Raw genomic sequence first — 144,179 nt, forward strand, 5'->3', positions numbered from 1 at the left:
CTTCTTAAAATACTTCAATGAAATCACCTAAACCCATACTTCCCTCATCATCAACCAACTAACCCATACCCTTCTCTCTAATTAAACAACCCCCATCAACCAATCAACCAGTCTCATCACCTCACCCTCTCATCATGATTGCCACATGGCATCATCCCCTTTCTCCTCCCAAAAACCAATCTACCCACCTCTTACATAACCTATTATCCTAAATCTAAACACCTCACCTCTTCAACCAACCTAAAACTCCTTCTCTAAACAACCCTCTTACGCCCCCACTCCCTCATCAACTATCACTCATCTCATCCCACCAAATACTCTACCCAAATGGATTTGGGTAGGATCCAAACCATTTGGGTTAAAATACAACCCATTTTCCTCATTTACACAACTACCCTCACTTACACTCCAAATTTCATATCCTTCACTTCTAAAACCCATGCCATTTTCTAATATCTCAATTCCTCGTCCCATTATACCCCTTAAACCATCCTCCAAACACTATAAATACGCCTCCCCTCCTTCCAAAAATGGTTATCAAGTCTCCCTAAAAAAAACATCTACTCTCTCTACTCATCCCCACTACTCTCTCATATCATCTTCTAAAAAATAAGTTCACTCTTATATTTCATTAAGGACTCAAGAGAAGAGGAGAAGTCAAGAAGAAGAAGAAAAGAAGATCAAGAATACAAGGTGGGTTCGAAGCACACCCCCCCTTTCTCTCTCTATCCTCTCCTTCTCCCTCTTCTAATATCTCCTTATTCTCTTTTATTGTTATTTTAAATGAGTGGACCCCAAGGCTAAAGGTTCATAAGGGTCATTTTTATCAATGAAATGACCCTATGATCAAATCGAAAATGAATCCCTATCTAGGGTACAAAATGCACACACATGGCACTTTTACTTTCTCCTTTTTTTATATTATCAAATGATCGAGTTGCGTAGAGGTTACCGCCACTTGGCAGGGAGAAAAGGGTGCCTAACACCTTCCCTTTTCTCCAACCAAGCCACTTACCCGAATCCCTAGGATTGATTAGCCTTTTATCCATTGTGAGTCACTAAAAATGCCAAAAATGATAATTTTTCAAAAATGTACATCGGGTGACTATTCACACCCACTTACAACTTGAATGGTGGCGACTCCAAATTTTAGTAGACGTGACCGTCATAATGACGAAATCCACGTATCTACAAAAGCAAACCAAGGATGGATAAGCCCAATTTTAGCCTACTTACAACATGGGGAGCTGCCTCGCAACCTGAAGGAGGCCAGACAAGTCAATAATATAGTAGAGAGGTACACGGTTCTAGATAGGACTTTGTACAGAAGATCCGTAGGGGGGCCGCTCCTGCACTGCTTGACTTCAGAAGAAGCAAAAGAAACTCTAAGAAAGATCCATGGGGGCGACTGTGAAAACCACTCAGAGGGGAGAACTTTAACGCATAAGGTACTCTTTCAAGGGTATTTTTAGCCATACTTACAGAAAGATGTAGCTTCGTACGTCAAGTATTATGATAGCTACTAGAGCCACGGGAAGATAATCAGGCAACCAGTAGTACAGCTCCACTCCCTTATCAGCCATTGGCCATTTGCTCAGTGCGGGATTGACTTAGTAGGCCCGTTGTCTAAGGCTTCAAGAAATCTTACTTTCCTATTGGTGCCAACAGATTACTTCACTAAGTGGGCAGAAGCACTCTCTTTGACCAGGATTCGACAGTAGGAAGTCTAGAAGTTCCTTTGGAAGAATATTATTTGCAGGTTCGATTTGTCTCGTACCATAGTGAAAGCGTCCTCGATCTGCGGGGTGCACGGATCCTCTTTTGACCTTTGAGGTTTGGGAGTCACCACCTAGTTATTAAGGTCTAGGAACCTAACTTTGACTCTAAAAGGCAAATAAACTAATCTACAAAAGAAAAATATGGGTCTGGGGATCACGTTACGGGGTTGGAAGGTGTTAAGCACCAACCCATCCTAGCAAACGCCAGTCTCTACTAATTTCCAAATAAACTACATCGCTAAAAGACCTAAGTAATAATAATAATAAAAATTAAGAAATTTATACTTTTTCAAAGACAACGTTCTCGTTCCCTCAGATCTGATAGAGTAACTCCTTGAACATTATTCCTCATTTTTTTCTGTCTCCGGATCTGATTTCTGATCTCCGAGGTGAGGTATCCCTTCCTTACATCTGGATTCTTTAGATTTTTTTATAGATTTTAAGGTATTTTTGAAGGGCTTCTAGGTATTTTTCAAGCTAAAATCGAAGTATGGGTGTTAGGTAAGGAGTTGGGACTTCAAAATTAGGGTTTATGGGAGGCTATGAAAGCTTTTTGACCTACTTCTCTTAGGATTTTTTATTTGATACGAAAATAGGGTGTGGAAGCCCCTATTTATAGATTTTTCTAAGGGTTGATTTAAATAGAATTAGTGTTTAACTAGAATTCTTTTAGTTAGAGTTTTATTTTAGTTAGAATTGTTTTACGTAGAGTTGTATTTTAATTAGGATTGTTTTAGGTAGAGTTATATGTTAGTTAGAATTCTATTAAATAGAGTTATTTTTTAATTAGAATTTTTAAATTGAATTATTATTTAATTCGAATTCTATTAGGATTTTGACTTTTGGTCTTATTTGATTGATTTTAAGATTTTGACTTTAGTCTTACTTGATTGACTTTAATATCTTGACTTTAGTCTTAGGCGGTGTTTGTTTGCGCTATTTTTCAGCGCTTATTGCTGAAAAAAATTAAATTCAGCACTTTTGTCAAAATAGCGTGTTTGTTTACTCGTGCTTATTGCTGAAAATAAGTGAAAAAAAATCAGCACTATTTTGATGCTGAAAAAAAATGCTGAAGCGGTAAGCACTTCGCTTTTTTCAACACGGACAAGTATGCCCTTTGTTTTTTTAAGCATGGACAAATATGCCCTTATTCTTAAAATGATATTACCTCTTATATCCCATGGATAAGTATATAAACACCCCACAAATTAATAAACCCACACCATAGCTAAATTATTTTGTCTTATATGGGTTAAAAGTTTTGGAATGAGTTGATTTTTGGTGAGGATGATCTCTACAATGAGGAGATCATCCTCACAAAAAATCAGCACATCTTGAAACTTCTAACCCTATCAAAACAAGTTCAAGAATCATAAATTGTCCCTTTTTTTTTTTTGAAAACTATTTTTAACGAGTTAGAAGTTTCAAAATAGGCTGATTTTTGTGAGGATGATCTCTAGACCATATAAACCATCCTCACTAAAAATTTGCTCATTCCATAAACTTTAATCCATATAAAATAAAACAAAAAATGGCTATAGTGTGGGTTGCCCTTATTAATTCATAGGGTACTTTATAATTACACATCCTTCATTTCCATCGAAAATTATTCATCCAAAATTAAGTTCTTTTAAAGTTGATTTCAAATTTTGGTGACTTGCATGACATTATTATTTTTAATTTGAAATTTGTGGGCTTTTATAAATAGAAATTATTATTTATAAATTGAAGATTTGAGTATTATTTATTATTTAAAAATAAATTATATTTTAATTTATAAGAAATAATATATTTTATTGTGTTTGATAATAAATAAGCATTTGAAACATGTAAATAATGTATAATATGATTGTAAGGGTAACAAAGACAATTTATCAGTTTTAGCAATGTGTAACAAACATGATTCAGCATCTAAACAAATAACTTTTTCAGCACTTAAATTCAACGCTTATAAGTTTCAGCGCTTAATGCTATTCAGCACTTATTTTTTTCAGTTTAACAAACAGCACCTTACTTGATTGACTTTAATTTTGACTCTAGTCTTACTTAATTGACTTTAATATCTTGAATTTAGTCTTACTTGATTGACTTTAATTTTTTGGAGAACCCCCCTCTATTATATCTTTAATTCTTTAAATAAATCTCTTGGCAACCATCAACAATTTTGCCTGAGAGCCTGATTGATCGATTTTTTTGGTTCAAAATTTTAAATTAATTTTATGAATCTTTTACTTTAATTATTTAATATTTTATTTATTAATTTCAAAAAATTTAATTATAAAATTTGTAAAATTACCGTTTTACCCTCGAAAAGGACTTTTTGTGTTTCAAGTCGATTTTTGATGTTCTAGGATATTTTAGAATCGATTTTTCATAAGGAATTCAATGGAAAGATTAGTTTGTGTCATTTATGAAAATTTTTGTGTGGAATCGTGGTGAACTTTATGAGGGGCATTTTCATAATTTTATCAAATTCTATAAAAATTGGCGAAATGATTTATTTGTTTTCGATTTGTTGTTTTATGTGTTTGAACGGGTTTTCCTAAGCGTAACGTAGGCTCTAGGGATATTTTATGATTAGGGTTATTTTGATAATTTGGTCATTTTTTAGTGACTTTTATCGTGTAGCTTCTTTTTGTATGAAAAATGATGATTTCTAAGCTTTTGGGGTTATATTTTCCTAACGTAGCGTGGTTTTTACAATTTTGTTAATTTGAGATATCTAATCTGGATTTCTAAAATATATCTAGTAATAAATAAAGTATTGGAATAATCATCCATCATTGGGAACCGTTGTAATCAGGTTGACGAGTTGATTAATCAGGCGAATGCAAAAATGGAGTGTCTACAGTTGCCCCTCTTTGGCAGAGGGTTGAAGCAAACTAGATAGCAAATCTATTTTGGTAGATAGTACGATATCCGAATGCCATAGCTAGTGACAGTTCATTTTGCAGCCTGATTTAGCAATTTGTTAGGATGTTCGGATCCTTGAGCGTAAAACTCTCCCCGAACTAAAAGGTTGTCGGGTCATCGAGCAAAAACTCTCACTGACAGTGTCAGATCTTTGAATTTTAAAAAATTCTCCCTGACTAAAAAGTGCAAGTATGAGTGTAATTGAAATCTGAGATAAATCTCAAAAGGTCTGAGCAAAATTCAAATCAATCTGAGTAAAATTTGAGCAAAACATAAAATCTGAGAAAAATTTTGACTTTCAAAAAAACTTGAAAAAAAATTTGAGGTTTGAGAAAAGTCTGAGCAAAAGTTGAGAAAAAGTTGAATGTTATTCTCTACTTACCCTGGGTGAAAGCGTAATGAACTTATTTTTCTGGGAGTCCTACTCTAATTGCTCGGGGTGAAAGAGTAATGAACTAATTTTTTTGGGAAGTTCTACTCTACCTACTCAAGGTGAAAGAGTAATGAACTAATTTTTTTTTGGAAGATCTACTCTACCTACTCGGAGTGAAAGAGTAATGAACTAAACTTTTTGGGAAGTTCTACTCTACCTGCTCGGGGTGAAAGTGTAATGAATTAATTTTTTTTTGGAAGTTCTACTCTACCTATTCGGAGTGAAAAAATAATAAACTAAGCTTTTTGGGAGTCCTACTCTACCTGCCCAGGGTGAAAGAGTAATGAACTACTTTTTTTGGGAAGTTCTACTCTACCTATTCGGAATGAAAGAGTAATGAACTAATTTTTTTTTTGGGAAGTTCTACTCTACCTACTCGGAGTGAAAGAATAATGAACTAAGCTTTTTGGGAGTCCTACTCTACCTGCCCAGGGTGAAAGAGTAATGAACTAATTTTTTTTTGAAGTTCTACTCTACCTACTCAGGGTGAAAGAGTAATGAACTAATTTTTTTTGGAAGATCTAGTCTACCTACTCGGAGTGAAAGAGTAATGAACTAAACTTTTTGGGAAGTTCTATTCTACCTGCTCGAGGTGAAAGTGTAATGAATTAATTTTTTTTTGGAAGTTCTACTCTACTTACTCGGAGTGAAAGAATAATAAACTAAGCTTTTTGGGAGTCCTACTCTACCTGCCCAGGGTGAAAGACTAATGAACTAATTTTTTTGGGAAGTTCTATTCTACCTATTCGGAGTGAAAGAGTAATGAACTAATTTTTTTTTGGGAAGTTCTGCTCTACCTACTCGGAGTGAAAGAATAATGAACTAAGCTTTTTGGGAGTCCTACTCTACCTGCCCAGGGTGAAAGAGTAATAATGAACTAATTTTTTTGGGAAGTTCTACTCTACCTACTCAGGGTGAAAGAGTAATGAACTAATTTTTTTTTGGAAGATCTACTCTACCTACTCGGAGTGAAAGAGTAATGAACTAAACTTTTTGGGAAGTTCTATTCTACCTATTCGGAGTGAAAGAGTAATGAACTAATTTTTTTTTGGAAGTTCTACTCTACCTACTCGGAGTGAAAGAATAATGAACTAAGCTTTTTGGGAGTCCTACTCTACCTGCCCAGGGTGAAAGAGTAATGAACTAATTTTTTTGGGAAGTTCTACTCTATCTACTCGATTTTTTTGGGAAGTTCTACTCTACCTACTCGGAGTGAAAAATTAATGAACTAAACTTTTTGGGAAGTTCTACTCTACCTGCTCTGGGTGAAAGAGTAATGAACTAATTATTTTTCTTTTTTTTTTGAAGTTCTACTCTACCTACTCGGAGTGAAAGAATAATGAACTAAGCTTTTTGGGAGTCCTACTCTACCTGCCCAGGGTGAAAGAGTAATGAACTAATTTTTTTGAGAAGTTCTACTCTACCTACCCGGAGTGAAAGAGTAATGAACTAATTTTTTTGGGAAGTTCTACTCTACCTACTCGAAGTGAAAAAGTAATGAACTAAACTTTTTGGGAAGTTCTACTCTACCTGCTCTGGGTGAAAGAGTAATGAACTAATTGTTTTTTTTTTTTTTTTGAAGTTCTACTCTACCTACTCGGAGTGAAAGAATAATGAACTAAAGCTTTTTGGGAGTCCTACTCTACCTGCCCAGGGTGAAAGAATAATGAACTAATTTTTTTGGGAAGTTCTACTCTACCTACTCGGAGTGAAAGAGTAATGAACTAATTTTTTTTTAGGAAGTTCTACTCTATCTACTCAGAGTGAAAGAGTAATGAACTAAGCTTTTTGAGAGTCCTACTCTACCTACCCAGGGTGAAAGAGTAATGAACTAATTTTTTTTGGGAAGTTCTACTCTACCTACTCAGAGTGAAAGAGTAATGAACTAATTATTTTTTTGGGAAGTTCTACTCTACCTGCTCGGGGTGAAAGAGTAATGAACTAGTTTTTTTGAGAACAAACAGGGGATTAACCTCGCATTTAATTTTTTTTTAAAATAAAAAGTTCGATTTTATGAAGGTCTGGTAAACATTTTAAGTCTCTTTGAATCTGAGGAATTTTCAAATTGTTGTCAAGAGGGTAACCTTTAATTCAAAGTTAACCTTATCCTTTGGGGTTAAAATTGACCAGGCTTCAGAACCAAAATGCCCCTAGTTTGACAGGAAATATTACACTGGGGATAATTGAACATAATTTGAAAAGAAATGCCCCTAATGTAAGAGGGGAAACTGTACTCTTTAGAAAGAAAAAGTGCCCTTGTTATGAAAATTTGAAATTCTTGATTACCAAGCGCAGTAAAGGTTTAACTTTTAATTTTGACTTTTTATATTCAAGATTTTGAGTTAGGCTCAAAGAAATTGGAACAAAATATTTCTTTCTGAAATTCATCATAAAATTTGTTCTTTCTCCCCATTGGTTCGCTTAGGGACATGAAACTTTTTAGATCAATCGTAGACGAGATACTTGTATCCATTGAGTCTATATTTGGTTGAAACTGGATATTGAAACTTGATCATTCGGACTTTTGATGTTTCACCTCGGATTGCCTTTTCAGCTTCTCAACTTAACGGAGATTTTCTTTTATTTTTGATTGTTCTAAGTTTTGCCTAAATTACCTTTTCAGGTTTTCAATCTAGCGAGCATGCTCTAGATTTTGCCTAGATTGCCTTTTCAGGTTTTCAATCTAGCGAGCTTTATTTTTTTTTCTTTGCTCTGATTGTTGCCAAAGTCGTCCTTTCAAATTTTCAACCTTGTGAGCTTGCCTTAATTTTTGCCTAAGTCGCCCTTTCGGGTTTTTAACTTTGTAAGAGTTTTTTCTTTTTCTTCCATTTTGAACTTCTGGAGTTACTGTTTGATCATGCTTTACTACCTTCCTTAACCTTTTCACACGGTACTTAGGAGGACTTTTATGGGTAGGCTTAGGACTGGGCATAAAAAGAAAGGGATTTTGAGGCTTAAAAACCCGAATGCCCTTTGTGTGGCATTTCCTTTTAAATTGTTTTCTTTTTCCTTGAATTTTCTTTCCCATTTTGAATGATATTTTTTTTCTTTTCTTTTCTTTTCTTTTTTTTTGAATTTTTTTTTTTTTAGATATTTTTTTGTTAGGGAATTTATTTTTTTTATTTTGATGTGGTTGGGCTTGAAGTAACTTCTCAAGTTGCCTACGTACCTCAGAATTTTGGGATCAGACCAAGACGTAGTTCGAATTTTTCCCTTCCCTAGGTTAGGTGATAGGGTTAAGAAAGAAAAATGAGTCATTTTTTTTGAAAAAGCTGCAAAGGGCTGAGAAAGGAGATATTGAACTGGGTAATAGGAGAATTGATTCGGCTAAAGATGGCCTCCTTAAATGTAGTACCGTTTGATTTGGTCAAGGTTGGTTGGTTCTAGTAATTTGATTCCATCATGATCTTGAAGTCTAACAGTTTTTTCAGAGTATATCCTTAATGATTGAATCTCTCCAATTGGATTCAACTTCCTCTTATGATCAAGGAAGAGTGCTCAAATTTTTTTTTGGTAGTCTAATAGTTAGATCTTTTACTTATAAGTGATGAACTTTGACTTTCTTGTCAAACATGCGAGTGACTCCTCACCATTGACAGATCCAATCTGTTTCTAACAATTGACTTCCATCATGATCTTGAAGTCTAACAGTTTTTCCAGATAGTATTTCCTTAATGATTGAATTTCTCCAATTGGATTCAAACTTCTTCCTATGATCGAGGAAGAGTGCTCAATTTATTTTTTTTGGTAGTCCGATAGTTAGATCATTGACTTATAAGTGATGAACTTTGACTTTCTTGTCAAACATGCGAGTGATTCCTCTCCATTGACAAACCCAATCTGTTTCTAACAATTGACTTCCATCAAGACCTTGAGATACAGGACTTTCCCTTTTAACCGGTAAGACTGCTTCCATATCATATACTAGAGAGTAGGGAATAATCCCAGTGGAAGACTGTATTTGAAGTACGACACCTCCATAGTGAATGATAGCTTTACGAATCTTGGTGCAATGATTATCTTAAAACTCTTAATAGCTATTTTAACCACTCCATTAATCTGAGGACGGTAAGGGGATGATTTGTGATGCTAGATCTTGAACTTTGAACATAGAGTAATAACTTGAGCTTTGAAATACGACCCATTATCAGAGATCAATATAAAAGGTACCCCCATATTGACTGATAATATGTGATTTACAACTCAAGATGTAGTGAGGATAGCACTGATACATTTTATAACATCTCTATCGATATTTTCATCTCATCGGGCGAGTATGTATTCCATGTTGAACAACACCCAAGCTTGCACCTAACATATTCTCATCAGACTACGCGAACAAGTCTTTTGAAATTTTTGAGTAAATTCATTATCCCCTCGTGTTCCTTTAGGGATAGGATGATTTCTATCTGAATCTCTTTAGGAATCATTTTCCGTTACGAGGTCAATGACCTGTACTTTCTCGATTAAAAGTTGAGCCCGACTCTTATCTTCTTGCTCAGGAATGAAATCTATCCTTGAAGCCAGATTAGTAGTTAATTTGTTAATGCGCTCGAGGTATTCAAAAATTTTCTTTATTCAAATGGGACGACAGACGTCGTTCTAGGCTTAGCAAACGAACTCGACTCATAGAAAGGAATAGACTCAATCTAAAGAAGACATGACCTTAATAGATTGATAGAAAGAATTGGACTCAAGCTAAACTACATGATTCATGAAAACTTGAGACAAGCACCCACAACGGGCTTGATTATGGACGGCGAACTCAAAATATTGCTTACAACCAGTAGGACTGAGGCACTATGATCTTTAAGGAACAACTGGGCGATGTTGAGAAATTTTGAGGTCATTTCTGACTATTGACTTGATATTGACGTTTGTTCTAACTGACCGGATTTACAATCCTAGCTAGACAATAGACGATTAAGCTTAGGTACAATGATAACCCTTAAAATTCATTAAAGGTGAATTTAACCAGTTTCAGTGTCACCCCCTTGATAACATTTTAAATGAACCCTGAGATTTTATTGAATTCTGTACACCAATCCATTGAACAATTCATTAATGTAATGATTATTCAGAAAAATAATTTTATTGCACTCGTGAAAAATATTGACAAATAATCTTTTCATTGAATAACAACTTCCACAAACATATTTCAATAATTTTTCATGCAAAAATAGATTTTTTGGAAAATATTTTCTTTTAGAAAACTTTTTTGGGAAAGCATTTTCTTTTGAAAAATCTTATTCTTTTGGAAAACATTTTACTTTTGGAAAGCATTTCTCTTCTGGAAAACATTTTTCTTCTGAAAAATATTTTTCTTCTTTTAAAATGGGTTAGAAATCCGAATTAGAAAAAAGTTTGAATTTTATTTTGATTCAAATGGCTCGGCCCATAATGATCGTTGGATCGAGATGGACTGGGTCAAGTTTAAAATGGATTTTTTATTGGGTTGGTGCACCTAGTGATCAGGTTAAACAGAAAAGATTGATCCTTGAGGACAAAACCGTACATTATGATCTCATCATTCACATACATTCACCTCATCATTCACATGCATTCTGATCTCATCATTCACATACATTCATTATTCACAAGGTCCCATTCAATAAATAATCCGGGAACACCCACGATAAGTTCGAGCCGTAACCTACAAGGAAGGTTTCTAAACTCTAAGCTTACTACGTGCAATGCATTTTTATCTGGCCACCCTTGCCCAAATACACCTATATACCTCTCGATACGTGGTGACTTGGTTTGATATACCGTATCGGTGATAATCTAAAACTTCAACTCACTTCTCTGAAGTCAAAAACAACTAGTTTGATCCCTAATTGAGAGGTGGGGCACGATGCTGAGCAATAGCCTACTTAAATACCTCTCGTCTAAAATAGACGTAGCCTATCCCCCTCATATAGTAGGGTACAGCAGGGCAGGATCTCGCTTAGGCACTAGTTTTGACCAAGAAGTGTAATTAATGTACTTGGATTATCTTTGATATATCTACGGGTACGAGTCAAGAGTTGTAGCTTTCATAAATGGTTTGGCATCCCACAAGGGGACCGATCACGTACTACTACTACATTGGCAAATGGACATGTGACTGTGTGGCTTACAATAGGTCAAAGGCTCGGGTTGCTCCAGCCTAGGTGCATCGATATACCTTTCAGAGTCATTTGATCAGACGGTATTGATGCCCCAGTTTGATATACCCTATGTACGTGACTGGAGTTGTGGTTTTCATGAATGACGTCGCATCTCCTAGGAGACCGGGCTACGCACTAGTGCCACGTTGGCTAAATGGGATTTACAAGCGTGCAAAGTAGTAAACGTGCTAGTGGTGTGTGCAAAACAGGGTAAGGTGTGCTCGGGGCCTTTTTCAAACAAATAGGCCCATGGGCTTGATCACATCATTAATGGCTACAATCATAGTGAATACAATCATCAAAAAATTATCAATATCAAAGTCATGGCATGCAAATCAGGAGGAATTAAAATCAACCAATCAATCAAGACCAATAATTAATTAAAACCAATTAATCAATATGTTAGAGTTAAGGTTCCATCAATCAAGATATCAAAGGGGTATCATCATATCAATTGGGTATCAAAAGGGAAATCATGCACCCTAATCTAACACAGAACATATTCAATCATGGACTCATCGAGTCAACTCATCTCATAGCACTCAATCCTCATATAACATGGAAACAATATCATCATAACATATCAAGGGAATGTATAGGAACAAGCAACAAATTGCATGAAACCAATAAATTCAAACGAGTTGACTTGACTCATTACGTTCAAAATTGGGTATCATGGCAACACATTATGGTAAAATCTCACAAAGAGAATTAAAATAAATAGCACACAACTAGTTCCTCACGTGATGTAAGATGAGTTCAACTAAGTTGACTCACCTAAAAATTCACTCCTATGGTTGATTTTTGAAATCCAATCTTTTTTTTTTTACCAATCAATGGTTACTTTGGGTTTCTCAAAACAAATTGAGATTTTAATTAATATTGAATCAAGGATAGTGTGATAATTGTTGAGATAGGAATAATATATATTTTTTTTGTTTTAAAAAAAATTGTTTTAATTAAGCCGTTAATTTCGTATAAATTTTCATGAGATCAATGATAACATAAGTATGGTCTACACATATCCCTGCCCTAGGGGATAATATTTTACCTGACTAAAGATTTTTGGTTGGTGTATGGGTTCCATTTCATGAGGTCAATATGAGTCCAAGGATTATTGGGGAATGTGGGGTCATGAAATCATTGTCTTTAATTTAAACAACGCAAACATTCGATAGGTAATCACAACCCTCATAGACCTCCAAGCCTGGCTTGCTCAGCTCCTCTTCTTTAAAGCACACACAACGTTTGCTCATTTTCACTGTCAAGGCAATTTTTAGCGGTTTCTAAACTAATCTTTGGTAGCCTAAGTGGCACTAAACCTCACCACCTTCCTGCTGACTCCACCTTGAGTTGCAACTAGGTAGTTTAGCCTCTTCGTTCTTCTGTTTCTCCAAAAGTTGGGCACCTCTAGCAGCCTTTGCTTCAACTCCTTTCAAATACTTTGTAGGGTTTCCTAAGCTATCGTAGTATCGACTGACTAATTTACCAACAAATATGTAGTTTCTGACATAGAAATCCCACCAGTCAACAATACTCTTCATCTCAACGCTGGATAAACCATGTAATGAGTCTGTAAGGCCATCTCTCGTAAAGTTTCCAGAAACAAATGCACGTGAAGCATCTCTGTCGGCGAAATGATTGTAACCACCTCCTAGTTCGTAATGGAATCTTCCTTTTGTTACATCAGCCACAGAGGCGAGAATTCCTTAGAGGATGGGCAAATTATCATCAGTCCCATTGTGCATAGACAGCTCTTTTGTGCTCCATACCCTTAATTGAAGTTGCTGCTGCCGCTTACGTGGAAGTTGATGGACAAGGAGAGCAACGAACGTGATAGAAACTGCCAAACCTAAAAATAAACAAGTAGACGATGCCCTTGCTAACATTCTTCTCTTCTCGCTCTCGTTCTCGATCATATCTGCTGCGTTAGGGACTATTAACCACAAAAATCAATCAATCTATTAATCGGTTATTGCTCTTTCCATACCTACCGTAACTAACTCGTCTTTCTTATCTCTCTGCTCTACTGTCCACAAAACATACCCTTCCGAGTGTCGAAGGAGTTGCTTGGGTCTCTCTCTCTTTCTTTCTCGCTGTGTGTCTGCTACTCTTTACTAGATTTCTTTCTTTATTTTTTTTTACAGCACATACATGTGACTCACAGAATCTGTACTACCACACTCACTGTTATCTGTGTTTATCATTTACTTTCTTCATATTTTTTTTTATCTTTTGAAGCTTTTTATATAAAAAATAATAGAAGAAAATCTTTTGATGTTGTCACAGCAGCACGTACAAAGGAAAAAAAACTATTTTGCTATTACTAACAGCAGTACCCAAAAAAACTTTTTTTTTTCTTTTTGCTGTTACTAACAGTACATCACTCACAAAGTTTTTTATTTTACAAACAGCATGTCAGTCACCCACAATAGCTCCCTAAAAAATCTTTTTTAATAAATTTTTTTTTAACAACAAAAAATAAAAAACTCCCATGGTTCCTTATCTCAAAGATCATCACTCCATCCTCAATTCATTAACTTTTTGTGATCTTGAATATTTTAGGATCATTACTAGTAACCCTCAATTGGATCATAAAAAAAATCAAAATTATGATACTCAAAATCCAATTAAATGATTCACAATCACGCCAAAAGAATATAAATAAATAAAAAATCAATATGTAAATAAAAATAAACAAAAAAAAAAATAAAACCTAGGTCAATTTGGCAACGCACCAAAATTTGAGATTTTTTTCAAGTCTGATACTCAAAATGTCCCTAGTGGAGTCGCCACTGAAAACGCCCTCGATCCGCGGGGTGCGCAGATCCGCTTCTGACCTTTGAGGTTTGGGAGTCGCCACCTAGTTATTACGATCTAGGAACCTAACTTTGACTCTAAAAGGAAAATAAACTAATCTACGAAAGAAAAATACGGGTCTGGGGATCACGTTACGGGGTTGGAAGGTGTTAGGCACCAATCCCGCCTTGCAAACACCGGTCTCTACTAATTTCCAAATAAACTACATCGCTAAAAGACCTAAGTAATAAAAAAAAATTAAGAAATTTATACCTTTTCGAAGACAACATTCTCGTTCCTCAGATCTGACAGAATAACTCATTGTACAGTATTCCTCGCTTCGTTCTGTCTTCGGATCTGATTTCTGATCTCCGAGGTGAAGTATCCCTTCCTTAAATCTGGATTCTTCGGATTTGTTTATGAATTTTGGGATATTTTTGAAGGGCTTCTAGGTGTTTTCAACCTAAAATTGAAGTATGGGTGTTAGGTAAGGAGTTGGGACTTCAAAATTAGGGCTTAGGGGAGGCTAGGGAAGCTTTTTGACCTACTTTTCTTAGGGTTTTTTATTTGATACGAAAATAGGGTGTGGAGGCCCTTATTTATAGATTTTTTTAAGGGTTGATTTAGATAGAATTAGTGTTTAACTAGAATTCTTTTAGTTAGAGTTGTATTTTAGGTAGAGTTGTATTTTAATTAGGATTGTTTTATGTAGAGTTATATTTTAGTTAGAATTCTATTAAATAGAGTTATTATTTAATTAGGATTGTTAAATAAAATTATTATTTAATTAGAAGTCGATTAGGATTTTGACTTTTGGTCTTATTTGATTGACGTTAAGATTTTGACTTTAGTCTTACTTGATTGACTTTAATATCTTGACTTTAGTCTTACTTGATTGACTTTAATTTTGACTCTAGTCTTACTTAATTGACTATAATATCTTGACTTTAGTCTTACTTGATTGACTTTAATTTTTTGGAGAACCCCCTCTATTATATCTTTAATTCTTTGGACCCCTCCTTGAATAAATCTCTTGGCAACCATCAACAATTTTGCCTGAGAGCTTGATTGATCGATTTTTTTGGTTCAAAATTTTAAATTAAATTTATTATTGTTTCACTTTAATTATTTAATATTTTATTTATTAATTTCAAAATTTTTAATTATAAAATTTGTAAAATTATCGTTTTACCCTTGGAAAGGACTTTTTGTGTTTCAAGTCGATTTTTGATGTTCTAGTATGTTTTAGAATCAATTTTTCGTAAGGAATTCAATGGAAAGATTGGTTTGTGTCATTTATGAAATTTTTTGTGTGGAATGGTTGTGAACTTTATGAGGGGCATTTTCGTAATTTTGTCAAATTCTATGAAAATTGGCGAAATGATTTATTTGATTTCGATTTGTTATTTTATGTATTTGAAGGGGTTTTCCTAAGCGTAACGTAAGCTCTAGCGATATTTTAAGGTTAGGGGTATTTTGATAATTTGATCATTTTTTAGTGATTTTTATCGTGAAGCTTCTTTTTATATGAAAAATGATGATTGCTGAGCTTTTGAGGTTATATTTTCCTAACGTAACGTGGTTTCTATAGTTTTATTAATTTGAGATACCTCATCTGGATTTCTGAAACATATCTAGTAACAAATAAAGCATTGGAATAATCATCCATCATTGGGAACCGTTGCAATCAGGTTGACGAGTTGATTAATTAGGCGAATGCAAAAATGGAGTGTCTACACATAATTTCTGATAACGGAAGGTAGTTTACAAGAGAGTAAGTAAGAGAATTTTGCAGAGAATACAGGATAAAGTAAGTGTTTTCTACCCCTCAGTACCCTCAGGGTAACAGGTAGGCCGAAGCTACAAATAAGGTGTTGCTAAACATTTTGAAGAAGAGGTTAAGAGAAGCCAAGGGCAGGTGGACGTCAGTATTGCATGGGGTCTTATGGGCTTACAGAACAACTATTAGAACGTCCACGGGAATGTTCCCATTTTCCATAACTTATGGAGTAGAGGTAGTAATCCCCACAGAAAAAAGCTTCCCCACAGTAAGAACCATGATAGTGCAGTCTAAAAGAAATAGTCCCCAGCTAGTTGGAGAGTTGGACCTGTTGGAAGAAAAATGAGATGTCGCACTAATTAGACTGGAGCATTACCACAAGAAGCTATATAACTACTTGAATAAGAAAGTTCGTCCTAGCCAGTTTCAAGAAGGCGACTTAATGCTGAGGCGAATATTCCAGAATACGGAAAAGCCGAATAGTAATAAGTTAGGAACGAATTGGGAAGGGCCCTACATAGTGGCAAAGGTGGGCCAGAAAGGAGTATATTACTTACTCACTATGTTTGGTCAGCGGTTACCCAAACTTTGGAATGCGTGTAATTTAAAGAGATATTATCAATAAATGTTTTACTATTATTGTCTCTCAGTTATGTTTGTAGGGCTAAGCCGAAGAGAAGAATCCAACCGGGATTCGGGCCTACATGGGTCTCATCTGCCTTCATTGGAGGGGTGAGATGTCTAGTCGGGGCCTAATACTAACATGAGTAACAATTGTTGTGTAGTTCCAGCCGGGGTCCAGACCTACACAGGTCTTCTCTACCTTCGTTGGCAGAATAAGATGGCTGGTCAGGGCTCTACTCTATACATATGTATCTATTTTGTAAATTGTTAAATAATCCATGAATGCCTGAAATGATAGTACGTCATATCATCCAGAGTGGTATACTATCTTAAGATGTACGGTAGGGACGACAAAGCTCATACGTGGTATGGGACACGTATGAGAGTGGAGTCACAACTAGAATCTGGGTCCATTTCTTTCTATCTTTACCAGTGAACTTATATTGTAAAAGTGGTCGTATATGAATGGAGTTGTATATTTGAGAATTACATGCACGCTTGATAGGCATATAAAAAGATGATTAGTCTGTGATCACTAACAATCTAAAAGTAGACAAATGTTCTGACACATCAAAAAGAGATCCATTGCTTACGGTCATATCAAATTGCCCGCTTGAGCCGGATAAATAGTCATCCAGTGTTGTAAGTGCAGCGACTGACCACAAAATCAAGAACTAAAAACCAGTGAAATGTTGTAACATTATGTCCCGACTGGGAGCGATCCAGTCGTGAATCCTAACTTCTAATTTCACTACTCCACCATTGTGTAATATGTAAATGTTGTTCTATTCTGAATTATAAATTGGAAAGCATGTTACTATTTCAATGTTGTCAATTATATTTGTATAAGAATGAAGATGTATAATGAATATAGATGACTGATGTTAAACCTTGCATGTTTTGAAATGATTCAGTATATTATTACTCGATCACGTTAGGTGAGGTTATTAGTAGGAATTGTTCGTGGACCTACTGGGTAACCATTATTACTTACCCTTTCCTTCCTAATTTTTTTTGCTTCAGAGCCTGCAGTCGAAAAGGCAATCATAGAGGCATTGAGTAAGGATCATCTGGTGGGTTATACCGACAATCAGAGTCCATATTCCAATGAGCATTAAGACTGCTTCCCCTAGGAGCTTGTTCGTCTTAAAAAGTGTATTTAATTTTTGGATTGAGAGATTAGGTCCATGATAGACTGAGAGTATTTTCGTAATCTTGTATATTTTTATCTTTTTGTGCAACTCTGATATTTTTTTCTTTGTTTTGGTGAGCACGCAACTCTGATCTAACTCTATGTTGTTCGTTATTTACCATCGTCCGCATTTTATATACTTTTGATACATTGTTATATACAAGTTTTGTTGGATATTGGCTTACCAGTTCTTTTTTAGTTCCATGGAACGCTAACCTGAACGGAGGAAACCATGTCCAAACTTCGAGGTGACCTTGAGATTTGTGTTAGCGTTTGGCGAGATGCCACAGATGGTATTAGAGCTCAATAGTAGTTCTGTATTGGGGTTACGAGCTCTTCCGTGTTTAGAATCCATAGAGCCTAGTAAAACTAAGATAGGATTCTAGGTTCATTTTGTTAGTTAGAGTCCCGTTACTTAAAAATAATTGTCCTACCAATCTCTGGATGGTTTTTCGTTCATTTATTGTCACATCTGATGGGAGGGTTCAATCTTCTAAGTATGCCTTGATGTCTGAATACCATGATTTCTCCTCAGGCTCTGCTATAAATACTGGTAAACAGTAAGCTGGTTCATCTTGGACGTCAATTACGATAGAATCGATGTCCAAGTCTTCGAAAATACTAATAATGGAAGCAAGCATGGCTAATGCATCAGCAAACTGATTTTTTGCTCGTGGCATGTAAGTGAATTAGATTTTGGTGAAGTTCGAGCTTAGTTTTTCAAGGTATTCATGGTAAGGGACTAATCTTTATTTTCGAGTCTTCCATTCTCTGGTTGTCTGATAGACTACTAGACTTGAATCCCCGAATACATCAATTTCGTCCACTTGTAGACACCCCATTTTTGCATCCGCCTGATTAATCAACTCGTCAACCCGGTCGCAAAAGTTCCCAATGATGGATGTCTATTCCAATGCTTTATTTTGTTACCAGATAGGTTTCAGAAATCCGGATGAGGTATCTCGAATTGACAAAACTTAGAAACCACGCTACGCTAGGAAAATACGACCTCAGAAACATAGAAATCATCATCTTGCAAACCAAAAAGAAGCTTCACGATAAAAATCACTAAAAATGATTAAATTGCCAAAATACTCCTAACCTCAAAACAACCTTAGAGCCTACATTACGCTTAGGAAAATCCGTTCAAACACATAAAACAACAAATCGAAACCAAGTAAACCACTTCGCCAATTTTCACAAAATTTGACAAAATTACGAAAATACCCCTCATAAAGTTCACGATCATTTCATACAAAAAACTTCATAAATGACAAAAACCAACATTCCATTGAATTTCTTACAAAAAACTGATTCCAAAACATCCTGGAACATTGAAAAATGACTTAAAACGTAAAAAATCCTCTCCGAGGGCAAAACGGTAATTTCACAATTTTCATAATTAAAAAATTCGAAATTAATAAATAAAACATTAAATAATTAAAGTGAAACATTAATGAAATTAATTTAAAAAGTTGAACCTAAAAAATCGATTAATTGGACTCTCAGGCAAAATTGTTGAGGGTTCGTGGGATATTTCTTTAAGGACCCCTCCATTTGGGGGTCCAAAGAATTAAAGATATAATAGAAGGGGGTTCTCCAAAAATTAAAAGTAAATCAAGCAAGACTGAAATCAAGGTATTAAAGTCAATCAAGTGAGACTGAAGTCAAAATTAAAGTCAATCAAGCAAGACTGAAGTCAAGATACTAATCGAGTCAATCTCATAAGACCAAGGTCAAAACCCTAAATCAAAACCCTAATCAAGTCAATCTCATAAGACTAAAGTCAAAACCCTAAAACCCTAAGGACTAAGTCAAAACCCTAATTGAAACCCTAAAAGAAACCCTAATCAAACCCTAATGCTTCTAAAAACTTTATAAATAGGAGCCTCCACACCCTATTTTCGTATCAAAGAAAAAACCTTAGGAAAAGTAGGTGAAGAAGCCTCCACAACCCCTCCAAAACCCTAATTTTGGAGCCCTAACTCTCCTTCCCTAACACCCCTACTCCGATTTTAGCCTAAAAATCACCCAAAAACCTCTCAAAAACATCCCAAAAATCCACCACAAATTCAAAGCATCCAGATCCAAGAAGGAGACACCTTACCTCGGAGATCAGAAATCAGATCCGGAGACAAAACGAAGCAAGGAGTACAGTACAAGGAATTGTTTTTCAGATCTGAGGGAATAATACTTTTGCAGATCGAAGGTAAGGTTTTTTATTATTTTTTAATCTAGGTTTTATCATTAGCGATGTAGTTATATTTGGAATAAGTAGAGACCGGTATTGGCTGGGCGGGGTTGGTGCCTAACACCTTCCAACCCCGTGACATGATCTCCGGATTCAGATTTCTATAGTAGATTAGTTCCTTTTTATCCATTTTAGAGTCAGTTTGGTTCCTAGACCACAATAACTAGGTGGCGACTCCCAAACCTCAAGGGTCAAAAGTGGATCCGCGCACCCCACGGACGAGGGCGCTTTCACCACTTCCAAGTCGATTGCTGCTTTTAACCCTGTAATACATGTTTCATACTCTGCCTCGTTATTGGAACATTGGAATTTCAATCGGATGGTGATCAAAACATGAGATCCATCTCGTTCGATCAAAATTGCCCCTATTATATTTCCTTTCTGATTTCAACTCCGTCGAAATACATCTTCCAACCTTACTCTTCATCACTGTCTTCAACTTCTGTCAACAAGATGGCTTCATCTAGGAAATTTGTCTTTAATGGCTCATAGTCAGGTAAGGGATGCTCAGCTAAGTAGTCGGCAATGGCTTGTCCCTTGATGGCCTTTTGAGTGACATAGGTGATGTCGAACTCAGATAATAGTAATTTTCATTTTGCGGTGTGACCTGTCAGCGCGGACTTCTCGAAGAGATACTTGAGAGGGTTCATTCGAGCGATAAGCATAATTGAATAGCTGAGGAGATAATGGCGTAATCGTTGAAATGCCCAGACCAGTGCATAACAAGTCTTCTCGAGTGCTGAATACTTTGTCTCATAATCGGTGAACTTCTTGTTGAGGTAGTAAATGGCTTGTTCTTTTCGACTTGACTCACCATGTTGCCCCAATACACAGCCCATAGAAGTTTCTTACATTGAGATATACATTAATAAAAGTCATCCTGGTGTAGGAGGAAACAAGACTGGAGGATTGAGTAGATATATCTTTATCTTGTCGAAGGCTTCTTGACAATCCTTGTTCCATGCTTTTGGCACATCCTTTCTGAGTAGCTTAAATACTGGTTCACAAATAGGCATGAGTTGCGTAATGAATCTGTTGATATACTGTATTCTACCTAGGAATGCTCGGACATCCCTTTCTGATACTGGTGCTTTCAACTCAAAAATGTACTTGGTCTTTGCTGGATCTATCTTAATACCTCTTTTACTGACGATGAAGCCTAATAGTTTGCATGACATTGCCCCGAAAATGCATTTTGCCGGATTGAGCCTCAGACTGTACTTTCTTAGTCGATCGAATAACTTTCTCAAGTTTATCAGATGGTCATCTTCCAAGCTAGACTTAGCGATCATGTCATCCACATAAACCTTCATTTCTTTGTGGATCATATCGTGGAATAAAGCCCTCATTACACGTTGATAGGTTGCCTCAGCATTCTTAAGCCCAAATGGTATGACATTGTAATGAAACATATCCCAAGGTGTGATGAATGTTGTCTTCTCCTAGTCTTCTTCTATCATTTTTATCTGATTGTAACTGGAGAAACCATCCATGAATCAAAACATACCATGTCATATTGTGCTATTGACTAGAGTGTCGATGCGAGATAGTGAAAAATCATCCTTAGGACTGGTTTTGTTCAAATCTCGATAGTCGACACACATTCGCACTTTTCCATCCTTCTTCAATACCAAAATGACATTGGCTAGTCATTCGGGGTACGTGGAGACAACGAGAAATCCTGCTTGGAACTGTTTCATTACTTCATCTTTAACTTTAAGTGTCCATTCTGGGTTGAATCTTCTTAATTTTTACTTAATCGACTTGCTTCTAGGAGTGATCGGTAGTTTATGAACAATTATATTAGTGTCTAAGCCGGGCATATCTCTGTAGGACCAAACGAAGATGTCTTGATAATTACACAGTAGTTCAATCATTTATTTTTTTTACTGAGTGTTTAACAAGACTTCGATTTTTACAACACGTGAGTCATCTTTAGTGCCGAGATTAACCGAGTCTATATCCTCAATGTTTAGCTGAACACCTTTTTTAGGTTGTTTTAGAAGATTTTTTATTTCTCTAGGAGGGTATTCTACTTCGTCCTCAGACTCTTCTTCAATTCCTATGAGATCGAAGTCGAGTTCGAGATCGAAGTCATACTCATCCCTTTCATATTTTGTTCTGTCCAAAATTCCATTCGATTGAGATAAATCCCTTAAATTCTGATAAAACTCATTTTTTGATTTTTGGAAGATAACTACTTTTTTTTTCCAAATTTTGAGAGCTTTTTGATTTTTTTTTTGTTTTTGAAGAATTTTTTATTTTTTTGATTTTTGAAGACAATTTAATTTTTTTGATTTTTAGGTGTTATTTTCCAGACATCTGAAATAAGAAGAATATTCGTGCAAATTCATTAGTAAAGATAGGGAACTCTCAAACTAATTTTGCCTAACGACATTTTTTTTTTAGGCCTCACCAGCCTCAAGGGTTAACGGGAATTCCTCTCAATTGTTTAGAACTTCCCCTTTTGTGAGGGGGCGGATGAGATGAGAAAGTGATTGTTGGGTGGTTCATTAGCATGGCGTTGGATAGTTTGAGAAAAAATAATTACAGCAGCACGAAGCTGGCATCAACATGGAGCCGGCATCAACACGGAGTTGGAAAAATATTTTGAAAAAGAATTATATTAGCCAGAGCTGGCATCGACACAGAGTCGGTAAAAATTAGAAAAAGAATTACCTTAGCGTGAAGCTGGCATCAACATAGAGTCAGTAAAACATTTAAGAAAAAAAATTACATCAACCGGAGCTGGCATCGACACGGAGTCGGTAAAGTATTTTGAAAAAGAAATTACATCAATACGGAACTGGCATCAACACGAAGTCGATAAAGCATTTTGAAACAGAAATTACATCAGCACGGAGCTGGCATCGACAAGGAGTCGGTAAAAACATTTTAAAAGAAATTACATCAGCACAGAGTTAGTATCGACACAAAGTCGGTAAAGCATTTTGAAAAGATATTACATCAATACGGAGCTGGCATTGACACGTAGTCAGTAAATCATTTTTTTTAAGAATTACATTAGCATGGAGCTGACATCGATACAGAGTCGACAAAATATTTTGAAAAGGAAATTACATCAGCACGGAGCTGGCATCGACCCAGAGTCGGTAAAACATTTTTAAAAAAATTACATCAACACGAAGTTGGCATCGACACGAAATCGGTAAATTATTTTTTATTTTTTTATTTATCTTCAAACCTCGATGTACACCGAAGTGTGCATATCTTAGGATGGTGAATAGGGTAGATGTTCTCCTCCCCGCCATCCAAAATAACGATGTCACAGGCTTGAAAATACCGGCATCCGGGGCTAGAATTTTAACAAGGGAGGGGGTGGTTTGTGCATTGGGATATGAAACACGCGTGCACATGCATTTTTTTTTTGAAAAATGTATCCATTCTTATATCATTGGTCTCAAAATAAACGATAAAAAAACATAAATAAGTAAATATTACATCCATTCTCATGTGAAACTTGAAAAATAAAAAGAAACAAAGCAAACGTTAGTAGATAAACGAAAAGCAAATAAATGAAAATAAGCATTTTTTTTAAAATAATAATCGAATCGAAAAAGAAGGTCGGACCAGCTATTGTGCTCCCCAATGGAGTCGCCAAGCTATGGATATATATATGTAACTATTTTGTGAGCTGTTAAAAAGTCTGCGAATGCCTGCAAGGATAGAGCGTCATATCATCCGGAGTGGTGTACTATCTTGGAATGTACAGTAGGGACCATCATGCTCGTACGTGGTATGAGACACGTATGAGAATGAAGTCACAATTGGAATCCGGGGTTATTCCTCTCTATCTTTACCAGTGAACTTGTAATATAAAGGTGGTCGTATACGAATGGTTTGTATATTTGGGAATCACATGCACGCTTGATATTTAGTCGTTCATGTTAGGAGAAGTTATTGGCAGAAATTATTTTCTTCCCTACTGGGTAACCATTATTATTCACCCTTTCTTTCTCTATTTATTTAGTTTCAGATTTAGAGCTTGACGAACTAGGTATAGAGCACAAGTGAGGATCATTTGGTTGGTCAGATAGACAATCAGAGTCCGTCACTTGTTGAGTATTGGGGGTATACCCGATTTCTCCAGGAGTATTATAGATTTGTATCGAGCGTTAGTACTTTTGTTAGAGTTAGGAATTTTTGTATAATCCCGTATATAAATTTCTTCTTACAGACTCTAATCTATCGTACGTTATTAGATGTATATAGGCTTTCGCTAGTATTAAATTTTGTATGTATATGTACATGATAATGTATGTCGTCTATCAGGTGCAGATTGAACGCCTTGGAATGCTAACATAAACTGAGGAAACCATGCCAAAATTTCGAGGCACCACCTAGTGTCTCGAGATCAGACATGGGGTTTTGTGTTAGCCTTTGATGGGATGCCACATATAGTAATTCATTTTATATCTTTTTATGATATTTTAATAATGTGGAATAAAAAGAAATGAATTTGATGAGTTTAATCAGAAAATCAATTTAAAACAAATTAATTTTCATAGATTGTTCATTTTAAAAAATTATTTAAATGTCCTATTTTAAAAATGTATTTTCATTGGGTAATAATCTATAAAAAATGATGAAATATTTAAATTTATTATATAATCCAAAATGAAAGTCTCAATTGGTTAGAATCGAGAATAAGATTCGTAATTGGTTAGAATCGAGAATGGGATTCCTGGTTGTATGTGCTTTTGTTCAGGAATTTTCAGGTTTAGATTGTTTTTGAGCAATGTGTAATAGAGCATGGGATGCAATTATGATGGTAACCGTGAGACGATATACCTGCATGTTTGCTATTTTACTATTTATTACTTTTGATATACTACTACATGTTTATAATTCTAGAATATGTGAAAAGTTATCACAATTGCAAATTTGTTTTAATATATTTTAAATGAATTTTGAAAGATATATATATTATTATTTTTGTTATCCATTAAAGGGATAATGAATGTCTATACGATTAATTGGAAGCTCTTTTGAAAAACAACCTCTCTCTAATAGTATGGGATACCACTTGAGAATATCATTGTACTTACTATTAAAAAAAATTATTTTATCTTTATTAGAAAATAACAAAGTGTATATTAAAGATAGTTTATAGATGACTAGACTGATTGAGGACACATGCATACCACAAATGTACGATAAAACTAACTTATCAAATGATTATTTCTAGTTTATAGTAATCAAATGATTGATTTCCACACTATTTAAGTACTTGTAGTACCCCAGATTTTCAACTCGTATCTCGAAGAAATCAAAGGGTAATATTTTTAGGAAAATGTCGAAAAAGAAAATTAAAGTAAAACACTCGGATATTGTTCTGTTCATTTTTAATGAAAATTAACTTCGCCATTAGGTTCAAAATGATCGAAATATATAATTTAGCCTGTAAGAACGTTCAAATTCAAGTTTGGATGAGAAAGTTATAAAATCCTCGAATTTCGTGTTAAGTAAGACCCAAAACAGTGAATTTTTTATAGTAGAAGAATCAAAAAAATTCAACCACACCATTAAGTTCGCAATGAAAAATTATTCGAAATGGAATACTCATGTGTCATTTTTCGAGTTCGAATGGTCAAGATTTCGTCGAAAATAGAAACGAAGGAAAAATACAAAAATGCCCTCCAACTTTTATTATAAAAAGAATCAACTCATTCTTTTATTCACTTTCTCCTCTCTAACTCACAAAGAATCAGCCAATTTTCCAAATCTAGTGTTTCCACCCTTCCCATTAAGATCTATCCTAATCAACTTTGAGTTGAATCTCAACGAAAAAGACAATGTTGTCGGTGTTGTAGAACTCCATGTGCTTACCCCATTCGACCTCCATTTCCTTTTCGTTCTATTGGGTTCTCACAAAAAATCAATTAGAGACTCACCCATTTAGAAGAAGGGTCGTTCATCATCGTAAAAGGAGGAAGAACACCTTCATTGAGGGTTTTGCAACCAATCCGATTCGTTTGGCACTCAAGTTCAACCAAATTCAAAGTTCCGGACTACCGATCATTGATTTCCAAGCTAACTTATCGTGTCCAACGACCACAAGAGTAAGGGACTCTCGATTCTTATTAATAACCGTAGATTTTGAAAATGTGCATTTAGGGATGTTTCAAAACTTACTTTATGTTTTAAAAATTGTATAATATTGTTGTAATTATTTTAAATTCATGTTAGAACTATTTGATGTATTTTATCATGATTTAAATATTGGATTCGTGGGTGGGTTATTAGAATCTAAAACGTCGATGAAAAGATGAAAAAATGAAAAAATTCAACATTTTCAACGTTCTGACAGTTCCACCATGTCCTAGTCACGATGCCACCGTGAAAACCAAAAAGTGCTCAAACGTTTTTTCTGATATTTGTTTTGGATTCATCATGCTTTTAACATACCAAAACAACTACTTATGGGCCCCATAACTCTTTCAAATGAGCCGGAAAAAATTAAATAAAATTTCGTCACGACATGAATGTTTCAAAAATTCATGTGATATTTTTTGCATTACTTTGAATTAAGTTAAAAAATTATATGGCCCTTCTTATGTTGTCAAGGGCCTTCATTTACAAAAACCCATTTTCAATTTCGACAACTTTGAAAATTTGAGTTTTTGACACTTAGCCAAATTTTCACCAACTTTTCCAGTTTTGGTAGTTTGCCTTCGCATACCAATTAAGAGTCTGTTTTAACAAAAATTGGATAGTTTTTCGATCGAATGGTCAAAGTGAATTTGCAAGTTTGAAAATGAAATATTTAGTTTAAAAAGTTAAGAAGTAAAAACACGATAGAATAGAAAATGGACAAATCGGTAAAATATCATAATCACATCGAGGGGTGATGTCTGCATTTTATGTTATATGATATACGTAGGTTGGTGGAGGGATATCCAGGGATAATGAAAGGGTTGCATGTTTATTTAAATTTATGTTGGCACTGCGGCTCCGAGTACTGCTATTTATTTTAGGTCGGGTAGCCACAGTTGCATGGTAGGAAATTGGATATCCATTCTCAACCCTGTATTGTTAATTTCTCCTTTGGTTCGAAACAAAAATGATATATATATATATATATATATATGTAACTATTTTGTGAGTTGTTAAAGAGTCTGTGAATGCCTGAAGGGATAGTGCATCATATCATTCGGAGTGGTGTACTATCATAGGATGTATGGTAGGGACCACCAAGCTCATACGTGGAATGGGACGCGTATGAGAGTGGAGTCAAAACTAAAATCTGGGTCCTGTAGACACCCCATTTTTGCACTCGCCTGATTAATCAACTCGTCAATCCGATCGCAACGGTTCCCAATGATGAATGATTATTCCAATGCTTTATTTTGTTACCAGATATGTTTCAGAAATCCAGATGAGGTATCTCAAATTAACAAAACTGTAGAAACCACGCTACGCTAGGAAAATATAACCCCAAAAGCTTAGAAATCATCATTTTTCAAACAAAAAGAAGCTTCACGATAAAAATCACTAAAAAATGATCAAATTACCAAAATACCTTTAAACTTAAAACAACCCTAAAACCTACGTTACGATTAGGAAAACCCTTTCGAACACATAAAACAACAAATCGAAATCAAATAAATCATTTCACCAATTTTAACAAAATTCGACAAAATTACGAAAATGCCCCTCATAAAGTTCATGACCATGTCACACAAAAAATTTCATAAATGACACAAACTAATATTTTCATTAAATTCCTTACGAAAAATTGATTCTAAAACATCCTATAACATTAAAAACTGACTTAAAACGTGAAAAATCGTCTCCGGGGGCAAAAATGTAATTTCACAATTTTCATAATTAAAAATTTTAAAATTAATATATAAAATATTAAATAATTAAAGTGAAATATTAATGAAATTAATTTAAAATTTTGAACTAAAAAAATCGATCAATCGAGCTCTCATTAAAAATTGTTGAGGGTTCGTGAGATATTTCTTTAAGGACCCCTGCATTTGGGGGTCCAAAGAATTAAAGATATAATAAAGGGGGGTTCTCCAAAAATTTAAAGTCAATCAAGCAAGACTAAATTCAAGGTATTAAAGTCAATCAACTAAGACTAAAGTCAAAATTAAAGTCAATTAATTAAGACTAAATTCAAAATCTTAAAGTCAATCAATTAAGACTAAAATCAAAATATTGAAGTCAATCAAATAAGACTAAAAGTCAAAATCCTAATAAAGTTTCAATTAAATAATAACTCTATTTAATAGAGTTCTAACTAAAATATAACTCTACCTAAAATAATTCTAATTAAAATACAACTCTACCTAAAACAATTCTAACTAAAATACAACTCTAACTAAAAGAATTATAATCAAACACTAATTCTATCTAAATCAACCCTTAAAAAAATCTATAAATAGAGGTCCTCACACCCTATTTTCGTATCAAATCATAAACCCTAAGAGAAGTAGGTCAAAAAGTCCCCTTAGCCTCCCATAAACCTTAGTTTTGAAGCCCCAATTCCTTACCTAGCACCCATACTTCGATTTTAGCTTGAAAAACACCTAGAAGCCCTTCAAAAACACCCCAAAATCCATAGAAAAAAATTCGAAGAACTCAGATCTAAGAAAGAGATACCTTGCCTCGAAGATCAGAAATCAGATCCGGAGACAGAACGAAGCGAGGAGTACTATACGAGGAGTTACTCAATCAAATCTAATGGAACGATAAAGTTGTCTTCGGAAAGGTATAATTTTTTAATTTTTTATTTATTATTATCTAGGTTTTTTAGCAATGTAATTTATTTGAAAAATTAGTAGAGACCGGCTTTGGCCGGGCGGGGTTGGTGCCTAACACCTTCCAACCCCGTAACGTGATCCCCGAACCCTTTTTTCTTTCGTAGATTAGTAATGTTTGCCTTTTTTAGAGTCAGTTTGGTTCCTAGACTGTAATAACTAGGTGGCGACTCTCAAACCTCAAAGGTCAAAAGCGGATCCGCGCACCCCGCTGATCGAGGCCGCTTTCAGTGGCAACTCCGCTGGAGACTATTGAGGATCAGACTTGAAAAACCCCAAGTATGGGAACATTGCCAATGACCTAGTTTTTTATTTTTTTATTTAATTTTTAGTTAGTTCCTTTTTATTATACTTGTTTGTCCAATCATTAGTTATTTGGTTCAATTTTGAGTGCGTTGATTTGGTATATTATTTTCTTTGGTTCAATCGAAGGTCCTTTGAGATGACATTAAATAATTCAAGATTTTAGTCTCATTAAAGGATGGAATAATGGTGGTGGGGATAGGAAGTGATCATTTTTTTTATTTTAAATCGGCAATTTTTTTTTTTGTCATGTGATGAATGAAAAAAAATAAAAAGGGTAAAGACTTTCTCCTTTTTTTTTTTTCTTCCTTTTCGAATTTTTTATTTTATTCTTTTCTGCTACGTTGCCGACCAATAAAATATTTTTTCTAAAAAAAAAATGTATGAAATTTTTTTAAATGTGCTATTGACAAACAGCAACAACTAAGGCCTTTTCTTTTGGGAGTGCTGTTAGAAGAATAACTTTTAAAAAAAAAAAAAACACCCTCTTTTAATCAGTTTTTTTATCAAAAGATAAAAAAAAAAATAAATAAATTTGGGCGTGCTGTTGGCAAACAGCAGCAATTGTTTTTCGTGGAAGCGGTGTGCCAATAGTGAAAAATTGTTTTCGTTATTTCTATCTTCCTCTCAAAGAAGAAGAAGGGGACAGCAAGGAGACAACATCTCCCTCTCTCTCTCTCTCTCTCTCTCTCTCTCTAATGTTGTAGGAGACCTTCTTCTACTGATTTTTTTAGAGAGAGCTCTCTCTTTAACACTGGCTGCTCCTCTTACTTAGAGATCAAGAGATGGACGGTAGGCAGATGAAGCTCCCATCCATAAATTCCTCGCTAATCAAATACTCGTAATGAAGGAATCCCATCCTTTTCGCGCCAGATGTATCAAGTCGTTGTTTGATGCTCTGTTTTCGCCATTAGAAGAAGAAAATTTTGATTTCTATCGTATCTTGGGTGATCTCGATGAGTTTTTTATGATGTGGTGCGTTCTTTCTTGATTAATTCCTTAGAATTCGAATATCCAAGTGTTAAAGTTTCTACCCTCTTTTCCAATTTTATTCTAAGTTGCTATCTGGGACTCTGGTTCCCATATCAGAGAACAAATAGATTGATCAGAAATCATTAAATCCAAGCAAGTGTACGAAGCGAAAAGTTTGTAGTTTACTTCAATAATCTTGAAAACAAGGTACATAGAAGTCGAATTTGATACCAATATTAGATTTAAGATAAATTTAGAGGAAGAGAAGGAAACCATTATGGTAACCCAACAACGCATGGTAGTCTTGTTGCATGACCAATTTTTATTCCCTCCATTTGCTGCTATATGAATCTGAGGAAGCCATATAAGATTGGCCCTTATCTATGGACACATTCTGAATATCGACATTCTTGTCTTCTTCCTCACAAAAACCGTGCAATTTAAGCGCAGCCAGATGGAACGCATGCCCTGCAAGTTCAAAGTTTCTAACCTTAATAGGAAGACAATTTGTTCAGATATACATTGGCTCTCCGTCAATGATCTCTGTTGAATAGGAAATGAGCCGAAACCTCAGTTGGGTAGTCTTGATATTTGCAGAAGAATCCACTTAGTCGAGAAAAAGTAAACTCTAGAGTCTTTTAAGCCTCGACTGGCAATGTGAGGAATCTGATCAGAGATAAAAAAATGAGTTAGTACTTTAAATTCAATGGAGATAATTTTATTCTCTTTTATTACACATTTTCTCTGTTTTGGGGCGGCTTTGGTGCCTTTTACCTTTTTCTTGATTTATTAGAGGGAAGTCTGGACTAAAATTTCTAATGTTGGCAAGTGGTTTCATTTTTTTTACAGGTGCTACAATTGGTGCTGTTGTTATTAATATATGTATGCTTATTACTTGTGGCATTTTGCTTGGTATTGATTCTGGACTAACAGATCAGTAGTGTATTGGTGTGCTCAACATATTTTTCCAATTAATGCTCACCATTGGTATTCTCATTGCAAACCTTCTAACCTTTGGAGCAAACAATATAGGGGGTGTTGTGGGCTGGGTGTGCTGGCAGCAACATTATAAGAAGAAAAGAAAGAGTTAAGAGTGTTGAAATCCTCTTAAAGATCTTTGACCTCCCCACGTGACAGCAACACTTTTTTTTTATTTGTTTTTATTTAATTTTTTTTTAAGATTTACTTGGCAGATTTATTGTTGTTTGGATTAAAAAAAAAAGGGCTAAGGCTATCTTCACCACTTTAGTAAGATTTCAAATCTTGCAAAGGGTCTTTGACCACGTCACGTGGCATCCAAGAGCAGGATCCAATGCCACGTGCTGGTAGTGGACAAAATTCCAAGAACTTTTAAAAGAGAATTTCCAAGAAAATTTTTAAAATTAATTTTCATCTTGAACTTTGATCGTAAATTTGAGATTTCAATGCTACCTATTTTCAAAATCATACATTTAAACTCAAAAAAAAAAAAAAAAACAACGAACGAAATTGCTTTTCTTACTAATGTATTAAGATTTCAAATCTTGTTAAAGATTTTTTATCTCACCACGTAGCATTTAAGAGCATGATCCAATATCATATGCTTATGGCGGCGGATAAAATTCTAAGAATTTTTAAAAGAAAATTTTTAAATTTAATTTTGAAGGTTGATCTTTAATTTTAGATTTCATCACTACCAATTTTCAAAACCTTAGATCTAAATTAAAAAAATTGAATTTTATTGTCGAATCCAAATTTTTTCCATCAAATCTAAAAAGGCTATGGTATTGGATTACCGATGACCCTTAGTAAGTTTGGAAATATCGTTATGTTGGTCAAATTAAATTATTTTTCAGTTAAAAAAAAAAATTCGTGCCTATCTTAATGATTGATATATGATTAATTATTCTTGTGCTATCCTGATTGGTTGATCATTTTTGCCCTATCTTGATTGATTGCTTGTCTGATATGCCATAATCTTAATTAATATATATCTTTGACGTGTGTGCATTGATCTTGATTGATGTTATGGATATTTATGTTTTATGATCTTGTTTTTCTAATATCCATATTGTGATGATTTGATTTAACCCATAGGCCCAAAAAAATGCCCCGGGCACACCCCACCCTGTTTTGCACACACCAGTAGGACATTTATATTATTGCATTGCACGTTGCATGTCCCTTATAGCCAACGTGGCACTAGTGCGTGACCCGGTCTCTTCGGAGATGCGATGTCATTTATGAAAACCACAACTCCAGTCATGTACCTTAGGGTATATCAAACTGGGGCATCAATACCGTCTGATCAGGTGATTCTGAGAGGTATATTGATGCACCCAGGCTGGAGCGACCTGAGCCTTTGACCTATTGTAAGCCACACAGTCACATGTCCCGATTGCCAACGTAGTACTAGTACGTGGTCGGTCCCCTCGTGGGATGCCAAACCATTTATGAAAGCTATAACTCTTGACTCGTACCTATAGGTATGTAAAAGATAATCTAAGTATATCAATTGTACTTCTTGGTCAAAATCGGTGCCTAAGCGAGATCTTGCCTCGATGTATCCTACTGTACGAGGGGGATAAACTATGTCTATTCTAGACGAAAGGTATTTAAGTGGGCCCTTACTCAGCATCGTGCGCCACCTCTCAACTGGAGATCAAACTAGCTGTTTTTGGCTTCAGAGAAGTGAGTTGAGGTTTTAGATTATCACTTATACGGTATATCAAACCAAGTCACTACGTATCGAGAGGTATATAGGTGTATTTGGGCAAGGGTGGCCAGATAAATTGCATTGCACGTAGTAAACCTTGAGTCTAAAAGCCATCCTATAGGTCACGACCCGAACAGACTATGGGTGTTCCCGGGTTGCTTTATTCAATCCAACCAACAAGTAAGTGGGCGGACCGATCCAGAATAATCAAATAAAACCCGCAATATCGGTCCGTCCCAATCGGTGAAATGTACCGATTAATTTGAACCACTTAAACCAGTTGGCCCAATTGACAAATGGATCAAACTAATCAATACCAAATCAGTTGGACTAATTGGTTTCACTTTTAAAGATCCAGACCACTTTGTATAGAAAGATTCGATCTTAAGATCAAATTAATTTATCTGATCAAAGGTTCATTCCCAATCAGGGGTAGACCCATGTCTAACCTTTCTCACTTTCTTGGTCACCATAGACTTATAGTGCATTTAGATTCAATATTTTCCACCAGACTTAGGCTATTCTATATCGAAACTTTAATCATGTGGTTAAGAGTCAATGGTTAACCTTGGTTTACTTCCAATCAGGTAATAATTGGTCCCAAACGTTCTAAACCTCTATCTGTACCACTTTGGGTCCGTGAAAAAAGTCGTCTTTCTAGAGTACCACTGCCAAGTAGTCAGTCTTTGCCACGTGAAGAAACGAGTGCTATGGATGAAGCCACACTCTGTCAGATTTTAGAATCTTTTCAAGCACAGATTATTACTTCTGCTCAAACACAAATCGAATCCTTGAAAATTGAAAAGAAAAAAGATAAAGTTATGGAACCTCAGGCCGTGTTTGACCTGGTTGAAGATTTTGAAGATGATCAAGTGCCCGTTGACCCTGTATTAACTCATCGAATTACTCAGGTAGAAACTGCATTGAAGAATATCAAAGATCCTGACGATCTCGCCCTTGGATTAAGGGCAATGACATTATTTCCTACAGTCCGTCTGCTAGAAAAGTTCACAATACCAGATATAGATAAATTTGATGGGACTGGATGCCCTAGGACTCACTTAAAAATATATGTCGGTATCATGCAGTCTCAGGGTCTGAGTGAAGAACAGATGGCCCAACTTTTTCAGAGAACCCTTACAGGTCCTGCCTCACACTGGTTAATGTCACTGGACTCGTTTCGGGTAAGAACATGACATGAATTGGTGAAAGAGTTCATTGGTCGATATTCCTTTAACACGGATATTGAACTCACAAGAAGAGATCTAGAAACTACTAAACAGAAATCTAGGGAAACTTTCACTGAGTTCATTGCTCGATGGAGAGCTAAAGCAGCTCAATTGTGGGACCGACCTCAAGAGAAGGAACAAATCAAGATTATCCTTAGGAATCTCACTCCAAATTATGCCAAGTACTTGATGCCTCAGTACCTTCCCACTTTTCAATCCCTCCTTGAGGCTGGAAATCAAGTTGAGGATGCCTACTCTTCGGGACTTTTTGGTAACTCGTCTGAGTCAAAACCCAAACATTTCAAACCTAATGTCAATTCCTTACAAGTGGCCAATACCTCCTTCGCACTATCTCCTCAAGCTACTCAGCCTTCACAAGCTAAGCCTAGAAGACAGTTTGCCAATCTTGGAATGTCCCTTAGTATTGCTTATAAAAAATTGATGAAAAGGGGATTGCTGACACCTTTACAACCTAAGCCTTTGCTTAATCCTCTTCCTCCAAACATGGATAATGGGTAATTCTGTGAATTCCATCAGATGCCTGGTTATGTTCTTGACAGGTGTATTACTCTCCGACATGCTATCCAAGACCTTATTGAGCAAGGAAAAGTCACCATACCCACTCCTACTACTCTCAATGTTAAGACTAACCCTTTTCCTACCTTTCAGAATCAACCCCCTCCTACTCTAAACCTAATATCAATATCCAAACCCGAATCAGTTGACCCAGTTTCCTTCATTCACCCAATCGGTCTAAACAGTGCATTCGTTCCATGCCAGAATGAGTTCAACTACCCTAAGGTAGTGACAAAACTGAATAACAGAGAAATTATTGAAGCAATGGGTTGTCCCGCATATGACAGGCTTGAATCGAATATGAAGAGATAGTAAAAGCAGAAAAGTTCAAGTCATCCATCGAAGATAACCGAAGTGGCATAGACTCTAGAATTGTGTCCCTCCATTCAGAATGATGTCATTTTTTAAGTCTTCTTAGTTTTTTTTTAGCTTTAGTTGCGTCAGTCTTTGAATTCAGTTAGTCATCTTTATTTTTGAGTTTTAGTAAGGTTTGTCAGTCTATGTTCTTTTCAATTCCAATAAATAAAGAAGCTTTTGATTATCCTGTGTGCAATAATGATATGAACATGAGAAATGACTTAAAGCTCACTAATCAAATTTGATAAATATTGGAATTAAAGAGTACACTCAAGAAGTGCAAATTGGTGATACATTATCCTCAAGTGAACATTAGAGAATAATAAACTTACTTGAGAAATTCAACAATATTCCTGCATAGTCTCATCAAAATAGATTGCAACAAAATAAATCAAGACATAAAGTCAAAGATCATTAAGAATGATGCAGTTGAAACCAGTGACAAAGGTGCAAAAATTTGTAAAAAAGGATCCATAATGATAAAAGAATTATCATTAGCAAAAGAATATGAGATTTCTTTCGAAGTTTGGAAAGAATTGAACGAGTTAAGGTCAAATACAATTAATGCAATCACACTCAATTTCGTAGAAGAAGACTGAAAATTACTCATGCTTAGAAGAAAACTGAAGTTACTCCTTCTCAAAAAAAGACCTTACTCGACAGAGCAATCAAGACATCGAGTTCCTATAACCTTAATCAAATCAACAAGTATTTCACTAAAGGAGGCCTTCTTTGGTTGAATCATTTTCCTATCTTACCAAGAAAAAGATAATTTTCTAGCCCCTCGCAACCTTTAAAAAAAAAAAATCAATAGCCTCTTCTTTCTAAACCACACCAACCAACCTCGGGAGGGAAGTCTGAGTATGAACTACGTTTTGACTTGATCCCAAAAGGAAAAGAAATATTTGGGGTACGTAGGCAACCTGAGAAATTACTTCAGGCTCAGTCATACAAAAAAAAAATATTCTCTTGAGAAAAGTATTATCTAAAAGGAAAATCCCTTATTGAAAGGTTTAAAAGAAAAGAATGCCAAACTAGGGGCATTAAAAAAAATCAAAATAATTGATAAAAAGAAAAGAATGCCAAACTAGGGGCATTTAGAAAAAAAATCAAAATAATTGACAGAAAAGAGAGAATATCAAACTAGGGGCATTTTGGGAAGTTGAGCCTTATATCTTTTCTTTCTAAACCATATCTTAAGCCCACCTATTAAGTCCTCCTGAATGCTAATTAACTTGGTTAAGGTACAGGGAACCAAGAAGTTGTCGAGTTTGTTATACAAGATCATCAAGAAAAAAAGAGAAGCCCGCTAAGTCGAAAATCCGAAAAAGGCGACTTAGGCAAAATTTAGGGCATAACCATAAAAAAGAAAGCTTGTTAGGTTGAAAACCTGAAAAGGGGACCGAGACAAAAATCAAGGCATCATCAGAAAAAGAAAAACAAAGTCCGCTAGATTGAAAACCTGAAGAGATGATCTAGGCAAAAATTAGGGCATCATCAAATGGGAGGAAAGGTCCCATCAAGAAGAAAAATTCAGAAGGAGGCTTGTGCAGAAATTAGAAAATGCAGAACCATTCAGGCCACAATATTCGTTTTTCAGCCAAGAGCTCACGTCCGACGAAGACAATGTTGAAGTCGAAAAAATTAGAAGTCATCTTGAACATTGTAGGATCTTCAAAAGTATGGTGTTCGCTAATGGAAGATGTAGAATCATCAACCATTTTGAAGAGAAAAATCTTCTATTCTAATATTTATCAAGATTTTTTAAGTCCAGCTCAAGTTTTTTTCAAAAGAAATTCGAAAGAAAATAATCAATTCCTTATTGCACATATGATAACCTTAAGAGTCTTAAATTTAAGAGAATGTCAGTTCTTCTATTTGTCATACATTAGAGTCCATATTTTTCAAGCGTAATCCATTCCATCAGTCTCATAGTCAAGTCCCAGTTAAAGCCAATCATGAAACTAGGGGCATTTTTGAAGGTCATTTAATTCCAAAGTTTTTGTTCTTAATCACATGATAAAAAGAAAATTTTACAAAAGCTTAAAAGTCCGGCGAAGCCCAATGATAATTATGAATCCAGATGCATGATAAGCCAATAAAGGCCTGATCTTTCAAACTTTGAGCTCGATTTTGAATCATAGAATGAATTAATAGGATTATTTAAGTTCCTATAAATCTAAGACCAAGAAAAGTGGCATAGTAAGTTTGAGTCCGAGAAACGAGACTCCAACTTTTTGAATCATAGAATGAATAGGCTTTTTGAAGTGCCTACAAACCTAAGTTTGAGTTCGATAAACGAGATTCCAACTTTTTGAATCATAGAATGAATAGGCTTTTTGAAGTGCCTATAAACCTAAGTTCAAGTCCGTGAAACGAGATTCCAACTTTTTGAATCATAAAATGAATAGGCTTTTTGAAGTGCCTATAAACCTAAGTTCAAGTCCAGAAACGAGACTCAAACTTTTTGAATCATAGAATGAATAGGCTTTTTGAAGTGCCTACAAACCTAAATTCGAGTCCGAGAAACGAGACTCAAACTTTTTGAATCATAGAATGAATAGGCTTTTTTAAGTGCATACAAACCTAAGTTCGAGTCTGAGAAACGAGACTCCAACTTTTTGAATCATAGAATGAATAGGCTTTTTGAAGTGCCTACAAACCTAAGTTCGAGTCTGAGAAACGAGACTCCAACTTTTTGAATCATAAAATGAATAGGCTTTTTGAAGTGCCTATAAACCTAAGCTCGAGTTCGAAAAACGAAACTCCAACTTTTTGAATCATAGAATGAGTAGGCTTTTTGAAGTGCTTACAAACCTAAGTGCGAGTCCGAGAAACGAGACTCCAACTTTTTAAATCATAGAATGAGTAGGTTTTTTGAAGTGCCTACAAACCTAGGTTCGAGTCCGAGAAGTGAGACTCCAATTTTTTGAATCGTAAAATGAATAATTTTTTTGAAGTGCCTATAAACCTTAGTTCGAGTCCAAGAACGAGACTCCAACTTTGTTTGAATCATATCGAATTAATAGGATTGTTTAAGATCTTTAGCCCGAGAAGCGTGGCTACAATAGGTTCGAGTCCGATATACAAGACTCAAACTTTTTCTAACTTCAAATAGGATTTAACGAAGTTCCAACAATGTTATGACTCAAATTACCTCATTATTCAACCTTGCCATGATTGCTTTCGTTGCATAAGCACATTTCAATTTTGAATCATTATTGTCCGTGAGAGAAGATCTCTAGGACCTGACACATTTTTACTCAGTAAGCATCACACCTTTGCACACACGTGCACTTTTTCATTAGTCAAGGAGAATTTTATAAAATTCAAGGATCTGACACTGTCAGTGAGAGCTCACGCTCGAGGACCTGACAACATTTTTGTTCGGAGAGAGTTTAACCCTCAAGGATCTGAACATCCCAACGAATTGTTAAATCAAGCTGTAAAATGAACTGTCACTAGCTTTGGCATTCAGATATCGCACTATCTACCAAAATAAATTTGCTATCTACTGTGCTTCAACCCTCTACCAAATAGGGGCATCTGTAGACACCCCATTTTTGCACTCGCCTGATTAATCAACTCGTCAATCCGATCGCAAAGGTTTCCAATGATGGATGATTATTCCAATGCTTTATTTTGTTACCAGATATGTTTCAGAAATCCGGATGAGGTATCTCAAATTAATAAAACTGTAGAAACCACGCTACGCTAGGAAAATATAACCCCAAAAGCTTAGAAATCATCATTTTTCAAACAAAAAGAAGCTTCACGATAAAAATCACTAAAAAATGACCAAATTACCAAAATACCCTTAAACTTAAAACAACCCTAGAGCCTATGTTACGATTAGGAAAACCCTTTCGAACACATAAAACAACAAATCGAAATCAAATAAATCATTTCACCAATTTTAACAGAATTCGACAAAATTACGAAAATGCCCCTCATAAAGTTCATGACCATTTCACACAAAAATTTTCATAAATGACACAAACTAATATTTTCATTAAATTCCTTACAAAAAATCGATTCTAAAACATCCTAGAACATTAAAAACTGACTTAAAACGTGAAAAATCCTCTCCGGGGGTAAAACGGTAATTTCATAATTTTCATAATTTTCATAATTAAAAATTTTGAAATTAATAAATAAAACATTAAATAATTAAAGTGAAACATTAATAAAATTAATTTAAAAATTTGAAATAAAAAAATCGATCAATTGGGCTCTCATGAAAAATTGTTGAGGGTTCGTGAGATATTTCTTTAAGGACCCCTCCATTTGGGGGTCCAAAGAATTAAAGATATAATAGAGGGGGGTTCTCCAAAAATTTAAAGTCAATCAAGCAAGACTAAAGTCAAGGTATTAAAGTCAATCAACTAAGACTAAAGTCAAAATTAAAGTCAATTAATTAAGACTAAATTCAAAATCTTAAAGTCAATCAATTAAGACTAAAGTCAAAATATTAAAGTCAATCAAATAAGACCAAAAGTCAAAATCCTAATAAAATTCCAATTAAATAATAACTCTATTTAATAAAGTTCTAACTAAACTATAACTCTACCTAAAACAATTCTAATTAAAATACAACTCTACCTAAAACAATTCTAACTAAAATACAACTCTAACTAAAAGAATTATAATCGAATACTAATTCTATCTAAATCAACCCTTAAAAAAACCTATAAATAGAGGTCCTCACACCCTATTTTCGTATCAAATCATAAATCTTAAGAGAAGTAAGTCAAAAAGTCCCCCTAGCCTCCCATAAACCTTAGTTTTGAAGCCCCAACTCCTTACCTAACACCCATACTTCGATTTTAGCTTGAAAAACACCTAGAAGCCCTTCAAAAACACCTCAAAATCCATAGAAAAAAATTCGAAGAACCCAGATCTAAGAAAGAGATACCTTGCCTCAAAGATCAGAAATTAGATCTGGAGACAAAACGAAGCGATGAGTACTATACGAGGAGTTACTCAATCAAATCTGAGGAAACGATAAAGTTGTCTTCGAAAAGGTATAATTTTTTAATTTTTTTATTATTATCTAGGATTTTTAGCAATGTAATTTATTTGAAAAATTAGTAGAGACCGGCTTTGGCCGGGCAGGGTTGGTGCCTAACACCTTCCAACCCCGTAACATGATCCCCGGACCCTTTTTTCTTTCGTAGATTAGTAATGTTTGCCTTTTTTAGAGTCAGTTTGGTTCCTAGACCGTAATAACTAGGTGGCGACTCCTAAACCTCAAAGGTCAAAAGTGGATCCGCGCACCCCGCGGATCGAGGGCGCTTTCAGGTCCATTCCTCTCTATCTTTACCAGTGAACGTGTATTGTAAAAGTGGTCATATATGAATGGAGTTGTTTACTTTGGGAATCACATGCACGCCTAATAGGCATAGACGAAGACGATTAGTCATTGATCATTAACAATCTAGTAGTAGTCAAAATTTCTGGCACATCGAAAAGAGATCCATTGCTTACGGTCACGTCAAATGACCTGCCTAAGCCGGATAAATGGTCTCGCAAGCGTGGTAATCAGCGACTAACCACAAAATCAGGAACTATGATTTTATTGAAGAATATCATGTCTCGAGTGGGAGCGATCCAGTTTTGAATCCCAACTCTCTAATTCTATTGTTCTACCATTATGTGTACCTGTCACTTTATTTTGAATTATAAACTAAAAAGCATGTCTATTGTTTTAATGTTGTTATTTAGATTTGTATAAAATGAAAATGTATAATGAGTACTAAGGATTGATTATATATGATTATTTTAAAATGCTTAGCTGTTCATCCCTAGCTATATGTACCAGTTAATCATATTTTATTTTATAAAGATTTGCATGTATTAAAATATTCAGTATGCTTACTCGATCATATTTAGGAGAGGTTACTAGTAGGAATTGGTTATGGACTTACTGGGTAACCATCGTTACTCACCTTTTACTTCCATTTTTTTAGTTATAGAGCTTGCAGTAGGAGAAGTAGTCATAGAGCCGTCGAGTGAGGATTATCTGGTGGGTCATACCAACGACCAGGATCCGTTATTCGGTGAGTATCGGGACTACATCCACTAGGAGTCTGTTCGTCCCAGGAGGTGTATATATTTTTTGGGGTTGAGTAATTAGATTCACGTTAGAGTGAAAGCTTTTTGTAATCACGTATATTGTAAACTTCTGCACTCTGATATACTCATGTGTTAGATATTGTTAATCTTCCGTTGTTAGTTTCCGTGTTGCCTTTTTATACAATCAGAATTTGTGGTATATTAGATGACGATGCTTCCGAGTTACGTGGAATGCTAACATAAATAGGGGGAGCTATGTCCGAATTTCGAGGTGGCTTTGAGATTTGTGTTAGTGTTTGGTGGGGCACCACAGATGGTATCAGAGCGTAGTATTAGATCCGTATGGGATACAGATCCGCTATGTTTTAGAGAATAGGCTGATACCATGGGCATTAGAGATAATTATAGAGCATTATTAGGAATTCGATATCCGAGCTCATCAATAGTTTCGTATTGGGATTGCGAGTTCTTCCATGTCTAGAAGTTCGTAGAGCCTAGTAAACCTAAGACAAGATTTTAGGTTCATTTTGTTAGTAATGAAAATGGTGTTCATTACTAGATTCCTTATTATAATAGTAGTTAATGCTTCTGTAAGAATAATGTTGGTGTAATTCAGAGAAGTGTCTTGCTTCTGATAAATACAAAATTTCTGAACTTGTAGACTAGGAAAAGAGGTAAGGAAATAGAGTTACAACTGGACCCATGACAAGGAGTCAAACTGGTAGGGAAGGCTTACCTAGGTCAAGTCAATTCACCAAGATAGAATATTGATAGAAGCAGTCTCGGGATTATCCCAAAGTCAGACAAGCATGGAAAGGAGACAATTGGAGATGTTTGAGGCTCAAATGATCATGGTGGGTCAATTAACAAAAAGACTAGAGAGGATAGAAGAAAAGCTCAACCATCATCTTAAGGATAAATCTCAAAAGGATCCAAGAGTAAATATCCCAACATGGGGAGGACTACGAGAAAAGAAAGGAATAGTATAGTCACTGCCTCAAAACCTAGTAGAAGAAAGGTATCTAGGACCCAATAAGAGGTAAATAATTATGAAACTAGCAAAGTCACGGGGAAAACGACCATACATAAGAAGCGAACTATAGAAATACCCGTTCAAGAAATGGAGGAGTTTTGTAAAAAACAACAGCATTTAATATTTAATCAGTCGAAGGAAAAAGTGGTGGCATGTTATGAATGTGGTAAGTTGGGACACAAAGGGGTCCAATGTTCGGGTAGACATCAACGGATTAAAAATGCGTGGCTCAGAAAGATGTTAGATGGACCAATTCAAGAAATCATAAGGTCAACGGATTTTAACATGGTCGATGACATGGTTATACCATCGCAAGCGGACCAAACTAGTGGTCGAAAGCAAAAGGGGATGGAATTACAGATATCCAAGGGACAAACCAATCAACCCTCGACTTCTCTTCCTTCTAAATCAAACCCGGCCAAGAGGTCGATGTATTCGAGGTCAATTGTCCTGGGATCAGTTTACCCACAATATAGAACTACTCCACCATCGAGTTGTGGGGTTCCATTATCACTGAGTCGTAGAACGATTGGAACTCCAGCGAGGCTAGTAAGGCCAAGAGAACCAATGAGGCAGGTCCAGAGATTACAGGCTTCAGTTTACCAACTACCCACTCCACATAAATCTATGAAGACTAAATCGTTGACATGTTTTGTGTGTGGTCAAGTGGGACATATCAGGAGAGAGTGTCATCTATCACAGTTGCAAGCAAGGGTTGTGACCCAGGAGGAAGTACATGTCTCAGACGAAATTTTGGAAGGTACAATTTCTAATTATAATGTTAGAAATCGGATTTCTATTCAATACTGATTTCTTTAGATTATATACTTTTGCTAAGATTTTACACCCTTACTAAAGTTTAAAATTACCGAAACAGGCCGAGTGATAAAAATATCTCTACTACTAGAGGATTATGATTGTCAAAAAATTGTTGAGTACTTCGGGGCCAATAATGTTGATGAGATAGGCCCAATAGAGTAGAGTAGGAAAGGAGTATCATGAGTGAAAATGTATAACATGAGAATAATATGGTGTTGAGTTTGTGTGAGTAATGGCTAAGAGTATTTGTCGGTAAGTAATGTTTAGAATTATACCTTCTGAAGAAAGAATGAGGATTTTGGAAGATTAAGTAGGAACCTGCATAATATAAGTGTGCAATTTAAAATTAAAATTTTGTATGTGACACAAATGAAGGAGTATTTGGAGGTAAACTTGATGTGTAAAAGATGCATTTCATTAGGAGAGGGAAGGACTAAATCTATGAATAGTGGAGCATGTTGGATTTGACAACTGTATAAGTTAAAAGTATTGTTAAAAAGATTAGAATTACAGTAGGGAAGAGTTAGATAGAAAAACTAGTTTTGAAAGCAAGGTGGGTCAATGTAAGATGCAAGAAAGAAATAATGTTTCTATGACAAAGTTGCATTAATGGTGACTTAATGGAATTATGAAAAAATAGATGAAGAAGGTAAGAGAGCAATATTGCTTATGAATTAAAAGTCATGAGAGATAGTTGTGATATTTGTAAAGGCTAATTATGGTAATAGCAATATTAGATGATAAGTGAAAATATGTATAATTTAGGCAAAATAAAATTACATGAATAAGGAGTAATTGATATTACAATTATATTTAAATAGTAACTGGTCAATACTATAAATTTGAGAGTAGAGAAAGAAAATGTATGACTTGCAGCTTATGGCACCGTTTGAAATAGATGAGCAGATCTTGAGCAGGTTCACTACGTGTTCCACGTGTACATGTTGAAGAAGTATTTGCCAGACACTTCACATGTGGTCAGTTTGCGAAATAATTTATTTGATATAAGATTTACCCTCTTGATTAAGGTTTTAAATCATGAAGATCATAATGTAGACATCCCATTTTTACAATCGCCTGATTAATCAACTCGTCAACCCGATTGCAACGGTTCCCAATGATGAATGATTATTCCAATGCTCTATTTTGTTATTAGATGTATTTCAGAAATTCGGATGAGGTATCTCAAATTAACCAAATTTTAGAAACCATGCTACGCTAGGAAAATATAATCTCAAAAACCTAGAAATCATCATCTTATAGACAAAAAGAAGCTTCACGATAAAAATCACTAAAAAATGATCAAATTACCAAAATACCCCTAACATCAAAATATCCCTAGACCCTACAGTACACTTAGGAAAATTCTTTCAAACACATAAAATAACAAATCGAAACCAAATAAATTATTTTGTCAATTTTCACGAAATTGACAAAATTATGAAAATGCCCCTTATAAAGTTCATGATCATTTCACACAAAAAAATTCATAAATGATACAAACCAATATTCCCATTGAATTCCTTACAAAAAATCGATTCTAAAACATCTTGGAACATCAAAAATCGACTTGAAACGCAAAAGTTTTCTTCAGGGGCAAAACGGTTATTTTTTAATTAATTTTTTTTAAAATATGAAATTAATAAATAAAACATTAAATAATGTAAAGTGAAACATTAATAAAATTAATTTAAAAATTTGAACCAAACAAATCGATCAATCAGGCTCTTAGGAAAAATTGTTGATGGTTGCCCAGATATTTATTAAAGGACCCCTTCATCTGGGGGCCAAAAGAATTAAAGATATAATAAATGGGGGTTCTCCAAAAAATTAAAGTCAATCAAGTAAGACTCAAGATCTTAAAGTCAATCAAGTAAGACTAAAGTCAAAATCTTAAAGTCAATAGAATTCTAATTAAATAATAACTCTATTTAAAACAATCCTAATTAAATCTACCTAAAATAATTCTAATTGAAATATAATTATACCTAAAATAATTTTAAATAAACAATAACTCTCTTTAAAAGAATTATAATTAAACACTAACTCTATCTAAAAAGCATCTAAAAATCTATAAATAGGAGTCCCAACAACCTATTTTCGTATGAAAAAATAAACCCTAGAAAAAGTAGGTCAAAAAGCTTTCCTAGCCTCCCATAAACCCTAATTTTGAAACCCCAACTCCTTACCTAACATCCATACCCTAACTTTAACTCAAAAAATACCCAAAAACCCTTCTAAAATACCTTAAAATCCATAAAAAAAAAAAATTCTGAAAACTTACAGATCCAATAAGAAGATACCTCAATTGGGAGATCAGAAATCAGATCCCGCAATAGAACGAAGCAAGGAATACTGTACAAGGAGTTATTCTATCAGATCTGAAGGAACAAAATCGTTGTGTTCGGAAAAGGTAACTATTTTTATTTTATTATTATTATTATTTAGGTCTTGTTAGCAATGTAGTTTTTTATTTGAGAATTAGTAGAGACTGACGTTTGTCGGGCGGGGTTGGTGCCTAACGCCTTCCAACCCCGTAACTTGATCTCCGAACTTAGTTTTTCTTGGTAGATTAGTTATTTTATCCTTTTAGAGTCAATGTTCGGTTCCTAGACCGTAATAACTAGGTGGCGACTCCCAAACCTAAAAAATCAAAAGCGGATCCGCACACCCCGCGGATCGAGGGCACTTTCGTATGACAAAGGCCTTAAGGAGATATCACAATAAGCAAAACATGAAATATTGAGTCGAATGTAGATATATTGGTGTATTAGGAATAAAGATTTTCATACGAATTGTGAAGTTAGTGTTGGTAAATACTTGCTTTATAGTAGTGGTGTGTTTGTAGTAAGACCACATATTGAGGAGTAATTTTTATTGTGAGTACAAGTACGCATAATAGACGACGTAGTTGGTGGGGAAAACAAAGATAAAGGATACTGAAGGTGTGAATTGGTATAATATGAGCTGATTGTTGTCTTAGAGTTATACAAATGATGAATTAGTTAGAGTATGAGAATGATTTGTAGTGATTTATCAATGCATGTATAGGGTTGATGAAAAATATGTGACATGAGGATTAGGAGTTATGAATGAAATTGGTTTGAGACCAAAAATAAATGATAATAGCTTATAGGTGTTGTTGGTTATACATGTCGTGTTAGTGGAATGACAACAATGTTGGATAAGGTACAATTTCAATTTCGAGGATGAAATTTTTATTAAGGGGGGAGAATGTAATACCCCGGATTTTCAACTCATATCTCGAAAAGGCCAAAAGGTGATATTTTGAGGAAAATACCAAAGAAGAAAATTAAAATAAAATACTTGAATATTGTTTCATTCATTTTTAACGAAAATCGACTTCGCAATTAGGTTCAAAATGATAGAAATATATACTTTAACCTGTAAAAACATTCAAATTCAAGTTCGGATGAGAAAGTTATAAAATCTTCGAATTTCGTGTCAAGTGGCAAAACAGTAAATATTTGATAGAGGAAGGAGCAGAAAAATTTGACCACACCATAAGGTCTGCAACGAAAAATTATTCAAAATGGAATACTCATGTGTATTTTTCGAGTTCGAATGGTTAGGATTTCGTCGAAAATATAAACGAAGAAAAAATACAAAATTACCCTCCAACTTTTATTATAAAAAGAACTAACTCATTCTTTTATTCACTTTTTCCTCTCCAACTCACAAAGAATCAGCCCATTTTCCAAACCTAGGATTTCAACCCTTCCCATCAAGATTTATCCTAATCAAATTTGAGTTGAACCTTGACGAAGAAGGCAAAGTCGTCGGTGTTGCTGAGCTCCATGTGCTCACCCCATCCAATCTCTATTTCCTTTTCGTTCTCTTGGGTTCTCACCAAAAATCAGCAAAGGGATTTTGGTTCTACCCACTTAGAATCTCAATAATTTAAAAAAATGGTCATCCATCGTCGTAAGAGGAGGAAGAACACCTCCATCAAGGGTTTTGCAACCAAACCGATTCATTTGGCACTCAAGTTCAACCAAATTTGAAGTTTCGGACCGTCGATCATTGATTTCCCAGCTAGCTTATCATGTCCAACAACCACAAGAGTAAGGGACTCTCGATTCTTATTAATAACCGTAGATTTCACAAATGTGTATTTAGGGATGTTTCGAAACTTATTTTGTATTTTAAAAATTGTAGAATGTTGTTGTAATTGTTTCAAATTCATATTAAAACTAAGGTATTTGATGTATTTTATCATGATTTAAATATTAGATTTGTGGGTGGGTTATTAGAATAAAAAACAAGTGAAAAACTTGAAGAAACGATGGAAAAAATGGAAAAATTCAATATTTTCAACGTTCTGATGGTTCCACCATGAACAGTCACGGTGCCACCGTGAGCCATCGTGCCCTAGCCACAGTGCCATCGTGAGCCACCGTGAAAACCAAAAAATGCTCAAATTTTTTTTTATGATATTTGTTTTGGATTCCTCATGCTTTCAACATGCCAAAACAACTACTTATGGGCCCCATAACTCTTTCAAATGAGCCGAAAATTTCGTCACGACGGAAATGTTTCAAGAATTTATGTGATATCTTTTGCATTACATTGAATTAGGTTAGAAAATTACATGGCCCTTCTTATGTTGTCGAGGGCTTCATTTACAAAAAATCCGTTTTCAATTTTTACAACTTTGAAAAATCGAGTTTCTGACACTTATCCAAATTTTCAGCAACTTTTCCAATTTTGGCAATTTGCCTTCGCATACCTATTAAGACCTCATTTTAACAAAAATTGGATAGTTTTTCGATCGAATGGTCAAAGTAAATTTGCAAGTTTGAAAAAGAAATATTTGATTTTAAAAGTCGAGAAGTAAAAACACGGCAGAATGGGAAATAGATGAATCGATAAAATGTTAGGTAAAATGTCAGAATCACATTGAGGGGTGATGTCTGCATTTTACGTTGTATGATATGTGTAGGTTGGTGAAGGGATATCCAGGGATAATGGAAGGGTTGCATGTCTATTTAAATTTATGTTAGTGTAGAGTTATTTATTTTAGGTGACCATAGTTGTATTGTAGGAAACTGGATATCCATTCTCAATCCGGTATTATTAATTTCGCCTTTGGTCGAAACAAAAATTATATATATATATACGTAGCTATTTTGTGAGCTGTTAAAGAGTCTGTGAATGCCTGAAGGGATAGTGCATCATATCATCCGGAGTGGTGTAGTATCATAGGATGTATGGTAGGGACCACCAAACTCATACGTGGTATGGGACGCGTATGAGAGTGGAGTAACAACTGGAATCCGGGTCCATTCCTCTCTATCTTTACCAGTGAACATGTATTGTAAAAGTGGTCGTATATGAATGGAGTTGCTTACTTTGGGAATCACATGTATGCCTGGTAGGCATAGAAAAAGATGATTAGTCAGTGATTGTAGACACCCCATTTTTGCATCCGCCTGATTAATCAACTCGTCAACCCGATCGCAATGATTTCCAATGATGGATGTGTATTCCATTGCTTTATTTTGTTACCAGATATGTTTCAGAAATCCGGATGAGGTATCTCGAACTGACAAAACTTAGAAACCACGCTACACTAGGAAAATACGACCCCAGAAACATAGAAATCATCATCTTGCAAACCAAAAAGAAGCTTCACGATAAAATCACTAAAACTGACTAAATTATCAAAATACCCCTAACATCAAAACAACCCTAGAGCCTGCATTACGCTTAGGAAAACCCACTCAAACACATAAAAAACACAAATCGAAATCAAGTAAACCACTTCGCCAATTTTCACAAAAATTTATAAAATTCGAAAATACCCCTCATAAAGTTCACGACCATTTCATACAAAAAAAAAAACTTCATAAATGAAAAAACCAACATTCCCATTGAATTCCTTACGAAAAACTGATTCCAAAACATCCTGGAACATTGAAAAATGACTTAAAACGTAAAAATTCCTCTCCGAGGGCAAAATGGTAATTTCACAAATTTAATAATTAAAAATTACGAAATTAATAAATAAATCATTAAACAATGTAAAGTGAAACATTAATAAAATTAATTATAAAAGTTAAACTAAAAAATTGATCAATCAGGCTTTCAAGAAAAATTGTTGATGGTTCGCAAGATATTTCTTTAAGGACCCCTCCATTTGGGGGTCCAAAGAATCAAAGATATAATAGAGGGGGGTTCTCCAAAAATTTAAAGTCAATCAAGCAAGACTAAAGTCAAGATATTAAAGTCAATCAAATAAGACTAAAGTCAATTAAGTAAGACTAGAGTCAAGTATTAAAGTCAATCTCATAAGACTAAAGTCAAAACCCTAAATCAAAACCCTAATCTAAACTAATCGAGTCAATCTCATAAGACTAAGGTCAAAACCCTAATCTAAACTAATCAAGTCAATCTCATAAGACTAAGGTCAAAACCCTAAATCAAAACCCTAATCTAAACTAATCAAGTCAATCTCATAAGACTAAAGTCAAAACCCTAAAACCCTAAAGACTAAGTCAAAACCCTAATTGAAACCCTAAAAGAAATCCTAATCAAACCCTAATGCTTCTAAAAACTTTATAAATAGGAGTCTCCACACCCTATTTTCGTATCAAAGAAAAAATCCTAGGAAAAGTAGGTGAAGAAGCCTCCACAACCTCTCCAAAACCCTAATTTTGGAGCCTCAACTCCTTACCTAACACCCCTGCTTTGATTTTAGCCTAAAAAACACCCAAAAACCTCTCAAAAACATCCCAAAAATCCACAACAAATTCGAAGAACCCAGATCCAAGAAGGAGATACCTTACCTCGGAGATCAGAAATCAGATCCGGAGATAGAACGAAGTAAGGAACACGGTACAAGGAGCCGTTTTCACCAGATCTGAGGGAATAGCAGTTTTGCAGATCGAAGGTAAGCTTTTTTATTATTTTTTTTAATCTAGGTTTGACATTAGCGATGTAGATTTATTTGGGATAAGTAGAGACCGGCAATGGCCGGGCGGGGTTGGTGCCTAACACCTTCCAACCCCGTAACATGATCCCCGGATTCAGATTTTCTGTAGTAGATTAGTTTTTATCCGTTTTAGAGTCAGTTTGGTTCCTAGACCATAATAACTAGGTGGCGACTCCACTAGGGACATTGAGGACCAAACTTGAAAAACCCCGAGTATGGGAACATTGCCAATGACCTAGTTTTTATCTTTAGTTGATTCTATTTAATTTTTAGTTAGTTTGTTTTTTATTGTTCGTTTATCATTTTTTTTATATGTTGGTGGGTTTAATCATTAATTTCGGTTCAACTTTGAATGCGTTATTCTAGCATATTATTATTTTCATATAGTTCAATCGAGAGTTATTTAGGGTGACTTTAAATAATGATATCAAATGTTAACGGATAATTTTCTTGAGGGTGGAATGATGATCATTGAGGATAGAATAATGAAATGAAAAGGATTTTTTTATTTTATATATTCTTCCTTTTGGGGGGATGTCGACCCGTTTTTGATAACAAAAGATTGTTTTTTTTTTTTAAGGAAACGTGTTTGATGTGTTATTTGATAACGTTTTTTTAAAAAGAAATTTGTGTTTGATTAGTTGTTTATTTTTCATTTATTCCTTAGGTGTTCAATTTTCTTTAGTGAGCAAGACATGCTGTCCATTGACAGCATATAGGATTTCAAAAAAATTAAAATTTTTTTATTTTTTGAATTTCTGCCGGCAGAAACTCTTGGTGGTGTGTGCTTAGTAAATCCACTAATGATTTTGGGGTGCTGTTAGTAGAAAAACCTTTTGCTTATTTATTTTTCACCCTTTTTTAAATAGTCTTTTTTTAAAAAAACCCATCTTCTTCTCCATTCAGCGCTGTCGAAACTTATGAATTTCAATCCTCAAGGGTTCCAAACCCATATTTTCTTTTTGCGAAGCTTGAACGATCTAAAGCTTAGACGTTTGATCTTGCTCTCGACCTTGCGCCCTCTTCTTAATCGGTTTTCAATCATGTTCTTCGCGTTTTCAACAGAAACTGATCGGTCTGACTGAACTGTCCACTCTAATCGGTTTTCGGCCATTAATGTTTGAAGAAGATTTCTGATCTCATCTGATTTAGAGACGTGAGATTTAGAATCGTCGAACCTAACCAATCTCGAAGGTTTCCTCGTGAAATCGTTGCCTCTTGTGGCTGTTGAAGAAGTACAAAGTTTTGTTGATTCGATCGGTAGGGAGCCTTAGGGAACGACCGAAAAAAAAAAAAAAAATTCAGGACCAGCCCGACCCAATTAAGGTTTCATCTTGATCTGATCGTGATCCTTAAAACTCTTAAAGAGAGACAGAGAGATGTGCTTCCCACAGAGAAGGAAAATTTGCACAAAAACCAGTTCTCTGAAATTTGTGAATGAGTCCATGAACTCTAAACTAGCTCCTCCTACTGGTTCGGTTTATCAGTAAATTCCCTCTATAAAATTATGGATTTTGATAACCCTGTAGATCAAAGAGATAGAAAAAGAATGGAAAATGGCAGGCTTTAAAAACTCCACAGTTACCACATTCGCCAAACCTTTTAGAGAGAAAATTAAAATTCTTATCTCTCTGTTTTAATTCCGATTTTGTAATCTCCTCTTAGTAAACTGAGTCAGAAAAATGGATAGAACAATTCGAGATTTTGAATTGGAAACTAAGAAGCAAATCGAAAGAGAATTCGATGATTTTTCAACGATTCAGTTTGGGACTTTAAGTTCATCCAGTCTAGACAGAGTAGAACAAATTGCCCCTTGAGTTGTTTTAAGTTCACTGGTTCCAAAATTTAAAAAAAAATATATATTAAAAAAAAATAATAACGGGCGAAGGGAAAGACTACTAACAGCTTATATGTGGCTACTAGGGGATTTTTCTTTGTCACACCAATACATCATCGAGATTTATTTGGCATGGCAAATATTGGTGGTTTTGTGTCATTTTTTTTAAAAAAAATGTGTTCTTTTAAGTTTTTTTTTATATAAAAAAAAATGATTTTCATTACTTGATAAAAGTTGGTTTGTTTTCTAAAACATTTTTTTTTAGTTATTTATTTTCTTTTCTTGTCCTCTCTTTCAATTTGCTAAAGATCATCACAATTTCTCATCTCGATAATTAATCACATCTCTCTCAAATCAATATCCTTTTGCAATCCCAATTTGTCTAAGGTCACCCCAAAATAACTCTTGATGGGAATACATAAAGAAATAATGCTTGCTTCTAATATTGGTATATGCTCAATGTACTTATGTGATTGGAATGGTGATTGACCTCGATTAAATATTCATATGAGTTGAATGGTGTTGATTTTGATTAAATATTCATATGATTTGAATGGCTTTAGTTTTGATTAAATGTTTATGTAATCCAATGTATGATGGTACAATCAGGCCCACGGGCCCATTTTGTTTGAAAAAGGCCCCGGGCATACCCCACCCTGTTCTGCACACACCACATGCACGTTTACTGTTTTACGCACTTACACGTCCTATATAGCCAATGTGGCACTAGTGTGTGGCCCGGTCTCTTCGGAGATGCGACGTCATCTATGAAAACCACAACTCCAGTCACGTACCTTAGGGTATATCAAACTGGGGACATCAATACCGTCTGATCAGGTGATTCTGAGAGGTATATAGATGCACCCAGGCTGGAGCGACCTGAGCCTTTGACCTATTGTGAGCCACACACTCACATGTCCCGATTGCCAACGTAGTACTAGTACGTGGTCGGTCCCCTCGTGGGATGCCAAACCATTTATGAAAGCTACAACTCTTGACTCGTACCCGTAGGTATAAAAGATAATCTAAGTATATTAATTGCCCTTCTTGGTCAAAATCGGTGCCTAAGCAAGATCTTGCCCCGCTGTACCCTACTGTACGAGGGGGATAGACTACGTCTATTCTAGACGAGAGGTATTTAAGTGGGCCCTTGCTCAGCATTGTGCGCCACCTCTCAACTAGAGATCAAACTGGCTGTTTTTGGCTTCAGAGAAGTGAATTGAGGTTTTAGATTATCACCTATACGGTATATCAAACCAAGTTCACCACGTATCGAAAGGTATATAGGTGTGCTTGGGCACGGGTGGCCAGATAAAAATGCATTGCACGTAGTAAGCTTAGAGTCTAGAAACCTTCCCAGTAGGTCATGACTCGAACTTATCGTGGGTGTTCCCGGGTTGTTTATTGATTCGAACCTGTTGATTGATGAATGTATGTGAGTGCTGTGAATGGTGTAGATCAGAGTGTATGATTGTCCTCAAGGATCAAATGTTGTTTTTGAAAATTAAAATAGGTGCACCGACCCAATAAAGAATCCATTCTTTTACAATAATGACTCAGTCCATCCCGATCCAACAATCATGGTGGGCCGAGCCATTTAAATTGAAAATGGAAATCAAATTTTCAAATAATTTACAGAAAGAAAATATTTTCCAGAAAAGATTGTTTTCCAAAAGAAGTGTTCTCTAAAAAAAAATGTGTTTTCCGAGAAAAGATATTTTCCATAAGAATAAGATTTTCCAAAAGAAAATAAAAAATTGATCTTTTACATGGACCATTGGAAGAGTACTAAAATACCCTTTTGTGTCAAACCAGGATGCTAGTCGCAGGCGACAACCCAATCGAACAGTTAGTCAAAACAACCGTCATAGGAATGCACCCTGTAGATCAATTTTGGGAGATTCATGTTGAGGAGTGCTCTTTACTTCCATGAGTTTGAAATAGACTGGAACCTCCTACATGCTATGGCTAAGCGTTGGAACCCCTATCTTCACATATTCCATATGGGGTATATGCATTTGTGCCCCACTCACGATGATTATTGCGGCATCATGAGGATGTCCACTTCAGAACCTCTAGTCAGGCCCTCATTGAAGACTGGATATTCTGGTGAACTCGCCACAGTACTAAACATTTCCAAGGAAGAAGCCAAGGCCTTAGTTCATAACGGAATATTGAACTTAGTACCTTTACTGGGCCTGTATCGCTCCCGCAGTCACCCTATCAATGTAAAACCCGAAGCTTGGCGAGCTACTAGAGATTATCAATTATGCCTAGGAATCCTAGCCCAATACATACTGACCTCCAATAGTGATGGCCAAACTATCCCTGAGTCCTTCATAGATATAGCCTCTCAGCTCTCAAGGAAAGCCAACCCGGTACCTCTCATCCTAGCCGAAACTTTCTCAGGTTTAGATGCCATAAAAAATGGTGAGCGGGAAAGCTTCAAAGGAAGCCCCTACTTACTCTATATGTGGCTTTGTGACCGTCTCAAAATCGTAGAGGTTCCCTCAAACCTCGAATATGGGCCAGAACATTTTTCCAAGAGAAACCTGTTAGTGCGTCACAACTCAGTCAAAGCTTGGAGTAAATGGTTAGACTCTCGCCTTACCTGTCATATTGGTTTTAGGTACCCTTGGTGGATGACTGATCCCCCTGTTCTAGGAATCAAAGGATCATACTATGTCCGTCTGATTGGTTTAGAAGAAACATCTTTTTACCATCCTAATCTGATCCCAGAATAATATGACGTACCTACAGAGTTATCTTTACCTCAGCACAAAGCTTTCTTTCCCCCCGAACCATTGACTGAAAAGTTAGTACACCTCATTGAGAAAGCCTGGAACAAGCGCACCTTAGGGTACCCAGACGGAGCAGCAGAATTCAAAGAGTCAGTTGTTAGAGCCAAGAGGGTCAAGCCTGACAGCAATCCTGATGACCGTCAAGACAAAGTCAAGCGTCCATGTAAAAATAGTTCAATTCAAACTTGTTGAAAGATGTTTTTAATAAAAACATTTATTTGTCAATCATTTTCAATAAAGCTATTTTTCTTTCAAATGAATATTGATTTCTTCTTTGAATGTTCATTATGTGAATGGATTAATTAATGGATTGGTGCACAAACCTCAATCAAATGATTCCTTAAAATGTTATCAAGAGGGTAATATTGAAATTGACTAAATTTACCTTTGATGGGGTCATATAGGATTATCATTGCGCCCAAACTCAAGCTTCCACCTCCTAGTTGGAGTCGTAAGTCCAGTCGGTTAGAACGAGCTACGGTACCAAGTCAACAAGCAGAGATGGCTTCAGAATCTGAACTTACAGAGATCCGTAAGATCTTGGCAGCCTTTGCCAATGATATCACCAATATAAAGGGCAAAGTGGAAGTGCTAGAACAGACCTCGGAATCAACAGGCAATCCCTTAAATGATCCAAAAGGAAAGAAAGTAGAAGAGAGACGTCTACATGAAGTCTTCGAACTCGAAGGAGATGAAGAATATGTCAATGAAAATCCGATGTTAGCTAACAGAATGTCTCAATTAGAGTAGGCTATGAAAAGTATAAAAGGCATCGATGAAATTGCAGCCGGTATTGAAGCTTTGAACCGTATCCCTAGAATCCATCTGCCCGAGAAGTTCGTGATGCCAGAAATGAACAAGTTTAGTAGGGTGTGCAAAAACACATCTTAAGGTATATGTTACTAACATGCGCACTATGGGGCTCAGTGACGAACATATGACGTTGTTGTTTCAGAGGACTTTATCAGGATTAGCACTACGTTGGCTAATGTCTCAAGATCCAGTTACTGTGGGCACCTGGGAGAGCATGTCAAAGGCCTTCTGGCATCAGTATAAGGATAGTACCAAGATTGAGACCTCAAGAAGAGATTTGGAGGCGACTAAGCAGAGAAATGGGGAGACATTTATTGATTTAATTGATCGTTGGAGGGCCAAGGCTGCCCAAATGTGGGATAGACCGTCAGAGAAAGAACAAGTAGCGATTATCCTAAAGAACCTCTCGCAAGGATATGCTCAACACTTAGTGGCCCAATATCTACCTACTTTCGAGTCATTGTTAAAAGTCGGAAGCCAACTCGAGGATGCATTTGCCTCTGGGATTCTTTCTAACCCCTCGGATAACAAGCTTAAGAAACCCTATGTTTCTAAACCTAGCACCAACCATGTCTACATAGCCAACACATCAGCTACCCCAGCTCAACCCCCAGTCCGAACTAATAACCAGGCTCACCCAAGTCAACCTCGAACTCCGCGTCAATTTATCAATCTAGGGATGAGTCTCACTGTAGCTTTTCACAAATTGGTGAGAAAAGGGCTTCTTACCCCTATCCAACCCCGACCTTTACCTAATCCCTTGCCAGCTGGACACAATTCTAACTTGTTCTACGAGTTCCATCAAAACCCTGGCCATCACACGGATCGATGTATTACCTTACGCCATGCCATTCAAAACCTGATCGACAATAAAATGGTCACAATCCCTAGCCCACCGAATGTCACCACTAATCCACTGCCTACCTATCAACCTCCACCAACTTTGAACATGGTGTCTCATACACCATTACCATTCGATCCTGTCTCTCTTATCCATCCCATCCAAGGCAAACCGCCTAGTTACCCTCTTACCGGGATAACCTTCAGTGATGAGGTTTTCACCACAAACTATGAACCATTTGATTTAACCTCAGATGATACGTATTGTTTATCCCCACCTCGATACAGTAGCCCTGCATTCACCAGTTACCTGTTGGCCCAGATGAACTTAAAAAGCCCTGTACCTTTGACAGATGAAGATCCATACGTGCTGACTGAAGAAGATGAACCTTATCCTCTCTCCTGTGATGAAGTTAGACATATGACTCGAGGGGGAAGAGTTTTTAAGCCACAAGAACTTTGTGTTGATAATCCGGCAGCCTTGGCAAGAAAAGAAAGAGAAGATCCTATCAAAGAAAATATTGAAGAAGATAACTCCGTGATCAAGCAATTGAAGAAATCAGGAGTCAATATCTCAGTTTGGGGTTTACTTATGGCTTCCACTGCTCATAGGGAGGCTATTCTCAAAGCATTAAGTACAGCCCAAGTCTCCCTTGACACTTCTCCAGATCAGCTGGTCAACATAGTAGGGGCGACCTATGTGGAAAATATCTTGTCCTTCTCGGACTCCGATCTCCCAAAGGAAGGAGCAAACCACACTAAGCCACTGTACATCACAGTCAACTGTAAAGGGATGAGGGTACCTCTGGTATTGATCGATAATGGGAGTGCATTGAATGTTTGCCCTTTGAAGACCGCCACTTGCCTTGGGTTTAAAACTGAAGATCTCAAGCCCACTAATCAAGGGGTTAGGGCCTATGATAACACTAAAAGGGACGTACTGGGAATTCTGCACCTTCGATTGTCCACGGGCATAACTGAATTTTTGGCAGAATTTCAGGTCATAGACATCCAGTCCTCCTTTAATCTGTTATTAGGAAGACCGTGGCTACACCAAATCAAAGCCATACCTTCCACGCTGCACCAGAAGGTCAAGTTTATCAGAGATGGGCTAGTGATCACTCTCCATGGAGATGCTGAAATTGTAAGGATCATAAATAGTACTGAAGCTAAGGATGAGCCGCTGCTTGAGATTCAGCCAGAACAACAGGGAGTAGAGCTCAGTGGGTTCGAGTTTGAGAAAATATGCTCAGTCCAATGGGATCAAGCCATGAAAGAATATTTTCCAATGGAAAATACTTCTAACTGCAATATGGCTAATATATTCAAGAAAATGAGGTTTTTCCCTGGCATGGGCTTAGGTCGCAAACAGCAAGGTATTAAAGAGGCACCAGTGATTAAAGAGGTCATCGACACATTTGGACTAAGATATAAGCCTACTAATGAAGATTGGGCCCAATACTGGAAGACAAAGCGAGACAAGGCAATTGCGAAAAGGCAAAGACGCACCACGGATCTCATCAAAATGAAGCCTTATCGTAAGACCCTTAATGGCTATTTCGTGAAGGAAGGAGAAGATTTTCGTTACTGTGGGTTCCCCGAGCCATTCATTGACCACATCACAGGTACTCGTCTGCCGGGATTTGAGATCTTCTTTGGTATGGATTGGCCTGAAGAGGAAGCAAGCACAAAAGCCGAAGAGAAGAAAATTGAAGACTGGCAGTTCAATCTAGACTCCCTCAACATCGACCAGTTATTCATTGAAGATCACAATGTCTTGGTGTTGTCAACTGAGAAGGGGATCCCAAATCCTCAGTCTGCAATCAAACCCGTTGTAGGGTGTCTCTCTAGCTATCATGTAATTAGTCCTGTATTGCATGTCAAGACTGGGTCTGTCAGTCCCCTTAGTCCTGTTCAGTCTGACATGCCAGATGAGTCATTTGTTTCTGTTGAGTCAAGTAAGTCCACTATTGCTGCTAAGTTAAGTGAGTCTGTCAAGTTGGCAATGAGTCCTGTTACCCCATCTTCTTTTAATGAAATGAAAGAAATTCTTGATTACCCCGAGCGCAATAACAATTTAACCAATAATCTGACTTCGGAGGGAGAATCTTCTAATGAAGAACCTCCCCCTGAAATAATCAAATTACTTGAACAAGAAAATGAACGTCGGGCTCAACCTCCAATAGAGGAAGTAGAGGTTATCAATCTCGGAACAAAGGAAAATCCTCAAGAGATTCGGATTGGGATCACATTATCCCCCGATGAACGCAAAGGGATAGTAGAGTTGCTTAGAAAGTTCAAAGACGTGTTCGCGTGATCTTATGAGGATATGCTGGGAATAAGCACAGACATTGTTCAACATCAGATTCCGTTATATCCAGATGCTCGACCCATTAAACAGAAACTTCGACGTATGAAACCGAAATGGACTCTGAAAATAAAAGAAGAAGTTACGAAGCAGATTAACGCTGGATTCTTGGAAGTAGTAGAATACCCTGAGTGGATTGCCAATGTCGTCTCGGTGCCGAAGAAGGATGGAAAAGTCAGGATGTGTGTGGACTTTAGAGATCTAAACAAAGCAAGCCCAAATGATAGTTTTCCTTTACCACACATAGATGTTCTAGTAGATAGTACAGCAGGGCACGCTTTATTGTCCTTCATGGATGGTTTTTCGGGGTATAATCAGATAAAAATGGATCCTCGAGATATGCAAAAGACGTCATTTATCACACAGTGGGGAACCTTTTGCTACAAGGTTATGCCTTTTGGTCTGAAGAATGCCGGAGCCACTTATCAAAGAGCAGCCACGACTCTACTACATGACATGATACACAAGGAAGTTGAAGTCTATGTAGAAGATATGATAGTCAAGTCCAAAGAACGACTGGGGTATGTTGCTGCTTTAAAAAAATTTCTTACGAGGATTCAAAAGTATAAACTCCGCCTCAACCCGCAGAAATGTGTGTTTGGAGTAACTTCTGAAAATTGTTAGGATTTGTGGTCAGTCAAAGAGGGATCGAAGTAGACCCTGTGAAGATTAAAGCTATCCAAGATATGCCACCGTCGGAACTGAAAAGCAAATTCGAGGTTTTTTAGGCAGAATCCAGTATGTTAGTAGATTCATCGCTCAACTCACCAACGTCTGCGAACCTATTTTCAAGCTCCTCAAGAAGAATGAACCAACAGTTTGGAATGAGCAATGTCAAAAGGCCTTCGACCAAGTCAAAGAGTATCTCTTGAACCCGCCTATTTTGGTTCCACCCACACCGGTGAACCACTTCTTCTTTATCTGTTAGTCACAGAAGAAGCTATGGGATGCATGCTGCTGGCACAGTATGACAAAGATACTCGCAAAGAAAGAGCTATCTACTACATCAGTAAGAAGATGTTAGAGTATGAACGAAAGTATTCAGCCCTGGAAAAACTTGCTTGGCACTAGTATGGGCTACTCAGAGACTTCGACACTATATGCTATCTCACTCAATTATCTTGTTATCTTGGATTGATCCTCTCAAGTATCTTTTCGAGAAACCGGTACTGACAGGGAGAACCGCACGATGGTTATTGTTGTTATCAGAGTTTGACATCACGCACGTTACACAGAAATCCATCAAGGGGAGAGCTGTGGCAGAATACTTAGTAGATCACCCAGTAGCAGAAGGAATAAGGCCTATTGATCAGTTTCCAGATGAGAATATCTTACATGTTGAAGAAGAGCCTCAGAACCAAACATGGCAGTTGTATTTCGAAGAAGCCGCCAATCAGAATGGGTATGGAATAGGGGCAGTCCTGTTTTCTCCAGAAGGATGCCACATTCATCGCTATTAAGTTAGCCTTCCTAACACCAATAACACAATAGCCGAATATGAGGCATGCATCGCTGGACTTGAAGCTGTGTTGAATCTGGGCATTACAGAAATCGAAGTCTTTGGGGATTCAGCCTTGGTCATACACCAGTCATTGGAAGAATGGAAGACTAGAGACGAAAAGCTGAAGCCTTATCATGAGTATTTGTTAAACTTAGTGAGTAAGTTTGAAGCTATTCTATTCCAACACGTGTCAAGGGAAGATAATAGATTTGCTGACTCGTTAGCCACTCTATCTTCAATGATCCATTTACCCCTTGGCATGGAATTAAGGCCGATCACTGTTGAAGTCAAAGACAAACTTGCATATTGTTGTCAGATCAATATTGCTACTCGACTACCCGATGGAAATCTGTGGTACACAGATATTAAAAAGGTGTTGGAAAAACAAGAATTTCCAGAAGAAGCATCGAGGAAGGAACGAAAAACCCTTTTAAGATTAGCATCTCAATTCATCCTGTGCGCAGGAAGTTTATACAAAAGGTCTTATGATGGGATTCATTTGTCGTGCGTCGATGAAGATCAAGCTGAACAGATAATGGTTGAACTACATTCAGGAGAATGCGGCCCTCACATGAGTGGGAAAATGTTAGCTAAGAAAATTATGAGACAAGGGTACTACTACTGGCCTACGATGGAAATAGATTGTTATCACATGGTCAAGACCTGCACAAATGCCAAATACATGCAAATCTCATACATGTGCCACCTTCTCGATTAGTTGGTCTAACTTCACCATGGCCATTCTCAATTTGGAGAATCGACATTATTGGTAAAATATCGCCTAAAGCATCAAATGGGCATGAATATATTTTGGTTGCTATCGATTATTTTACTAAGTGGGTCAAAGCTGCCTCTTATGCTGTCCTCACTGCATCTCGAGTTGCAAAATTTATCCAAACGAACATCATTAGCCGGTACGGGATACCTTCGGAACTGATTTCTGACAACGGGTCACATTTCAAAGCTGAGGTTATTACTTTGTGTTCAAAGTTTAAAATCTCACACCACAAATCATCTCCTTACCGCCCTCAAACTAATGGAGCAGTCGAAAGCAGCTAATAAGAATCTTAAAACTATCATAAGGAAAAATGTGCCAATCACATCGAGATTGGTCTGAAAAACTGCATTTGCACTATGGGTATATCGAACTTCAATTCGATCCTCTACTGGAGCTACTCCCTACTCCTTAGTGTATGGCATGGAAGCAGTCTTGCCAGTTGAAATGGAAATTCCATCTCTGAGGGTCTTGTTGGAAAGTCAATTGTCAAAAACAGATTGGGTTCGCCAACGATATGAAGAATTGAATTTGATTGAAGAAAAACGACTGAGAGCTTTGTATCACGTGCAAGCTTATCAAAGAAGAGTTGCCCGTGCATTTGATAAAAAGATCAAGGTTTGTCACTTACAAGTCGGGGATTTAGTACTCAAAGAGAATCGGATACCTATCTTTGACCCTAGAGGGAAGTTCAAACCAAATTGGGGAGGTCCATACATCATCAAGGAGATACTACCAGGAAAAGCAGTCAGGCTTCAAGATCATGATGGAATCGAGTTACCAGAACCAACCAACCTTGACCAAATCAAACGGTACTACATTTAAGGAGGTCATTTTTGGCCGAATCAATTTTCATATTACCTAATTCTTTATCTCCTTTTTCAACCCCTTTGCAGCCTGTTCAAAAAGAGAAAAATTGTGCCTTTTATTTCTTAGCCTGATCACCTAACCTAGGGGAGGAAAAAATCTGAACTACGTTTTGGTCTGATCCCAAAAATTTGGGGTATGTAGGCAACCTGAGAAGTTGCTTCAAGCCCGACCACATAAAAATAAAAATATATATAGATTCCCCGACAAAGGAAAAATCTAAAAAGAAGAAAATTAAAAAAAAAAAGAAATATCATCCAAAATGGGGAAGAAAGTTCAAGAAAAAAATTTTAAATGAAATGCCACACAAGGGGCATTTGGGTTTTTGAGCCTCAAAATTCCTTTCTTTTTATGCCTAGTTCCAAGCCTACCTATAAAGTCCTCCTAAGTACCGTGTGAAAAAGTCAAGGAGGTAGCGAAGCATGATCAGACAGTAATTCTAGAACTTCAGAGGAGAAGAAAAAGATAAAAAAAAATGATGAAGCCTGCTAAGTTGAAAACCCAAAAAGGGCGACTTAGGCAAAAATTAAGGCAAGCTCGCAAAGTTGAAAATCTGAAAGGACAACTTTGGCAACAATCAGAGCCAAGAAAAAAGAAAAAGCTCGCTAGATCGAAAACCTGAAAAGGCGATCTAGGCAAAAGTTAGAGCAAGCTCGATAGATTGAAAACCTGGAAAGGCGATCTAGGCAAAAGTTAGAGCAATACAAAAAAAAAAAAACAGAAGAAAATCCCAAGCTGAGAGCAGTTCGAGCTGAAACATCAGAAATCCGAATAATCAAGTTCAATACTTAACTTAAACCAGGCATAGATTCAGAAGCCACAAGTATCTTGTCTACGATCGATCTGAAATTCTTACTTCCCCAAGTGAACCAATGAGAGAATGGTGAATTCTATGATGATCTCAAAAGGAAATATTTTGTTCTCTTGAGCCTGACTCAAATCTTTAATAAAATTAATCAAAATTAAAAGTTGGATCTTTATTGCGTTTGTGGTAATCAAATATTTCAAACCTTCATATAGGGGCATTTTTTCTTTTTCCTCTAGATATGTATTTTCCCCCTTATACCAGGGGCATTTTTTAATGATGTGTTCAATTATTTTCAATGCCATTGTCAAATTAGGGACATTTTTTTTTTTAGCAATGTTAATCTTAAAAATATAATGAGAACTTCAAATTTAAGGTTACCCTCTTGATAGCAGTTTTTCGAAAAACTCTTGAGATTCAAACTCAGGTTTTAAATTTATAAAAATTTTGGATAAAACCTTGAGGTTCAAACACATGCATTTTAGATCTCACATAGGAGATAGGGCATCTATTCTGTCCTAGATCTATTCATTCCCGGATCCAACCCCTCTTTTCCAGATTTCATTTTCAATCATTCTTTCCCAGATTTATTCCTTTATTCTCAGTTTTACTCAGCCAGATGCCGCCAAAGGTTTTCTTGGAATTATGCTCAGATGCCACCAAGGGTTTTCTTGGAATTATGCTCAGATGCCGCCGAGGGTTTTCTTGGAACTATGCTCAGATGCCGCCAAGGATTTTCTTGGAATTATGCTCAGATGCCGCCGAGGGTTTTCTCGGAACTATGCTCAGATGCCGCCAAGGGTTTTCTTGGAATTATGCTCAGATGCCACCGAGGGTTTTCTCGGAACTATGCTCAGATGCCACGAAGGGTTTTCTTGGAATTATGCTTAGATGTCGCCAAGGGTTTTCTTGGAATTATGCTCAGATGCCGCTGAGGGTTTTCTCAGAATTATGCTCAGATGCCGCCAAGGGTTTTCTTGGAATTATGCTCAGATGCTGCCGAGGGTTTTCTCGGAACTATGCTCAGATGCCGCCAAGGGTTTTCTTGGAATTATGCTCAGATGCCGCCGAGGGTTTTCTCGGAACTATGCTCAAATGCCGCCAAGGGTTTTCTTGGAATTATGCTCAGATGCCACCAAGGGTTTTCTTAGAATTATGCTCAGATGCCGCCGAGGGTTTTCTCGGAACTATGCTCAGATGCCGCCAAGGGTTTTCTTGGAACTATGCTCAGATGCCGCCGAGGGTTTTATCAAAACTATGCTCAGATGCTGCCAAGGGTTTCTTGGAATTATGCTCAGATGCCGCCGAGGGTTTCCTAGGAACTATGCTCAGTTACCGCCGAGGGTTTTCTCGAAATTATGCTTAGATGCCGCCAAGGTTTTTCTTGGATTTATGTTTAGATGCCGCCAAGGGTTTTCTTGGTTTCATGCTCAGTTTATGCTCAGTTTAAATTTACTTCATGCTCAGATTTGACTCATTTCCAACTCAAAATCTTTTAAATCTATCTCAGATTTTGAGCCCACACACTTGCACAGTTGTTACATCAGTCAAGGAGAATTTTCTAAAATTCAAGGATCTGACACTGCCAGTGAGAGCTCGTGCTCAAGGACCTGACATTTTTCTAGTTCGGGGAGAGTTTTACGCTCAAGGATTCGAACACCCCGACAAATTGTTAAATCAGGCTACCAAATGAACTGTCACTAGCTTTGCCATTCGGATATCGCATTATCTACCAAAATAGATTTGCTATCTAGTTGAAAGCGCCCTCGATCCGCGGGGTGCGCGGATCCGCTTTTGACCCTTGAGGTTTGGGAGTCGCCACGTAGTTATTACGGTCTAGGAACCAAATTGACCCTACAATGGATAAAAGAACTAATCTACTATAGAAATCTGAATCCGGGGATCATGTTACGGGGTTGGAAGGTATTAGGCACCAACCCCGCCCGGCCAATGCCGGTCTCTACTTATCCCAAATACATCTACATTGCTAATGACAAACCTAGATTAAAAATAAATAAAAAATTTACCTTTTGATCTGCAAAAGTGTTATTCCCTCAGATCTGGTGAGAATGGCTCCTTGTACCGTATTCCTTACTTCGTTCTATATCCGGATCTGATTCTTGATCTCCGAGGTAAGGTATCCCCTTCTTGGATCTGGGTACTTCGAATTTGTTGTGGATTTTTGGGATGTTTTTGAGAGGTTTTGGGTGTTTTTTTGGGCTAAAATCAAATCGGAGTAGGGGTGTTAGGGAAGGAGTTGGGACTCCAAAATTAGGGTTTTGGGGAGGCTATGGAGGCTTCTTTACCTACTTTTCCTAGGATTTTTTCTTTGATACGAAAATAGGGTGTGGAGGCTCCTATTTATAAAGTTTTTAGAAGCATTAGGATTTGATTAGGGTTTCTTTTAGGGTTTCAATTAGGGTTTTGACTTAGTCTTTAGGGTTTTAGGGCTTTGACTTTAGTCTTATGAGATTGACTTGATTAGTTTTAGATTAGGGTTTGGATTTAGGGTTTTGACCTTAGTCTATGAGATTGCCTTGATTAGTTTAGATTAGGATTTTAATTTAGGGTTTTGACTTTAGTCTTATGAGATTGACTTTATTTTGACTTCAGTCTTGCTTGATTGACTTTAATTTTGACTTCAGTCTCACTTGATTGACCTTGACTTCAGTCTTGCTTGATTTACTTTTATTTTGACTTTGGTCTTATTTGATTGACTTTAATATCTTGACTTTAGTCTTGCTTGATTGATTTTAAATTTTTGGAGAACCCCTTCCTATTATATCTTTAATTCTTTGGACCCCCAAATGGAGGGGTCCTTAAAGAAATATCCCACGAACCCTCAACAATTTTGCTGAGAGTCCAATTAATCGATTTTTTAGGTTCAACTTTTTAAATTAATTTCATTAATGTTTCACTTTAATTATTTAATGTTTTATTTATTAATTTCGAATTTTTTAATTATGAAAATTGTGAAATTATCATTTTGCCCTCGGAGAGGATTTTTTACGTTTTAAGTTATTTTTCAATGTTCGAGGATGTTTTGGAATCAATTTTTCGTAAGGAATTCAATGAGAATGTTGGTTTTTGTCATTTATGAAATTTTTGTATGAAACGGTCGTGAACTTTATGAGGGGTATTTTCGTAATTTTGTCAAATTTTGTGAAAATTGGCGAAGTGGTTTACTTGGTTTCGATTTGTTGTTTTACGTGTTTGAGTGGATTTTCCTAAGCGTAATGCAGGCTCTAAGGTTGTTTTGATATTAGGGGTATTTTGGTATTTGGTCATTTTTAGTGATTTTTATCGTGAAGCTTCTTTTTGGTCTGCAAGATGATGATTTCTATGTTTCTGTGGTCGTATTTTCCTAGCGTAGCGTGGTTTCTAAGGTTTTGTCAATTCGAGATACCTCATCCGGATTTCTGAAACACATCTGGTAACAAAATAAAGCAATAGAATACGCATCCATCATTGGGAATCATTGCGATCGGGTTGACGAGTTGATTAATCAGGCGAGTGCAAAAATGGGGTGTCTACACTAGTTTGCTTCAATCCTCTGCCAAAGAGGGGCATCTGTAGACAACTCATTTTTGCATCCGCCTGATTAATCAACTCGTCAACCCGATCGCAATGATTCTAAATGATGGATGTGTATTCCATTACTTTATTTTGTTACCAGATATGTTTCAGAAATCCGGATGAGGTATCTCGAACTGACAAAACTTAGAAACCACGCTACGCTAGGAAAATACGACCCCATAAACATAGAAATCATCATCTTGCAAACCAAAAAGAAGCTTCACGATAAAAATCACTAAAACTGACTAAATTATCAAAATACCCCTAACATCAAAACAACCCTAAAGCCTGCATTATGCTTAGGAAACCCACTCAAACACATAAAACAACAAATCGAAACCAAGTAAACCACTTCGCCAATTTTCACAAAATTTGACAAAATTACGAAAATACCCCTCATAAAGTTCATGACCATTTCATACAAAAAAAAAACTTCATAAATGAAAAAACCAACATTCCCATTGAATTCCTTACGAAAAACTGATTCCAAAACATCCTGGAACATTGAAAAATGACTTAAAACGTAAAAAATCCTCTCCGAGGGTAAAATGGTAATTTCACAAATTTAATAATTAAAATTTTCGAAATTAATAAATAAATCATTAAACAATGTAAAGTGAAACATTAATAAAATTAATTATAAAATTTAAACTAAAAAATTGATCAATCAGGCTTTCAAGAAAAATTGTTGATGGTTCGCAAAATATTTCTTTAAGGACCCCTCCATTTGGGGTTCCAAAGAATCAAAGATATAATAGAGGGGGGTTCTCCAAAAATTTAAAGACAATCAAGCAAGACTAAAGTCAAGATATTAAAGTCAATCCAATAAGATTAAAGTCAAAATTAAAGTCAATTAAGTAAGACTAGAGTCGAGTATTAAAGTCAATCTCATAAGACTAAAGTCAAAACCCTAAATCAAAACCCTAATCTAACTAATCGAGTCAATCTCATAAGACTAAGGTCAAAACCCTAAGTCAAAACCCTAATCTAAACTAATCAAGTCAATCTCATAAGACTAAGGTCAAAACCCTAAATCAAAACCCTAATCTAAACTAATCAAGTCAATCTCATAAGACTAAAGTCAAAACCCTAATCTAAACTAATCGAGTCAATCTCATAAGACTAAGGTCAAAACCCTAAGTCAAAACCCTAATTGAAACCCTAAAACAAATCCTAATCAAACCCTAATGCTTCTAAAAACTTTATAAATAGGAGCCTCCACACCCTATTTTCGTATCAAAGAAAAAAACCTAGGAAAAGTAGGTGAAGAAGCCTCCACAACCTCTCCAAAACCCTAATTTTGGAGCCTCAACACCTTACCTAACACCCCTACCTTGATTTTAGCCTAAAAAACACCCAAAAATCTCTCAAAAATCCACAACAAATTCGAAGCACCCAGATCCAAGAAGGAGATACCTTATCTCGGAGATCAGAAATCAGATCCGGAGATAGAACGAAGTAAGGAACACGGTGCAAGGAGCCGTTTTCACCAGATCTGAGGGAATAGCACTTTTGCAGATCGAAGGTAAGCTTTTTTATTATTTTTTTTAATCTAGGTTTGACATTAGCAATGTAGATTTATTTGGGATAAGTAGAGACCGGCAATGGCCGGGCGGGGTTGGTGCCTAACACCTTCCAACACCGTAACATGATCCCCGAATTCAGATTTTCTGTAGTAGATTAGTTTTTATCCGTTTTAGAGTAAGTTTGGTTCCTAGACCATAATAACTAGGTGGCGACTCCCAAACCTCAAGGGTCAAAAGTGGATCCGCGCATCCCGCGGATCGAGGGCGCTTTCAGTGATCACTAACAATCTAGTAGTAGTCAAACTTTCTGACACATCAAAAAGAGACCCATTGCTTACGGTCACGTCAAACGGCCTGCCTGTGCTAGATAAATGGTCCCACAAGCATGGTAAACAGTGACCAGCTACAAAATCAGGATCTATGATTTTATTGAGGAATATCATGTCCTGACTGGGAGCGATCCAGTTGTGAATCCCAATTCTCTAATTATATTACTCTACCATTATGTATTATGTACCTGTCGCTTTATTTAAAATTATAAACTGAAAAGCATGTCTACCGTTTCAATGTTGTTATTTAGATTTGTATAAAATAGAAATGTATAATGAGTAGTGAGGATTGATGATATGTGATCTTTTAAAATGCTTAGCTGCTCATCCCTGGCTATATATACTAGTTAATCATATTTTATTTTATAAAAATTTGCATGTATTAAAATGTTCAGTATGTTTAGGAAAGATTATTAGTAAGAATTTTTTGTGGACTTATTGGGTAACCATCGTTACTCACCCTTTACTTCCATTTTTTTTTAGTTCTAGAGCGTGCAATCGGAGAAGTAGTCATAGAACCGTCGAGTGAGGATCATCTGGTGGGTCATATCGACGATCAGGATCCGTTATCCGGTGAGCATCGGGACTACATCCACTAGGAGTCTATTCATCCCAAGAGACGTATATAGTCTTTGGGGTTGAGTAACTGATTCACATTAGAGTGAGAGCTTTTTTGTAATCCTGTATATTATAAACTTCCGCACTCTGATATACTCACGTGTAAAATATTTTCAATTTTTTGTTGTTATTTTCTGTGTTACTTTTTTATATAGTCAGAATTTGTGGTATATTAGATTATGATATTTTCGACTTCCGTGGAACGCTAATATAAATAAAGGGGAGCCTTGTCCGAATTTTGAGGTGGCCTTAGGATTTGTGTTAACGTTTGGCAGGGCGTCATAATACTAAAAGATCGATATATAGATCGATACTTTTGTATCGGTCGTATACGTTATCATTCTTTTCAAATACACTAATGTAATTGATATTCTTATGACATGTTTTTGTTTATTTTATTTTTATTAGATGAAGATATTTCATTACTACTTTATTAATAATGATCATAGTTCCAATTTATTCATTTTGTTTATTTATTTAAAAATTTGTATTATTTACAGTAGATTTGTTTGTTTATCTATTCATATTAAGACTACTAATTTGAAATTTGAGGGATCGTAACAAAATATTATAGATGTCCCAACTATTGAGGGATCATATTTCTAATGTTGAATATTATATAAAGGGATCGTAAGATCAAGATGATACACACTCTTGCTTATATATGTGAGTTGAGATTGGAGTTTAGTGGAACAATTTTATGTAATTTTAGACTTCCTTGTATATATTAGCATCTTGTGTGTTGTGCATTTTTGTATGTATATATCTAGAGAGTGAGAGTTAGTGTTTATGACGATGATAACTATCAATCGATACAAGATGTAGTTAATGTACGTAACACTTTTGAGTTGTACTTATAGTTATGTTCTCTCAATAATGATATATATATATATTCGATATGATTTAATGGTTGGAATACAGTTTGATATATGGTGTAGACACCCCAATTTGTATGAACTCATTAAGAATTTTCGAAAATCTCAAGTTGATTTCAATTTAAAGTTCAAAATCCTTCAATGGGCACACGTTGTATAATAATTGTTACTTGACACATTTCTTCGTGCATACATGCACATATGTATCATTTCATATTGTTTTACATGCCCAAACCTTGTCCCTAATCAAATCCAATTTCATACACACCTCCCTAACCATAGACTGACCCAATTTCATACCTGTTCCCTAATCCATATTCACTTTCCATCAACCAATCCATTATCTCCTAACCCAATACCAAACCCATTTTCAAACCTAATCCAAATACATAAAACCATCATAAGTCCATAACTTAAGTCCATACTAAGCCCATGGTATTACACCTCCTCCTCCCAAAAGAGGACACATGGTGGTCTTTCATAATTCCCCAATACCCCATGTTCCAACTTAATTAGAAGGTCAAATCTCCTTGTGAAAATCTTATAATACCCTTATCAAAAAGTGTGGTCATACCAAAAAGGTATTTAATCTTTAATAAAAATCTCTAAAGTTGAGAGAACTTCTAATCCTACCCTCAAAAGGTGAGAATCTTCAAGTACATACATGGAGCTCTCATATTAGTTCATTTCAAAAATATACATCCACCCTTGCTTTATGAGTTATTTACAAATAAATCAAGGTCTACTTTTTACCTACCAATTCACCTTTACACATGTCACTCCCCTACTCATTCTTCCATTAATCCATTTCAACAATATGCATTGTTTATTGTTTTATGAGTTATTTACAAATGAACCAAGTTTTACTTTTTACCTTCAACTTCACTTTTACACATGTCACACCCTTACTCATCCTTTCAAAAGTATTTTTATTCTCTCACTTCTATTTATCAAAAAACTAAAAATCAAAAATACTTTTAGGATTTTATCTCACAAATTCCACCTTTACCCTCATAAAAATAAAATTTTTAAAAAGAAATAACCTAAACATTATGTCCATTCTACTTATTTTTAAGGTTGGACCACTTTATCCCAAAAAATTCTTCAAAAACTCTAAATAATCTCATTTTCTATGAGCAATTCATGCTCTCAAGGGCCATCTCTCAACCTAAAACTCTACTAAAATCCTTACTCATTCTCCCATCTCCTAACCTTCAACTCAACATCTCTCATCTTCTATCGTCAACTAAATCACTCAACCCTCAAGTTCATCTCTTAAGGCTCAAGCTCATTTAAAAATATCAAAGGATAAGGTAGGTTAAGATCTACTTTAATTTGAAGCTTGCATCTTCTTCTTCTAACCCTCTTTTTTTTTCTTTTTAAAAACTTTAAGATGTAATAAAGAACCCTCATTCATCCTGAGTAGATTGAATCTCAACCGTGGGCATGAAATGCTTGAGGCAGTTGGGTCGAAATGATGAAGGTTGAAGCCCCGTTTTAACCTATTTTCCTCTCATGCATCATAATTTACATTATACATACATACCACACATACTTGACCATGATGAAGGAATATGTAAATCCCTTGATCGGGTTAAAACACTAAGTTTTTAGTCAAGTATGCATGCATGCATCAAGGTTATGGATCTAAGGGGACTCCATCCATAGAATTTCTCTAAAATCCTAAACTAACATTTCAACTGATGTAAAATGTGATGACTCCAAGGGATATCCTCTTCCATAGGATATTTCCTATGTCAACACTAGCATTAAACCCTCTTTTTAAGAGTTACATACCCACCATGTGCATACACCCACTTCATGTATCTCATGCACTTTTTTGTTTTGTTAACTTTTTTGAAATTTCCAAGTTTAAAAAGGTAACTACCCTAGGTAGAAATAATGGATTGCTTAACATCTTCCCTATTTTCTAGTCGAATCGCCTTACCTAAATCTTAGTTCGACCATACCTTTTTCATGAATGAGAGTCACTATAATGCCATGAAAAATAATTTTTTTTAAAAATTCATTTAGGTGCCTATTCACACCTATTTTCAAAAAAGAATAGTGGTGACTCCAAATAACGTAACATTGAGGTTCAAAGATAAACATTTTCATGTATACTTATGGATTTTGATTATACAGGTATGTATATGGGTGAAATTTTTTTCATAAATTCAATTTTTAAAGAAAATTTTGTCGAAATTATTTAGAAGAAATTCAAATCGTATTTAAGTTTTGAAGATTTTTATTTTTCTTTTCGCTCCACCCTTAAGATTTGGAAAAATCTAGAATCCTAAATCGGGGGTGTGACACTTGGTACATTCGATTAACTCCATCACTTATTTGATCTCACTCACTCGTCAACCTCTCAAGAGCTCCCAAATTTTGAAGGAATAAACCACAACAACACCATCACAAATCAAAGTAAGCTTCGCTCTTCTTAATTTTTTTCATGTCTATCTAAAATTTTCATTCATCATACATTTTTCGTAATTTCATGAAAAATTTCATTCATCATATTTTGGACTTTGGGTTCACTTTTTTTGGCTCGTGATGATATCATAATTTTATGAGATTGGTTATTTTCTATTGATGTTCGTTTAACCATGCATGAGTAATTTTCTGATCGCGTAGTGAAATTTTTACGTCTAAATGAAATAAATATACTCTCTTGGTAGTTCATGCTTTGGCTATCATTATGTTAATTCCTTCTAATATGACGAAGCCTGAATTATTCGATGATTTCCTTTGCACTCATAGTAAAATTTGAACTAATTTTGAGATTATTTGTGCTTGTGGTTCTATGGAACCCACTTAGTAATTATTCATTCTTAGGGTTAAATAATGACCAATTTGATAGAAGGATAATAACTAATTTACTAATTGTTTTTCTAAGGATGAAATTTGGACTGATTTAGTAATATTTTTTTCTATGGTAAAATGATGGCTAATTTGGCAATATTTCTACCTATGGTTAGATAACAATCAATTGGGTGATTGTTTTGTTTAAGATGTAATTTGACTAATTTGATAAATATTTGTTTGGGATGTATCTTGAGCCAATTTGATAAATGTCTCACTTGAAATGAATTTTGACCTTTGGTAATTAGGTTCGCCTCTGAGAGATGATAACCAATTTGGTAATTTTTTGCTAATGATGAGATGATGACTTGCTTGGATGATATTTTTTTTGCCCATGATGGGAAACGACCAATTTGGTAGTCTTGTGGCTTAAAATATGACTTGGGATTGTTTGGGTTATCCTTTGTGCTTGATGTGGATATATGTCATTTTAGAATTTTATTGTATTCAAGATACCATTTTGATAATTTGTTTATCCATGTAGGGTTTTACCAATTTTGAAATTACAAATGCATTTATTAACATTTAATCCATTTGAAATTTTAACCTTTGTGGTAATTATTTGTGTATATTATAATATTTGGCTATTTGATTGAATTTCAATTTTATAAAAACTTGCCACGTGAGTCTTAGGGCATTTTGATATAATTTAAGGATTTTTCAAATGATTTATTTTCTCCTTGCATGCAAAGTTCGAGGAATCATGTTATATTCAAGAGGATTATAGCTATAGGATTTATTTGGCCAATCTGACATAATAAAATGATGATTGACCCATAACTTAGATAGCTTTGATCTTGACTTAGACCTCCCCATATGTGACCGTAGTCTTCTTTTATTGACCTTAGGATTTTTTTATATTGTCGTAAAGACCAATCACTTCAATCGAAGTAGGTTCGGTGCCTAACATATTTCGTAAATCTGTAACCTGACCCCTTAACCTAGTCTCTTGCCCCATTTATCACCATACATATATTTTTTTTAATTTTTACTAATAGTAAAAAGTGTCAAGGGCGCCTTTAGATACAAAGATCAAGTTGAGACCAATCACAAATGGTTTCCAGATCCCTCATGAGTTGAAGGACATTAGCACCTAACTTCTTCAATCTTTTTTCTAAAGCCACACGCATAAGATGAAAATAAGACTACAGAAAAGAGACATTGAACCCCAATCGACGACAAACCTTGATCAGATTCACCATTGCGGAAGTGACTCAACTCTGTTGTCAGTAAACTTCTTGGGATTGTAAGAAACCACTACTTCAATGAAAAACTCTCAAGAAGCCTGAATGACGAGCCCACAATTGGCTTGGGAAATTTGAACCCAACTAAATGATGGATATTGTGGGTAATGACCAAGAAGGGTTCAAGAGAATAATCATAACCTTGATACAAGGCACCTCTAGCCTCCCAAATGAGTTTGATTTGTTCATGAGAGAAGAGGCTCTTGCGAACAAATTTTTTGCTAAAGATCTTCATTGTAACCAACTCTTTCGTTCGCCATAGTCGAACAATTGAGAAAACGAAGAAAATAAATAGCAACAAGGAGCTTGTGAGCACCAAAAAAGGCTTGCAAGCAAAGGAAAATAGCAAGCGACGACAGTGAAAGGGTTTCGTGAGCGCTGAAAGGGGTGGCGAGCAAACCCTAATAGTTTGTTTGGATTGACAGAAGAGAAGGGAAGGGAAGAGAAAATAACATATTTTCTCTTCCCTTCCCTATTTGGATTGTTAAGTGGGGATAGAAGAAAAGAAAAATGGAGAGAAAAGAAAGGAAAAAACATGAAATTTTGTTCTCTCCAAAAATGGAGAAACAAAGAGGGAAGAGAAGAGAACAAATTTTTCTTTCCAAATTTGTCTTCATCATTTTCAAAATTTTCAAAGAAACATGATATTGGCAAGCCAACTATTACTAGTTACACCCCAAGTAAACAAACGCATACTTATAATCAAATTTCAAAAAACCTAGAGATACTTACGAAGGAGACAAAGAAACCCTAAAGAAAAGGAATGAAGGCGACGACCTCGAGTAGGAGACGACTTCGACTAGGAGACGACTTCGACTAGGAGACGACCTGGACTTGGAAAAGATCGGTGGTATTCTCTCTCTCTCTCTCCCTCTTTCTCTCTTTCTCTCTCTCTCATTCTCCTAGGTTTTTTCAAAAAGCCAATAGTATTATTAGCAATTAGTATGATTTTTTTCTCTCTCCCCATTTTGATGGTCTTGGTTTGCTGCATTTGCTTTTGAAAGTTTTGAATTTAGTCATTTATGTATATTTGTGTGTTTTTATACCAGTTGAGGTGATCTAGGTTTTTCCCAAAATTGTGTTTGGTAATCTAGGTTGTGCTTAAAAATGTGTTTGTTGATTTGGGTTAGAATTTCTTTTATATAGATTTTAGAGGTTTATGAGTGTTTGGTGGTTGGGAATTTGTAGTTGAGCGATTTGAGTTTTTCTTAGTAAAATAGATTGTTGATTTGGTATCAGAGATCAGGGTTTTACTTAATAAAATAGATTGTTGATTTGGGAATTTGTAGTTTAGAGATTTGGGTTTTGCTTAATAAAATATATTACTGATTTGGTATTAGTAAAGGCTCTCTACAACTGATGAGATCTAAATAAAAGATCACTAATTTTTGGAGGAATTTTAGAGCTAATAAAATAGAAGTTTCCAATGCTGCAATGTCAGTTGCAATAATTCATTTTTAAGATCTGTTAATCCTTGTTAGTTTTTTATCTTTCAAGACTTACTATAGATCTTAAGAAAAAATATTTTATAGAATCCTTGGAAGTGATCTTTCTATGAAAATTTAATTTGTATCATTTGGAATTAAATTGATTCTTGTGAAAAACCTCAATTTTCCTGGAGTCAAACTGGGTTGTTTAGTTGAGTCAATCATGTGAATTGACTCATGACAAAAAGAGCCTTTGGTTTCTCTAATAAAACCTTTATGCCTTGCAATGATATAATGTGAACCATGTTTATTAGTTTGTGTTAGTTCTTCTTTTACACAAATAAGGTGTCGAGTGTTGCGTTATCATAATTGCACTTTCCCCATTAGATTGGTCTTTTGGGGTAGATGATTGTAAACATAAGGTTGGATTTTTATCTTTTAAACTTTAAAATTCCGTTTGATTGTTCCATTGTCATTGTCTTAATATGGGTTCATATCTATAGTCTATACCTTACACATGTTGCGCATTCCTATCCTTCAGGTCCATCCAAATGATAGGGCTCTTAGTCACCGGTCCATCCAATTTATGTCAGATGTTTTTATTTTCTAATTGGGGTTATTTAGCCTTAAGTAATAAAATCTAGTAATTTGGATCCCTCATGCACCATGTATTAAATTATTTAAGTCACACTCTTCAAACATTATCAAGGTTTGACTCAAATTATAATCTCAACATTACAAAATAATATAACACTCGTTCAAACAACTTCAATAGATGTTTATATTTTTTTATTAGGCTCATACAAAATCCTAAACCTAAAAGATAGAAATCTCGCAAATAATAATAATAAAAAAAACCTTCTATTGGCATCCCTAAAAGTTCCCTCGATCCGCGGGGTGTGCAGATCAACTTTTGATTTTGAGGTTTGGGAGTCACCACCTAGTTATTACGGTCTAGGAACCGAACAGTGACTCTAAAAAGAAAATAACATTAATCTACGAATGAAAATATGGGTCCAGGGATCACGTTACGGGGTTGGAAGGTGTTAGGTACCAACCCCGCACAGCAAACGCCGGTCTCTACTTTTTTCAAATAAAACTACATTGTTAAAAAGACCTAAATAATAAAAAAAATAAAAAAATATTTACCTTTACGAACACAATAATTTTGTTCCCTCATATCTGATAGAACAGTTCATCGTATAGTACTTCTCACTTCGTTCTGTCCCCAGATTCGCTTCAGATCTCCAAGACGAAGTAACTTCTTCTTAGATCTGAGTTTTTCTGATTTGTTTCTGGATTTATGGGTGTTTTTGAAATATTTCTAGGTGTTTTTTAAGCTAAAGTTGGGGGATGGATGTTATGTAAGGAGTTAGGACTTCAAAATTTGTGTTTAAGGGAGGCTAGGGAAGTTTTGACCTACTTTTTCTAGGGTTTATTTTTTCATACGAAAATAGGTTGTAGGAACCCCTATTTATAGATTTTTTAAAGTACTTTTTAGATAGAGTTAGTGTTTAATTATAATTATTTTAGATAGAGTTAGTGTTTAATTAGAATTATTTTTAAATAGAGTTAGTGTTTAATTATAATTACATTAGATAGTTTTATAGTTTAATTATAATTCTATTAGATAGTTTTAGAGTTTAATTAGATTTATTTTAGATAGTTTTAGAGTTTAATTAAAATTCTTTTAGATAGTTTTTTAATTTAATTAGAATTCTATTAGGGTTTTGACTTAAGTCTTACGTGATTGACTAGAATTTAGGGTTTTGACTTCAGTCTTACTTGATTGACTAACTTAAGTCTTATTTGATTGACTAGAATTTAAGGTTTTGACTTAAGTCTTACTTGATTGACTTGAATTTTAATTAGGATTTCACTTTACATTAATTAATGTTTTAATTATTAATTTCAGAATTTTTAATTATTAAAATTGTAAAATTATCATTTTACCCTTAGAAAAGATTTTTTGCATTTTAAGTCATTTTTTAATGTTCCAAGATGTTTTGGATTCGATTTTTCGTAAGGAATTCAATGGGAATATTGGTTTGTGTCATTTATGAAATTTTTTGTGTGAAATGGCCGTGAACTTTATATGGGGCATTTCATAATTTTGTCAAATTTTGAGAAAATTGGCAAAATAATTTGTTTGATTTCGATTTGTTATTTTATGTGTTTGAAAAAATTTTCCTAAGTGTAATGTAGGCTTTAGGGATGTTTTGAGGTTAGGGGTATTTTGGTAATTTGATCATTCTTAGTGATTTTTATCATGAAACTTCTTTTTATCTGAAAAATGATGATTTCTAGGTTTTTGAGGTTATATTTTCCTAGCGTAGTGTGGTTTCTATGGTTTTGTTAGTTTGAGATACCTCATCCGAATTTCTGAAACATATCTAGTAATAAATAGAGCATTGGAATAAACATCCATCATTAGAAACTGTTGCAATCGGGTTGACGAGTTGATTAATCAGGCGAGTGCGAAAATGAGGTGTCTACAGATGCCCCTCTTTGGTAGAGGATTGAAGCAAACTAGATAGCAAATCTATTTTGGTAGATAGTGCGATATCCGAATGCCAAAACTAGTGACTGTTCATTTTACAACCTGATTTAGCAATTCGTCGTAGAGTTCGGATCCTTGAGGGTAAAATTCTCCTCAAACAAAAGGTTGTCAGGTTCTCGAGCGAGAGCTCTCATTGACGGTGTCAGATCCTTGAATTTTGAAAATTTCTCATTGACTAATTGAATAAATGTGTACGTGTGTATTTGAAATTTGAGATAAATCCCATGTGGTCTGAGTAAAAATTAAGCATAATTTGAGTATAAACTGAGCAAAATTCGAGATAACCCTCGACGGCATCTGAGCAAAATTTTAGTAAAAATTAAGTAAAATCTAAGCATAACTGAGCATTATCTGAGTATAAATCGAGCATAACATGAGTATATCTGAGCAAAAGTTGAATATCTTACTTTACATACCCTGGGTGAAAGAGTAATGAACACATTTTTTTTTGGAAGTCCTACTCTATTTACTCGGGGTGAAAAGGTAATGGACTAATTTTCTAGGAGTCCTACTCTGCTTACTCGGGGTGAAAGAGTAATGCACTATTTTTTTGGAAGTTCTACTCTACTTACTCGGGGTGAAAGAGTAATGAACTATTTTTCTGAAAGTTCTACTCTACATATTCGGGGTGAAAGAGTAATGGACTAATTTTTTAGAGTTCTACTCTACTTACTCGGGGTGAAAGAGTAATGAACTAATTTTCTAGAAGTTCTACTCTACCTACTCGGGGTGAAAGAGTAATGAATTATTTTTCTGGGATTCCTACTCTACATACTCCGGGTGAAAGAGTAATGAACTAATTTTTTGGAGTTCTACTTTACCTATTCAAGGTGAAAGAGTAATGAACTATTTTTCTAGGAGTCCTACTCTACATACTCGGGGTGAAAGAGTAATGAACTAATTTTTTAGAGTTTTACTCTACCTATTCGGGGTAAAGAGTAATGAATTATTTGAGTAAAATCTGAGCAAAATCCGAGATAACCCTCGGTGGCATCTGAGCATAATTTCGAAAAAATCCCTCGGCGGTATCTGAGCATAATTCCGAGAAAACCCTTGGCTGCATATGACTGAGTAAAACTGGGAAGGAATGAATGAATCTGGGAAAGAATGATTGAAAATGAATTTGGTGAATAATGATTGAATCGAAAAACGAATAAATCTGGAACATAATGAATCTAGAAGAGAATGAATGGATCTGGAAAAGGATTAATGAATCTTGGAATGAAAGAATGCCCTATCTCCTGCTCTAGGTAAATGAGTTATTCTCTAGGCAAAAACCAAAATATGAGATCAGGAATGCTTTTATTTGACCCTCAAGGTTTAAAAAAAAAGATTTATGAATTTAAAACCTGAGTTTTTATTTCTTTTGAACCTCAAGGGTTTAAAAAAATTGTTATCAAGAGGGTAACCTTAAGTTTGGGATTCCTTTTATCTTTTAGGATTAATATTGCTCAACCTTAAAAATAAAATGCCCCTAATTTGACAGAAAACATGGCAATAGAGATAATTGAACACATCATGTAAAAATTAAAAAAATGCTCTTAGTATAAAGGGGGAAAGCTACATATTAGAGAAGAAAGAAAAAACCCCTTGTATGAAGGTTTGAAATATTTAATTACCACAAGTGCAATAAAGATCCAACTTTTAATTTTGATTAATTTTATTGAAGATTTTGAGTCAGGCTTAAGAGAACAAAGTTATTTCCTTTTAAGACTCATCATTTTCTCCTTTGATTCACTTGGGGAAGTAAAAATTTTCAGATCGATCGTAGACAAGATACTTAGGACTTCTGAGTCTGTGCCTAATTTAAGCTAAGTATTAAACTTGATTATTCGGACTTCTGATATTTCAGCTCGTACCGTTCTTAGCTTTTTAACTTCGTGGAGATTTTTTCTGTTTTTCTTTGTTGCTCTAACTTTTGCCTAGATTGCCCTTTCAGGTTTTCAATTTAGCGAGCATGTTCTAACTTTTGTCTAGATCGCATTTTCAGGTTTTTAAACTAACGAACTTTTTTCTTTTTTTTTTCTTTACTCTGATTGTTGTCAAGACCGTCCTTACGGATTTTCAACCTTGCGAGCTTGCCTTAATTTTTGCCTAAGTCGTCCTTTTCGAGTTTTCAACCTAGCAGGCTTTTTTTCTATTTTTTTTTATGGAATTGCTGTCTGATCATGCTTCGCTATCTTCCTTGACTTTTCACACGGTACTTCAGAGGACTTTTATGGGTAAGCTTAGGACTGGGTATAAAAGGAAAGGGATTTTGATGCTCAAAAACCTGAATGCCCCTTGTATGGCATTTCTTTTATTTTGCTTTGAATTTTCTTCCCCATTTTGAAGATATTTCATTTTTCTTTAAAAATTTTTTTAGATTTTTTTGTGTGGGGAAATAGATTTTTTTTTTATTTTGATGTGGTCGGGCCTGAAGTAACTTCTCATATTGTGTACGTACCCCAGAATTTTGGGATTAGACCAAAACGTAGTTCAAATTTTTCCCTCCCCTAGGTTAGGTGATCGGGCTGAAAAAGAAGATGTTTAAATAGGTAGTAGGAAATTGATTCGACCGAAGGTGGCCTCCTTAAATGTAGTACTGTTTGATCTGGTCAAGGTTGGTTGACTCTTATAGTTCGATTCCATCATGATCTTGAAGTCTGATAGTTTTTCCAGATAATATTTTTTGATGATGAACGCACCTTCTCAATTAGGTTTGAACTTCCTTTTGGGGTAAAAAATAAGTACTTGATTCTCTTTAAATCTAATGGTTTCCCAAACTAGTATTTTCTTGCTGATAGATAAATCTCTCCAATTGAATTCAGACTTCTTCCTATAGTCGAGGATGAGTGCTCAATTTTCTTTGAAGTCTGATTGTTGAATCCTTGACTTGTAAGTAGAACTTTGATTTTTTTGTCAAACGTGTGAGTAACTCTTCTTTGATGAGTTTGCATGTGTACAGAACTCTAAGTTGTTTTTCTTCAATCAAGTTTAGTTCTTCGTACCCTTGACGAACCTAATCTATTTTTAGCAATTGACTTTCCACTAAGACCTTGAGATACGGGATTTCCATTTCAACTGGTAAGACTGTTTCCATATCAGATACCAGAGAGTAGGGAATAGTTCCAGTGGAAAACTGTATTTGAAGTACTACACCTCCATAGTGTGAAAGGTAGCTTTTCTGACCAATCTTGGTGCGATTGACACATTTTCACAATGATTATCTTAAGATTCTTAGTAGCTGTTTTAACCACTCCATTAATCTGAGGACGGTAAGGGGATGATTTGTGATGCTGGATCTTAAACTTTGAACATAGAGTAATGACTTAAGCTTTGATGTACAATCCATTATTAGAGATCAATACTGCTTCAACTGTTTCATTAGTCTAATAATGGTAATCTATTTTGGGAGCTCTACCATTTTGAGAAGTGTAGCACTGATACATTTTGTAACATCTTCCTTGATCTCATTTTCTCAAGCCAGTATCTATTCCGTATCAGACAACACCCAAGCTTGCACCTAACATATCCTCATCAGACCACATGAACAAGTCTTTTGAAATTTCTGAGTAAATTCATTATCCCCTTCGTGTTCCTCTAGGGATAGGATGGTTTCTATATGAATTTTTCTAGGAATTATTTTTGGATTCGAGGTCAATGACCTTTGCTTTCTTGATTAAAAATTGATCCCGACTCTTATCTTTTTTGTTCAGGAGAGAAATCTATCAGATTATTAGTTAATTCGTTAATGCACTCGAGGTATTCAAAAATTTCTTTTATCCAATCAAATTCAGATGGGGCGACAAACACCTATATAGACTTGACAAATTAACTTGACTCAATAGAAAAAGAGTAGACTCGATCTAAAGAAAACATGACATTGAAAAATTAGACTTGAGCTAACTCAAATTACTCATGAAAACTCAAGACAACTACCCACAACAGGCTTGATTAGGGCTGAGGACTGAGACATTACCTACAAGCAATAAGATTCCGGGCACGGTGATCTTCAGGAAACAACTGGGTGATGAGACTCTCGTTGTTCTTCTCACCGGAGTTAATAATAATCTTACTTTTACCTTACTTGTGGGGCAAGTAGGGAATCGAACCCAAGAGAAAGGAGGAGTAGACTTAAGCTAAGAGGATAAAATTCAAATTAACTAAAAGGAATTAAAACTGTTTTTCTTTGTATTTTTAAACTTATAAAAAGATATAAAATTGCTCGAAAATGAACTAAAGTAAATGAAATTAAAAGCAAGTAAACTTATGAAATAAAGCACCATTGGAGGTGGATCTACCTAGAACATATTGATGAGCAATTCTTACTTTTTAGCCTTTTTATAACTCAATCGTAAGGGCGTGGTGTTAGCTCCTTAGATCGGAAAGTTTTGCAAATGAAATGAAATGAGAGAACATAAACAAAGTAGAATTCTTTGAAAACTTCCTGCTACCAATTATCTAGTTTAAGCATACTTTATCTTGATCTAATCTAAGCGTAAGGTATCTATATTAAGAATAAAAGGTGTAAGAAACTTAAAGAGCACTCATAAGCAATTTAAATAAAAGAAAGGCATGAAATTAGAAATAACACAAGAACTTGCTCTAGGCTTTTCCACTCTCTAATGGATGGGAACTTAGCCTAATATTATTGCAAAAGAAGGAAGATAAGAGATGAAATAACTTTTCTTCATTTCTTGGAAAAACTTACGACTTCTTCTTCTACTTCTTACAAAATTATTTAGCCAAAAGAAAATAACTAGAAAATGAAAATACAAAAAATAAGAGAATAGGCTAAGAGCCTTAGATTAAAGGAGTCTTGGATAAGAGAACCAAGATGGGACCCTTTCTCTAAGGTTTGAGACTCTATTTATAGAGAAAAATGTGTGTAGAAGAGTCTAAAAGTAGCCTCCACTTTTCTTTACACAAAAAGACAATAGAGGAGAATATGAGTTAAGGATTAGGGCATTCCAAAATATTAGGGCATTCAAAAGTGGGCCCAAATGCTTTTGTCTTAAGATTTTGATTCCAAATTGTTGATTTTCTGCACAAGAAACACACGTAATTAGATTTATCTAGTAAATAAATTTATTTATATATATATTTAAGCCTAATTAACATGCAACATGGTGTTTTGAGGCTTAACATGATTATTACTTTAATATGAAAAAATAGGTACAAAAATCTAGATAAATATCCAAAAAATGTGTGTATAATTGAGTGTTTGGAGACAGCCAACCAATTGAACAAGGAAGTCAAAGTTCATCAAACTCAATTTTTCCTTAAATTCTAGGTAAAAAGAAGGTAACAAGCTCTCTTAATACAATCTAGACTCTTGGTAACCTTATTAGAAGTGACTATAAACCAAAAGATAACTTTGCTCTAATTTTTGCCTAAGAGCAATATAAATGGGGACTCCAGATCATAGCTTCTAATGAAAGACTGATTAAATATTTTTGACCAAGTGCTTAAAAATACAAGTTACGATTTTGAGCAAATACAACAAAGTCACCAACTATTTTTTTTTTTTTGAAATGAAAGAAGAAAATAATAAGTGGAAATCTGACAACAAAGTCACCAACTAATTTTTTTATTTTTTATTTTGAAATGAAAGAAGAAAATAATAAGTGAAAATCTGACCCATACACCCCCAAACTTAAACATTATATTGTCCTCAATATTTTAACATATACATGCAAAGGTAAAATTGAAATTGACAAAATGAAATGAAGTGGGTTAGATAGCACCTGAGAAAGACCTTACAGTCCTTTTGATAATTAACACAATGTCCCCTGAAACGTGTGGGTTGCCTCCCAGAAGCGCTAAGTTTAACGTCTTTAGCCAAACGAAAATAAAGTTAATTTTGATAGACGGGGTCATCGAGGAGATGAACTTCCTCCTACGGAACATACTCGAGAAAAGGTTTGAGACGTTGGCCATTCACTTTTGCAAGTGGATCCGTCCTTAGGATTAAGGACTCCAACAGCAACATGGGGGTAGACTGTTTGGATAATATATGGGCCAGCCCATCGAGACTTAAGTTTTCGTAGAAAAATGTGGAGTCTGTTATCATACAACAAAACTCTTTGATTAGGAATGAAATTCCTCCTAAGAATGTGCCTATCGTGAAAGAATTTGGTATGCTCTTTGTACCTTTTGGCACAATCATACGAGTCATTTCTAATCTCTTCTAACTCGTCTAGTTGTAACTTTCGCTTCTCACCGGCTTTATCAAAATCAAAGTTGAGGTGCTTGATCGCCCAATAGGCACGATGCTTGAGTTCTACAGGGAGATGACATGCCTTACCAAAAACTAACCGGTAAGGAGACATCCCTATTGGTGTCTTGAATGCGGTCCTATAGGCCCAGAGTGAATCACTTAATCTTAAAGACCAATCTTTCCTTGAAGGATTGACTATCTTTTCTAAGATAGTCTTTATTTCCTTATTAGAAATCTCCACTTGCCCACTTGTTTGTGGGTGGTAAGGTGTGGAAACCTTATGCGTTATGAAGTATTTCTTCATCAACGTAACAAAGATTTTGTTGCAAAAATGCGAGCCACCATCACTTATGATAGCTCGTGGAGTACCGAATCTTGAAAAAATCGTCTCCTTGATGAATTTTATCACAACCTTGTGATCATTAGTTCTACATACCACAGCTTCGACCCATTTTTACACATAGTCAACGGCAACTAAGATGTATTGGTAATCCTAGGAGATATGAAAGGGTCCCATGAAGTCTATACCCCACACGTCAAAAATTTCGATGATTAAGATAGGATTTTGAGGAATTTCATTTCTCTTAGAGATATTTCCTAATCTCTGACATCTATCAAAAGATTTGCTAAACTCGTGGGCATCACGAAAAATACTAGGCCAAAAAAAACCGCATTGTAAGATTTTCATAGTTGTCTTCTTACCACTGAAGTGCCCTCTGCAGGCATGATTATGGAAAAACTCTAGGATATTGACTTGCTCATAGGTTGGAATACAACGTGTAATGATTTGATTAGGACAATACTTAAATAAGTATGGCTTATCCTAGAAATACCATTTTGTTTTTGACAGAAAATGAAATTTCTCTTGACTAGTCATTTCAACTGTAAATTGACCTGTAACTAGGTAGTTGACAATGTCCGCATACCATGGAGCGTTGGCTTGAAAATTTTGCATAAGTTGCTCATCGAAAAAAGATTCAGAGATGGGTAAGGAGTCCTCAGATGGCTTGTTAACTATCCTAGACAAGTGATCAGCTATGATATTTTATGCCCCCTTCTCGGATCTCGAGATCAAACTCTTGTAGAAGTAGAATCCAACGAATTAACCTTACATTAGCATCTTTCTTTGATAGAAGGTACTTCAATGTTGCGTGGTCTGTGTAGATCACGACTTTAGATCCTATGAGGTAATGACGGAATTTTTCAACGACATAGACCACTGCTAGCATTTTCTTCTCTATTGTAGAGTAGTTATGCTGAGTATCGTTAAAGATTTTACTAGCATATTGGATGACATAAGGTTATTTTTCGATTCGCTGACCCAAAACAGCGCCTATTGCATAATCCGAAGGGTCGCACATAACTTCGAATGGAATGCTCTAGTTTGGAGGTTGAATTATGGGTACCGAGGTTAACTCGGATTTGAGTTTGTTGAACGTAGAGAAACATGACTCTGAAAAGTTGAAAGGAACATTCTTTTCCAATAGCTCACATAAAGGCTTCGAGATTTTTTCGAAATCTTTAATGAATCTACAATAGAAACCAACATGGCCTAGGAATGACCTAATTTCTTTGACTGTTCTAGGAGGTGGTAATTTTTCGATTAGACCTACCTTCGCCTTATCTACCTCAATCCCCTTAGCAGAAGCAATGTGCCCTAGCACAATCCCCGATGTTACCATGAAATGGCAATTTTCCTAACTGAGGACTAGATTGACCTCTTTGCAACGTACAAGGACCAAAGTCAAGTGATGGAGACATTCCTCAAAACTTGGTCCGAAAACTGAAAAGTCATCCATGAACACTTCGAGATATCTTTTTAGCATGTTGAAAAATATACTCATCATACACCGTTGAAAAGTAGCAGGTGCATTGCACAATCCAAAAGGCATGCAACGATAGGCAAAAGTTCCATAGGGATAGGTGAATGTTATTTTCTCTTGATCGATTGGAGCAACAGGTATCTGGTTGTACCCGGAATAACTATCTAAGAAGCAATATTAAGAATGTCCTGCTAGACGGTTTAACATTTGATCAATGAAAGGTAAGGAGAAATGATCCTTAGGAGTCATTGAGTTGAGTTTCCTATAATCGATACACACTCTCCATCCATTTTGGACTCGAGTGGGGATTAATTCGTTGTCTTGGTTCACTACCACAGTGATACAAGATTTCTTAGGAACTACTTGTATAGGACTCACCTAACGACTGTCAGAGATAGGATAGATAATACTTGCATCTAGCAATTTCATCACTTCCATCCGAACCATGTTTTTCATGACAGGATTTAACCATCTCTGAGGTTCTAAAGAAGGCTTAGCAAAATCCTCTAAACAAATATGGTACATCACCACAGATGGACTAATTCCCTTGATGTCAGCTATACTCCAACCAATAGCTTCTTGATGTTCTCTTAATACTCCTAACAACTGTCCCTCTTGAACTTCATTGAGGTGAGAGGAAATGATCACAGGCAAGGTTTGATTCTTACCAAGAAATGCATATCTCAAGGTCTCTGGAAGTGACTTGAATTCTAATTTTGGAGGCTCGACATAAGAAGGAACAAGATTGGATGTGCACACAGGAAGACTTTCAGTTTTTGCGTGCCACCGTACGGAATCTAAGAGTGGAACGAATTCAAGCAAAGCATTGACTTCGCTTATAGACTCTTCTACGTCCAAGTCAAGGCCAAAGTGAACCAAACATTTCGTTAGGGGATCAGAGTACCCTAACTCTTGATACGTTTGATTGACTAGCGTATCTATCATGTTTACTTCCTCCATACCATCATCTACATCAATTCCTTGAAAATTATGGAAGATGTTCAGTTTCACTTTTATATCCCCAAATGCTAAAGTCATAATCCCGTTTCTACAACGAATGACTGCGTTAGACGTGGCTAAGAATGGATGTCCTAAGATGATAGGAATATAACTGTTCGAATTGATGACTAGCTCCGTGTCTAAGACAACAAAGTCAACACGGAAATAGAAATCTTTGACTTTAACTATCACGTCCTCAACTATACCCTTTTGAATTTTTAGGGACCTATCGACTAGACTCAACGTGATATCAGTGGGTTTCACAACCTCCAAACCTAATTTTTTATAAATCGAATATGGTAAAAGGTTCACACTGGCCCCTAAATCTAAGAGACATTTTTCGACCACTTGATTTATAATATGAATGGAAATTATCGGACATCCAGGATCTTTAATTTTGGTGCAGTTGTTTGTTGGATGAGCGACGAAGCTTGGACTGCCATGATGGCTTCCCGAGGAAACGGTGTTTTCCTTTTAGCTGTGGTCAAATCCTTTAGGAATTTTGCATAAGAAGGTATCTGCTTAAGTACATCTAGGAATGGGATATTGATATGCACATTTTGAAAGACTTCTAAGACACCCTCAAATTGCTTACCTTTTTTAGAATCTCTAAGACGATGGGAAAATGAAGCTTTTGAAATTGACAAAATGATGGAAGGATTCTCCAAATCTTTCTCCTTCTCTTTTGGAGACTCTATGACTTCTTTTTGAACTATGTCCTTCTCTAAGACTTTTTCTCCCTTGTCAATAGGTTGAACCTTGTTGTACACCTTCTTTCCCGAATACAAGGTGTGGATAGCCTGGATTGAGTCTTGTGGAGCTCCAAAATGGCTTCCTACTTCGTATTGACCTTTTGATCCTTTTGGAATCAAAGGTTTAGGGTTAGGGATAGTCTGACTAGGAAATTGACATTTCTCTCTCCCACTCAAGGAGAGAGTTAACTGCCCCAACTGAACTTCTATCTTAGCTATGGATTGCGCAGTGACTTGGTTGATCTGAGTTTGATTTTGATAGATTTTCTGTTGAGTTTGGATGAACTATTGTTGTTGCCTCATCAACTCGGCAATCATAATTCTAAGGACGACTGTTGTTGGGTAGGCTGTTGGTAATTGGTCATGGGATTTGGTATGATGACTCTGCAATGTGTAAATTTTTGAGGTTGATAAAGGACTTGAGGAACAATGGCTTGGTTTGTAAAAGAATCAGATTGCCTAGGAAAACTCCTATTGTAACCTGACGGACCACTAGATTGAATAGGTTCGTTCTATCTGTACGAGAAATTAGGATGGAACCTATTATCTAGGTGATACGTTTGGCTAAAAGAATTCAGAGGTTGCTTCCTAAAAGCACTATAGCCATTAATCACATTTGCTTGTTCAACTTTTATTTGAGTCAAGGTGGGACAACACTCGACCAAATGGTCATTGCCGTAGCATATGATGCACAAAGAACTCGGTTCAACAATCACTTGCGAAATTGTACGAGGGTCTAGGTGAGGTTTGGATGCTGAGATGGTAAAGGCATCTAACTTCTTTGTGAGATTACTCATCCCACTCACTAGACTAGACATAACATTTTTGAGATCAAAATTTGCCTTCATCTCATATACGCCTGTCTTCCTAACCGCATCATCTCTATCGAACTCTTCCTGGTTAGTGCTCCAATTTTGAGCACTCTCGGCTAACTCTACGAGGAAATCATACACTTGGTTGGGAGTCTGGTTCATGAACTGACCCTTATGCATTGACTTGACTAAGGTACGTTGATTCATTGTTAATCCTCTATAAAAACTTTGCACCAACTGTGCTTTGTCAATGCCATGGTGTGGGCACTTGACCAATAAATCATTGAATCTTTCCCATGTTTGTGAAAATTCATCATCAGGACGGGCTCTAAAATTTTTAATAGAGTCCTTCATTTTCTCAGTTTTGACCACAGGGTAGTATTTGGCCATAAGTTTCTTGGATAGAACATCCCAAGTGGATATGGAATTGGGTGTTAGGGAGTTCAACCATGCAGCTATGTGGTCTTCCAAGGATAACGGGAACAGAATAAGCTTGATACTCTCCTCATCTAAATTTTGATTTCTAAAAGTTTAACATATAGTCAAGAATCGATTAAGGTGGGTATAAGGTTGTTCACGCTCTAAACCGTGGAACTTAAGGAGCATATTGATAGTGGCAACCCTAATTTCAAACTGAGGTGCATTGTTCAATGGTAACGCAATGCATATAGGAGGAGATGCGGAAGCTGTAGTGAAGAGCTCATTGAGAGTTCGCTCTCGATCATCCATCATAACCACTGATGGTGTCTTGCGTATCCTACTAATTGTACGTTTAATCTGAGGATCAAATGGTTCTAACACGATGTTTTGTGAACGTCTACCAAGCATGCAAATCACACAGTCGATCAAACAATCACGAAAAGAAAACACTATACCTAGATAGGTTGCCTAAAGTTAGACAGCTACTAACTAGGTAGAAATAGCGCAACTAGCCTTCCAACTCGATTTTATAAAGTCAAGTTTGAATCATTCGGATCTCCAGATCGAAGGTGGCGCACAATGCATAAGCTAGGGGACTCTTAAATCACTTTCCTTTCTTGAATAGATTGAGTCTATCCCCTCAAAGGGCAAGATCTTATTAGATACAAAAGATGACCAAGAAGCGACATTGGTACAACTTGAAGCGAAATTTCTCCTATTGAGCTCGTGGGCCCTATAGTCAAGTCTAATTGATTTTAATTGATTTGATTAGATGACTAGTGCGTTGATTATATTAATTAGAGTAAGGAATTGGTAATGACTTCCAATCCTTATCTTATCATGCCATCCCTAGGAAAGGGGTGCTTTTTACTACTTAATTAACTATTCCAAATGTGTGTAAATTGGAAAAATAACATACAAAGGCAAGGAGTAACCCACTAGCAAAGAGAGGCGTGGGTGTTTCGAGATTACCTCCCGTACTAGTCGGGGTGAAGACGGTTTGAGTCGACTTAGGCCACCAACTCCAATTTTGGTGTGCGAACTTAAGGAGTCATGACGGTATTGTCCACCCGTCGTCCTCCCTTAGTCTATTACAATCCAAGCCTTCTTGGATAGTTAAAAAAATTATAAAAAATCTTATACAAGTGTTTCTAAAATAAAAAAATAAACCTAACTAAAGATTCAAGGAAATTGAAAGAAAAGAAGAAAAAAAATGTTCACCTACAAGAAGCAAAACAGAAATGTTAGTAGAAATGATAGTAAACGGACTCAAAAATAGAATCTGACTTACCACAATCTTTCAGACTTTGTCATATTTTATAGAAAATTTCGTTCTACCCTAAATCGATATACAATAGTAGATAATCGAAGATCGGAGCAAAAAGTTACAATCAGTTTAAGTTCTGCTGTTTAGGGTGAAAAAGAAAACGGGAATGACTTTTTTTTTCAATGTTTTTTCTTCTTTCTTCTGTCTTAAAACCTCAAGAATACTTGAACTTATAGAAAGAAATCAAAAGAAAAAAATAAAATAAAATAAAAATGAAATAAATGAATTTTAAATCAAAATTTACCACTAATACCCTTACCTTTCCCTGGCAGCGGCGCCAAAATTTTGATGAGACTATCGTTGTTCTTCTCACCGGAGTTAATAATAATCTTACTTTTACCTTACTTGTGGGGCAAGTAAGGGATCGAACCCAAGAGAAAAGGAGGAGTAGAGTTAAGCTAAGAGGATAAAATTCAAATTAACTAAAAGGAATTAAAAGTGTTTTTCTTTGTATTTTTGAACTTATAAGAAGATGTAAAATTGCTAGAAAATGAACTAAAGTAAATGAAATTAAAAACAAGTAAACTTATGAAATTAAAACACCATTGGAGGTAGATTTACCTAGAACATATTGATGAGAAATTCCTAGTTTCTAGTCTTTTTATAACTCAATCGTAAGGACTTGGTGTTAGCTCCTTAGATCGGAAAGTTTTGCAAATGAAATGAAATGAGAGAACATAAACAAAGTAGAATTCTTTGAAAACTTCCTACTACCAATTATCTAGTTTAAGCATACTTTATCTTGATCTAATCTAAGCATAAAGTATCTATATTAAGAATAAAAGGTGCAAGAAACTTAAAGAGAACTCATAAGCATTTTAAATAAAAGAAATGCATGAAATTAGAAATAACACAAGAACTTGCTCTAGGCTTTTCCATTCTCCAATGGAGGGGAACTTATCCTAATTTCATTGCAAGAGAGGAAAGATAAGAGATGAAATAATTTTTCTTCATTTTATGGAGAAACTTACAACTTCTTCTTCTTCTACTTCTTACAAGACTAATTAGCCAAAAGAAAATAATTAGAAAATGAAAATACAAAAAATAAGAGAATAGGCTAAGAACCTTAGATTAAAGGAGTCTTGGATAAGAGAACCAAGATAGGACCCTTTCTCTAGAGTTTGAGACTTTATTTATAGAAAAAAATATGTGTAGAAGAGTCTAAAAGTAGCCTCCACTTTTCTTTGTACAAAAAGACAAAAGAGGAGAATATGAGTTAAGGATTAGGGCATTCTAAAAGAATTAGGACTTTCAAAAGTGGGCCCAAATGCTTTGGCCTTGAGATTTTGATTCCAAATTGTTGATTTTCTACACAAGAAATACACGTAATTAGATTTATCTAGTAAATAAATTTATTTATATATATTTAAGGCTAATTAACATGCAACATGGTGTTTTGAGGCTTATCATGATTATTACCTTAATATGAAAAAATAGGTACAAAAATTCAGATAAATATCTGAAAAATGTATGTATAATTGAATGTTTGGAGACACTCATCACTGGGTGATATTGAGAAATTCTGTGGTTATTTCTAACTGTTGACTTGGTACTGACATTTGTTCTAACTGACCGGACTTACAATCCTAGCTAGACGATTGACGATTGAGCTTAGGTACAATGATAACCCTTAAACCTCATTGAAGGTGAATTTAACCAGTTTCAGTGTTATCCCCTTGATAACATTTTAATGAATCCTGAGATTTTATTGAATTCTATATACCATTCCATTAAACAATTCATCCATTCAATGATTATTCAGAAGGAAAATAATTTATTGTACTCTTGAAAATTATTGAAAAATAATGTTTTTATTGAATAATAATTTTCACAAATCTGATTAGTTTTTTGCAACCATTTTCTTTTTTGAAAAATATATTTTGATAATTTTTCGAGGTCCATACAAAAAATAATTTTTTAGTAAAAAATATATTTCAAAAATTTTCCATGCAAAAATAGATCTTTTGTAAATCATTTTTCATTCCTTTTCTTTTCTTTTGGAAAAAAATTTTCCTGGAAAATACTTTCCTTTTGTAAACCCTTTTTCTTCTTTGAAAATGGGTTGAAACCCGAATTTAGTAAATAATTTGATTTCCATTTTGATTTAAATGGCCCCGCCCATCAAGATTGTTGGATCGAGATGGATTGGGTCATTATGAATTATTGCAAAAAATGGATTCTTTATTGGGTAGGTGCACCCATTTTAATCAGGTAAAACAAAAAACTTTAATCCTTGAGGACAATCATACATTCTGATCTCATCATTCACATACATTCATCATTCACAAGATCCCATTCAATAAACAACCCGGGAACACCCACGATAAGTTCAAGTCATGACCTATAGGAGAGGTTTTTAGACTCTAAGCTTACTACGTGCAATGCATTTTTATCTGGCCACCCTTGCCCAAGTACACCTATATACCTCTCGAGCGTACTCAATCAGATGGTACGTGGTGACGTGGTTTGATATGCCGTATATGTGATAATCTAAAACTTCAACTCAGTTCTCTAAAGTCAAAAGTAGCCAGTTTAATCCCCAGATCAAAGGTGATGCGCGATGTTTGAGCAAAGGAACTCTTAAATCACCTCTTTTGTAGAATAGACGTAGTCTATCCTCCTAGGACCGTAGTACATCGGAGCAGGATCTCGCTTAGGCACTGGTTTTGACCAAAAAGTGCAACTAGTGTACTTGGATCATCTTTGATATACCTATGGGTACGAGTCAAGAATTGTAGCTTTCATAAATGGTTTGGCATCCCACGAGGAGACCGATCACGTACTAGTACTACGTTGGCAATCAGAACATGTGACTATGTAGCTCACAATAGGTCAAAGGCTCAGGTCGCTCTAGCCTGGGTGCATCGATATACCTTTCAGAATCACCTGATCAGACGGTACTGATGCCCCAGTTTGATATACCCTAAAGTACGTGACTGGAGTTGTGGTTTTCATAAATGACGTCGCATCTTCGAAGAAACCGGGCCACGCACTAGTGCCACGTTGGCTATATGGAACGTGCAAGCGTGCAAAGTAGTAAATGTGCTAGTGGTGTGTGCAAAACAGGGTGGGGTGTGCCCAGGGCCTTTTCCAAACAAATAGGCCCATGTGTCCAATTAAACCAATACAAGTAAATGTATTAAACCATTCAAGTAAAATGTATACATTGATCGAGAAAGATTAAAAACATATCTATATGGTTCAATGCACATTTCATGTATATATCAATAACAAATCAATCAATGAATATGGTGTAAAATAATTGATCAGATCCAAACATTGCAATAGGCATAATTTCTATAATTTTATGGTCCAACCAATGATCATTTTTGGGTGATCCAAAATAAATCGAGATTCCAATAGATGTTACATTGATGATAAAATGATAATTGTTGAGATGAGGAACGATGAACCCTTTTTTTTAAATTATAAAAAAAAAAACTAAAAACACATCCCAAAATAAAATCAAAGAGAAAGATCCTAGAGCCAAATGAGCTCGTTCTCACCAAATAAATCAGGAACATTAATTGTGCTAACACTAGATAAATTCGGATTTTTTGTGAATTAAGAAAATACAATTCGAACTTGCATCGATGATATCTAAGGCTCCCGATAACGAAATCAAGTGAATTCAGGTTCTAAATTAATCTACTCGATGAGATCTACGTTTTATTAATAGGTACCTAGACCTAATTCTGAGTAGAATGTTCTGTAAAAATGTTTTAACATTGCTGTCCCAACCTACTTTCAGCAACAATTCTAGATTTACAAATTAATCTGAACTTGCATCGATGATATCCAAGGCTCCCGATAACGAAATTGAGTGAATTCGAGTTCTAAATTAATCTACTCGATGAGATCTACATTTTATTAATAGGTGCCCAGACTTAATTCTTACTAGAATATTCTATAAAAATGTTTTAACATTGATGTCCCAACCTTCATTCAGCAACAATTCCAGATTTACAGATTAATCCGAACTTGCATCGATGATATCCAAGGATCCTGATAACGAAATTGAGTGAACTCAGGTTCTAAATTAATCTATTCGATGAAATCTACGTTTTATTAACAGGTGCCTAGACTTAATTCTCACTAGAATTTTCTGTAAAAACGTTTTAACATTGCTGTCCCAACCTTCATTCAGCAATAATTCTAGATTTACAAAATACAATCCAAACTTGCATCGATGATATCCAAGGTTCCCGATAACAAAATTGAGTGAACTCAGGTTCTAAATTAATCTACTCGATGAGATCTATGTTTTATTAATAGGTGCCCAGACTTAATTCTTATTAGAATGTTCTGTAAAAACATTTTAACATTGCTATCCCAACCTTCATCATTCCATCATTTTCATATGTCAATTTAAATCTTTCATTATTTAGGGGTCATCAAAAAGTGGCCCTTAATTGGACAAAAATACAATACCCAAATCATCTACAATCAAGTCACAAAAATAAATAAATAAAATAAATCGAACTAAATAAAAAAAAATTAGGTCATCCTGACAATGCTCCCATACTTGGCATTTTTCAAGTCTGATCCTCAATAGTCCCCAGTGGAGTCGCCACTGAAAGCGCCCTCGATCCGTGGGGTGTGCAGATCCACTTTTGATTTTTGAGATTTGGAAGTCACCACCTAGTTATTACGGTCTAGGAATTGAACATTGACTCTAAAAGACAAATAACACTAATTTATGAAAGAAAATACGAGTTCGAGGATCACGTTACGGGGTTGGAAGGTGTTCGAACACATTGTTAAAAGGACCTAAATAATAAAAATAAAATAAAAAATATTTACATTTACGAACTCAACAATTTTGTTCCCTCAGATCTGATAGAAGAGTTCCTCGTACAACACTCTTCACTTCGTTCTGTCCCCGGATTCGCTTCAGATCTCCAAGACGAAGTACCTCCTTCTTAGATCTAAATTTTTCTAATTTATTTATGGATTTCTGGATGTTTTTGAATGGTTTCTATGTATTTTTTAAGCTAAAGTTGGGGTATGGATGTTAGGACTTCAAAATTCGGGTTTAGGAGAGGCTAGGAAAGCTTTTTAACATACTTTTTCTAGGATTTATGTTTTCATATGAAAATAGATTTTTATAGATTTTTTAAAGTACTTTTTAGATAGAGTTAGTGTTTAATTATAATTATTTTAGATAGAGTTAGTGTTTAATTAGAATTATTTTTAAATAAAGTTAGTGTTTAATTAGAATTACATTAGATAGTTTTATAGTTTAATTATAATTTTATTAGAGAGTTTTAGAGTTTAATTAGGTTTCTTTTAGATAGTTTTTGAGCTTAATAAGAATTCTTTTAGATAGTTTTTGAGTTTAAGTAGAATTCTATTAGCGTTTTGACTTTGGTCTTATTAGATTGATTACGGTTTTGACTTAAGTCTTATTTGAATGATTAGAATTTAGGGTTTTGACTTAAGTCTTACTTGATTGACTTGACTTTAAGATTTTGACTTAAGTCTTACTTGATTGACTTCACTTTAAGATTTTGACTTAAGTCTTACTTGATTGAATTGAATTTTAATTAGGATTTCACTTTACATTAATTAATGTTTTAATTATTAATTTTAGAATTTTTAATTATTAAAATTGTAAATTTACCATTTTGCCCTTGGAAATGACTTTTTGCGTTTTAAGTCATTTTTTAATGTTCCAGGATGTTTTGGAATCGATTTTTTGTAAGGAATTCAAAAAGAATATTGGTTTTGTCATTTATAAAAATTTTTGTGTAAAATGGTCGTGAACTTTATAAGGGGTATTTTCGTAATTTTGTCAAATTTTGTGAAAATTAGCAAAATGATTTATTTGGTTTCGATTTGTTGTTTTATGTGTTTGAAAGGGTTTTCCTAAGCATAATGTAGGCTCTAGGGATGTTTTGAGGTTTGGGGTATTTGGTCATTTTTTAGTGATTTTTATCGTGAAGCTTCTTTTTGTCTGAAAAATGATGATTTATAGGCTTTTGAGGTTATATTTTTCTAGCATAGCGTGGTTTCTACGGTTTTGTTAGTTTGAGATACCTCATCCGAATTTCTGAAACATATCTAGCAACAAATAGAGCATTGGAATAAACATCCATCATTGGGAACCGTTGCAATCAGGTTGACGAGTTGATTAATCAAGCGAGTGCGAAAATGGGGTGTCTACAATCCCAAACTTCTCAACCATTCACTTATTTTCTTTATTTTTTATTGGGTGTAATAAGTAAAAGTTGATGTGGTAACAATAGCTCTCTTATAATATTATGACACTGGGGTAGTCACTATCCTGGTTGTTGGTATTTTGAAAGACTGGATATTGATTGCCCTTTCAATAGTTATATTTCTTTAGTCAATAATTATTGGATTGAATATTATTGGTTATGCAATCAATATTTGTCTTTGTGATGAAGTTCTTTGTAAAACCCAACCTTTGTACCATTCTTAATGGTTCACATGTACATTTTAACTTTTTTTACAGCTCTTTGTGGTGTTGTCGTATACAACTACTTGAAATTCAAGGAATCCCATGCATCTCAACTTCCTATTGAAAATATCCCCAAAGGAGCAGTAAAGATCAGTTTTTTTTTATTTATTTATATATTTCATTGAGTATGTATTAGAAAATTCATCCAATAAATTGGTTCTTATTTCTACTCCTATTCTTGCTAATGCCATACCCTCTATTAGTAAGAGGGCTTACTTTTTTTTATTGCTAAATATAAAACCTCTTCTCCTTTAAATAATGGTTTTACCATAACCGACTAAACCCATCCAATAGTCTAATGCTTTGCATTATCGAATTTGGCGACCTTTGGTATAAGGGATCTCCTTTGTGAATTTTAGTAATCAAAACATTTGCATAGCCTTTATTCATGATGGTGTTATCGAATTTTGAATTTTTTTTTCTTTGAGTTCTCTTTGATTGTATACCATCTTTTAATTTTCATTAAAAGATGGACATAAACATATAGATTGTCTCCATTCACCTCACCTATATATATTAAAAAATTTCTCGTGTTATAATGTAGACATATATGTGTATGGTTAATAATTACATAGTTGTTATAAACTATTGTAATTATTGTAGTTTCTAGAATGGATAGAGATGAAGAATTAGATGATTCGTTTGATGAAGATTTATTTAATAGTTGTCAAATTTTGAGTAATTTTATTTTGGAATGGGATCGAAGGTGCTGTTGGCTGCACACATGGCTTATTTTGTGACTGCCTATTTGGTTAAGCAGTTTGAGTATAGAAATTATATGGATCACTCTATAATGTCGAACAATTTAGAAAGAGAGTGTGTGAGACAATAATTGATGAACGAACTTAGAACTAATAAAAATGTTGTGATATTATACTGATAGGGCCTAAAGCTTGTGAAACTTTACGCAATATTCTTTGAACTTCTGGTCGACTTACTCACACTCGACAAGCTACTGTTGAAGAAGAATGTGATACCCTGCCAAACGCTAACACAAAGCCCAAGGTCAGATCTTAAGGCACTAGGTGGCGCCTCAAAATTTTGGCATAGTCTCCTCTGTTTATGTTAGTATTTCAAGGTGCTAAATACTTGCACCTGATAAACGACATATGCAATATCCTACATATATACATACAAAATAGAATAATAGCAGAAGCCTATATACATCTAGTAATGTATGATAAATCAGAGTGCGAAACAAGAAATTTATATGCAGGATTATACAGAAACTCCCCACTCTAACAAAATACCTAACGCTCAAAATCAAAAGCTATATTATTACCTGGACAACCTGACACCGCGTATAGTCTAGTGCTTACCATGCAAAAGAACTCTGGTCGTTTATCTGACCTACTAGATAATCCTTACTCGTGTTCTATACATGTCTTGTCAAGTTCCTGAAAGTGCCCTAGATCCGTGGGGTGTACGGATCCACTTTTGACTTTGAGGTTTAGGAGTCGCCACCTAGTTATTACAGTCTAGGAATCAAGCATTGACTCAAAATAAATAAAACAACTAATCTACAAAATATACTAAGTTTGGGGATCATGTTACAGGGTTGGAAGGTATTAGGCACCAACCCTGCCCGACAAACGCCGGTCTCTACTAATTTCCAAGAATACTACATTGCTAAAGACCTAAAATAAATAAATAAGACAAAGAAATTATACCTGTGACAATCCCAACGAATTGTTCCCCCAGATATGGTAGAACAACTTCTCATATAAATTTTCCTCGTTTTGTTTTATCACCGGATCTGCTTCGAATCTCCAAAATGAAATATCTCCTCCTTAGGTCTGAGTTTTTCGTAGTATTGTGATGGGTTTCTAGAAGAGTTTTGGGGAGTTTTGAGAGTATTTTTGAAAAAATTTAGGGTTTGGATGATAGGTGAGGGGTTAGGGCTTCAAAATCAGGATTTTGGGAAAGATAGGGTGGCTTTTTGACCTACTTTTTTAGGATTTTTGTTTTACCTCCGAAATTAGGTTGTGGAAACTCTCTATTTATAAAGTTTTTTTGGGAAGAGTTAGTGTTTAATTAGGTTTCTTTTAGGGTTTTGACTTTAGTCTTATGAGATGGACTTGTGTAACCCCCGGATTTTCAACTCATATCTCGAGAAAATTAAATGGTGAGATTTGGAGGAAAATATCGAGTGAAAGACTTAGAGTAAAATACTCGAATATTACTATGATTAATTTCGAGAAAAATCAACTTCGCCATTAGATTCAAAAGGATCAAAATATATACATTAGCCTGTAAGCAAGTCCGAATTCGAATTCGGATAGAGAAGTTATAGAATCCTCGAATTTCGTGTTAAGTGGGACCCAAAATAATGGAATTTCGTTAGAGAGAGAATCGAAAAGATTTGATGACACCATTAGATCCGAATCGAAAAATTATTCGAAATGGTATATTCGTTTGTCATTTTCCGAGTCCGAATAGTTAAGTTACGATCGAAACTAGAAATGATGGGGAAATTACAAGTATACCCTCAGCCCTCTTATAAAAGAAAACTCACTTTCTTTTATTTCCTTTCACTTCTTCACTCTTCTCCAAAGAACTCAACTCAGCCATTTTCTAGACCTAGGGTTTGAACCCATTCCTATCAAGATCTATCCCAATCAAGTCCGAGTTGAACCTCGACGAAGAAGGCAAAGTCGTCGGCGTTGTCGAGCTCTACGTCCTCACCCCATCCAACCTCCATTTCCTATTCTTTTCTCTTGGTCTCCCACAAGAATCAGCAAGTGGATTTTTGTATAATCACTTGGAACCTCATCCATATCATAGGAGAGTCGTTGTTGGTCATTAGGAAGAGGGGAGAACACCTTCAAAGAGGGTTTCACAACCAACCACTCCGTTGGCACCCGAGTTCAACCACTTTCGGAACTTCGAGCCGCCTAACATTGATCCTTAGTGTTGATTCATCACCATTGGCGTCCACAAACAAGTAAGGGACTTCCAATTCTTATTGGTAGCTTTAGATTTCTGAAATTTGCATTTAGGGATTTTGTTAAAAATGTGTTGCTTGTTTTAAATCATAGAAATCTTTATTTGAATTGAAATTCATGCTAGAAATAAGGATTTGATGTGTTTAATCTATGTTTTAAATGTTGAATTCGTGGGTGGATTGAGGGATTTGAAGAATGGAACAAAGATCCAAAGAAGGGATCGAAAAACCCAAAAAAAATTGCGAGTGAGGTTCAGGCTGTCGGCGGGAAGGGTCGGTGCCACCGACAGAATGAAGCTTCTGCCACCGAAAATTTTCTTCTGTCGGCAGGAGCCATCGGTTCCACCGACAGAACAAGGTTCTGCTGCCGACAGCACTGTTCTGAGTCAAAAACAGACTCTGACTCTTGGCTTGACCTCCTCACACCTTATACACTATTTCTCACCCTTTATTTCATTAAAAGTATTTAAGTTTACTTTCCATTTACTTTAAGTTCTTTAATGAAATTAAGGTTTTACCCCCCATTTCGGAACAATGGGAATGGTTTTAAGATCCAAATCTCAAAGGATCAAAATCTGAATTTTGGTTTAAAGAACAAAACGTAATTTTCGACGTTTTCGACAAGTTTTCAAAATGAAATAACTTTCGCGTTTCTTTGAATTAGATTACAAAAACTATATGGTGTCGAATCTCATGATCAAGACTTTCATTTCGAAAAACCCATTTTTAATTTCGAGAACTTTGAAAATTTGAGTTTCTGACACTTAGCCAAATTTTTACCAGCTTTCTCTATTTTTAACAGCTTTGGTCCCGAGCATCGCTGGGACCTTGTTTTTGAATAAACTTCGGTGGTTTTCAATGGAAAGACCGAAAGAATGACTTTGAAAGATTGAAAATGAATGGTTGATTTGAAAGGATGAAAAATGAGAATGTTGAGAGAATGGGAAAACGGAATGAAAGGTAAAATGTCAGAATCACACCCGAGGGGTGATGTCTGCATTTTACATTGTATGTTGTGTGTAGGTTGGTGAAAGGATATCCAGGTTATTAATGAAAGGGTTGCATGTTTATTTTCGATTATGTTAGCGCTTGCGCTGAGTACTGTTATTTATTTTAGGCCGATTGGCCACGGTTGCATGGTAAGAATTGGATATCCATTCTCAACCCTGTTTTGTTAATTTCTCTTTTGTTTTAAATGAAAAATCATATATGTACGTAGCTATTTTGTGAGCTGTTAAAGGGTTTGTGAATGCCTGAAGGGATAGTGTGTCACATCATCCGGAGGGGTACACTATCCTGGGATGTACGGTAGGGACCACCAAACTCATACGTGGTATGGGACGCGTATGAGAGTGGAGTCACAACTGGAATCCGGGTCCATTCCTTTCTTATCTTTACCAGTGAACGTGTATTGTAAAGGTGGTCGTATACGAGTGGAGTGTTATTTGGGAATCACATGCACGCCTGATAGGCATAGACGAAGATGATTAGTCAGTGATCACTAACAATCTAGTAGTAGTCAAACGTTCTGACACATCGAAAAGAGATCCATTGCTTACGGTCACGTCAAACGGCCAGCCTGAGCCGGATAAATGGTTCCGCAAGCGTGGTAGACACGACCAGCCACAAAATCAGGAACTACGATGTTATTGAGGAATATCATGTCCCGACTGGGAGCGATCTAGTCGTGAATCCCAACTCTTTAATTCCAATACTCCACCACTTGTATTATGTATTTGTTGTTATATTTCGAATTACAAACTGAGAAGCATGTCTATTATTTCAATGTTGTCAATACTATTTGCATAAAATGGAAAATGTATAATGAGTATGGATGATTGATGTTATGTGTAATTTTTAAACTGTTTAGTTGCTCATCCCTGGCTATATGTACCAGTTGATCGTATTTTATCTTGTAAAACCTTGCATGTATTAAAATGTTTAGTATGCTTTTTATTCGATCATGCTTAGGAAGGGTTATTAGTAGGAATTGGCTGTGGACTTACTGGGTAACCATTGTTACTCACTCTTTCCTTCCTATTTTTTTTAGTTTCAGCATTTGCAGCTACTGAGGCAGGCGTAGAGTCAATAATGGATGAGTATCTGGTCGATCAGATCGACGATTAGAGTTTATTGCCTGGTGAGCACTAGGGCCACATCCCTTAGTGTTGTCAGTTTCATCCAAGATGTATGTAGTTTTTGGATTTGAGAGTTTAGGCCTATGTTAGAGTGAGAGTGTTTTGGTAAGCCTGTATATTGATAAATCTTCTGCACTCTGATCTACTTACATGTTATATGTAATTAGTCTTCCGCTGTTATTTTCCTGTATCTACATTTTTATTTACAGGTTTTGTTATAAATTGGTTTATCAGGTTTGAGTTCCGTGAAACGCTAACATAAACAGAGGAGACCATGCCGAAATTTCGAGGTGCCACTTAGTACCTTGGGATTTGTGTTAGCGTTTGGCGGGGCATGAAATGATTGTCAACCCTTATGAGGGGTATTTTCATAATTTTATAAAAATTGGTGAAATAGTTTATTTGATTTCAATTTGTTGTTTTATGTGTTTGAAAAGATTTTCCTAAACGTAAGGGGGTCTCTAAGGATATTTTGATGTTAGGGGTATTTTGATAATTTGATCACCTTTTAGTGATTTTTATCGTAAAACTTCTTTTTGTCTATAAGATGATGATTTCTATGTTTTTGGAGTTATATTTTCCTAGCGTAGCGTGGTTTCTACAATTTTGTTAGTTTGAGATACCTCATCTGAATTTTTGAAACATATCTACTAACAAATAAAGCCTTAGAATAATCATCCATCATTGGGAATAGTCGCGATCGGGTTGACGAGTTGATTAATCAGGCGAGTGCAAAAATGGGGTGTCTACAGATGCCCCTCTTTGGCAGAGGGTTGAAGCAAACTAGATAACAAATCTATTTTGGTAGATAGTGCGATATCTGAATGTCAAAGCTAGTGACAGTTCATTTTGCAACCTAATTTAGCAATTCGTCAGGATGTTCAGATCCTTGAGGGTAAAACTCTCCCCGAACTAAAAAGTTGTTAGGTCCTTAAGCGCGAGCACTCACTGACAGCGTCAGATCCTTGAATTAAAGAAAATTTTTCTTGACTAATGCAAAAGTGCACGTGTGTGCATTGGTGTGATGTTTATTTTGAAAAAGTACGCTTCAATTTTGTGCATTCATGAAAAAAATTAAGTAAGGTGATTGAGCAAAACATGAAATCTGGGCAAAACTTGAGAAAAAATTTGAGTTTAAACAAAAAAAAAAAAAGATCTGAGAAATATTCGAGCAAAAGTTGAACGTCCTAGTCTACCTACCTTGGGTGAAAGAGTAATGAACTTTTTTTTTTTGGGAGTCCTACTCCACCTACTCGGAGTGAAAGAGAAATGAACTAAGCTTTTTAGAGAGTCCTACTCTACTTACTCAGGGTGAAAGAATAATAAACTAAGTTTTTTTTTGGGGTCCTACTCTACCTACTCAGAGTGAAAGAGCAATGAACTAAGCTTTTTTTTGGATTCCTACTCTACCTTCCCAGGGTGAAAGAGTAATGAACTGATTTTTTTGGGGAGTTCTACTTTACTTACTCGGAGTGAAAGAGTAATGAACTAAGCTTTTTTGGGAATCCTACTCTACCTACCCAGGGTGAAAGAGTAATGAACTAATTTTTTGGGGAATCCTACTCTACTTACTCGGAGTGAAAGAGCAGTGAACTAAGATTTTTTTGGGAGTCCTACTCTATCTACTCAGGGTGAAAGAGTAATGAACTATTTTGTTGAGGAGTCCTACTCTACCTACTCGGAGAGAAAGAGTAATGAACTAAGCTTTTTTGGGAGTCCTACTCTACGTACCCAGGGTGAAGGAGTAATGAACTAATTTTTTTGAGGAGTTTTACTCTACCTACTTGAGTAAAAGAGTAATGAACTAAGCTTTTTTGAGAGTCCTACTCTACCTACTCGGAGTGAAAGAGTAATGAACTAAGCTTTTTTGGGAGTCCTACTCTACCTACTCAGGGTGGAAGAGTAATGAACTAAGTTTTTTTAGGAGTCCTACTCTACCTACTCAGGCTGAAAGAGTAATAAACTAATTTTTTGAGGAGTCCTACTCTACCTACTCGGGGCGAAAGAGTAATTAACTAATTTCCTATGAGAAACAAACAGGGGATGAACACCGCATTTGAATTTTTCTTTAAAATACAAAGAGTTGGATTTTATGAAGATCTGATCAACATTTTAACTTGCTTTTGAAACCCAGGGATTTTCAACAAATTTTTATCAAAAGGGTAACCTTCTAATTCAGTGTTAACCTTATCTTTTGGAGTTGATTAAGCTTCAGAACAAAATGCCCCTAGTTTGACAGAAAACATTACACTAGGAATAGTTGAACTCAATTTGAAAAGGACTGTCCCTACTGTAAAGGGGAAAACTACATACTTTAGAAAAGGAAAATGCCCCTTGTTTTGAAGATTTGAAATATTTGATTACTGTAAGCGCAATAAAAATTTAACTTTTAACCTTGACTTTTTATATTGAAGATTTTGAGTCCAGCTCAAAGAAATTGGAACAAAATATTTCTTTCTGAAATTCATCATAAAATCTGTTATTTCTCCCCGTCGGTTCACTTAGGGACATGAAGCTCTTCAGATCAATCATAGATGAGATACTTGTATCAACTGAGTCTATATTTGATTGAAACTGGATATTGAAACTTGATCATTTGAACTTTTAATGTTTCAGCTCGAACCGCATTTTAGCTTTTCAACTTCCCGAAGATTTTTTTTTCTGTTGCTTTAATTTTTGCTTATATTGTCCTTTTAGGTTTTCAATCTAGCGAGCTTGCTCTAGCTTTTGCCTAGACCGCCTTTTTAGGTTTTCAATCTAGCTAGCTTACATTTTTTTTTTCTTTGCTCTGATTGTTGCCAAGGTCGCCTTGTGAGCTTGCCTTAATTTTTGCCTAAGTTACCCTTTTAGGTTTTCAACTTAGCAGGCTTCATTTTTCTTTTTTTCTTTTTCTTCCTTTATGAACTTCTAGAGATATTATTTGATCATGTTTTGCATTCGCCTGATTAATCAACTCGTCAACCCGATCACAACGGTTCCCAATGATGGATGTTTTTTCCAATGCTTTATTTTGTTACCAGATATGTTTTAGAAATCCGGATGAAGTATCTCGAACTAACAAAATCATAGAAACCACACTACGCTAGGAAAATACGACTCCAGAAACATAGAAATCATCATCTTGCAGACCAAAAAGAAGCTTCACGATAAAAATTACTAAAAATGACCAAATTACCAAAATACCCCTAACATCAAAACAACCTTTGAGCCTACGTTACGATTAGAAAAACTCATTCAAACACATAAAATAACAAATTGAAACCAAATAAATCATTTCGCCAATTTTCACAGAATTTGACACAATTACGAAAATCCCCCTCATAAAGTTCACAACCATTTCATACAAAAAATTTCATAAATGACATAAACCAACATTCCCATTGTATTCCTTATGAAAAACTAATTCCAAAACATCCTGGACCATTGAAAAACGACTTAAAACGCAAAAAATCCTCTCCGAGGGTAAAACGATAATTTTACAATTTTAATAATTAAAAATTTTGAAATTAATAAATAAACCATTAAATAATGTAAAATGAAACATTTATAAAATTAATTTAAAATTTTGAACCAAAAAATCGATCAATCAGGCTTTCAGGCAAAATTGTTGATGGCTGCTAGGATATTTATTCAAGGATCCCTCCATCTGGGTCCCAAAGAATTAAAGATATAATAAAAGGGGGTTCTCCAAAAATTAAAGTCAATCAAGTAAGGCTAAAGTCAAGATATTAAAAGTCAACCAAAAAAGACTAAAGTCAAAGTATTAAAGTCAATCTCATAAGACTAAATTCAAAACCCTAATCTAAACAAGTCAAGTCAATCTCATAAGACTAAAGCCAAAACCCTAAATCAATACCCTAATCTAAACTAATCAAGTCAATCTCATAAGACGAAAGTCAAAACCCTAAATTAAAATCCTAAAAACTAAGTCAATCTCATAAGACTAAAGTCAAAATCCTAATTAAAACCCTAAAAGAAACCCTAATCAAACCCTAATTCTTCTAAAAAAAACTTTATAAATAGGAGCCTCCACACCTTATTTTCATATAAAATCATAAACCCTAAGAGAACTAGGTCAAAAAGCCGCCCTAGCCTCCCATAAACCCAAGTTTTGAAGTCCCAACTCCTTACGTAACACCCACACTTCAATTTTAGCTTGAAAAATACTTAGAAGCCCTTCAAAAACACCCCAAAATCTATAACAAATTCGAAGAATCTAGATCTAAGAAAGAGATACCTTGCCTCGGAGATCAGAAATCAGATTCGTAGATAGAACGAAGCAAGGAGTACGGTACAAGGAGTAGTCTTATCAGATCTGAGGGAATAGAATCTTTGCATATCGAAGGTAAAATTTCTATTATTTTTTTATCTAGGTTTTGTTGTTAGCAATGTAGTCTTATTTGGGATAAGTAGAGACCGGCATGGGCCGGGCGGGGTTGGTGCCTAACACCTTCCAACCCCGTAACGTGATCCCCAGACTCGTATTTTTCTTTCGTAGATTAGTTTATTTGCCTTTTAGAGTCAAAGTTTGGTTTCTAGACCATAATAACTAAGTGGCGACTCCCAAACCTCAAAGGTCAAAAGCGGATCCGCGCACCCCGCGGATCGAGGGCGCTTTCAGTGACGACTCTACTGGGGATCATTGAGGATCAAACTTGAAAAACCCCAAGTATGAGACCATTGCTAAAACGATCTAGATTTTTATTTATTTGTTAGTTTATTTGTTTATTTATTTATTTATTTGTTAGTTATCTCTATCATTCTTTTTGTTCAATTATGAATCGTGTGTTTGAATTATGAATATTCAATTTGTGCTTGTCATTATTTGTTTATGATCTAATCAACGATCATTTGGAATGACCTGAAATAATTCGAGATTTCAAGAGGATGACTTTATTGAGATAGGATGACGATTTTTGGACCATGGGTTTTTATTATTTATTTTCGTATGTGGATCTCTCGCTAAAAAAAAATTTCTATTTTTAAGAGTTTGCCAATTTGTCCATTAACAATGCACATAAAAGAATAAAATTCTGTTATTTTTTTTAGTGTGCATCGATCTGCCCTTTGGCAGCATATGTATCCATGGACAGAAAGAAAGAAAAAAAAAAGATTTTGGGTGCTCTGTTGGCAGCAGCAACACCTTAAGTGGTGTGTCTAAAGTAAAAGTTAAAAAAAAAAAAAAAAAGAACAGAAATTTTTTTTTCAAAGCAAGTCGTGCTGTCCATTGACAGTAAGAAGAAAGGCAACAAAAACAAAAAGAAAAAATGCCTTTTGAGGTTTTGTTTACAACAACCCGTCATTTTTAATTTATTTTAGGGCAGTGTGCCCCTAGCGGAAACCCATTTTCAATCGTTAAACCCTTAATGTATTTAACGTGGTGTGCCAACGATAAAATCAGATTTTGTTTTTTATATCTTCTTTTTCACAAGAGAAAGAAGAGACAGCAGGAAGAGGGACGCCTCTCTCTTCTCCATGTCTCTCTCTCTCTCTCTCTGCAACGTTTTTTCTGTTTCTACATTTTTGTGTTTCACCTTAGTTCGTAGGTCTCACTTTCGAATTTACTCAAAATGTTGGTTCCGTTTTGTGCTCTGGGACTGTAACTTTGGTGGAGACTGTGTAGCTGCTACGGTAGTGTTCATAGTGTTTGTTTCCCTATCAGCAATGGCAAATAATGTAAGAATCACGATGGTATTTGAAGCAACAGAGATCCTCGGCATTTCTTAAAAAAAAAAGGGTGAAACCAGTCTTGAAAGATCTCTTGAAATTGTATGATAATAAATGGGAGCTAATCAAGGAGAAAAATTATCAAGTTCTAGCAGATGCTATATTTGAGTAGGACGAAGAGAAGGTAGAGGAAGCAAACAAGAGGAGGTATCCTCAGTTGGAAGAACACTCTTGCACTTAGTTGAAAAGAATTCGTTTGGAACAACATGGGATTTTGCCTTCTATTGGCAACTCTAGCTCATTGTCAGGTGAAACATCGTCTCGAAGGCCAAATTCAGATGATGAACCACCTCAAACTTCTCCTAGAAAGGAAACGGTTGAGCCATCTTGTCTGATTCGTAAAAAAAAAAAAAAAAAAAAAATCTTGCAGAGATTTTATTTGTGTGCAGGTATTTCATATTAATCAATCGATCTCTTAGGTTATTGGGAGAGCCTGATTTGAGATTTGCTAGATTACTCATAGTATGTTTGACAAGAGCATTTTCAAGAGTTTCGGATTTTCTCTAGAGCATGTAAGCGAAATGGAATCTAGAAAATCAAAAGCAATTACCTCATCTTCCCAAATGTCATCTGTGGATGCCAATTCGCCAATCTCAGAACTTCGAGAGAAGCATCGATTAGAACTAGAAATCAATGTCATATCTTTTGATGAAAGGTGGATGGCTTTTTCTTTTAAGTACTACGTTTTTAGCTTTCAGAATATTGCTTATCACCATTGATGGGCCTCAGGAGAAGCATGCTCAGGAGTTCCTTCAATACTTCCAATTTGGAGTATGGTGGGTGGCATTTGGTGTAGCATCTTCCATATTGGTCTGAGATCTAGTTTGCACACATTGGTGCTATACTTGGGTTCATATATTGCTTCGTTTACGTTTAAAGCTATGCAGTGTGGTCAAATAGATTTGAAAAGCGCTCCATATACTACAATACAATTGAAAATAGGCCCTTCGTGGCTTGATAACGATTGCTCTGAATTTGGGCCCCCCTGTCTTTTCATCAGTACATGGCTCAAGGGTTCCACTCAGCTGCATATTGCCACAATTTCAATTTGAAGCTATTCTATGGGGGGCATTTGGACCGTGCTCGGAGAGCTTCTTCCATATTTTATCTTGAGAGCAGCACGCATATCAGGTACTAAATTGAATGCCATGAAAGAATTGGATGCTTCCGCGACATAAAACGGAGTGATAGCCAATCAACTAAACAAACGATGGTTCCTTTAACACGCTCAACATCTCTACTTTTTTTTACAATTTTAATACTTGCTTTCAAACTCCAAAAAATTTTCACAGCTCAACAAGCATCATTCTATCCCCAATTTAATATTCTTTGAAATCTCGAGTTGTTTTGGGTCGCCCAAAATCGATCTTTAATTGGACCATAAATAGATTAAAAAAGAAAAAAAAATCTGGTTGTTTTTTGATAAAAAAAAATTGGATTGAATCTTAAAAATCAACTATCGGGGTCAATTTTCTTAAGAGAGTCAATTTAGTTGAACTTGTCTTACATCGTGTGAGGTGCTACTTGTGTTCTACTTGTGTTAATATATTCTTCCGTTTCTTTGTGTGATTTTACCATGATATGTGTTGCTATGATACCCCAATTTCGAACGTATTGAGTTGAGTTGACTCATTTGAATTTATTGGTCCCATGCAATTGATTATTTGTTCTCATACATTCCATTGATATTTCACAATGATGCTTCATGTGATATTTTTTCATGCTATATGATGTTGAATGCTATGAGACGAATTAACTCAATGAATCCACATTTGAATAGGTCATGTGCTAGATTAGGGTGCATTGATGCAATTGTATCTCTTGGATATCTCAATTGATTGAACCATTAAGTCTAACGTGTTGATTGTTTTGATTCTAATTAATTAATTGGGTTTGATCGATTGATTGATTTTAATTTCTTCTAATTAGCATGCTATGATTTTTTCTAATGTTTGCATTCATCATGATTGTGGCCCATTGATGATTTGATCTGGCCTATGGGCCCATTTATTAGAAAAAGGCCCCGGGCACACCCCACCCTGTTTTGCACACACCACATGCACATTTACTGTTTTGCACACTTACACGTCCCATATAGCCAATGTGGCACTAGTGCATGGCCCGGTCTCTTCAGAAATGCGACGTCATTCATGAAAACCACAACTCTAGTCACGTACCTTAGGGTATATCAAACTGGGGCATCAATACTGTCTGATCAAGTGATTCTGAGAGGTATATTGATGCACCCAGGTTGGAGCGACTTGAGCCTTTTACCTATTGTGAGCCACACAGTCACATGTCCCGATTGCCAACGTAATACTAGTATGTGGTTGGTCCCCTCATGGGATGCCAAACCATTTATGAAAGCTACAACTCTTGACTCGTACCCATAGGTATGTAAAAGATAATCTAAGTATATCAATTGCACTTCTTCGTCAAAATAGGTGCCTAAGCGAGATCTTGCCCCGCTGTACCCTACTGTATGAGGGGGATAGACTACGTCTATTCTAGATGAGAGGCATTTAAGTGGGCCCTTGCTCAGCCTCGTGTACCACCTCTCAACTGGAGATCAAACTGGCTGTTTTTGGCTTTAGAGAAGTGAGTTGACGTTTTAGATTATCACCTATACGGTATATCAAACCAAGTCACCACGTATCGAGAGGTATATAGGTGTATTTGGGCAAGGGTTGCCAGATAAAATGCATTGCACGTAGTAAGCTTAGAGTCTAGAAACCTTCCTTGTAGGTCACGACTCGAACTTATCTTGGGTGCTCCCAGGTTGTTTATTGAGTGGGACCTTGTGAATGATGAATGTATGTGAATGATGATATCATAATGTATTTGAATGATGAGATCAGAATGTATAGTTGTCCTCAAGGATTAAAATTTTTATTTTACCTGATTAAAATGGGTGTACCGACCCAAAAAAAATCCATTTTAAACTTGGCAATGATTCATAATGACCCAATCCATCTCGATCCAACGATCATTATGGACCAATTCATTTGAATCAAAATGGAATTCAAAGTAAAATATTTTCTAAAAGAGAAATGCTTTCCAAATGTAAAATGTTTTCCAGAAGAATAAGATTTTCCAAAAGAAAATGCTTTTCAAAAAAAAATTTCTAAAAGAAAATGTTTTCCAAAAAAAAGAAAAGGAAGAAAAATATTTTTCAAAAAAAATGATTTACAAAAGATTTATTTTTGCATGAAAAATTATTGAAATATGTTTGTGAAAATTATTATTCAATAAAAACATTATTTTTCAATAATAAAATTATTTTCCTTCTGAATAATCATTGAATGGATGAATTGTTTAATGGATTGGTGCACAGAATTCAATAAAATCATAGGATTCATTAAAATGTTATCAAGGGGGTAACACTGAAACTAGTTAAATTCACCTTCAATGAGGTTTAAGGGTTATCATTGTACCTAAGCTCAATCGTCCATTATCTAGCTAGGGTTACTAGTCCGGTCAATTGGAACGAACGTCAACGCCAAATCAATCCTTTAGAATTTCTCAACATCGTCCAGTTATTCCTTGAAGATCATAGTGCTTTAGTCTTGTCGGTTATAAGCATTGTCTCGAATCCTCAGTCCATAATCAAACCCGTTGTAAGTAGTCTTGAGTTTTCATGAGTCATTTGGGTTAACTCGAGTCCCTTTTTTTTTTCTTTTCAGCAAGGTCATGTCTTCTTTTCGAGTCGACTCTTTTTTCCGTTGAGTTGACTTAGTTTGTCGAGTCATAGAGGTGTCTGTCGTCCCTTTTGAATTTGATTGGATAAAGAAAATTTTTAAATACCTCGAGCGCATTAACGAATTAACTAATAATCTAGCTTCAAGGATATATTTTTCTCCTGAATAAGAAGATAAGAGTCAGGCTCAAGAAAGCAAAGGTCATTGACCTCGGAACATAAATAAATTCCTAAAGAAATTCAAATAGAAACCATCCTATCCCTAGAGGAACACAATGGGATAATGAATTTTCTCAGAAATTTCAAAAGACTTGTTCGTATGGGCCTATGAAGATATGTTAGGTGCAAGCTTGGGTGTTGTCTAACACGGATTAGATATTGAATTCAAAGAAGATATTACAAAATGTATCAGTGCTAGATTTCTCAACATGGTAGAGCTCCCAGAATAGATTACATTCTCAGACTAATGAAATGGTTGAAGCGAAATTGATTTCTGATCTATGTTCAAAGTTCAAGATTTGGCATCATCTCCCTATCGTCTTCAGATTAATAGAGCGGTTGAAGCAAACAACTAATAAGAGTCTCAAAATAACCATTTTGAAAATGTGTCAATCGCACCAGGATTAGTCAGAGATGCTACTATTCACATTATGGGGGTACAGAAATAGTCTTACCAATTGAAAGGGAATTCCATATCTCAAGGTCTTCATGGAAAATCGATTGCTAAAAACATACTAGGTTCGTCATTGGGTATGAAAAGCTAAATTTGATTGAAGAAAAACAACTTAAAGTTTTGTACCACGTGCAAACTTATTAGAAAATAGTCACCCGCATGAAGGTCAAAGTTTACTACTTATAAGTCAAGGATTCAACCGTCAGACTTCGAAGAAAATTGACCACTCCTCATCGACCATAGGAGGAAGTCTAAACTTAATTGGAGAGATTCATCCATTAGCAAGGAAACACTACTTTGGAAAACCATCAGATTTCAAAGAGAATAGAGTACTTATTTTTGACCCTAGAGGGAAGTTCAAACCTAATTGGGGAGGTTCGTTCATCATCAAAGAAAATATTCTTCGAAAAGTCGTCAGACTTCAAGATTATGATAGAATTGAACTACTAGAACCAACCAACTTTGACCAGATCAAGCGGTACTACATTTAAGGAAGTCATTTTTGGTCGAATCAATTTTTTCTACTACCTAGTTCATTATCTCCTTTCTTAACTCCTTTGCAGCCTGTTCAGAAAGAGAAAAATTATGCATTTTTTACTTCTTAGCCTGATTACCTAACCTAGGGGAGGGAAAAATTCGAACTACGTCTTGGTTTGATCCCAAAATTCTGGGGTACGTAGGCAACCTGAGAAGTTACTTCAGGCCCGACCACATCACATAAAAAAAATAGATTACTCGAAAAAATCTAGAAAAAGTTCAAAAGAAAAAAAAAACAAATATCTTCAAAATGTAGAAGAAAATTCAAAGCAAAAGAAATGCCACACAAGGGGCATTTAGGTTTTTGAGCCTCAAAATCCCTTTCTTTTTATACCTAGTCCTAAGCTTACCCATAAAAGTCCTCCTAAGTACCGTGCAAAAAGTCAAGGAAGATAGCAAAGCATAATCAGACAGCAATTCCAAAAGTTCAACAGGAAGAAAAAAAAAAAAAGCCTGCTAGGTTGAAAATCCGAAAAGGGCGACTTAGGAAAAAACTAAGGTAAGCTCGCAAGGTTAAAAATCCAAAAGGACGGCCTTGGCAACAATCAGAACAAAGAAAAAAAAAGAAATCTCGTTAGTTTGAAAATTGGAAAAGGCAATCTAGGGAAAAGTTAGAACAAGCTCGCTAGATTGAAAAACTGAAAAGGCGATCTAGGCAAAAGTTAGAGCAACAAAGCAAAAGAAAAAAAACAAAGACCAGTCCGAGCTGAAACATCAGAAATCCGAATAATCAAGTTCAATACATAGCTTAAACCAGACACAGACTCAGAAGTCACAAGTATCTCATTTACGATCGATCTGAAAATTTCTTACTTCCCCAAGTGAACCAATGGAGACAAGGGTGAATTCTATGATGAGTCTCAAAAGGAAATATTTTGTTCTCTTGAGCCTGACTCAAAATCTTCAATAAAATTAATCAAAATCAAAAGTTGGATCTTTATTGCACTTGTCGTAATCAAATATTTCAAACCTTCATACAAAGGGCATTTTCTTTTTTCCTCTAAATATGTAATCTCCCCCTTGTACCAGGGGCATTTTTAAATTTTTGCATGATGTGTTCAATTATCTTCAATGCCATGATTATTGTCAAACTAGGGGCATTTTGTTTTTAAGCAATGTTAATCCTAAAAGATAATGGGAACTCCAAACTTAAGATTACCCTCTTGATAAGGGTTTTTCGAAAAACCCTTAAGGTTCAAAAGAAATAAAAACTCAGGTTTTAAATTCATAAAATCCTTGAGGGTCAAACAAAAGCATTCCTGATCACATATTTTGGGTTTTGCCTAGAGATTAACTCATAACCCTCTCACTTAGAATAGGAGATAAAGCATTCATTCTTTCCCAGATCTATTCATTCCCAAATTTGATCACTCTTTTCCAGATTCATTTTCAATCGTTTCTTTCGTAGATTTATTCTTTCATTCTTAGTTTTACTCAGCCAGTTACCACTGAGGGTTTTCTCAGAATTATGCTCAGTTACTGCCGAGGGTTTTCTTGGAACTATGCTCAGATGCCACCGAGGGTTTTCTCAGAATTATGCTCAGTTACCACCGAGGGTTTTCTCGGAATTATGCTCAGATGCCGCCGAGGGTTTTCTATGAACTATGCTCAGATGTCGCCGAGGGTTTTCTCGGAATTATGCTCAGTTACCGCCGAGGGTTTTCTTGGAACTATGCTCAGATGCCACCGAGGGTTTTCTCAGAATTATGCTCAGTTACCACCGAGGGTTTTCTCGGAATTATACTCAGATGCCGCCGAGGGTTTTCTCGGAACTATGCTCAGATGTCGTCGAGGGTTTTCTCGGAATTATGCTCAGATGCCGTCGAGGGTTTTCTAGGAACTATGCTCAGATGCCGCCGAGGGTTTTCTTAGAATTATGCTCAGTTACCACCGAGGGTTTTCTCGGAATTATGCTCAGATGCCGCCGAGGGTTTTCTCGGAACTATGCTCAGATGTCGCCGAGGGTTTTCTCGGAATTATGCTCAGATGCCGTCGAGGGTTTTCTAGGAACTATGCTCAGATGCCGTCGAGGGTTTTCTCGGAACTATGCTTTGATGCCGCCGAGGGTTTTTTCGGAATTATGCTCAGTTACCGCCGAGAGTTTTCTCGGAACTATGCTCAGATGCCGCTGAGGGTTTTCTCGAAATTATGCTCAGTTACCGCCTAGGGTTTTCTCGAAACTATGCTCAGTTACCGTTATGCTCAGATGCCACCGAGGGTTTTCTTGGAACTATGCTCAGATGCCACCAAGGGTTTTCTCAGAATTATGCTTAGTTACCACCGAGGGTTTTCTCGGAATTATGCTCAGATGCCGTCGAGAGTTTTCTAGGAACTATGCTCAGATGTCGCCGAGGGTTTTCTCGGAACTATGCTCAGATGCCGCCAAGGGTTTTCTTGAAATTATGCTCAGTTACCACTGAGGGTTTTCTCGAAACTATGCTCAGATGCCACCGAGGGTTTTCTCAGAATTATGCTCAGATGCCGCCGAGGGTTTTCTTGGAACTATGCTCAGATGCCATCGAGGGTTTTCTTGGAACTATGCTCAGATGCCACTGAGGGTTTTCTCGGAATTATGCTCAGTTACCTCCGAGGGTTTTCTCGGAATTATACTCAGATGCCGCCGAGGGTTTTCTCGGAACTATGCTCAGATGTCGCAGAGGGTTTTCTCGGAATTATGCTCAGATGCCGTCGAGGGTTTTCTCGGAACTATGCTCAGATGCCGCCGAGGGTTTTCTTGAAATTATGCTCAGTTACCATCGAGGGTTTTCCCAGAACTATGCTCAGATGCCACCGAGGGTTTTCTCAGAATTATGCTCAGATGCCACCGAGGGTTTTCTCGGAACTATGCTCAGATGCCGCCGAGGGTTTTCTTGGAATTATGCTCAGTTACCGCCGAGGGTTTTCTAAGAATTACGCTCAGTTACCGTCGAGGGTTTTCTCGGAATTATGCTCAGATGCCGCCGAGGGTTTGCTCGGAACTACGCTCAGTTACCGTCAAGGGTTTTCTCAGAATTATGCTCAGATGTCGCCAAAGATTTTCTCGGAACTATACTTAGATGCCGCCGAGGGTTTTCTCAGAATTATGCTCAGATGTCATCGAGGGTTTTCTCGGAATTATGTTTAGATGTCGCCGATGGTTTTCTCGGAACTATGGTCAGATGCCGCCGAGGGTTTTCTTGGAATTATGCTAAGTTTATGCTCAAATTATACTCAGATTATGCTCAGCTTATGCTCAAATTATACTAAGATTATGCTTAGTTATGCTTAGTTTATGTTCAGTTTATGCTTAGATTATGCTCAAACTATGCTCAGTATATGCTCAATTTATATTCATTTTACTCAGTTCCAACTTAAACTCTTTGAAATTTATCTCAGATTTTATGTCACACACTTGCACAGTTGTTACATCAGTCAAGGAGAATTTCCTAAAAATTTAAGGATCTGACACTGCCAGGGAGAGCTCGCTCTCAAGGACCTGACATTTTTTAAGTTCAGGGAAAGCTTTACCCTCAAGGATCCGAACACCCCGACGAGTTGCTAAATCAGGCTGGAAAATGAACTGTCATTAGCTTTGGCATTCGGATATCGCACTATTTACCAAAATAGATTTGCTATCTAGTTTGCTTCAACCCTCAGCCAAAGAGGAGCATCTATAGACACCCCATTTTTGTATGCGCCTGATTAATCAACTCGTCAACCTGATCGCAACGGTTCCAATGATGGATGTTTATTCCAATGCTTTAGTTTGTTACTAGATATGTTTCAGAAATCCGAATGAGGTATCTCGAACTGACAAAACCTTAGAAATCACGTTACGCTAGGAAAATACAACCCCAGAAACATAGAAATCATTATCTTGCAGACCAAAAAGAAGCTTCACCATAAAAATCACTAAAAATGACCAAATTACCAAAATACCCATAGCATCAAAACAACCTTAGAGCCTACCTTACGATTAGGAAAACTCATTCAAACACATAAAATAACAAATCGAAACAAAATAAATCATTTCAACAATTTTCACAGAATTCGACAAAATTACTAAAATGCCCCTCATAAAGTTCACGACCATCTCATACAAAAAATTTCATAAATGGTAAAAACCAATATTCCCATTGTATTCCTTACGAAAAACTGATTCCAAAACATCCTTGAACATTGAAAAATGACTTAAAACGTAAAAAATTCTCTCTGAGGGCAAAACGGTAATTTTACAATTTTAATAATTAAAATTTTCAAAATTAATAAATAAACCATTAAATAAAGTAAAGTGAAATATTAATAAAATTAATTTAAAATTTTGAACAAAAAAATTGATCAATTAAGTTTTCAGGCAAAATTGTTGAAGGCTGCTAGGATATTTATTTAAGGACCCCTCCATCTGGGGGCCCAAATAATTAAAGATATAATAAAAGGGGGTTCTCCAAAAATTAAAGTCAATCAAGTAAGGCTAAAGTCAAGATATTAAAAGTCAACTAAGAAAGACTAAAGTCAAAGTATTAAAGTCAATCTCATAAGACTAAAGTCAAAATCCTAATCTAAACTAATCAATTCAATCTCAGAAGACTAAAGTCAAAACCCTAAATCAAAACCCTAATCTAAACTAATCAAGTCAATCTCGTAAGAGGAAAGTCAAAATCCTAAATTAAAATCCTAAAGACTAAGTCAATCTCATAAGACTAAAGTCAAAACCCTAATTAAAACCCTAAAAGAAACCCTAATCAAACCCTAATTCTTCTTAAAAAACTTTATAAATAAGAGCCTCCACACCCTATTTTCGTATAAAATCATAAACCCTAAGAGAAGTAGGTCAAAAAGCCTCCCTAGCCTCCCATAAACCCTAGTTTTGAAGTCCCAACTCCTTACCCAACACCCATACTTCAATTTTAGCTTGAAAAACATTTAGAAGCCCTTCAAAAACACCCCAAAATCCATAACAAATTCGAAGAATCTAGATCTAAGAAAGAGATACCTTGCCTCGGAGATCAGAAATCAGATTCGGAGATAGAACGAAGCAAGGAGTACGGTACAAGGAGCAGTCTTATCAGATCTGAGGGAATAAAATCTTTGCGTATCGAAAGTAAAATTTCTATTATTTTTTATCTAGGTTTTGTTGTTAGCAATGTAGTCTTATTTGGCATACGTAGAGACCGGCATGGGCCGGGTGGGGTTGGTGCCTAACACCTACCAACCCAGTAACGTGATCCCCAGACCCGTATTTTTCTTTCATAGATTAGTTTATTTACCTTTTAGAGTCAAAGTTTGGTCCCTAGACCATAATAACTAGGTGGTGACTCTCAAACCTCAAAGGTCAAAAGTGGATACGCGCACCCCGCAGATTGAGGGCGCTTTCACACGGTACCTAGGGGGACTTTCATGGATATGCTTTAGACTAAGCATAAAGATAAAGGAATTTTGAAGCTCATAAACCCGAATGCCCGTTGTGCGGCATTTCTTTTAAATTATTTTCTTTTTCTTTGAATTTTCTTCTCCATTTTAACAATATTTTTTTTATTTATTTATTTTTGTTGGGGAATCTATTTTTTTATTTTGATGTAGTCGGGCCTAAGGTAACTTCTCAAGTTGCCTACGTATCCTAAAATTTTGGGATCAGACTAAAACGTAGTTCGAATTTTACTCCCCTAGGTTAGGTGATCAGGCTGAGAAAGAAAAAATGTATTCTTTTCTGAAAAAAACTATAAAGGATTGAGAAAGGAGATATTGAACTAGGTAATAGGAAATTGATTTGACCAAAGATGACCTCTTTAAATATAGTACCGCTTGATCTGGTCAAGGTTGGTTGGTTCCAATAGTTCAATTCCATCATTATCTTTAAGCCTGATGGCTTTTCTAGGCAGTAATTCCTTAATGAATGAATCTTTCCCACTGGGTTCAGACCTCCTCCTGTAGTTGAGGAGGGGTGTTCAATTTTCTTTAAAGTATGATGGTTAAATCCTTGACTTGTAAGTGGCGAACTTTGACCTTCTTGTCAAGTGCATGAGCAACTCTTCTCTGATAAACTTGCATGTGGTATAGATCTCTAAGTAATTTTTCTTCGATCAGGTTTAGTTCTTCATACCGTTGATGGATCTAATCTGTTTCTGACAATTTGACTTTCCTTTCATGTCACATAACATAGCATTATAGCTTTCGTAGAAGATAGAGTCGAAGTTTGACATACTAAGGGTGTGAAAGATAATTTCTTAGAATAATCTCAGTGTGACCGACACCTCTTTTATGATGATAGTTTCAAGATCTTTACTAGCCGCTTTAATTACTCCATTGGTATGAGAATAGTAATTTATTCTGGGAGCTCTATCATGTTAAGAAGTCCAGCATAGATATATTTTATAACCTCTCCTCTGATTATATGAGTCCATTTTGATTTGTACATGTGGTGTTCCCATAAGATGAGTATATATTTCTTGTAAAGCAACACCCAAACTTTACCAACATATCCTCATAAGACCACGTAAGCAAGTCTTTTGAATTTTCTGAATTAATTCATCATCTCTTTGTGTTCCTTGGGGATAAGTTAGTTCCAATATGAATTTCTTAGGAATTATTTTTGTTCCGAGATCAATGACCTTTGCTTTCTCGAGTAAAACATTTATCTTCTCATTCAATAAAGGGTTCTTTATTAGATGAATTTTTCCTTGAAACCAGTTTATTAGTTAATTAGTTAATGCGCTCAAGGTATTCAAAAATTTTCTTTATTCAATTAAATTCAGATGGGGCGATTAAAACCATTGCAGACACAACAAACTAATTTGACTAATAAAAGATTAAAAAAAAATAGACTTGATTATTGAATTGATAAAAAAAAACTTAACTCAAGACTCATAAAAAAACTAGAGACAATTACCCACAATGGGTTTGATTATAGACTAAGAACTCGAGACATCGTTTCCAAGTAGTAGGACTGAGTCTTCTTCTTTGGAATCTTTGCCTTGTTCAAACTTACTTCTTCTCCCTTAGCCAAGGCTGCTTTTGGTGGTGAAAAACTCATTAGGGACCATCACTCTAGTAAGAGGGGGGCTAGGAAGCTTATGATTGACTAAGCGAATGAGAAGGATTAGGTCAAACGAGAGTTGAGTATTAGATACCATGCTCAAAGTCTGAGGATGTTGGTAAGTGGGTAGATGGTTGGTGGTAACATTTGACTGCTCAGGGACAAGGATAGTAACTTTTTTGGCGTCAATAAGATCTTGAACTATGTAACAAAGAACGACGCAACGATCAGTAAGATGACGGGGATTTTAGTGAAACTCACAAAAATAGGTTGGGATTATGAGAAGTGGGGAATGGATTTGGTAATGGTCAAGGTTGGAAAGGTGCAATGAGCCCTTTACTTAATAGTTTCTAAAAGACATTGCTCAAAGGCATCCCAAGATTGGTGAATTTCCTACGTGATCGAGGTTGATTAGGGTTAACTTGGTTACTAGGCAGGATAGTAGATTGGATGGGTGTATTAGACGTATTGGCTACATAGGCATGATCAGTGCTAGACTAGGAATTGGTGAAAGGCTTTTTGAGCTTGTTATCAGAAGGATTGGAAAAGAATCCAGAAGCGAAAGCATCTTCCATTTGGCTATCGGCTTACAACAGAGACTCGAAAGTATTGGGAGACTAGATATAGGGCATACTCTTGCAAGAGGTTTTTTAAGATAATAGCCACTTGTTCTTTCTCTGATGGTCTATCCCACATTTGTGCAGTCTTGTCCCTTCAAAGACCGATGAAGTCATTAAATATTTTCCCATTCTTCTGTTTAGTTAACTCCAAATCCCTTCTTGAAGTTTCAATTTCGGTACTGTATTTGTACTAGTGCCAGAAAGTTTTTCACATATTCTCCCATGTACCTACTGTACCTGGATCTTGAGACACCAGCCATCGTAGAACTGATCCTGATAGAGTTCGTTGAAATAGTAATGTCATATGTTCGTCGCTAAGCCCCAAAGTTCGCATGTTAGTGACATATACTTTGAGATGGGTTCTTATGCAACCCACTCCATTGAACTTATCCATTTCAGGCATTACAAATTTTTCTGGCAATTGAATCCTAGGGATACGATTCAAAGCTTTAATACCTGCTGCAATCTCATCAATACGCTTTATACTCTTCAGAGCTGACTCTAATTGAGACATCTTATTGGCTAACACAGGATTTTCATCAAAATGTTCTTCATCCTCGTCAAGTTCAAAGACCTCATGTGCAAGTCTCGTTGTATTTTCTTCTACCATTTTTCGTTTTGGATCATCAAAGAGATTGTCTGTTAATTCTGAAATCTATTCTCAGGCTTCCACCTTGCCTTTTATACTATTTATATCAGTGGCAAAGACGACCAAAATCTTACGGATCTCTGCAAGCACAGATTCTAAAGTCATTTTTGACTGTTGACTTGGCACTGACGTTTGTTCTAACCGACTAGAGTTACGACTCAAACTAGGAGATGGACGCTTGAGTTTGGGTGCAATGATAACCCTGAAACCCCATCAAAGGTGAAGTAGGCTCTTAGCAATTAGAAATAAAGGTCCTTCTTGATAGCATTGGTTAAGTTAACCCCTAGATTTAAAACTCTAACCGATGCAATATTCCGATAAAAAAAACATTACATGAAGAGATTTACCGATCGATCATGAATCTTAGAAAATTTTGAATCATCATTAAAGGTTATACGATTTTCTAAAAGTAAGTTCCAGATTGTACTAATCAGTACATCTCTTAATATGATTTTTTTTGGCGATTCTAATTTTGTGAAATATTCGATCCATTGAATTAAACAAGCCTATACAAGGTGATTGGGACTATATACCCAATTGAGTTTGGACCGGTTCGATCCAATGGATCCGAATATTCTTGAATCACTTCTTCCAATATTTTTAAGCCTATTAGTTCAATCGGTCCATGTGTTGATCATAAGATTCATTTACCAATTGGGCTAATTAGTTTAATTTGATATTGATCGGCATATCTCATCAGTTGAGTCTATTGGGTTGGACCGGTATTGCGGGTTCGATTAGAGCAGTGTGGACCAGTCCACCCACTTACCTCTTGGATGGATTGAATAGAGCAACCCAGGAACACCCATAGTCATTTCGGGTCGTGACCTATATGAAGGTTTCTAGACTCTAGGTTTACTACGTGCAATGCAATTTATCTGGCTACCCTTGTCCAAGTGCACCTATATACTTCTCGATATGTGGTGACTTGGTTTGATATACCGTATAAGTGATAATATAAGACCCCAACCCACGTACTAGTACTACGTTGGCAATCGGGACATGTGACTATGCGGTTTACAATAAGTCAAAAGCTTAGGTCACTCAAGCCTGGGTGCATTGATATACCTTTCAGAGTCACCTGATCAAACGATACTCATGTCCCAGTTTTATATACCCTAAGGTATGTGACTGGAGTTGTGATTTTCATGAATGACGTCGCATCTCCGAGGAGACCGGGCCACGCACTAGTGCCACGTTGAATAGAAAGGACATGTAAGCGTGCAAAGCAATAAATGTGTTAGTGGTGTGTGCAATACAGGGTGGGGTGTGCCAGGGGCATTTTCCAAATAAATAGGCCCACGGGTCAAATCAAAGCACAAGAGTATGAATTCCAATTATCGATCAAGAAATACACACAATATTCATAACATCAATATCGAATCAAGGCATGTACATCAAGGATATATATATCGAAATCATAGCATGTTAGATGGGCAAAATTTATAGTACAAGAATAATCAATATGATCCAACATTGAAATAAGCAAGGACGAAAAAAAATTTAATCCAAACAAAAGAATTTTTTTTTATTTTATTATGGTCCAATCGAGGGTCCCTTTTGGGCGATCCAAAATAAATTGAGATTTTAATGAATATTGAATCGAGAATAGGATGATATTTGTAGGGATAGGGAGCTATATTTTTTTTTACCATGTGGTGAGGTCAATGACTTTTAGCAAGAATTGAAATCTTACTAACTAGTGAGGAAAGCACATCATCTTATTTTGTTGTTTTATTGCTGCCAACTTATAGCATTCACAATAACTATATATATATTTTTATATTGTTATTGTTGTTGCTAACAATATAAACACCCACCTTTTAAATAAATAAAAAAGAACTTGATTATTGGACAAAATAAGAAAGAATTTTTTTTTCTCTCTTCCTCTTCTACCCAAACCACACAAATTTTTTTTTTAAATATACATTGCTGGCAGCAACAAACACTCAATTCTTTTTTAAGTATTATGCTGCCAACAACATACAACTCAAATCCTTTTCGTTTTTTTTTTTTTTTTAACTCAAATCAGTGAACTCTTCTTTTGAGTTTCAACATGACAAGCCAAAACCCAACTCAACCAATTGAAGTAAGGGATAAAACCCCATCACAGCAAACAAAAAAAAAATTCGTTTCTTTATATGTTGCTGCCAGCAACATACAACTCAACTCCTTTTCGAAATTTTTTTTTTTAAACTCAAATCAGTGAACTCTTCTCTTGAGTTTCAACATAACAAGCCAAAACCCAACTCAACCAATTGAAGTAAGGGATGAATCCCCATCACAACAAACAAAAAAGAAAATATATATTTTCTTTATATGTTGCTGCCAGCAACATACAACTCAACTCCTTTTCGTTTTTTTTTTTCTTAAACTCAAATTAGTGAACTCTTCTATTGAGTTTCAACATATCAAGCCAGAACCCAACTCAACCAATTGAAGTATGGGACGAAGCCCCATCACAGGAAATCTAGCATCATTAGAATCAATCATAGATTCACTATCTTCGTTTGGAACCTTGGAGATAGAAAAAATCAGAGAATTAAGAATACAAGCTCCGATTCTCCATGGCGAAGGGCGCATCTTGAGAAAACTTTGTTCTAAAATTCACATTTCTTTTTTTTTCCTCTGATTCAAATTTCTCTTCAAATTTAAAGCTCTAATATTCGAGGATGGAGAAGCGAGATGAAGAGGTCTGATGGAGAGCGAAGAAAAAAGGGTGAGACTGAAAAAAGCCATGGTTGAGTCTAACGTGTGCCAATAGGATCCATCACAGAGAGAGAGAGAGAGAGATGGAGAGAGGCGGTTTTTTTTTGCTGGTTTTTTTTTGTCCTCTTCTTTTGCTCACATTGGAGAAGAAGATAAAAGTAGTAAAACGCGTTTTCTACTAATGGCACACCACGTATAAATTTATTTTTTTATTTTTTTATTTTTTTTTCTTGGTATTCTCTCCTCATCACGAACAACATTAAAAAAGGAAATTTTTTTATTTCTTACCACATCACTCATAAATAATTTATTTTCACAACTCGCCACCTATGCCTAGTAACGCATTAAAAAATTCATCCAAAATTAAAAAAAAAAATAATGATAACTCTCATCCCAACCATCATCATTCCGTCTTCAATTCATATGTCAATTTGAATATCTCATTAGTTAGGACCGTTCTAAATGACCCCCGTTTGAACCATAAAAAAATATATGCCAAATTAAAGTATCCAAAATCAAATCAAACAATACTAATAAAGGATAATACGAACCCCAAAAATAATCCGAATAAAAATGGGTCAACACCCATTTTTTCACATCATCATCGTCTCAATATCCTGCAATATTTAGGGTCATCCCAAACGACCCTAAATTGAATCATAGCAACTAATATTCCATAATAACATGCTAAAAATGATGCCGAGAGAATATAATACAATCTAAAAAATAAACGAATCAAATAAACTAAAAATAAAAAAGAATAGCTAGTTCTAAATGGCAATGTTCCATACTTGAGACTTTTCAAGTTTGATTCTCAATAATCCCCAGTGGAGCCGCCACTAAAAGCGTCCTCAATCTGCGGGGTGTGCGGATCCGCTTTTGACTTTGAGGTTTGTGAGTCGCCACCTAGTTATTATGGTCTAGGAATCGAGCATTGACTCAGAATGAATAAAATAACTAATCTACAAAAGATACTAAGTTCAAGGATCACGTTACGGGGTTGGAAGGTGTTAGGTACCAACCCCCCCCGACAAATATCGGTCTATATTAATTCCCAAGAATATTACATTGCTAAAGACCTAAAATAAATAAATAAGATAAAAAAAAGTATACCTGTGACGATCACAACGACTTGTTCTCCCAGATATAGTAGAACAACTTCTCGTATAAATTCTTCTCGCATTGTTCTATCACCGGATCTGCTTCGGATCTCTAAAACGAAGTATCTCCTCCTTAGATCTGAGTTTTTCCTAGTATTGTGATGGGTTTCTAGGTGTTTTTTGAGGAGTTTTGAGAGTCTTTTTGATAAAAGTTAGGATTTGGATGATAGGTAAGGGGTTAGGACTTTAAAATCAAGGTTTTGGGAAGGATAAGGTGGCTTTTTGACCTACTTTTTATAGGATTTTCTTTTACCTCCAAAATTAGGTTGTGGAGGCTCTCTAGTTATAGATTTTTTTGGGTAGAGTTAGTATTTAATTAGGTTTCTTTTAGGGTTTTAATTAGGATTTTGACTTTAGTCTTATGAGATTGACTTGGTCTTTTTAGATTAGGGTTTTAATTAAGGTTTTGACTTTAGTCTTATGAGATTGACTTGGTCGTTTTAGATTAGGATTTTAATTAGGGTTTGAACATAAGTCTTATGAGATTGACTTGGTTTCTTTAGATAAGGGTTTTAATAAGGATTATGACTTAAGTCTTATGACATTGACTTGGTTTCTTTAGATTAGGGTTTTGACTTAAGTCTTATGAGATTGACTTGATTTCTTTAGATTAAATTAAATTAATTTTATTAAGGTTTTACTTTACATTAATTATTATTTTATTCATTAATTTTGAATTTAAAAATTAAAAAATTATCATTTTGCCCTCGAAGAGAACTTTTGCGTTTCAAGTCGATTTTCGATATTTCGAGATATTTTAGAATCGATTTTTTGTAAGAAATTCAATGGGATTATTCGTTTATGTCACTCATGACATTTTTTGGTATGAAATGATTGTCAATCCTTATGAGAGGTATTTTTGTAATTTTATCAAAATTAGTGAAATGATTTATTTAGTTTCAATTTGTTGTTTTATGTGTTTGAAAGGGTTTTCCTAAGCGTAAAGGAGGCTCTAAGGATGTTTTGATGTTAGGGGTATTTTGATAATTTGATCACTTTTTAGTGATTTTTATTGTAAAGCTTCTTTTTGTCTACAAGATGATGATTTCTATGTTTTTGGAGTTATATTTTCCTAGCATAGCGTGGTTTCTACAGTTTTGTTAGTTTGAGATACCTCATCTAAATTTCTGAAACATATCTAGTAACAAATAAAGCCTTAGAATAATCATCCATCATTGGGAATCATCGCGATTGGGTTGACGAGTTGATTAATCAGGCGAGTGCAAAAATAGGGTGTCTACAACTCCGGATCTGAAACTAAAAAAAATGGAAAAGGAAAAGGTGAGTAACAATGGTTACTTAATAAGGAAGTAAACAATTTCTGTCAATAACCTCTTCTAACATGAGCAAATAAACATACTGAATCATTTTAACATATGCAAAGTTTTACAGAAGAAACTACGATTAACTGGTACATATAGCTAGGGATGAGCAACTAAATATTTTAAAACTCACATTACATCCATCAATAGTACTCACTATAACATTTTCTTTTTATACAAATCTAACTAACCAAATGGAAACATTAAATATGAATTTCATTTTATATATCCAAATAATATAACATATACATAATATACAATGGTGGAGTAGTGAAATTAGAGAGTTGGGATTCATGACCGGATCGTTCGTAGTCGGGGCATGGTGGTACAATTCTTTATTGGCTTTTGGTTCATGATTTTGTGGTCGATCGCTACACCTATCACACTTGGTTGACCATTTATCCGGCTCAGACTGACCGTTTAACGTGACTGTAAGCAATGGGTCTCTTTTCAATATGTCAGAACGTTCAACTACTATAGATTGTTGGTGATCACTGACTAATCATCTTCGTTTATGCCTATCAGGCATGCATGTGATTCTCAAATATACAATCCATTCGTATACGACCACCTTTACATTACAAATTCACTGGTAAAGATAGAGAGGAATAAACCCGAATTCCAATTGTGACTCTACTCTCATATGCGTCCCACATCGTATATGAGTTTGGTTGTCTCTACTGTACATCCCAAGATAGTATTCACTCTGGATGATATGACAGACTATCCCTTCAAGTATTCATAAGTTCTTTAATATATTACAAAATAGCTACATATATATATCATTTTTCTTTAAAAAAAACTAAGAAATTAACCTTACAGAGTTGAGAATGGATATCCAGTTTCCTACCATACAACAATGGTCATACAACCTAAAGTAATTAACAAAATAGAAACATAACCAGCGCGTCACACTGACAGAAAGTATATAAACATACAACCAATATTATTATCCTTGGATATATGTTCATCACCCCACACATAACATCACAATATAAAATGCAGACATCACCCCTCAATTGTGACTCTGACATTTTACCGTTTCAAACCCTTTTTCCCTTTTTTCGATTTTTACAATTTTCAATCTTTCGAATACGATATTCATTTTTTGACATTCATCAATTCAATATGAGTTCATTGATTATTAAAATATTTTTCAAACCTTAAAATTCATTTTTCTCAATTAAACTGAAAAATTACAAAACTTATATCAATATGGGGTCCGAGTAGTGCACAGAACCCAATTAGCCAAACATAATCTGGTAAAATGTCCTACTCACGTATAATTTATTATAAAATATAATTAAACACATCAAATATGTAGGTTCTGGCATGAATTTGAAACAATGAGAAGAATTCTATATTTTTGAAATGTATAACAAATTTTTGATAAAACCCTAAATGTAATTTTCACAATCTACAATTACTAATAAAAATTGAGAGTTTCTTACTATCTCTGCGCAATAAGATTAAAGCGAGTATGCAGAAATTGAGACGATCAACATAGAAATCAAAATGGATTGGATGTCAAGGTGATTGATTTTTGAATCTGATCTGATGATTTCGAAGATCTCGATGTCGTCGTCCTTTCTTCTTTCTATGACGAAGGACAGTTTGACATCGAAATAAATGAAATCCGAGGTATAAAAGTTGAAACTCTCGTATCACATACGGTTGATTTTTGATCAAATAGGATAAAAGATAAGAGAAAATGAAAGAAAGTTGGATGGATTTGGCAGAGAACGATGCTGCTGACGTTTTTTCCTTTTACATAAGAGGTCGAAGACAAACCGTTTGCGATGAATCTACGATTGAAACTTGAAAAAAAACCAAAAAATTTAAAATAATTCATGACTGGTTTTGGACGATTTTACATGATAATGAATAGTAAGTTCATTTAAAAATTATTTATATAAATTTTTAGGACGAAATTGGTATTTTGCCTATTGTTTCGTTTAACGATAACTTGACCGTCCGGACTCCAAAAATGACAAATGAATACTCTATTTTGTCTAATTTTTTATTCTGAATCTAATGATATGGTCAAATTTTACAAATTATGTCTCTAACAAAAATTTACTTTTTTGATTCGATGGGACCCTAAAATTGACGTTGTTTTCATTTTTTTTTAATGATAATTTGAGTTTTTGGGCTCCAAAATGACAAGTAAATAGTTCATTTTCTATAATATTTTGTTATAAATCCAATGGTATGATCAAATTTTAAAAATTCTTGTTTTAGCAAAGAGTCATTATTTTAGCCTAGTCCGACTAGAAAATCAAGGATTTTGTAACTTTTATATTCGGACTTACATTTTAGCGTGCTTATAGGCTAAAGTATATTTTTTAACTATTTTGAATCCAATGGTGAGGTTAGATTTTATTAAAAATGATCAGAATAAAATCCTAAAGTTTTACCCTGAGTCCCATTTTTAGGATTTTCTTAAAATTTTACTATTTAGTTTTTCTCGACATACGAATAAAAATTTTGGGATTTTACAAGAAAGTTTTCAAGTTTCTTCACATATTGTCACAAAATGTAAGGAAATACGCCATTTCATATTTTTTCCCATCATTCTGGTGAGACTATAAGTTGTCATTTTCATCGTGTTGTATAAGCCATAATATCATTAGTTGAACTCTATCTTAAACAACCTAATTGATCAAAAGTTTCTCCAAAAATAGTCAACAATAGTAGATTCTACCCATACTTCAAGTTAAATATAATTATTATTTCTTTTTATATAAATTTCATTTAAATAATAAAAATATTTTTTTGTAATAGAATTTTATATATTACATTAATATTAAGATTATATAGGTGCACTTGATGGAACATATATTAGTGTGAAAGTTTCTAATATAGATGCACCAAGATATCGTGGAAGGAAGGAATATCCAACACAAAATGTATTGACAGTATGTACTTTTGACTTGAAATTCACATACATCTTACTTGGAAGGGAAGGGACTACATCAGATTCAAAGATAATTAAAAATGCACTAACAAGAGAAGATAATTTAAAAATCCCTAATGGTAATCTTGTTAACTATTAATATAAATTTATTTTATTTAATTAAAAATACCATCGTAGTAATGACTTTCAATCTTAATTGATAAATATTACCTTGTTGATACTGGATATATGTTTAGGAATGGACTTATGGCACCTTACAGAGGTGTGCGTTACTACTTGAAATAATATTCTACACATGCGCCAGAAAATCCTCGAGAAATATTTAATCATCGACATGCATCTTTGCGCAATGCAATTGAAAGATGTTTTGGAGTATTGAATAAAAGATTTCCTATTATAAGAAGTACGACAAAGCCTACTTACTTAGTTGACACGCAGTCAAAGATAATTTTAGCATATTGTATTCTCTACAATTTCTTAATAGGTGTTGATCCTGATGAGAGCCTTATTTCTGAAATAGATAGAGAGATCATGAATGAGTCTGAATCTCAAGAAGATGTTCATTTTTGAGATAATGATGATGAAGACTTTAGACTAGGATCAATTTTAAGGGATAACATAGCAGCTACCAATGAGAGTGATTATGTATTAAATCAAGTGTGACTTTTGAACTTTTTTTTTTTTACATGCAAAATTACAGTTGGATGATTGTATTGTAAGATTATGTTCAAGTATTGGTTTAAATTTTGATTAGGAACTTATTTGATATTGGATATACGTTTTAAATGTGTTATCTTGTTTGCATAATAACTTACTATGTTACAAATTATGACTTAATTAATATAATTCTTTATTTCTGTATATATTATAGATGAGCAGGTCTAATAAAATAGATAAGGAACAAGCTTGGAAATAGAATGAGCAAATGGATGTGGTTCTCATTAAGGCATTTGTTCACCAGAACGATACTGGAAACAGAGTTAATGAGACTTTCACTACCACGGCATATGATAAATTATGCTTAAATTGAATGAAAGGCTTGGGTATGAATTTAATAAGTAACTCGTCAAGAACTGCATGAAAATAATTAAAAAGAACTTCAATGAGTGTTATGATATTTTCAAAGGTGGTCTGAGTGATTTTGCATGGAATCAAAGAACAAAGATGATGGATGTTGAGCCTGAAGTTTGGAAGGTTTTGATTGAGGTTAAATTTTATTAATAATTTAAACTATGTTACTTTAATTTATTTATTAATATGCAACAATGTTTTAAAGTTTTTTTTTATTTATTATTGTAGGCAAAACCTGAAGCAAATAAGTTGATGAATACACCTATACCTCACTATGAAAAACTAACAAAGCTCTTTGGAAATGATAGAGCAATAGGAGAAGGTGCTGAAACTACACTCGAAAAAGTGAAGCGGTGGAATAATGAGATACAGACAGGTGGGGGGATAGAGGCGATTGGGCGTGGTAAAACACTTATTGATGATATTGATCATAAGGTGATAAATGATGATATCTATTTGGAGGGCTTTGAAGGTTCATATGATATCCATGAAGAAAGTCAACCAACAACTCCTTATGAATCAGTTTCTAATAAGTTTGCAACTTCCTCACAATCCAAAAAGAGAAAGGCATCATCTTCAACAGATTATCCGGGAATTGAGGATTCAATGAAAGAGATTGCATTTGCAATCAAAGAAGCAAATGAAATTCTTAGAGGTGGAATTTGTGAAACAAATGAGATTCTTTAGAGGACTCAAGCACGCGTTTACTCGGAGCATGATATTTTTGATGAGTTGGTAAGGTTAGGAATTTTTTCAGAATTACTTGATCGTGCCTACTCTTTTCTCATCGAAAAACCAGGAAGAATGAGGGTGTTTTTTGGTAACCCGACTGACAAGCGTGTGCGATACTTGATGAAAATGTTGAATAGTGCTGGAGATTCCTGATTTAGTTTGTTAACATTTTTTGTAATGTAACTTGATTAATACTTTGAAAATGCTTTTGTGATGTGACTTGATTAATACTTTGGTGATAGTTTTTGTGATATGACTTGATTAATACTTCGGGGATACTTTTGTGATATGACTTGATTAATGTTGATTTTATTCTAAATTTTTGGTATTCAGTTGAATTAAGGTTTAATTCATTCAAGCCGTGCCTCAAATACTAAAGGTTTATCCTTTACATGTTAGCCAATATATAACAGATGAGCTTGAATGGACTAGAGATAGCCTAAATGAAGCTACAGTTCTAAGAAAAAGATTTGTGTTGGGCATAAGTGTTAGTAGAATGGTTGTTGTTGCGATTCCTTCTATGTAATGTCCCTTTTATTTTTGAAATTCCTTCCATTTTTTTAATCAAAGATTCGATTAATCTGTCAACATTATATCATGTTATGCTTTTGTTTTGATTTAGTTAGAATTGAGGCCTCTACTTTTCAGTTTCTAATTAAACGTAATTCATATTATAAGTTAGAATTGATTGTTCAATTGAGGCCTCTACTTTTCAGTTTATGATTTATTTGCTTATCTCATCCAAGTTTTGGAAGTTTAAGTGCAAATGAGTTTGTGAGAGTTTTGCAAGACTAGAAAGTGACATTGGCCAACCTACTATAGAGGTAGGGTTCATGAGGTTCATATCGTGTTTGCTAAACTGTGGAAAGAATTTCTCTTTTAAACAAGTGTTTTTTAATTGAAACATGACCCACAAATCTGAGAAATTAATGTACAGTGAAAATAGTTTCTTTTTGGTTTTACTCAACCAAACAAATTGCTGCCCAAAGGATGTATTACAAAGTTTCGTATTCTTCATGATGGGTATACTAAAAGAATTTGTAGGTAAGTCCTATGGTTTTTCTCCCTTGATTTCTTTCCATGTATTAGCTTATACTGGTTTGAGATTGGATATAATTATGGTGCTATATATGTGTAGATCCTTTTGTCTACTAGAGCTGCAATATCTACTGCCCTAGCAACCTTTGCCACTAAATGGAAACCGTGCGGTAGGTCTGCTTTACTGATTTATGTAACATAAAAAATTCCACATTTTTTTATGGGTGTTTGCTTGAATTGACTTCCTTTGTAAAATTCAGATGCACTGAAGCATTTGGTTATCTAGCTAAAGAAACTCTTTCTTCTTCAACTTGATTTCTCTCGTCTAATTTGGGATCCTACATTACATGTATCTTTACTTGGACAGACATTTTTGTCGATATTTCTAGAGATTGGCAACCTGTGATTTTGAGGGACACCTAACTACAAGCTTGTAACATGCTCTGTATGCATGTTGCATGCTTCTATAATGTAATGAATCCATGTAGTTTGTGCCTCATAAATTGCCATACACATAATAAAAGCTGTGTTTGGGAAATTTGTCTATGATAAAAGGAAGCTAGCTTGCCCATGTACATATTAATAACAATTGCATTTAAGACATTTCCCATAGTATTGTGCCACTTGTGCATTACATTACTTATGTCTTATGTTTGGATTCTATTGGCATACTTGGCAGTGTTGCATGGAGACACATAACCACTTAAATATCATTGTAGCCATTTGAACTCAACCCAACTAAGCCATATATCCCACTTGGTATTTCGTATGATAATACCTCCTCTGAAAGATTGAGCGATAGAAAGAGGGAAGAAGCTGAACCCAGTTCATGCAACCTCTAGTCTTAGACAAAAACAGGACATATTGATGCCGTAGTGTGCCATTCACTTTCAACTTGCATTGTACCCATGGAACGTGGTATAACTTCATAGAGGTATGATGAGCTAGACTTGTTGGGTAATCGAAAAATCTGCAGGTATAGTTCCATGACCTTTAGTTATACGAGGTTTGTCTTTCTCCATATTTTGTCTATAAAGAAAGCTTTAGCTTATGAATCTTGCTTTTCTAGGATTTGTTTAGGCAATGAAACTTCTATAGGGCCTAATGAGTGTGTTTGTGAGGACGGACCTGTTGATGCTAATGTTCCTCCCAAAGAAAATGAAACCTTATATTCTATGATTTCTTCTAAATTTGTGGAAGTACTTCCAAATTATCCTACAATAAATGTTGTATGGAACTAAGTAATCTATCCTTTGATGATCATCTATTTAACTGAAGAATGCGTCGAAGTTTCATATATTTATAAGCCAATTGTGTTCCAAATTTTTTTTATGATATATTGTTAATTGTAGCCTTGCTTTCTATAGGGGAAGTTTTTATATTTCTGGTGAGGGTTCTGTTGGTGAATTATATGATGGGTTTCATGCCCATCCTCCAGGAAAGCTTTCTCGTAAAGCTTATAACTTCTCAAAGCAATTACCCGGGATATTACAGTTTGAGATGCAGCGCCGTAGTGATGTGTGGCCAGATATCTTCCGCATGGATTCTCCTGATGTGCATGATATTGCACTCTATTTTTTCCCAAGTGAGTTTGAAAGGTTTGGTTTTAACAACTGATTGTTTGGGATTCATTCTAAAATGTCTTTATTAAATGAAGCGCTATGGTGATTGTAGGTCCAACCAAAAGTAGTATCCCTCCAATGTCAGTGAAAGACCTTCAACAAGATGATTGTCCTGATGATCTATAGCTCAAACTCTGGTCCGGGGCAAAGAAATACCCCTAAATATCATTAGCTTCTGGAGGTATAAGATATTATTGTGTAATGTTTTGATATACATGTTTTTCAAATGAGTTGCTGAGAAATTAGCATCGTTGAAACTTAAAGTTCCTTGCCTTTGGAGGATAAGAGGTTTTAAGTTTGTGTTGCTTCATGACCTTAACGTTTTCTTTCTTTTAGTTGATATGGTTTATTTGACACTGTTGGTTGTATAGTTGGGTGGTGATAGATGTTATACATATAGTTGAGGACATTTTATTTTGGACACACATAGGGTTAGGAACATGTGAAGACTCATCCATATTATCGATAGTTCTATTCTTTCTTTGCATTTACCTTATCGGGTTTTTGGGCTTGGATTTCAATCACAGAAGATGGATCAAGGTATGTAATAAAATTTGTTTTGATAACGTTATTCATTTTAGAATCCTATCTGTTTCGATAATTCATGATTTTGTGCAATTTCTTATAGTTGATATCATAATTTAGAGTTGTTTTGTACATGACTAGCATAACCATGTTTATTGATTATGATTTTGGCAATTGGTTTGATTGTCTTGGATTAATTATCATGTTAGGGCTTTGGTAATTAACCGATTCTATAATATAAACATGTTTATAATTGCTAGTTTTTGGAATTTCCAGACTCGATATGTGCGTTATGTCATGCTTTTAGATAATTTTTATTTTCGATAATGTAAAGAATTAATATCATTATGAGTTTATGATTTACACGTTGAATCAAAATTAATGTTGTTCTGCCATTGTAGACACGTGATTTCTTCATTACGATGACCACATCTACTAAGGTTAGGAGTCGCCACCATTCATATTGTAAGTGGGTGTGAATGGTCACCCGATGTGCATTTTTTGAAAAAGGTGACATTTTTGGCGTTTAGTGACTCTCGGTGGATAAGAACTAATCGAACCTTGAGATTCGGGGTAAGCGGCTCGGTTGGAGAAAAGGGAAGGTGTTAGGCACCCTTTTCTCCCCACTAAATAGTGGTAACCTCAACTCAATTTAGTCATTTTAGTCAAAAATACAAGAATAAAAATGAAGTGCCACGTGTTGATAATGTGTACCCTAAGTAAGGATTTATTTTTGGCTCGATCATAGGATCATCTCATTGAAAGAGATGATCCTAATGGATCATTTGCCTTGAGATCCACTCATCTTAATCCATTTAAAATAAATGAAGAGGAGGGGGGATAATAGAAGAGGGAGGAGGAGAAGGTAGAGAGAGAGAGGGGGGGATTGCCTTGAACCCACCTTGAAGCTTCAAAATTTTCTTTTCTTTTCTTTTCTTTTCTTCCTTCTCCTTCTTTGAGTCTTCTTGAGTTCTTAGTAGAATATGAGAGTATGAGAATGGGAAGAGGTGATTAGAGAGAGTAGGGATTTCTTTTGTTTTTTTTTTTTTTTAGTGAGACTTGTGGAGGATTAGTGAGAGAGAGTTGGTAAACTTGGTGATAATTGGTGATGGTTGTTAGTAGTGAGAGTTGGGGGGAGGATTTTTGTAGTGAGAAGTTGGGGGAATTTTTGGGAAGAGGATGAGGGTATTTATAGATGTTGAGGAGTTATTTTAGGGATATAATGGGGTGAAGTGAAGAAAAATGATAGAATGGTTATGAGTTTGAGAGAGAAGTGTGTGTAATTTAGAGGAGATTGGAGGGTATTTAGGGAAGGAGGGTTAAATGGATGATCCTACCCAAGCCATTTGGGTGGAGTGTTTGGTGAGGTGAGTTTAAGATGGTGGTTGTGATTAAATGGTATTTGATTTAAGAGAATGGAAGATTTAAAGAGGTGGTTGATGATATTTTGGGAGGGTGAGGGAGATGATGCCATATGTCAAAGTGGGTGAAAATGAAGGGTTGAGATAGGTTGATGGGAGAGGTTGAGTGTTTGACTTGAGAGGATAGGTGTAGGTTTAGGTTGTAGATGTGGGTTTTGTAGGGAATGATGAGGGTAGATTAGGGGAGGTATAGGTTAGGAGTGTGGGTAGATGTGTTTGATTTGAGAGAAAAGGTGATGGGTTCATGTGTGGGTAGATGAGGTTTAAATAAAATTAATGGGATAGGTAGTTGGGTGAGGGAAGTGAGATAGGGTGATGACATGTATCATCTTTTGATGATAAAAGAGTGATTGGTTGATGTGGGTTGTGGTTTATGGGTTAGGTTGTGGGTTGGATAATGAATTGGATATGGTTAATGATTTGTGGGCTTTGTAGTGTTGGGCTTGGGTTTTAGAAATGGTTTTGGGTTTTAGGGATTGGTTGAGGGTTATTTTGGAATGGATTTTGAGGGTATAGGTTGGTTTTAGATTTTAGGTGATGTGGGATTGATTTTAGGCTAGGGGTAAGGTGAGAAATCAATTTAGGAAATTGTTGAGGGCTTGTGGGCCTTAGGTGGGCCTATGATTTTTGCGGATTCGGAGGCGGAGCGGTGGTAGTAGAGAAGAGGTAGGCATCCCAAGTCTCACATTTTTTTAATTTATTAATTTTTTTGGATTTTTGAATTTATTGAATTAATCAAAATGCCACGTGTTGGCAAATCAGGTTTTTTAGGCCCGTTGGTGAACTTTATCAAAAATTTGACGTTTTTGATTTTGGAAGCGGAGCGGTGAATATTGGGAAAGCGTAAGGTAGGCCGAGTCCTTTTTGTGAGCCTCCTAAACCATTGAGAGGTCTTAGGGGCCTCGATTTGGTCAAAATGTCACTTTTCAATGACTTGGGCCCTTAAGGCCCGTTGGTAATTTTTATTGAAAAATCTGTATTTTTGGGCCCTTTCGAGAAATGGCCCGTTCAAATTGAGGTGTCTACAGCCATGTTGATCAAACTGCACCCAATTTAACTTTTTTCTTGGCGTGAGGGTATTTGGTTATGGATATATGAATGAGCTAATCCATTCATCTAGTTTGAAGGATCGAAAACATTGGAAGAACAAATCAGATTATGCCCATGCGGTTATATATCCTCAAAGTAAGATAATATTCAACGATGAGGACCAAAGACAGAAACCTAAGAGAGGAAAGTGAAGTACTATGCAGCAGCCATAGATGCCTCAAGACAAACAGTGAACTTGGAACACAGTAGAGGGAGTGGTGTCGTTCTGGAGTCTGAGGATATCGAGTGATACTTCTGCCAAAAGAAGGAACACTTGCTTTTATTGAGTGGTTGAGTTTTCAGTGCCTTTGTGTACATTTGAATTCCTTACAATTTGATTGGTTAATGATCTGGAATTGGTGATATAATTTTTTCTTTGTCATTCCATTATTCTGTTATGGTCGGATATGGAGTATTTTTTAGTGATTTATATTGATTGGATTTAGATGATTGTTTTGCTTTTACACTTATCTTATGGAGCTCTTCTCATGCATATTGTGTTGGAGGACATGAGAAATCGACATTTTAAGAATTCTCATGATGTGACATAGGAAACTTGACCATGTCTCCTTAGAGACATTGGTTATGTTATTTGATAATATCAAATTGTTGAAATATGTGGCTCATATTGAGTGGAACATGTATATAAAGAATATAGGTAGATGCCGTCATGAAGTCGGAGTGGAGAGGAGAGTTTTGTGTTCTTTGCTCTGCTCGGAATGCATAACGTACCTAACGGAATGGAGTGAAAGATGGCATTTGCTAAAATAATATGTTTACCAGGGACGAATTTTGTAGGTTAGGGGGGCGGGGGCAACGCCCCCGCGGTATGGTACAAGGGTATTATTGGAATTTTCTAATACCTATTGTACGACTAGGGTTTATTATAAATTCTTATGATGTAATCCTAATTTGACATATAGTGAAAATTCAGTTTCTCATTTTTGTGGATGTAGGCACATCGTCGAACCACGTTAAAATCTGTGTGTTTGTTTCTATTTCTTTTTAGTTTCTCTTTCGTATTATTCATCATTATTGCCACACGTAGCACAACAATTGGTATCAGAGCTTAAGTCACGATGTCTGGGATTTCTTCTGCAAAATTTGACATAGTCAAGTTTGATAGATATGGTAGTTTCAGATTATGGTAGAGGAAGGTAAATGATCTGCTAGTGTAAGCGTTATACGGAAAACAACTGGAAGGAATGGATGACATAGATTAAAAAGAACTGGAAGCGAAGGCTGTGGCAACTATTAGGCTTTGTTTGGCTGATGACGTGATGTATCACGTCATGGATGAGGAATCACCGACAGCAGTTTGGTCGAAACTAGAAAGTTGGTATATATCCAAGTCATTGACGAACAAGCTTTATCTTAAACAGAAACTGTATGGTCTTCAGATGTTAGAGGGCACAAATCTAAATCAACATAGCAACGTATTCAGTCAGACCGTCAGTGATTTGAAGCGATTTGATGTGAAGTTCGACGACGAAGACAAGGCGTTGATGTTACTGAATTCCCTACCTGCTTCTCCTACATACGAAAATTTGGTTACAACTCTGATGTGGGGAAAAGAAACTCTCAAATTGGAGGAGATCACAAGTGCCCTATTAGGCTTTAACCTGAGGAAGAAAGTCGGTGATGAGAATTCACAAGGTGAAGGGCTTATGGTGAAGATTAATCAAGAATGTGGGAGAAATAAGTTCCGGAGCGGATCACGTAACAATAAAGCTCGATCTAAATCCAGGAAGAGGAAGGACATATAGTATTGTAAGTGTAGGAAAAAGGACACATAAAACGAGAATGTCCAGAGAAAAAGGAGGATACAGAGAATAAAGAGGGTTCATCAAAGTCTGCGAATGTAGTGCAAGAAGACTCAGAGAGCGGTGACGGGGATATGCTTTCTGTTTCATCCAGTTTAGATCATCTCACAGATTCTTGGATACTGGATTTGACATGCTCTTATCACATGACACCCAATAAAGATTGGTTTGACACCTGCAGGTTAGTTAATTCTGATTCTGTTCTGATGGGTAACGATGCTTCATGCAAAAGTGTTGGAATGGGGAATATCAAAATTAAGATGTTTGATGTTATTGTTAGAATATTATGTGATGTTAGACTTATATCGGATTTGAGGAAGAATCTGATTTCATTGGGTACTTTAGATTGTAATGGTTTAGTTACAAGTCTTAAAGTAGAGTAATGAAGGTGAGTAAAGGTGTTATGATAGTGATGAAGGAGTAAAAATTAGCAGGAAATATTTATAAACTGCTAGGTGCCATAGTTGTAGGTGGAGTTGTAGCTCCAGAATCTGAGTCAGATAGCACCGTCTTGTGGCATATGTGGTTAGAACATAGGGGTGAGAGTGGGATGATGGAACTTTATAAGAAAAACCTATTGAAAGGTATCAAAACATGCAAGCTTGATTTCTACAGGTATTGTGTTCTTGGAAAACAAAATAAGGTGCAATTCAAGACAGCCACACACAAGACAGAAGGGAATCTTGACTATGTTCATACAGATGTTTGGGGGCCAGCAAGGGTAGGATTACGGGGAGGTCATATGTATTTTGTTATTTTCATTGATGATTACTCACGAAAAGTTTGGGTGTACTTCATGCGACACAAGTCAGAAATGTTTGCCAAGTTTAAGTTGTGGAAAGCCGAAGTAGAAAACCAGAAAGGGAAGAAGATCAAATACCTCAGGTCAGACAATGGTATTGAGTACACAGATTCAAAGTTCATGGAATTGTGTGAGCAGCATGGGATCAAGAGGCACTTCACAGTACGCAAGACACCACAACAGAACGGTGTAGCAGAAAGGATGAACATAACAATAGCTAAAAAAGCAAGGTGTCTAAAGTTGAATGTAGGGCTTGCCAAGAACTTTTGGGCAGAAGTAGTAAATATGGCATGTTTCTGGATTAACAGATCACCTAGGGCAGCACTAGAATGGAAAGTAGCAGAGGAAGTATGGACAAAGAGCGTAGTAGATTACTCTCGTTTGAGAGTGTTTGGATGTCCAGCGTATGTACATATTTTTAATGAGGAGAGGTCTAAGCTTGATGCAAAATCTAGACAGTGTATTTTTCTGGGGTATCAGAAAGGGGTGAAATGCTTCAAGTTTTGAGATCCAAAGGCAAACAAGGTAGTGATTAGTAGAGATGTGGTTTTTGATCAAAAAGCCATGTTGCAGTATACTAAAGAAGAAGAGAAACAAGTGCTAGAAAATTACAGCAACTATGAGCACATGGTGCAGGTATAGGTAGAAAATGCTAAAATTGCAGGGAGCTTTAACTCAGAGGATCAGCAACATCACAGTACAGCTACAGACAGACCCAAACGCATTATTAGGGCACCCACCAGGTATGGTTTTGAAGATTTGGTTTCTTATGCACTTATCACTAGTAGTGGGGATCCTACTACCTTTCAAGAAGCATTACATAGCCAAGAGAAAAGTAGATGGATGGGTGCTATGGAGGAGGAAATGCAGTCTTTGCATAAGAACCAACATGGGAGTTGGTGGAGCTTCCAGAGGGGAAGAAGGTGATGAGTGTCTCAAAACACTCAATTATACGCACATTTTTCGAACATTTATCTTGATTTTTGTCCATATTTCTCCGTATTAAGGTAATAATCATGATAAGCCTCAAAACAACATGTTGCATGTTAATTAGGCTTAATTATATATAAATAAATTTATTTACTAGATAAATCTAATTACGTGTATTTCTTGTGTAGAAAATCAACATTTTGGAATCAAAATCTGAAGGCAAAAGCATTTGGACTCATTTTGGAATGCCCTAATCCTTAACTCATGTTCTCATCTTTTGTCTTTTTGTACAAAGAAAAGTGGAGGTTACTTTTAAACTCTTTTACACACATTTTTCTCTATAAATAGAGCTTCAATCTCTAGAGGCTCTCTTTCTCCCTCTTGGTTCTCTTATCCAAGACTCCTTTAATCTAAGGCTCTTAGCCTATTATCTTATTTTTTGTATTTTTATCTTCTAGTTTAATTTCTTTTTGGTTAAATAGTCTTGTAAGAGGTAGAAGAAGAAGAATTTGTAAGTTTCTCCATGAAATGAAGAAAAATTATTTCATCTCTTATCTTCCCTCTCTTGCAATGACATTAGGCTAAGCTCCCCTCCATTAGAGAGTGGAAAAGCCTAGAGCAAGTTTTTGTGTTGTTTCTAATTTCATGCCTTTCTTTTATCTAAAATATTTATGAGTTCTCTTTAAGATTTCTTGCACCTTTTATTCTTAATATAAATATTTTATGCTTAAACTAGATCAAGATAAAGTATGCTTAAACTAGATAATTGGTAGTAGGAAGTTTTGAAGGAATTCTACTTTGTTTATATTCTCTCATTTGATTTCATTTGCTAAACTTTCCGATCTAAAGAGCTAACACCAAGCCCTTATGATTGAGTTATAAAAATGCTAGAGACTATAAATTGCTAATCAACATGTTCTAGGTAGATCCACCTCCAATGGTGCTTTAAGGTCATAAGTTTTCTTGCTTTTAACTTCATTTATTTTAGTCCATTTTTTAGCAACTTTCAATCTTCTTATAATTTTAAAAATATAAAGAAAAGTAATTTTAATTCTTTTTAGTTAATTTGAATTTTATTCTCTTAGCTTAAGTCTACTCCCCCTTTCTCTTGTGTTCGATCCCCTAATTGTCCCACAAGTAAGGTAAAAGTATGATTAAAATTAACACCGATGGGAAGAACAACGATAGTACCATCAAAATTTTGGCGCAGCTGCCGAGGAAAGGTAAAGGTAGTAGTGGTAAGTTTTGATTTAAAATTTATTTCTTTCATTTTTATTTTTTTTATTATTTTATTTTTCTTTTGGTTTATTTCTGTAAGTTCAAGTGTTTTTTAGGGTTTAAGAGAGAAGAAAGAAAAAAAAATTAAAAATTGAAAAAAAATCATTCCCGTGTTCTTTTTCACCCTAGACAGCAAAACTTAAACTAATTGTAACTTTCTGCTCCGATCTCTGATTAACTATTATAATATATCAATTTGGGGTAGAAGGAAATTTTACTATAACATGTAAAATTAGAAAGATTTTGGTAAGTCAGATTCTGTTTTTGAGTTCGTTTATTATCATTTCTGCTAACATTTATGTTTATTATCATTTCTATTACAATCAAAGCCTTTCTTTCAATTTCTTTTATTCTTTAGTTAGGTTTATTTTTCTATTTTAGAACTTCTTGTATAGGACTCTTTATAATTTTTTTTTAATTATCCAAGAAGGCTTTGATTGTAATAGACTAAGGAAGGACGACGGGTGGACAATACCATCACGGCTCTTAAGGTTCGCACACCAAAATTGAAATTGGTGGCCTAAGTCGACTCAACCCGTCTTCACGCCGTCTAGAACGGGAAGTAATCGAAAAACACCCACGCCTCTCTACACAAGTAGGTTACTCCTTGTCCTTGTGTGTTATTTTTTTAATTTGCACACACGTGGAATAGTTAATTAAGTAGTAAACAGCACCCCTCTCCTAGGGATGACATGATAAGATAAGGATTGGAAGTCATTACCAATTCCTTGCTCTAATTAGGATAATCAACTCACTAGTCATCCAATCAAATTAAATAAAATCAATTAGACTTGACTATAGGGCCCAAGAGCTCAATAGGAGAAATTCCGCTTCAAGTTGTGCCAATTGCGCTTCTTAGTCATCTTTTGTATCTAGTAAGATCTTGCCTTTTGAGGGGATAGATTTATTTTATTCATGAAAGGAAGGTGATTTAAGAGTGCCCTTGCTTATAAATTATGCGCCACCTTCGATCTGGAGTTCCGAATGATTTAAATTTGACTTCATAGAATTGAGTTGGAAGGCTAGTTGCTCTATTTCTACCCAGTTAGGAGCTGTATAGCTTTAGGTAACTAATGAGACTATCATTATTCTTCCCAGCAAAGTTAATATTAATCTTACTTTTACCTTACTTGTGGAGCAAGTAGGGGGATTGAACCCAAGAGAAAGGGGGGGGTAGAGTTCTTTCAAAACTTCCTACTACCAATTATCTAATTTAAGCAAACTTTATCTTGATTTAATTTAAGCATAAAATATCTATATTAAGAATAAAAGGTGCAAAAAATCTTAAAGAGAACTCATAAACATTTTAGATAAAAGAAAGGCATGAAATTAGAAACAACACAAGAACTTGCTCTAGACTTTTTCACTCTCCAATGGAGGGGAGCTTAACCTAATGTCATTGCAAGAGAGGGAAGATAAGAGATGAAAGAACTTTTCTTCATTTCATAGAGAAACTTACAAATTCTTCTTCTTCTACTTCTTACAAGACTATTTAGCCAAAAAGAAAATTACTAAAAGATAAAAATACAAAAAATAAGATAATAAGCTAAGAGCCTTAGATTAAAGGAGTCTTGGATAAGAGATCCAAGAAAGAGGGAAAAAGCCTCTAGAGATTGAAGCTTTATTTATAGAGAAAAATGTGTGTAGAAGAGTCTAAAAGTAGCCTCCACTTTTCTTTGCACAAAAAGACAAAAGATGAGAACATGAGTTAAGGATTAGGGCATTCCAAAGGATTAAGACATTCCAAAGTAGGTCCAATGCTTTTGCCATGAGATTTTGATTACAAAATGTTGATTTTCTGCACAAGAAACACACGTAATTAGATTTATCTAGTAAATAAATTTATTTATGTATAATTAAGCCTAATTAACATGTAACATGATGTTTCGAGACTTATCATGATTATTACCTTAATACGAAGAAATAGGGACAAAAATAAAGATAAAGGTCTGGAAAATGTGCGTATAATTCAGTGTTTCGAGATACTCATTTAGCGAATGCAGCAAGCCCTTGAATCGCTAGGTTACCCCAAGTAGACGAGTTTGACTCATGAGGGTTTGCAGAAAATATACCCACAAAATTGAAAATAACTTTGAAGTAAAAAAGTCAAAATCAAAACTTATATTGAAAAACACAAGTCTTTTTTGGTTTTGTCAATCAATTGGAAGTACTGCTTGGTATAGAGTCACAACCCTTATTTCTCTACGATAAAACTTAGACTTAAATATACCTTTGAGCGACAGTGGTTCTAACCCAGAAATTTAAGAGACTCGATTTCCTTGAATGTGTTTCAACCTTCTAATTACTCAAGAATAGTTGGAGTAACTTAGGGTTTAATTCTAAACTTAGCATCCTGTTTGGGGTAGTGATAAATGTGGACATTCATTTTAATACCTCTAAGGGGATTTATCTGTGATATTCCAGTATACTCACATTTTTATACTTGATGGCTTTCACCCTACTGAAACTTTACATAAACTCTTGGATCTTTGATTTTTTTTTAGAGATCTTTTTTTTTCTATTACTTCTTCTCTCTTTTTCTAAGAAACGTAGGTAGTCCTTTTCAAGGTACCCAGTCTAATTCAATAGTTGTTGTACAAGGTATATATAACCCAGTTCTATTTTTCTTCTAATCAGCCAACCAATTGAACAAGAAAATCAAAGTTCATCAAACCCAATTTTTCCTTGAACTCTAGGTAGAAAGAAGGTAACAAACTCTCTTAATATAATGTAGACTCTTCGTAACCTTATTAGAAGTGACTATAAACCAAAAGATAACTTTGTTCTAACTTTTGCCTAAGAGAAACACAAATGGGGACTCCAGATCATAGGTTCTAATGAAAGACTGATTAAATATTTTTAACTAAATGGTTAAAGATACGAACTAAGATTTTGAGCAAAATACAACAAAGTCTCCAACTAAATATTTTTCAAATTTTTTGGAATAAAAGAAGAAAATAATAAGTGAAAATTCGACCCATACACCACCAAACTTAAACATTATATTGTCCTCAATATTTTAACATATACCAGCAAATGTAAAATTGACAAAATGAAATAAGTGGGTTAGATAGCACCTGAGAAAGACCCTACAGTCCTGTTGATATTTAACACAATGCCCCCTGAAGGACGTGGGTTGCCTCCCAGAAGTGTTATGTTTAACGTCTTTAGCCAAACAAAATTTAGTTAATTATGATAGACGGGGTCATCGAGGAGAAGAACTTCCTCTTGTGGAACATACTCGAGAAAAGGTTTGAGACGTTGACCATTCACTTTGAAAGTGGATCCGTCCTTAGGATTAAGGACTTCAATAGTACCATAGGGGTAAATTATTTGGATAATATATTGGCCAGTCAATCGAGACTTAAGTTTTCCTGAAAAAAGGTGGAGTCTGTTATCATACAACAAAACTCTTTGATTAGGAATGAAATTCCTCCTGAGAATGTGTCTATCGTGAAAGAATTTGGTACGTTCATTGTACCTTTTGGCACAATCATACGAATCATTTCTAATCTCTTCTAACTTGTTTAGTTGTAACTTTCGCTTCTCACCATCTTTACCAAATTAAAGTT

At 35.4% G+C, this 144,179-nt stretch overlaps 3 pseudogenes; 2 read left to right on the forward strand and 1 right to left on the reverse strand.

The window, feature by feature from the left end:
* Positions 1-12,427: 12,427 nt before the first annotated feature.
* Positions 12,428-13,192, reverse strand: LOC147401551 (membrane-associated progesterone-binding protein 4 pseudogene; annotated as a pseudogene).
* A 20,310-nt stretch (positions 13,193-33,502) lies between these two features.
* Positions 33,503-108,239, forward strand: LOC147401552 (vacuole membrane protein KMS1 pseudogene; annotated as a pseudogene).
* Positions 108,240-119,381: 11,142 nt separating this feature from the next.
* LOC147401553 (uncharacterized) lies at positions 119,382-130,034 on the forward strand (annotated as a pseudogene).
* The last annotated feature ends 14,145 nt before the right edge of the window (positions 130,035-144,179 follow it).

Source organism: Akebia trifoliata, chromosome 5 (genome assembly GCF_017979445.1).
Source record: "Akebia trifoliata isolate Shusen 1 chromosome 5, ASM1797944v1, whole genome shotgun sequence".
In the NCBI taxonomy this organism is placed as follows: domain Eukaryota; kingdom Viridiplantae; phylum Streptophyta; class Magnoliopsida; order Ranunculales; family Lardizabalaceae; genus Akebia; species Akebia trifoliata.